General features: G+C 44.9%; 2 protein-coding genes across 2 annotated transcripts; one reads left to right on the forward strand and one right to left on the reverse strand.

Moving 5' to 3' along the window:
- The first annotated feature begins 8,703 nt into the window (after positions 1-8,703).
- TLL2 (tolloid like 2) lies at positions 8,704-94,025 on the forward strand. The gene is made up of 21 exons (XM_066191340.1): positions 8,704-8,854; positions 40,713-40,823; positions 56,584-56,658; positions 59,156-59,326; positions 60,143-60,260; positions 60,671-60,849; positions 61,144-61,249; positions 66,192-66,316; positions 70,115-70,230; positions 72,161-72,263; positions 75,075-75,191; positions 78,565-78,710; positions 79,653-79,848; positions 81,940-82,065; positions 83,695-83,855; positions 85,208-85,388; positions 86,682-86,807; positions 87,620-87,747; positions 88,550-88,763; positions 89,773-90,023; positions 91,193-94,025. Exons 1-21 carry the CDS (start codon positions 8,704-8,706, stop codon positions 91,325-91,327), a joined length of 3,036 nt encoding a protein of 1,011 aa, XP_066047437.1. The 3' UTR covers positions 91,328-94,025.
- Positions 94,026-96,122: 2,097 nt separating this feature from the next.
- Positions 96,123-102,127, reverse strand: LOC136294030 (cytochrome P450 2C19-like). Its single transcript, XM_066191341.1, has 9 exons — positions 101,920-102,127; positions 101,419-101,581; positions 100,785-100,934; positions 100,330-100,490; positions 99,753-99,929; positions 99,119-99,260; positions 98,627-98,814; positions 97,367-97,508; positions 96,123-96,670 (listed from the first exon to the last, which is right to left on the reverse strand). The coding sequence occupies exons 1-9, from the start codon at positions 102,097-102,099 to the stop codon at positions 96,489-96,491; spliced, it is 1,485 nt and encodes a 494-aa protein (XP_066047438.1). The 5' UTR covers positions 102,100-102,127; the 3' UTR covers positions 96,123-96,488.
- Between the last annotated feature and the right edge of the window lie 1,102 nt (positions 102,128-103,229).

Consider the following 103,229-nt stretch of genomic DNA (forward strand, 5'->3'; position numbering starts at 1 on the left):
TCATCAGTGTGGCTGTCTGAAATAGAGCACCTGCCATGGAGAAGGAAACTTCCTGAATTAAAAAAAACGAGCCAAATATTTGTATTGATTAGCACTGTGCTGTTTCTATATTAAAAGTACTGATAATGCACTAGCCGCAATGAGAAACATCCATGTTTAGCTTGGGTGAACTGTAAAGGTAGGTTAATAGTGGGAAGCAGTGCATCCTGCTGCATATGGCTTCTGAAAAGGATTAGAGCTTTCAGCTCTGGTTTCCCTGGCCAGTTTTAACCAGTCTGTCAGAAAATAATTAAGTTTTGCTTCAAGTGAATCATTGGTGTCTGTAGGTGAACATTCCACTGCTAAACAGAATTTTTTTTTTTAAGTTTGGAAGTACAGGCCAATTTTAAGATGAGCTTATAAAATGGGTCAACAGTTAGTTGGTCTTTGTTGCAAAACATGGAGACTTAAAGAATGGATTTTGTACTAGTACTTGCTAGTGCATACAGCTCTGGGAAGCCCTCTTTTCATCCATGTCCTTCTAAATCTGAAGTGAGAAGCCATTCTCTCCATACAATAAATACATTAAGTACTCTGCCAAGATAAAAGTTTTTTTAAAGGGAATGTTTTGATAATGGGTCTGCTTCTCTGTTTAGAGCACTGCTATGTGATTAGTCTATCAGAAACTTCACTAAACTGTTTGTGAATTTCATTTAATCACTTTTTAATGCCACAGGATGGTGGGCTGCCTACTTGCTTTTTCTGTCCTCTGGCATTACTGGCTTTTGCCTATCCAGACAGGATTGTGTATCTTCTAAAGTGACATTGGAAAGATACATACTACACAGGCATTACTTTTGTTTCTGCAAGCAAGTTCCTCCTGAGAAGTACTGTGTTTAAATAATTGACATTTTTATACAGCCACCCTAGCACATAAGTTGGGAGTTTGCTTTGTTTTCCCCCTTTTGGTTTCTGAAGGAGTGCAAAATGTAACCAGTTTTCAACAGCTTGTCTATGGTTGCTGTTTGGGGCAAGGCTGTTTGCTCCCCTTCCCCCACCTTGCCCTCCTCCCCAGAAATGTGGGTATAGCTTGAACCATCTTGCTTAATAGAAATTGGAAGCTCTCTGCTTAGATGATGTAGTCCTTCCTCTTTTATGGAAGAAATAAAGATCTTACAGACAATACTCCTCTTATCATGGTTGTTTCTTAAGAGTTTCTGGTTCTTGAATTCAGGCTTTTTGATAACTCTTCGGTTGGCTGCTCAGTGCTTTTCTTCCCACTTCTTGGTACAGGGGCCAGGGATTTGGGTAAACAGTTGCAGAAGCAATAGCCAGTCTTTGCTAAATGTTTTAGGTAAATAGAATTGTAAATATTTTCAGTTGAGGCAGTGTGCAACATAGAAAGTGCCTCTTGTAATTAATATATGAAAATAGATGGTGAACGCTGGATTGGAGGGAATGGAGACTGCAAATAATCATTACGTTATGCTCTTTTTGATGTCTGAATGTTTTGAAGCCACAGTGTCTATTAATTCCTCTCCAGAATTACTCTCTAAAGTGTATAAACGGCACACAATTTTTTTTTTTTTTTGGATAGTCCTATAGGTATATTTCTTTAACAAGTTTCAGTTTAAAAAATAAAGCCAAAACACACTTTTTACACTTCTGGTAGTAAAGCAGTAAAAATATAGCACGTTCTTATCACTATTATCTCAGCAGAGCTAACACAAATGAAAAAGTTACGTTTTGCTCTAGCTTCAACATCACCAGCATCTAGGCAAATATGCCCAATGAAGGATATATACACAGCTTCACTGAAGACAGCAAAATTCTGTTGTTGTGAGTGCTTCTCAGAATTTCTCCACTGGAATGCGTCCAGAAAGCATCAGCTCAGGAAAAGACAAGTCTGTCTGTGGACAAGTAAACTGAGTAGTTGGAGCTGGAGTTTAGGGCTCCTGTTATCTTGAATGAATTCTTGACTCTGCAGCTTATGGTTAATTTCAAGTCTGTTGGAACTGTAGATTGATGAAGAATTCCAGTTTTTGGATCCCTTGGATCTTTTTCTGGTTAATGCACTATGGCAGGGCAGCCCTGCAATAGCTGTTAGCCCTGCTGCCATCTGAAATCAGTGTCTCATACCAGGGTTAGCCCTGAAGTCATGAAAGCCCCTGCTGTTGTTGGATTTCTGTTGGAATAAAGCCACACTTGAAAGTGTGGGAGCAGCGTGTTTATGGCTTGCATTCTTCAGGGGCATCATATCTCATTTAAAAAAAAAAAAAAAAAAAAAAAAAAAAAAAAAAAAAAAGAGTTTTGGTGCCATTTGTTTTCCAAAGCCTTTCAAGGGAACATTTTCATTCTGCTAAATGGCTTCAGTGAGAAAATTCTCAAAACTTGCAAAGGAGGCATCTGCATGTGCGTTCTGCAAGTAGTATGCTTTTATCCAGGAGGGTGTATTCAGTTCAGGAAAGGGGTTCTTCCTTACTTTCAGTATTTACTTTCTCAGTGGTTCTGAAATTTTTCTTACAATTTTGGGGGTTTGGCTTGTGCGGGGAAACTCTTGAGATGATGGGAGGACCCAGGAATCTGGAAGACTTTTTGTAGTTCTTGAAGAAAATCACTTCAAAGGGTAGAAATCCATTTGGGAAAAAGATAAGGAAATGGCTTTTTATCTGGTGGATTAACCTATTTGAAAGGCAGACCTTGAAACAGATCTGCTGTTAACAATGTCATTGCCCCCAGCCCTGTACCAGTTACAGTGTTTTTATTTTCATCAGTGTATTTGCTGCAGTGCAAGGCTTTTGCAAAAAAACAGGTGTTCATCTGCCATGAGCAAGGGGATTATATTCCCTGATACTAGCATTTTTGGCTTATCAATGTATGGATTTTCTCACCAGCTCTTAATAATACAATACAGAACAATTTGTCAAGTGTCTCTGCAGGTTCTACCATGCTGAGGCTTGTCTTGTTATGAAAACCAAACCCATTTGAACTTCCCTTACGTTCTAGATACATCTCCTTCAGGACCACGGGCTTGGAGCATTCCAAAACACCTTCACAAGCTTGTGCTTATCCTTCACCTGGCATTGGGTGACTACAGCATTCCAGAAAACACATGCATTTGTAGAATTGGGAGTTTATGTACAATTAACAAAATACTTAATTTTACAGAACTGCTATTTTCAGGTTCTCCTAATACTGTGAGATGTGCTTACGCATATGATGCAGTGGTTACGTAGATAGATTCCAGTTCACCAAAGCCTAGACCTAAACCCTATAAACTGGAAATGCTGGATCTGTCTCCAGCAGTTCTGTGTAACAAGATGCCCCACCTAGAAAAACATGCTACAGTTAGACGCCACACAGTGAATATTTTTTTTCTGAACCCCGTGTGTCACAAGCTTTTATTTGGTTTCTGAAATGTTTTGAGAGCTATAGTAACTTTTTCTGAGAAGCTTCCAAACAGGGCTGAGAACATCCTGTGAAACTGAATTCAAGGAACCTTTGTGGCTGCTCGTTCTCATTTTCCAAAGGTTTCTGTCAGGAATTTCAGACTTAAAGCACTAAGCAAGGCACAGTGGTTTTCTGTCTACTAGGCATGTAAATTCCCCTTTAGATTTCATTTTATGCTGTTTTTTTCATTCCGAATCACTTGTCTTATCACTTCATTGGCCTGAGAAAAGTGCCTTATGTAATTAACTTAGTGTGAGGCTTCTCTTGCTCTGCTACACAGGAGTAAGTACAAGAATGGGATGGAAATACTCTCCTTATTTTCCTAATGTCTGACCAGACAGCAGGTGAATAGTGAACATCACCTACTGTTTGCTTTAAAAAGATGTGACAGTTTTACAGAGTCAGACACCCATTTACCTGCAAGAATTGGAGACCTGTATAATAAAATGTTGAAGAGATACCGTTAGATTACCTAAGTTCTGTATTTGGATTCTGCAGAATGATTTTTAGTAATTTTAATTGGCAAGATAAAAGGTGATTTTTGTTGAGAATTTTTTTCTGTTTATCTCACTACCAGAAAGTTATCAAACACCTACCTTTGTCTGAAGCTGAAATTAACATAATTTTTAATTAGGTGTATAGCAAAATAAATAACGAAAAGGGAAATCACTGTTCCTGGTTTTAGTGATGGAAGGAGTGACTTGTAAGATTAACCTATTTTAAGGTGTTGCTTACCTAAGAAGAGGAAATACCTGCATGTTCTCTGTCTGTGGTTTGAATGAAGATGTTACTATAGTTAAATCTCTGTACAGAAATCCTGTGCAGAAGCTGTAACTGGGAAAATCCTCTAAGGCAATTTTTGATGGAACAACATCTTTTCTGAGGGATTCATTAAATTCTACCCACTTGTCAAACAGCCTTAACTCAGGTAGCATATGTTCCAGGCTGTGTAAAGGATGCCTGCCTGTGAACAGGGAATGCAACCATCTCATCTTCATCTCATAACAGAGGATTGGAGATTTGTTTATACTTTCCCAGATTTACTCCTCTGGATAAAGAGAAGGGGGAAAAAAATAAGACAAAACTTTTCCTATGGCAAAAAGTACTTTGGAAAAACCAACGGATTCAGCTCTTCAAATTTTGAACAGCAGATGCTTTTCCAAAGATGTTCCCATGCCCTTCTTCTTAACCTTGCAGCAGAGATCACCAAAACCACCAGCTTTGCTCAGTGCTTTCCAAGCATAACTGACTCCTGTGTGAACCCTGAAAATGGAATTTAAGTGAAGTAATGAAACATCAGTTTGACATGCCTCAGTTTGGGAAACAGTGGTCAAGCCAGAATTCATGCTTCCAGTTAAGACAGATTTCTCTCCCTGCCTCCCACAGCTTGTCCCTATACAACTCAAAATTACCCTAGAAGTATCTTGGTTTTTCTCACATAGTTCAAGGGTTGTATTAATGATAGGGAAAATGGTGCTTTTTTTATGTGGGGTGACTTCAAATCCTTCCTGCTGCTACTTTGGTGAACAAAAAGGAATTTTCCAACCATGGCTTACTTCTAGTTTCTCTTAAGTGTCACTGCCTATTATGACAAGGCTGTTGTTAATTATACATTGAGTTGTTAATGCACAGGTGAATGTGCCTGTGACTGCAGTGACCTCCCTGCAGTGGATTTCAGAACCCGTGGAACACATTTAAGCACATATGTGTCAGCACCTTAGAAGATTCCTTTTAGGTAGCAAATCATTTCACCTTATGGGAGGTACTTCTTGGGTGGTAATGCAATAAACTTGATAAAAAAATACCCACTCTCAGTTTACTGCCCAAGAAACTAAAGTGGGTGATGAAAGGAAGAGAGAGCAGGGGTTGATACTTAATTTTTCACCTGGGTTTGTCTGACTGCTCAGGGAAGAAGGGACATCCCAAGAGTGGTCAACTCTATGAGTGATATGGGAGTTGAGAGCAATAGATTGCTAGATATAAACCTGTCAGAGAAAAAAGAGATGGAGAAGTGAAGAGCTTTTGTCAGGGTAGGAAGCCTGTAATAGTAGTAAGAGTAAATGGGCCTCTGCTAGAGGGGGGTGAAGCAAAGGGAGGGTGATGGTTCTGCAGAAGGCCTCATGGTGCCTGTAGGCAGGGATGCAGCTCATTGGGCTACACCTAAAACAGGAGCCCTTTCCTACCATAAAAAGAAGCAATGAAAGAAGTTTAAGGGGAAGTGAAGGGCACTAGAAATGCAGAGGGAAGAAGAAAGAGAACGCTCTGGGTTCAGAGGGTTATGCTCCATCTCTCCAGGACTCTACCTGCCCTAGGTGATGCAAATACCTTGGTGTGTTTGGTTTCTTGTGAACTTGGCGGCAGCTGTGGAATCAGCAGTGGGACAGGCTCCAAGGGAGTGGTGCCTCATTCACTTTGTTAGAAGAACTGGTGGACCTCAAGTGCTGGCAAGAGGGAAGAGAAGCAGGTCTTGTGGAAGACCTAACAAACTTTGTGTGTGTTTTGGCCTCAGGACATATTGTGTGCAGGGATATTCCATTAGCACTGAGTAGCTCACACATAGCTCAGCCCATGGATGCTATTCAGAAAGGGCTATGTGCATTCTTGCTCAGCGAGACTTGACAGTGGATTTTGTCTGTGTGTGTTGGGCAGGAGAGGGCTCTGCAAAGGAAAAGACTGCCTTTGACAGCAATGGATATGGATTGTTTTCTTTCCAGATAATTAACTGTTGGTGTCACGAGTTGCTCTGCTAATGTGAGACTTCACTGACTTTTTAACAGCTCAGATGAAAAAGATTCTTTCATGGGGCTCTGTGTGTTCCCGAGTTGCACTGATGTGGCCCTGCCAATCATGATGACATGTGCTTATCTCCTAAACATCAGGTAGCAGTCATTGTTCTGGGTACACTGCTTTGGCTGCCACTTGTAAAGTGCCATGATTGTTACAGAGAACTATTTCTGGAAGGTTTGAGCAGTTCTCATGTTAGAGACTTCCAGAGTTCCCTGTAGTAGGGCAACATTATTTTTTCGTGTGTGGATAATAGTGATAGAATCCTCTGAACTGCCTCACAGACTCTATAATTGCACAGTTAAGGATCCGTACTTTAATTTGCTCTCTTCCTCCTTCAGAGCTGTAGGATGTCCCCTTCTACATCCATCCATGTCTGTAATAGAGGTTCTCTGAGCAGAAGAGGCTGGGCTCCCCAGTGAAAACTGTCACGCTGGAAGAGGTTAACAAGCAGTTTCTGTGGGGTCAAAAGACTGTTCTTAGTGGGTGACAGCCCAGATTTCCACAGGGATGACAAGGATTCATGACGCTGATCAAGGAAGCTGTTGACCACTCTTACAAAGGTTCAAGATCTTGTTTTCCAGCTTCCCATACCCTCAGAAAGTTATATTGCCAGGACCTTTTAGAGGAGAGAAAAGAGCAGCTAGTGCTGATCCCATAAAAGCTGGGAGTTATGAAACACAGAGAGGCGATCATCTTTTCATTTTAAAATAACCATTAGACTGTTCTTCCATCTGACAAAATCAAAGGAAGTAGCAACCTAATACAGAAAAAGTAAAAGTAGTTAGTGTGTAAATGGGCAGTATAAAACTCAGGAAATGGATAAAGTGACCTTACTAAGTTTAGTCTTGATGGCTGTTTGTCTACACTCTCCTTCAAAAACCTACAATGATAGAAACTCCCTGGCTCTTCATGGCAGCCTGCTCTAGGACTTCCCTGTTTTACTGCTAGAAACCTTGCCTGAAACCTAGGTCTTCCTTGGTTCATTGAACACCAGCTGTAAGAAACTCCAGTGTGTTTAATTAACAGAGCTGTTCACTGTCGCTTTCATGTCAGAGTTTGATGCAGTCTTTTTGGCTTCTGTGAAGGTTTGAAGACAATTCTAAATATTAAATGAGAGGCAGGGGCAACAGTCAGGAACAGTTTGCAATAGGCTGAGTTGCTGAGGAGGTGCCTGAATCACATTGTGCCCTTTTGTGCTGAGTTATTCATGGCTGGAGGCTGCAAGAGAAGGGACAAATTTATGGATGGCAAATGATTATCTGTCTGAGTGAAGGGAGGGCTTGGAGCCCATGCTGTATTGGGAAATGCTGCTTGATGATCCTGCTATGGGAAGTTGGTAATAAACAGCTGAAGGAGCAGTTTTGGCACAGGGAAATGGTGTTCACCCCAGGAACACCCCACTGAGCTTATACCTTTGTCAGCTCTCTGCTCACCAGGATGGCAGCTGTACCCTCCCTGCCTAATGCTGCGTCTGCTGAGCAATGTGAGCACACATGACCAACCTGGAAATATTGCTCCAGGATCAGCCTAGCATCTTCTCAGACCAGAGGCTGTGCTAGGCAGTGTTGAATTCATATGGAAACACCTGTCTGGCCCTCGTGAGATTATTTGTCAAGACGATTCAGCACCCAGTGAGATGTCTGGGCTTTGGGCATTTGTCCTGTCCCTGTCACTATGCAAACAGCAGAATCATTGTGCCTGTGTGATCTACCTCCATCACAAGCCAGCAGCCCTAAAAGTATGATTTCCAGTGTGTTACCCCATGCTCTGCTGTTAGAGATGTCCATGGTATCGTACGGGCTCAGACAGCCACTAGATCAGATATCAAGGTGTAGACTTGGATGCAATCGAGCATCTTGCATGTGATCCATCTTCCTGATTTCCCAGGCTTTGCTGTATAAGGATCATCCTAAAGCCCAAATTTCCAGTAAAACAGCCTAGCTGCCCCTGAAAACTACTGTGAGAGGTTTAAGGCACATTTAATACAGGTGAGAGGGATAAATGCACATATTGATGTTTAGTCCCATCTTTCTTAATTTCTCCCGTTCTTTAGTTCGGAGTGATTTTTCCTCCCATCCTTCTCCATCCACAGTCTAACAACTCCACTTACCCACAGGTTTTAAGGCTGCGCTGTGAAACGTTGATTCTCTCGGCGGCGGATCGGCTAATTCTCTTTGGCTGCCCCTGAAGTACCGACTGACGGAAAATAATACTAAATAGCAGTCGTAGTAACTAACCGTAATATCCATAATTTCCACTGTTTTACGTATTTATAAAATAATATACCGTTGTTGGGGCTCCAGCTCCCAAGCGCGGCGGGGGGCGGCGGCCGCGGGCGGGGCGGGGCCGAGGCGCGGGCGCGGCCGTGATTGGCTGGCGGCGCCGTGAGTGGCAGCGGCGGCGCCCCCCGCGGCCCCGGGGCCGCCGGCGCCGCGCAGTGCCCGCACCCCGGGCAGCCGCGCCGCCCGCTCCGCCCGCGCCGCCGCCATGGGCCGCGGGGCCGCCCCGCTCCGCCGCCTGCTGCTCTCCCTGCTCCTGCTGCCTGCCGCGGGGACGGGCGCGCCCGGAGCCTCCTTAACGCTGGGGGAACCGGAGACGGCGGAGGAGCCGATGGAGTACCGCGACCCTTGCAAAGCCGGTAGGGAAGCGGGCTGGCTGCAACTCTGGGAGAAGTTTGGAAGCGCGGCGGCGGCGGCGGACAGGTGTCCCTGCGAGGCGCTCCTCCTCGGTACCCCGGGTCCGCCCGGCCGAACCGTGCCCAGGCTCACCTGGCGGCGGCGGCGGGAGCCCCCCCCCGGGCCGGCCGGGAACGTCCCCGGCATCCCGCTGCCTTCCCGAACACGGCGGGCACCGAGCGAGCTGCCCCCGGCCCGCCGGTGCGGGCGGGCTCTGCGTGCCCCCCGCCCGCGCCCCGCTGCCCGCGTTGCCTGGGGGCTGTAGCCCCGGGTGGGAGGCTGTGCCTGGCTTTTTTTGGTAAATCGCCCCACACTCCCGCACCACTCCCCTCCCACCTGTGCCGCTCCCTCCCGCGCGAGATTCCCCCTCTACAAAGCCAGGGAAATGCCCGGCCGTGCTTTGCGTGTTGGGGTTGGGGGTTCTCCCCCCCCGGCCCCGGGCGTTTTCTGTGCGTTTTCGTTGCCTTTTGGCAGCTGTTCGAACTTGCCCCGAGCTCTGTCCGGCCCGAAGTTGCGGTGCGTGTCCCGGAGCGGCGGCGCTTGGCGGGGCTCCCCGGGCGCCCCGGCGGGAGGGGAGCGGCGCGACCCGCCTCGCACACAGCCCGGCCTCCCGGGGCACCCAGGTACCCCACTGCTGCCTGTGGGCCACTTACCACAGCCTCTCCAGGAAGCCTCCATCCCTCTCCCCGAGTTTTTCGTTCCCTTATCAGACTGCACTCTGCTGGTTCTGAGCTCGTTGCTTTTTATCTATTTGAGTTCGAAAAGAGCTGCTGTCATCCCTAATGTTGCATTCCCTTAATTTAAAGAGAATATGGACCCAGATTTTCTCTTTGGAAAACTAGGAGGTACTCTTGATGTGAGTGTGACTCGTTTCGGTTCCAGCTATTAGAGAATGTTGTAGTCTTGTGGATTGCTTCTCTGCTGAGAAATTGGCAACTGATACCTTGTTAGTTGTGTTACATTTACAGATAATTTTGTGTGAACTCTCGTTTTCTTAATACTGTAGGAGTTGAAAAAAGAAAGGTGTTTCTTTGCGTGTGGTGTTCTTGGTCTCTTGAGTTGGGGCTTTGCCCCCTGAATGTGCTCCTCGCTGTTACTCAGTGTCCCTTGGCGATAGCTTCTCTTGTTATCTGCTCTCTCCTGTCTGCTTTTTCGGTACTTGCAGCCGTATCTGCTCACAGAGACGAGCTCTATCAATGTAATGTCTTTCAGAGCTTCTCTGCCTGGTACAGCAAGTTTAGCTGGCTTTGTATGTAGGCTGAGTGTGGTGGGTTTCCTTCCAAAATTCAGCTCAGTCCTCTCCAGAGAGTATTTTTTGCACAAAACATTCCCTTGATCAGCAAATCATCTGTCATTTGATATATAGTTTGGTGTGTGTGGAGGTTAATTCTTTGTAATGAATATGGAATCCAGCCCAAACATGCTTTAAGGTACTTGTGTCTGCTTCTAAATGGTAATGAATTGATCTCTCTTTCTAGTGAAACTAGTTGTTAGTGGCACAGACATGGTTTGGACTTGGAGAGCTAGAGGTACAGTGCTTCAGCCTTCCCATATGAAAGTGTATCATCCTTGCTTTCTCCTCAAAATTATACCATCATCTCTGTTCCCTGACTTGTCCTTGTGACTGCTGGGTGCTGCTGTCAGATCAAGTACATGGAGGATGAGGAATTCTCTTTTAAGGACCACGCAGAGAACACTGACTTTATTTGACTTCTCTACATCTAACAGGGAACCTGTGGCAGAAAAGGAGAAAAAACCCAAACATTTTCCCAGCCTTCCTTTTGCCTGCCTTCATTGCAGGACCTTCTATTTTTTTCTCCTGTAGTCTCCTCATTTCCCAAGTTTTCTCCCTCTCACTTCTGCATGCACACAGAAAAGACCCTGGACTGCCAAGGACAGCCTCCCTTCGTTTACATCAGCACCTCTTCTTGTGGTGGACAGAAAACCTTTGTGTGTTTTATTCCTGCTAATTCAATTCAGGCAGGATCAATCACAGAAGTTATCTTTATTTTCTGACTTCTCAGTGTTTGCCTTTTATGCTTTTCCAATGTCTTTCCAATAGAAAGGGAGGAGTGAACAAGACCTGTGGAGGTCACACAGGTGATTTCTGTTCCTCCCAGGAGCAGGCTGGTGTTTCTGGCAGTGCTGGCACACAGCTGTCTGTGGTGGGGGCTGCCAGGCAGCCTAGGCCGGCACGGCTCTGGTTCCTGACCTGAGGCTCCAGTACTGCAATTGGAGTTTGCCTTTCTCACTGGTCTGTGCACGTGTGGAGGACAGTACAGTGCCTTCTGCTTTGCTGCAGCCTTCTGCGCTGGTGAGCACCATTACCAGCTTTCTCAAGTTTCAGTCTTGTTTTCTGTAGAAGGAAGGGACTCTGGTCCTTTCAGTGGGTCCTAACTGGCTGTATTTCCAGGCTCTCTGATCCAGTTTCTCTTCATATGGCTGTGTCTCCCCAAGGTGCAGAGTACTTAGAGAACAAGACACTCCTTACATGCTGCGTACCTCTCTCAGTGTACTGAATAGTTCCAATTTTTAAAGTTAGCTCCAAGACAAACCAAACAAGGCTTGAACCACAAGAACCTGTGTTAGACCCTGCCGCGCATTCAAGCTTTCTTCCTGTCCTAGACCACCAGCACCTAGTGGAGCTAGGCAGGTGATTTCTGCTGCAAACACCATCTCAAAGGGTTAGCTGAGCTGAGATTAAGAAGTGATCCATTTCTATTGGTGAAACAAGGTGAAGACGCCATTAACAGAGTTGCCTTTCCAAGAGGGCCTGTCTGGGCTGTGGTCTAATGCCTGTAAGGAAAGTCTATCACACTCTGTTCCTGATGAACTATAGCAGTGACAAGTCTTCTTAACTTCCTTAGGCCCAAGTTCCTCCACTCGTGGGACAGTGTCGGGATCTGTCAAGAAGCGTGACTGGAGAGGGCAGTGGCTGCAGACCTGCTGTGAAATGCTCAGGTGTCTGGTATGTTTTGCAGGGGGAAACAGGTGGTCTGTGGAAACAGAAATGGCACTATGAAACTTGCGCTGATGCTTCCATTGCTGCCATAGGCACAGGCTCCTGTGCACGGTCCTGTGGCTGCACACTGTGTGCAGGCTCTTAGCCCGTTGTGAAGACAAGCTGCTGCTGCTCCTCTTACATGATTTCCAAAGCTGTTAAAACTATGGTGGTGCTTTACTTATTTCTTTTTATTATCTTCTTTTATTTTTTTCTTCTTTCCTGTGGGCCAATAGCCGTGGCCCAGAAGCTGTGATGGATTTAAATCTGGCCTGTTACAACATGAAAGCTTGGCAGTTCCTCACCCCTGCAGCTCATGCCCTGAGGTTGACTGCAGGCTGTTGGTGGTTGTTCTGCTAGACTGGGAATGGAAAGCCTGGCACGTGCTCCTCTCTGTTGCATTAGTGGAGGATGTAATAATCTCTTGCAGCAAGGCAGGAGGGACAGCACAGGGCAGTAACCTCCTAAAGCACTGCAACCACTGAGCTACTGGTATCAACACATGCCCAGTTACCAGGGCACAGATGATGGGCCATAACTCCACTGCTGCTCAGGCTCTTAACTCCACACATCCAGGATTTTCTTTTCCTAATGTGGCTGCTTTCCTGCCTTTTTGTAAGGCAGAAAGAAACAAGGAGCTTCCTGAATGGCTGATCAAGGGGCAGCTGAGGCAGCAGTGCACTGTCAGCTTGAGTTGCCAGGGGAGGTGGCAGTGCTGGCTGGCTCTGTGGGGTGGATTTTGCTGAGTGTTGTAGCAGGTCACTGGAGCTTTTCAAAGGGAATAGTACAAAGGTTCCTGCCCAGAACTGCTCTGTAATAGATGGGAAAATGTTATGAGCCTCACATGTGCTTTGGATGGATCTGCTGCTCTGAGGATCCAGTTAAGGACACCCGGGCCAGTGTACAGGTCTGAGTGAGGCTGTATGACAGGCAGCAGGAGGAACCATGGATGCCTTCTAAACAAAACAAGCATGTCCTTCTGAGGCTCCTCAGACAAACTGGAACCAAAGGAATTAAATAGGCTGTAATTTGTTCTGGTAGTTATTTGGATGCAAGCTTGTACAAACTTTAATTTGAGGTGAAGAGCAGAATCCCTAAGGTTCAAAGTGACCTCTGGGAATAATATCATCCAACTTATGTCAACAAGGGGAGGTGAGAGGCATAAATAGGAGGGAAAGCTGGGGACTGAATAACTTATCCTCTGGATGTGTACAGGCTTGATGATCCTTTGCTTCCAGCTCAAAACTGCCATGAGGCTGTTTTTCACTTGCCAGGTGGGGAGAAAAAGCTGCAGTTTGGTTTCAGCATCTTGACTCCTGGGTACTTTGGCTCCTAACGTGGCACTTCCTGCCTTTTGTGAGCCGGAGGTGCAGTGCAATAGCTCATCTTCCAGGGAGGGGTCCACCGAGGGTGTTCTGTGTTGGAGTCCTGTTTCTCTCTGCTCTGGGCAGTTCATTCTGGTGTGACATGTCCTGACTACAGGCTGACCAAGTCCAGACACGGGCCAACCCACATGTCTGGACTCCCAGGCCAAATGCAGTGTTTCTCTCTGCAGGTGTTTGCATTAGGAGATGGGCAGAGCTGCCCACCAGCCATGTGCTCCTGAGGCACAGCCAAAGGGGACTTGGGCTCCTGCTGCCTCTGTGTGTCTCGAGTGTCTTTCAGGAGGGTTTGTGTTGCTGAGGAGAGCTGGAGCAAGGAGGAGTTGCCAATAGGTACAAGTGAGCCTTGCAGTCAAGCTCAGCTTCTTTCTGTGAGACTTTGATCTCCCCGTGGCTTTTGCTCTGGGCCGATGCTTGCAGTGCTCTGAGCGGGCAGAGGCTGGCCTGGGGAGGCTGCAAAACAGAGCAGGGCTCTGGCAGGGAGATAGCACCTAGAAAGTGAATTAGTCCCCATGGATTTTGTGGAGTTCTCAGGATATGAGCTCAAAAGGGGAAGAACCTGAGGCAAGAGGTGTGAAGGGGCATCAACTGACTAGCAATTCCATATCTCCTGTTTCTTTATCACTAGAAAAGTTATTAGAGAAGCAGTTTGGCAATGATAGATCACATTTTTCCTGCAAGCCAAGGCTCCTTCAAGTGTGGATGCTGCTTGTGCATCACAGGATACTGCTGTGCATCCTTGTTCCTGCTTCATCTGCTGATTTGATCCACTAACTTCCTAATGTCCCGTGTATTTAGAGTTCTCACACGCAGTGCTGTCCTGAGAGCTGTAAATTGTGCTTCATTGTTCTGTTCCTCACAGCTCTTCCTCTGTAAAGGCGCAGTGCCTTTTGTTCTAGAGATCGCACATTTCGTTTGGGCTGTGGTGCAAACATCTGAACTCAGGTGCAGACATTTCTGTGGGCAGCTGAGGAATTTGCTCTTAGGAACTGAAAGCCTCGAGGGGGTAATCAAATGAGAAAGGGGAGACAGCATCTATAAAGTCTGGGTCATTTGAGTGTTGTTTGGGTTTTGAGTGGGATGCAGATGCTGTTTTCCCAGTTGGAAGCATGGATCCATCATGTTAGCAGTGCAACCAGAAAGCTCTTCGCAGGCTGTGCTATAGATCCAGCCTGCTCACTTCTTGACAAGAGCTTTCCTGCAATTATGCAAGTAGTCCTATTTAGTTTGGCAATGCAGGGAGCACTGGCAGAGTGTGTGCCAAAGTGCCCTTTGCTTGGGAATCAGAGAACCCTGTGAAAAAAATCTCATTTCCACCTCACAGATTTTCTTTGCAGCTTTAAAGTCTCTGGGCTTGTATGCAGCTGAGGAGAAGGTACCAGTCCTGTGGTGTGGGGTCTGAGTTGTAGAAGAGAGTGGGAGCCATGGCTTACCCAGGACTGGTGTGGTCACGCTGGTGGTGGCGGTGCTGGCAGCTGAGTCCCGGTCTCCTGACTTTAGAAGGTATATGGCCTTCCAGAAAAGGAAGCTTCCTTCCTTTGCCACCAATGCTAATAGGAGTGCTTTGAGAGAAGAGTCTGGGACGTGACCCAGTCTGTGGAATCTTCAGTGCTGAGCTGATGGAAACTTTTATAGGGGAAGAAGACAGCTCTCACTGGCAATCATTCCCTTTGCATTTTTTCCCTGGTACATTGCAGGAAGGGTTAAATACTCAAGGAGGAAATTGACTCTTTTTGGGTGGTCTGGGAAAGAATGAGAGACCAGACTGTTCAGTCTTTAATTTACCTGCTTTGGGGAGATGACAGCAGTTACAGAACGGAAAACAGGTGGGTGAAATCTACTAGAGTCACTCTTCAGTGATGCAGCTGTTTGCCATTGGGGAGGTGCTTTGCAGCAAGGTAGAGCTGCAGCAGAAGTTTCCTCCTCAAAGGGAAGGTTTAAGGTGACTTTAAATATAATCCTAGCTGAGCACAAGCTAATGGCTCTAGCTTAAAGAAATAATAACCACCAACCCTTTTATTGCACCTGAGATTCCTCAGCAGGAAAGTCAATGGCCTGGGGAATTGGAGAGCAAAACCTTATGATCACTGCCACTTGAGATCTGGGTCTGAAGTCCTTCCAGTGTTTATCTGTTTTCTTGGGATCTGGCTAAATCATGCCTGATCTTTGACACCTCTTGGGGTGTGTTGGATCTGCTCGGCCTGTAGGAAATGTAACGCTCTGTGCTATACCCACACCTTGAGATTTAGCAATGGGCAGGACAGAAGATGGGCAAATTTAGGGCAGAGGCCTTTTTTTTTTTCTCCCCTTAAAAAAGCCTGGTAGGGTGGGGAAGAGGTGCTTGCAGTTGTCATGGACACTTCTCCAGAGCTTCTATTGAACTTCCTATTCTCGGTGCAGTTCACAGGGGTCTGCCCTCGACCATAGCCTACACAGGTGGGATCAAGCTGCTTGTTTTTCAGCTGTTTTGTAGCATAAGATTAGTAGGTCACAGAGTCCTAGAAAAAGGCATTTAGAAATTGTGCTTTAACTCTTCCAGGATTTAAAAGTCCACAAAGCTGAGGATTTTGGTTGGAGGCCCTTTGCATTTGTGTAATTACATTATACCTTTGCAGTTTTGCTTGGAGATTTTAATCTCTTCCTGCTCTAACGTGGAGTGCGCCTTGCTAATGTTAACAAAAGAAGTTGCTGCATTTTCTGGTAACCCACCTCTTTCTTGCTTCTAAAACTGTGCCTGTGGGTGTCTCCCAGGTGAGCTGCCTCTGGCCCAGTCTGGGGAAGAGCCGTGTGGCTGTAGATTCCCACTGCAACCTGCTTAGGCTCATTAGCACACATGAGTCCTGGGGAAACTGACAGCGCCATGTGCCTGATACGCCGATACATTCTAACCTGTTTTCCCTGGTTCTTTAATTTCCTTTTTCCCCCTTGGCCTTTGCTGCAGGGACCTTTGTGCTCTCTGCCTGCTTCCCTCTCTGCTTCGTACAGATTTATTTCAGATGTTCCCCTGTCTCCCTTTTACTGAAGCACTCTCCAAAACCTGCCTGGAGAATTCAGAAGCAGATCCTTCTCTGCTTCCTGCCTCAGGTGTTCTGTGATGCCTTCTCCCTCAGGCTTCTCCTGACATCTCCTCTCCCGTCCTGGCAGGAACTCCCAGAGGTCAGTAGGTTCTCTCCTTGCTCGCCCAAGAGCAGCCCTGTTGTGAACCCACCTGCTGTGCTGCACTTGCTCAGCCAGCTCTGGCAACAGGCTGCTTGCTGTTTGCTGTAATAAATGGGCTGCTCCGCCCAGCTCCCCTTCCCTTTGGGAAACAGCCGGGGAATGTAGGGCTGGCTTCTGTGGCTCACAGTGCAGAGCTGTCTGTGCTGAGGAGGTGACCATGGGACTGGGGGGACACTGACCTGACAGGGCAGTCTCTGTGCTGGTTTGGAGATGGGCAGGCTTGGCAGAAAGGAGGGACCTCTGTCACTGAATGACTCTGTTGTCCTGGATCACAAGTACTGCAGGTATTAAGCTGCAACAAAACCACTTTCAGCTAGTGCTGAAATGTGATTTCAGTACTTAGAAGAGATAGATGACGAAGCAGAAACTGGCTGTTGTTTTGATTCAGCAACTAGGACTTCTGGGTTTGTTTGGTTTTTGTATTTTTTTTCTCCTTTGTTGCAGCTGAGCTTCAAGAAATGCTGATCTCCAGGCGTACTTTGATGTTCCCATTCTAGCACTTCCTGAACAGGAAGGCTCCCTGTCAATAGAAACTGCTTAAATGTGCAGGGAAGCCTTTTATTAAAGAACTCACAATGACTGATTGCCCCTTCTTGGCCAGTTTGTGTCAGCCTAGCTTGCAATGGAGAGAAATCTCCAACTGCATGTTGAGAAGGAAGCCCCCAGGAAATCCCAGCAACTGGTAAATCCTGATTTCTCAAGCCTCTGGTTTGAGGGTAGAAATAGTCAGAGACCCACTGCTGCTACTGGCCCATGAATCAGCTCAGCTTTAGATCTGAATGGAAATTCATGTCCTCTCAAGTAATTTTGTGTTCGTGTAAATGTCAGCACTCAAGTAAAAAACATCTGTTTAATTTTTCTATCCACAAAGCCCAATGCTGTTCACAGAGCAAACAATACCACAATATTATGAGACAGAAATCTAAGTCTGCTGAGTGCTTTATCTCTTCCTGAGAGTTGCTGGTTTTGGGTCCCTCTGCCTCTTTATTGGAAGAGACTGATTGATACAGTACTGGGTGCTGAGAATTGCCTTCCTCCACTTTTCGTGTCCTCGTGAGTGTAGCCAGTCTCACTCTCTCCTCCATCAGTGTGACTCTGAACTCAGCATTGTCTGCAAACAGCATTGCCTAATCAGCAGCGCTTTCATTTGCTCAGAACTTTGGCAAAATTGGCTGGTTTGTTTGGCATTTTGCATGCTGAGTTTCAGGTGGGACCTGCTGGGGGTTGTTCATTTCAAAGAGCAGACTTCGAAAGAGACAGATATAATTACGAACTGTGCCCCTCCTGCCACTCACAGTGGCTGGACCTGGCAGAAGGGCTTGTCCCAGCTCCCGGGACAGACATCTGTGTGAAGGACTGTCCACACTACTGTGTGTGTTGGCAGGATGTGTGTGATGAAGGTATTGGTTCAGTAAGGCATTGGTTTTGCTTTGAAATTCCTCAGATGTAAAAATCCTTAAACTCACTAGACTTGCAAAATCAAAACTCACAGAAATGCCAGTGTTAGGTCTGCTTTGAAGCTTGTGGTATAGTTCCTTGGGCATGAGGGCAGATAATGTGACATGGATTAGGTTTTTACTGATTTGAACAGCTATCCTGTAAAACAAATCTAACCTAAGATTGCATTAAATACGAGTAACAAAGGGGATTTCTGGCTGCGTTATCCCTATCTCTGTTGCAGAAATTGGGTAGTGGGTAGTAAACAAGGCAGCTGCTGCAGGAGAAGCTTGTACAGCTGCATGGCAGAGGTGTTTGAGCTGTATTGGAGTCAAGATGACCCAGACTGAGAAACATCCATTGGTAAATAATTCTTGCAGGCAGACGGGGAACCCAATATAGTGACCTACAAGTTCAGTGGCCTTGAAAAAAGATGGAACTCTTGAATCCCTCACTGAGTACCTTGGACCTAAGTAGATCTATTCCTTGGGTCACTTGTTGTCAGTAGGTCAAACTAGATGTGGGCTAGGGAGTGATAAAGCAGCAAGGGTCTGTGCTTTATTTGTGGGGCCTGCCAGTAGGGCTCCAGAATGCATCTGGCTTCAGTTGTGTTTGATATTCCAGAGGTCTAATTCAGCCTTCTGTTCTCACCAGATCTTGTACCCTGCCATTGCCCAGATGCTTCTTTGTTGTTGGTGGGTTTTTTCTTTGTTTTTATTTTTTCCTGTTCATTTCCAACAAAGGTAAGGAGCAGTACTTTATGTTAAGTGAGTTCTGAGAGGTTTTGGCCATGGGGCCAAGAGCTGTCTACGTGATTTACACGGTGTGATTTCTGGTGCAGTCTGTTTTTCGTGGTTCTATTGCAGTTACATCAGGGACCCACAGACCATTTCGTTTTGACTGTGCTGGTACTGCTCACCCAAGCAGGCAGAGATGCTCTGGCTCTTGGGGCTGACCCTTTGAAGGGGTAGGAGTGGCCTGTCAGGCTGGTTTTGCCCTGGAAGAGGAGTCTGTTTTGTGCTGTGCTGCTGATGGTGGAAGAGTGTTTTGCTTGACACTGGTTTTTGCTTGGTGACACTGAGCTGCAGCTGGTGCCTGTACCAAGCTGCTGATGTGCTGTGCAGTTGGCTGCTGTCTGGATTTAATCTCTAACCTTTGATTGTTCTTGAAAGCATGTTCTAGGGATTTCATTCCCACCCACACTGCTCCTGTGACCCCTTCCATTTCCTGGGTGTCTAAGTACAGAACAGAAAAGATTCATTAACCTGGTAAGTAACCTCTTTTTATGAGGGAAGTGATTTTCCGTCACGCTCTGTTAGATCCTATTGATTTCTGTTTTTCCCCTCGTTGGCCTCTTTTGCCATATATTCTCCTCTTTGTCATGCTTCAGTAGGAAGGTGATACGTGATATGCTGTTTTGGGGGGTGTTTTTTTTGCTGTTTCCTGGGCAAAGGGCTGGGATCTCCTAAGGCCATCACTCAAGTGCCCATGTCTCTGCCTTTTCTTGGAAAGCTTTGTTGTCAAGGCAAACTGCTGGTTGGTAATAGGATGTTGACATGAGGAGTAAAACCTTCTGGCTGCTCTCTTTTGTTTTGATGTTGAAAAGAGCATCTTTTTTTCTCTTTGCCCGTTGTACAGTCCCTCATCTCTTGGCAGAGGTGTGACGCATTTGCCATGGGGTTTGCAAGCATGCATGAAATGGAGACTTCAAACCATCACGTGTGCCTGCATTTTCTGTCCTCCTGGGTCGTGGCAGTGGCTGTATCCCAGCGCTTTTGTGGTGAAATGGAAGGAGCTGCCAGGTTTGGGCTTGTCCTAGAGGCTTGTTGTTTCAGAGACTGGTTGTGGCAAGTGTGCGAGGAAGAGGCACCTCCTTGGATCTGAGTGGGAGGGCTTGGGGGTGTCCCCTGTTTCAGAAGGGTGTCATTCAGCTCAAAATTCCACACTGGAAATGGGGAAAGCATTTGCTTCCCAGCCAGTTCCCTTCCTACTCTGCCCATTAGTGTATTTCTCCCTCTGGACAGCCATCTCTGTGCTATTGCAGGTATTGCGAATATAAAATATCACAAATATTACAATGCTAAATACATGCAGTCTCAGCAAGACACCTTGGTTTTGAGAAGGCTGTTGTTATTTTCTGATGTACTTGATTTTTAGACAGAGCCTTTCTATGATTCAAGGCAGATAGTTCAGTAGCTGGAGAAATAGTTTTCTTTTCAAAAGTACAGTTTCATCTTTTGTGTTAATTCCTCAACTTCTGTGGTTCTTGCTAAATTCCTCTTCTTTATTTATAAGCGTTCTATGCTGGTCCTTTGTGAACTATTGCAATTGAAGCATCAAAGGCTTCAAATCTAAGGGAGTATTGTTGTTTTGTCTTAGAGTTTTGCATTATTACAGGAAAGTGCATTCTGCAGCCATGGTTGGTCTTTGCGCTGCCGAGTTGGTCCTAGTGCTGCTCACGTTCAGCTGATCAGCTTTGCCCAAACAGAGGAACAGAGCTCTGTGTGGCAAGGATTGCCATCTAGATTGTCCTAAAGAAAGGTGCATGAAGAATAGATCCTATTTATTTATGAATCTTGGGCTGCGCTTTCCCTAAAACGGGCAATTAAACCCGAGGGGTCAGTGAAGGGGTGTGAATTCTTGTTTGCAGACCGAGCAGGCTGATCCATAGTGGTGCAGAGTGGAGAGCCGTGCTCCCAGCTCTCAGCAAAACAGGGCCTGACTCTAGTGCCAGGCTCTTGGAAGCCTTGCTTTCATGGTTCACTACATTATGTAGGGAAAGAGGAAGAAGGTAATTGGGAGTTTTTATTGGGAAAGGGCTCTATAATTTGCTGAGTTGAATACACTAGAAATCTGCTGAAGACCTTACTGGATCATAGTCTTTGCTGTTAGTTGTAAGCAGTTGTGAGGGAAAAAACCCAACAAACTAAAATGTATTAAAATGCCTGTGATCAAACATTTAACGTTGTTTTCCTCTTATTGCTTTCAAGACTTTGACCTTTGAGTTTGTGGTGGTTGGTTTGGGGGGTTTTTTTTTGGGGGGGGTGTTGTTTTTTTGGAGTTTTGGGGGGATTTTTTTAGTTTTTTCTTTTTTAGGTTTCCACGTGTCTTTCATTAACCCCAAAGGCTCCTAGCATGCCTTGAAAGCGGCGCTGTAATCTGTACATGTTAATGCAAGTTGGAGTGGAGAGGTTGGAAGGTCTCATGGCAAAACAGGGAAGGCTGGTAATGTTGCTGTCAGCAGAGGGTGGCACCATCAAAGGAACAACTGGATGTGGGCCTGGCTAGGGAGGCTTGGGACTTTTGTGTTCTATCTGGTGAATGCAGGACTGGAGCTGGGTGACCTCTGTCTTCAGGACTGTTTTCAGAATGTGAAAGTGTCCTTTCAGTTGATGTGAAGGCTCAAAGGATTGTGTTCAGGGGCATGCAGGTCTTCCTCCCTGTGTGAGGAAGGGACCTCTGCTCTGCTCTGTGGTGCTGGTGTGTGATGCCAGCAGCTTCTGCTTCCTCAAGGGCTGGTCTGGGGATGCCATTGCCTTCCGAAGAGGGAGGCTCTGGAATGAGCCATGTCCTGAATGGACTGGAAGTGTGGGACAGGGTGGTGCCTCTTTTCTCCTCCCCTTGCTGGCATGGAGGCAGAAAAGGTGACAGATACACCAGAAGTTCTGTGCATCCTGGGGCTCTTGTTACTCATTGTCAAAAACTGCAGCCAACTCTGTAATGTTGTCACAAGCCAAGGTCCTGGCCTTGTCTCCATCCCCCTGCCTTGCCCTGAATTTTGCTAACATGCATGAATACAGAGTCCTGAAATTCAGGTTCATGGTTCCAAAGTTCATGGTCTTGAGAATAAACAAAAAACTATTGTGGTGGCTGAGAGCTGCATACCCCATTAACCCAGAATCATGAATATTTATCGTGATGGATTACAAAAGAACATAGAGACTATATTGTATTTCGTATAACTTTATTTCCATGGCATCTTTTCTTGGTGGGTCACTTTAATGTAAGCTTTGCTTATTTAGTTGCACACTTTAAGCTGATTAACTTTTTACTAATAAAATGTGTGTTGCCTCCCTTTGTCCCAGCTACCATTTGTTTGTACCTACACTCTTGTGACAAAGAGTCCCAGAGAAACGCTTTAAGCTCTGGATAAATCCCACTGCTGGAGGCTTTGGCCCAGCTGAATGTGTCTGAGCTGATTTCAGCCTTGCATTTTCCCTTTCCCTCTCTTGCTGCCTGAAAGTTGCACCCTCAAAGCAAGGTCTTTGCCTCGAACACCTTTCCACTCTTGAAACCATTTGTGGTGCTCTGGGGCTAGCAGAAATTATTCAGCCTGTAAATGTTCCCTGAGCTGGGCTAGAATAAAACTGTAAGTGGTAGGAATTGGGAATTTCCAACCACGAAGACTAGTGTGTGGCTCTGCATCTTCAGTAGTTTCCCAGCTGCTAACCACTGTACTCTTTCCTGCTTACAAAATTTGCCCTGGCATTCAGTGTCCAACACACTGCATGTTTTTCTGTGACTTCTCTCTACGAGAAGTATCATCCCAGAGAGATGATTGCATCCTACTATTTTGTAAAAGACCCTCTATAAAAATTATCCTTTTTCACCAAGACAATTCAGACCAGAATTTTAAAGTTAGTTGGAAGCCAAAAAGGCATGGATAAGCACTTGGAAAATACTTTCTAAAGGCCTTTTATTAATCTGTTCTTTTATATTTGGAGCTTTGCTAAAGCTAAAATGATCCCTTAGAAATGTACTGTTAATACTTAAGAATGACTGATCTGCCTCGAAACAAACTCTGTAACCCGTTTTTATTGGGGCAGCAGTAAACAGCAAAGGAGGTGTAGAAAAGCAGGGTAAGACAGAGTGGAACATTCAGGAAGTGTCCCTTACTGCTGTAGACTCCTCAATCCCCCATCCAGAGGTGGCTCATTGTCTTTAATGGTATTGGATACCTTTGTCTTCCATCTGCTTTCCTTTTGACCCTGTGTAAACTTTTAGCACCCACAGCCCGCTGGAATAAGTGCCAGAGCTTAACTGCAGCACCCCTGTGCTCTTTTCTTACCCGTAAAGGAGTCAGAGCATCTGGTGTCTCAGAGGTTTACTTAGTGTTGCCTACCTGTTTCCATTTCTGTTTCCTTTTACACCAGAGCTTCCTACGTGTTGGCTCTTGTCTTGGGGAGATTCACAGGAACTCAGCCGTTTATAATAGCAGAAAATGCTCATCCTTTGCTCTTGAAGGAAAATTCTTTTCTTTAAGAAGTCTGAGATCGCAGCGGCTGTCTAAAAGGAGGGGAAACATTGAGCCACGCTCCACACCTTGTGGGAGTTACTTATTGCTTCTCTGCAGCACACTGCAGCAGATCATATGAGCTTTTAACTGGCTTTCAGCTGGTTTGGGATTCTACTTAGGAGCTAGGGGTGACCCAGGAAGAGCAGGTTTAAAGAGCAGTGGATAGGGGCACTTCTTAGCTTGTCCTCATTCTGTTGGCACCTGGAAAACATAAAGTGGCAACGCAAGTCCTTTGGGTAGCTCATATTCAGTATTCCCTGCTGATGGCAGAAGCATGTGTATTTAGTGTAGTGCATTGGTTTCCCGCTTCAGGGGAATATTTTGGGGTTTATTTATTGTTTCAAATCTGTGAAGTTCCTTGGGTTTTCTTTCCCAAACTTTCCCAATGGCTGCTTGTCCTCTGTGTAGGACTAGTGGAGCAGATGAGGTTTCACATGAGTCACAGTACATCTTCAACATCAGGTGTGTGGGTGTAAAAGGGTATATTAGCAACAAGCCCAGAGAAATACACTGGTATGTTCCCCCTTTCCCTTGCTTGAGTAAAGGTCTGCTCCCCTCATATTACAGGTCTGTGCAAAATCTGGAAGGGAATAAGAAGAGCACAGCTTGAAAACCTCCATGTTAGGCCATGCTGCTTCATGGTGGTTTTTAATCTTGTGCAAACTGTGTACCATGCAGGGGAGCACTGGCATTTGATGGGTGTTGATGTGGCTGCAGAGGGGTGACTGACAAGGGGGGGCAGATCTGCTGCTGCTAGGTTGTTACAATAGCTGAATAGGTGGGAATGTTTCTTGATGGGGGCAGCCCTTCTGGAAAGTGCCTGCGTTTTGCTTTTCCCTGATCCAGAGCTGGCCCTGAGAGGGTAAGCCAGAGGCAAATCTCCCTCCTCACCCTTTGTGCTAATGGTGGGAGAGGAAGGGATTTGCTACTGCTTCCTCAGGCTCTCCTGCTGAGCTGATTCCCTGTCCATGGCATCTTCTGGAGAAGCAGGAGGGGTTGAAAACCATCGGCCACTGGAGCAAACACCTGAGCACCACCTCTTCTTTCTAACACAGGACAAGTGTCCTGCAGTAAAAAAAACCAAACACCTTCTGTTTCGGTGCCTCCCTTTTTTTTTCCAGCGGGGCTGCTGACACTGCCTGCTGCTAATGCTCAGAGTTGCTCATGATAAGGCCTGGCTTAAAACTGTGGGACGGGAATTAGATTCTGTTTTGCAGTTTTTTGGGTTGGAATTTTCCCTGACTAGTCTGCCTGTGGCTGGGAAGTGTTTTTAGAGCCTAAGCCAAAAAAGGCCTCGTTGTCTCAGACCAAGGCTAGCACAGAGACCATACTGGCACTGCTAAATCCTGGCAGCTGCCTCACAGCAGCTCTGGTCCCTCTCACCTTTGCTCCCTGCTTTTCTCAAACTGCAATCTCCCACTTCAAAGACAGACACGCTCCTGACACAAGACTTTGCTATCCAGAGGGCACAAACAGCTTGTCAGGGGAAGAACTTGTCTGTGTAATGATATTTTATTGAAGCTGAGATATGTAAAAATTGAAGCTTGCTTTTATACCTCCAACCCTACCCTGCTTACATGTTGTGATAGCTGCTAATCATGTGATTGCATGACACTGCTTCAGGAATAGATCCAGCGGTGTGGTGGAGGGCACTGATTTGGACAGAGATCCTTTCTCTTCCCTTGCAGAGCCAGGGAGGTAAGCACCGAGCAAGGATGAAAAAAAGATCCTTGCTAGTCTTGTGCTTTACTGGGTGCTTGGCATAGGAGCATATGGACCACTTGCAAAAGTGCCAAGTACTTGCTGTCACAAAATGAGGAGCAGAACTTTGACAAAGACTAGGCTGATGCACAGGGTGCAGCTGAGGTGTTCCAGAGGGGGATGGCCAGCAGAAACGCTTATGATTTATATGTTTATATACTTGAATATTTACAATGTAAGCTTATGAATGTTTGTAAAGGCCTGGGATGAGTATCTCTGACTGATGCTTTGTATTCAGGACAAAGCTGGAAAGCGAAGGCTGGGCATACTGGGGCAGAAGTCCAGCCACTGCCTAAAGGTCAAACAACTTCTCTCTGACCCAGCCATGTCCACTGATTCTACAGTCGTGGCCACTTTATTCCAATTTAAAGCTGGGCTGCTGTTGAGGACGATGGTCTTCCCTCTCATCCTCCTTCTCCCAGTACCAGTGAGCTGGAGGAACTGAGCACAAAGAGGGACTGATCTGGTTTTTACTCAGAACCAAAAGGTTTTTTACTTTCCAGTCCTCTGAATGCTTGTGATAGCACAGGCAAGCCCACAGGAACAAGTGACTGGAAAGGAAGATGGGACGTAAAGAGATAAACCCAGCTGCCTCTGGGAGTGTAAATGAACAGTTCTGCAAGCTGCATACCATCTACAATTGATGGTATTTCTGTTGTGCATGTGCTTATCTCATCCTGCTTGCTTGTCTGGAGAGTCATGGCTGTAGTTAACCTTCCCTGAGAGACCCTACCGTTTCCATGAAGTCATAGGAGACTTCATGTATTGACAATAACATATGACTGGAAAGCATTGTTTCCAGTGTGTTAGCGGCTGATGAGTTAGCAGTGTGAAAGGTAGGTGATATTTGTATATGCATGAAGCATAAGCCTTGTTGAATATCATCTTCTGCTGGATGCCTGAGGGAGCAGAGGCATCTCTGGGATGTGAAGGGTTAATGATGCCTCCTTCAAATTGCTGAACGCTATATTTCTGTGCTGGCTCTCCACATCTGCTGTAGTGTGATACAGTGCTAAATGCCTTGAAAGGCCTTTAAATGGCAAACAGCTTTCACCTGAGATCCTCCTGATTCCAGAGCCTTTGATTCCTGTGATCTACAAGCAATTATATTTTGTATGAGTTCCACCATTTTGCCTTTGGAGATGGTGGTGTGTTGATTTTAATTCTATTCCCAACCTCCAGTGTGCTGATTTCTATTAATGAGAAGACTTGTATGTTCTGCAGTGATATCCCCAAAAGCAAAGGAGGCTGATGGAGAGCGTGGATATGTTCTGAGTGCTTTCTGACAGCAGTCTTCCATTACTGTAGGCTCACATGTGCTCCAGGCTTCCTGCAAAGTTTAGGACATGAAATAACTCCTGTAATTTGGACCCATGGGAAGAGGCTGAACTGGAGAGGACCCTGCACTAATGGTGGAGGAAGCAGGGGTGGCTGCTGTTAGTATGCTGAATTGCACAGCATTTTCATTCATTCCAGCTGTTTAATGGGATTACATGAGGAGTGGCTTCTGCTTGCAGACATTTAGTGCCTATGGAAATCTGCAGCTGTCTGAGTCGGTTATGTGCAAATCCCATGTCTCCCCTTTATGCATAGGAATTTCTGAATGACAGAAACCATGTGAATCAGTTGTGTGAGTAATTTTTCATGTGCTTCACCCAATATGAGATTTGAGGGGTATTTTCTGTTAACTGTGTCTGTGGTCCCCAACAACTTTCCCAAAGAGGGAGGAGATGCTGCAAAGTGGCCACTAGACGTAGGAGTAGGATAGCTTTGGTGAGCATGGATTCCCTTACCTTGAGCAGTGGGAGACACCCCCCTGTGCAAGGCAGTGTGGAGCTGGATGTTCTCATATTCCACTTGGTCCGACTGCCCTTTCTGCCTGGTGAAGTGGCAAGGAGTAGACACCCTCCATCCTCAAGAAAGGAAGGGGAGCTCCTGCACCTTGGTGCTGGTCAGCAGTGGATGGTCTGTCTAATAGTGGAACACTGAGGTGGGGATCTGGGACATTCAGCTCTATCCTGGATTCTGTAACCGTAAAATAATCACTTCCTCAGGACAGGCTGAGAAACATATCTTTGGATGGCTCTTTGAGGCACCTGTTTGGTGCCTGCTCCAGCAAGCTGTGTCTGAAGAGACAATGTGGATTTTACTGTGCAAGGTCAGTTCCAGTAGGCACGGGCACCTGCACTGCACCTCGCTGGGGTGCAGGTACAACGTGCCGTTGTTGACAAGGAAAATAGTGGCATCTGTTTATTTTCCCCTTTGAATTTTAAATCCTTCTAATAGCTTCCTGTCCATTTCCAAATAGAGATGCTTATTGTATGCTTCCCTGACTGGACCTACCGCTTGGAGAGTAGTAACTCTGGGTGAAGGCCTTACTGACAGTCCTCCCATCTACACATCTACAGACCATTAGTTTGGATGTGGTCTAACTGTAATATGGCAACTGGCCTCTTGGCAGGCTGGGATAGAGAAGAAAGCCACTGTGTGTACTTCAGAAGTGAAATGGTAGCTTCTGGTGTCACAGCAACATGTGGAAACATGAAGTTATAGCTTATATGGAGCCACAGAGCTTAATTTATGCTTTTCCAGGCATATATTTCCAAGCAATTCCAAGTTATAGCCTGGTGCCCAATGGAAATGTCTGGGCAAGGACCGAGCAAAAACCATGACTGTTCTGTAAGTAACTTTTTCTGGAAGAAGGAGCAGGAAGTGGTTACCTTGATAGAGGTTAATGAAACACTGGAACAGATTACCCAGAGAGGTGGCAGCTGCCCCATCCCTGAAAGCACTCAAGGTCAGGTTGGATAGGGCTCTGAGCAACCAGATCTAATTGAAAGTGTCCCTCTGTTCATTGCAAGTGGTTAGAACTAGACCTTTAAAGGTTCTTTCCACCCCAAACCCTGCTATGATTCTATGATTTGCTCATGTTGAGGTGTTCATCACAGGTCTTTTCCAAAGCCTAGCTGCCCTGATCTGTAAAGTGTGTTGCTGTAGTGGCATGGTCCCAGGAGGAGGCGGTGTTTGGACTGGTCAGCAACATCTGACTGTGAAAGGGGCTGGGGAAGCCCAGGCAGACCTGGGAACAAAGGAGCTGTTGCTCCAAGATGAAACTTTTCTCTGTGGAAGCCAGACAATCTTCCCATTTATTTGCAAGTGGCATTTGGTCACAGCTCTTTGGCAACATATGGAAACTGTTTAAATTAGCCGTATGAGCCATGCGTGAAACAGATGCATGTTCTTGAGCAGGCTTTTATCATTGATGTTTGAGCGAGTGAAGGGTGCAGCTGGCTTGCTTGGGAAGTGAGAACATGTCCTCACCCAGATGCAGTTAAGTGCTTGAAGTGAAACAGAACTAGCATGTTAAAGAATGTATCAATAAAGACCAACTTCTCATGGGTACCTACTGCATAAATAATAGGAATTAACGTAATGACGTTTAACCTTTCACTGCTTTTGTGGCTGCTCACAGCTGGTGCAGGATCAGTTGTGTCTAAAGAAGATGAGATGCATGACTTCCTTGCTACCATCTTTCACTTGTGTGCTGGTCTATCAACAACCTAGTTTAAAACTCCGAGGTCTGATCAGGGTACAATTCTAAATCTTTCTGAGCAGTCTTAATAAATAGAGTGTAATGAGATCTTGTTGAAGAAAACAGAAAACTGTGGCTGGTCTGACTTTTGGGTGTGAATCTTGAGAGCAATTTTGTACTATGAGAAATTGCACCCAAAACTGATGCTTCTGTAACTGGAGCTACAACAGCCTCTGAAGCCTTGTGGAGCTCTGTACAGTGGGAGATGCTCATTGTGATGTGTATGGCTGTGACAATTAAAATGCCCTTGGCTATTGAGAGCTTTGACTTCATGCATGCCAACTGTGATGGGATGGACCAAGGTGGGAGTCACTGAGAAATTGGTGATTGTTGCTGTAGCTGTGTTTGGGTGACTGATGAGTTTAGCTGATGTGGAACAGTAACACCAAAACACAAGAACAAAGCATTTATGGCAGTGACACTCGGAAAAGAGGGAGGAAGCAATGAACATTTTGGGACATCAGAAAGAACCATCTGAAGGAAATCCACAGTAGGATGCAGACCTCTCCTGTGAGGGCAGCACTGTGATTCTTTGTGCTGCACAGGGATGTCTGCACAGTGCAGTATTTATAGAGAGGTGTCTGCCAGATTTGTAGTGCTCGCCATTGCAAAGCAGACTGGAAGAGTGCCTGCCAGAGCAGGCTGGCTCCATCCTCTGCTCTGTGTCTACAGGTGCAATTCCAAAGAGGCATTTGAACAGGCTGCTGGTGAGCCTTATGAGCCACAGACCGGGATGCAAGAGATCCTGTTTACACTGTATAAATGAAGAGGCAATCACCTTTTTTTTTTTTTTTTTTTTAGGTTTCTTGTAGGAGTTTAAAACAAACAGGGAATGACCAGAGGGGCATGTGGTATTTTAGGGGTTCTAGAACCAAGTGTGCCTCTGAACCAAGAGTCTTTTCAGCAAGCCGTGCTCTGGGCTGTGTTATGCTACCAGCACAGTACCCATCTGGGGCACCACTGTCTCCTTCCTGCAGGATTGTCCCCTTCTGGGGAAGCCACCTCTTTGAATCACATGATGCCTAGAGGGCAGGTTTCAGTGACCAATTACTTGGTAAACACTTGTTTCTGGGCAAGTTGGTGGTACAGGGAGTTTCCCTGAGGTGCACAGTGCGGTGTGAGTGCCCCTTCTCAGACACTGGTGGGCTGAGCCCTTCCCCAGGCTTGTGGACACCAGCAGCCACCTGATGAGCATGAACAGCCCTTGTGTGGAGGGAATTCCCATGGCTGTAGCATCAAAGGCTTCAAACGTAAACCCTATGCATTTTCAAAATGAGCAGGTGAACCAAGCAGCTGTCTGTGATGACAAATACTGATACTTTGACTGACAGATGAACCTGTGTAAGGAACAAACCCAACCCCCAACAACCTGGCTGGAACATCTCTTGTGATGTGACCTCTCATTTGTTTTTATTCACATGCTTCTTTGGATTGTTTTTGCTGGTGCTGAGACTCTCTGGGAAGCATCCTTGTCCCAGGTGTTACTCTAGCAATATTTTGTGTATTACAGGGGGTGGAACACTTCATTTTGCAAAGTTATTTTTAACCTCTAAGTATTTGTGGTGAGGCCAGACCAGGATGGTGACTGGACAACAAGGCTGTGTTCCCTGCCAGGGTGAGTGATTTCCACTCCTCCTGCTGAGAGTGCCACTGTAATTTTTCTTGTGTAGTATTTCCTTCCACGGAGTGTTTGTAAAGTTTGATTTTTATAGAGGGGAGTGAAGAAAGGAGTTAAAGTCTGCTGGTCTCTTTTTGTTTTGTCTTTGGCAGTTCATTTAGAGAGTTTTTTATTTGTTTGTTTTATTGGAGGGGATATAAACTTTTTAAAAATATTTTGCCCCTTATTAACACAACATAAATGCTATGTTTAAGACTTCATCTCAGCTCAGCATGTGCCTGAGACAGTGCTGATGCCATCTTGGGACAGTTGTCTCCAAAACTAGAATTGCCTAGTGCTTTGCTGTGTTGTGCTCACCCATTTCCTCTGCTATCACCTCTTGCTTTTTGTTGGTGCTATGACTTTGCAACTTGTGAGGGCCCCTGTCCTATGGGTTGCTGAGACCTTCATTCCCTGGAGGGAGCTGTGGTCCTTTCTGGTTTGCAGAGCAGGAATGTGGCATTTGCCTAGTTGCTGAGATCTCATGCAAGAATGACTTTTTCTTGTCTTTTTTGCTGGGACACCTGTGCCTGTCTTAAGGCACAAACTCCGCTATAATCTGGGGTGCCTTTGGTTACATCCCATGCCCCCACCCTGCTGTCAGTGCTGCAGTCACTCTGGCCTCTAATCTCATTCTGATCTCTTCATTGTGGTGTTTTTGGCAACCCAAATTCCCCAACCAGGCCTGAGAATTTAACATCAGCACATTTGCATGACTGATCGGATTTGTCTCGCTTCTGTGACGACATTGTTTCTATGGAAAATTAATGGATTCTCACGTTGTATTTTTAATGGCTGAAACCACCTCCCTGCCCACCCTCCCATCCCCGAGCTTTCAGAGGGAAAGTCTGTAAACAGCTCAAATTAGCTATCCTCCATAAATAGCTCCCATTTCTTTCCTGCCTGCTGTCCGTTTCTTTTTTCTCTTCCAATGGTGCTGCAACACTCCTCTCCTGGTGTTGGTGGATAAAGAACAATGAGTAAAATGAGCCTATGTTTGCTTTCCTTGTCTGGCCCTTGAATAGATGTGATCTATCATGAACTGCCTCCTTTCATCCAGGACCATGTGGTTTTAAACTGTCAGCCTGCCTTAAAGTTTGCTCTAATCAGGCCTGCTTTGCCACCTTCCTTTTTTGAGGATGCAGCTCAGTTCATGACTCTGCTTCTGTTCATTTTTGCCATGAGCCAATTTCTTCCATGAATGGGCAGGTGGCAGGGAGTTTTCTGCCTATTTGGGGTCACCCATTCCCCTGTTGCAGTGCTTGGGGTGAGAACAGTGAGGTTTTGACACCTGTGTGTGTCTGGCCACCTGAAGAAAAAACATCCCTCCCCAAATGATGCAATTTGAAATTAAACGTGCTCAGTGAGGGGACAGTACTTAGCCACTGAACCATTCCAAATGAAATTAGAAGAGTTTTAGGCCTCACATTTTCTTCTGTCATGTCTTAGGTTATGTTTCTCATCTTCATTTTGAAGAATAAATCCAGGGCAAGTCCCTTGGTATGGGAATTATCTAAGGAAAAGGTCTGACCTGGATGTCTCCTCCCAGAAGACTGGAAGTGGTAGCCATAAGGTTCAGAAAGTCTTGTGGGACAGCTGCTAAGGGACATGCATAATTTTAGGTCAAGGTCTCCTTACTCATGGTACCAAAACCAATAGTGAGGAACAAGAGCCTGAATTCCTGAGACAGAAACTGCTGGCAGCCAGTCTCCCATGCTGCGGTAAGAAGGTGATCCCTAACTACTCTCATCCTTAAATGGTTGACTGGAGACAGTCAGGGCCTGGGATCCCTACAAGGCAAAGGAGAAGGTCCCATGAAAAGGGTTTCTTCCATTGCTGCACGGCTGGGCTGCACTTGATTTTCCTTGTACTGGGGTGTGCTTGCTGCTAAAGGTGCTGCTTTCAATTCCACGAGCCCAAGGTGGGCCTGCTGAGGGTAGGTCAAGTTATTAGGGACCTCAGCTGAGCTTTTTTTCCTACCTTCTGGTTTTAGGTGCAGATACCTGCAGTACCAAGCCAGCCTGGTACCTCAGCTAGGAGGTTGTGTTTACCAGCAGAATAGGGTTTCTGTTCGTGCTTTGGTAATTGAGATGCACTGCTACAAATGGCAGGCAGGAAATTACAGGGACCTGATGTATTAGTTACTCAGCACAAAAACATTGTCATTTTTGAGGCAAAAATGATGAAGATATGAAAATGAGGTGTTTGCTTTGAATTTTTGTGGTGTGGGGGAAAAGGGGGCAGAGAGAATCTTCTCTGTACTGGCGGAGGCTGCGCTGAAGCAATGGACTGTGCAAAGTCCTACTTTTCTGGATGCTATTGTTGCTTGGGGCTTTGGATTATATTAGCATGGAAAAAATGCCTCCAAGGGAAGGGGCACAAATCACAGCTTGGCCAATAGGGAGGGAAAGAGGACTATAAAACAGAAAATCAATTTAATACTCAGTGGGTGTTTGCAGTGTGCTCACCCTTCCTTCAAATTGCCAAAGGAAAGATTAATTAAAGTTATATTGAGCAGCAAAAATGATGAAGGGGGTGAGATGGGGCTTGTGTAGTTCAGCTTTCTCCATAATTAATTGACAAAAGCATTCTTGGATTTCATTACCCAGAACCTTGCCATCTCCAGCTCTTAAAGGGCAGCTGAAGCAACACTGGATTTCCAAGACAGCAAAGCTGCCTTGCAGGTTGAGCTAACAAAGGTCACTTCATAGGCACTTGGAGAAAGGGCTTCCTCTGTCAAATAGTGCCACTGTGCTATTTATGGGTCTTATAATTTAGGATCAGACCACAAAATCCTTTTATCTGGACATGGTTTTCTTTCCTGGTTCCACTTCTAGTAAGGTTGAGAGCTGTATGCACTGTGGGGTGCCGGCATTGGCAGGGGATGGAGACAACTGGTTCTTGGGTCTCTTGTCTCTGCTGCCTTCATTTCACCAAAATAACTTTGAGCAGGGTGTGACAAGAGCTTTTGGAGAATCATGGCCACGGTGGAATGGACAGAATCCAGGAAGAAAACCTGGTGGCAGGAGGAGTCCAGAGTTGCCTGGTCAAGAAGGCCAAGTGAATTGCTGAGCTTGGTTTCACTTGAAAATGGAGTGAGGTCTCCAAGTGATTTTTACCTTCTTTTGGGATGGCTTTGAGGATGTTTGTCTGTCTGTGTTGGGGGCCAGAGCTCAAAGTGCACGTGCTTGTGAGTCTGTGATAGCTTCTCCCTGAAGTGTTTCCTGTCTACACAAAAAATGTGGCCAAGAGGCACTCTGCAGTTGTACACTCTGTGTACACTCTGTGTACAACTTTCAGGGAGAGAAATTCAGAGATGCACAGATCCCACAGAAATAGCCAGATCCCTGTCTCACGTCAGCATTGCCATGGAACTTGCATCATCACCTCGAGCAGAAAACAAGGCGTTGTGAAGCTCCCACAGCTTACTTTACTTCCTATGGAAACATGAAGGATTGAGCCAGTTGCTTGGGGTTTGCCCCCCACATTACAGGGGAGCAGCTTCCCTAAACCTGTGAGGTGCTCTGAAGTGCTGGGCAGCAGACACCCTTCGCTCTTATGAAGGTGCAGGTGTTTAACCATTTCAGGGCCCATAGAGGGAGCTGCTTTGCTGCCTGTGGCATGGATTTCCAGCTGGCTGGCATGGCTTTCCAGCTCTGTGTGTTCACGTATGCTCTCCTGAACCGCTCATTTTACTGGGAATGGGTTCACAGATTATTAGGTTGGTGTGACCACCATGTTGAAGTGGAAAAGATGAAGAGAGGAAGTAACCAGCAGCAGGAGATCTGTGTATTTAAAAATGAAAACACCTTTCTCCTAACCTGATTCTGGCAAGCTCTGTTGTTCAGTTTGTGGTTAAAATAACATGGTATTCAGTCCAGGGACAGCAAAGCTGGGCATAGTGTAGGCTCACATGTATGTTTGCAGTTTTGAACAAACTCAAACTCAAAGTATTTCTTTGTTCCTGCATTGTCACCTTCCAGGATAGGAAATCCATTGAATATGAATCAGGATTTCTGGCCTAATTGGGTCTCCTGCCGATCACTTCCCAAGAGAGACTGCTTTGCGAGCACTACACATGATAATTTAGGCAGTTCAGGTTTCTGCAGAAATCTGAATAGGGATTTGGACTCTGATTCCTAGGAAATTTTGATGTTTTTGAAGTATTTGTTGCTGTTTAGAAGCAGACCGTGTTCATAGACTTCCCACACAAACTGAGAGCAATTTCTGAAACAAAATGTGCTCCCTGGACAGGAGAACTTCCCACTGAAGATAGCCACCTGAGTCCCTATTGCCAGGAAACGCCACTGATGCCAGACACCAGCTCTGACTCTGAACACCCTTGTTGAGTGGAGCCAGTTCCCACCAGAGCCTCCACGGCAGCTTATCCCCAAAGCTGGCCAGTGGGAAACTTCTGATCACTCCTACTGAGGAGAAACAAACTGGTCTGGATGAAAACACAATGGCTGAATGTGGCAGTTTTGATGCTTTTTGTTTGCTAATTGCTTGTTTCCCATCTTCCTTTGTCTTGAGTGTTTGATGCTTGTGATCTGGCCCTATTTCCAAGTTGCTGGTCTGGGATTTTTTTCTCTCTCTTCTTCCACTGGTTTCTACCGTATTTTGAGGCTTTGCTTTTCCCTCTGACACAGCTGTTACTTTGCCCTGAGGAATGTATTGAGTTTTTTCTCTAAGGTATAAATCTCAGCCTGCTTCAGAACATTGTACTGCTGGTTCCTGTGCCAGCAGGAGGTTCAGCAACAGACCTGTCTTCCTGCGAGGAAAGAAATATGGAGGTGCCTGGACCATGCTTTGATCTGTTGATTTATTTTCTTATTGTTAAGACTGCAAAGTGTTAGCGCTAACAAGAGTGTGGCCAGCCCTGAAAATTAAATCTCCCGCCACTCAGACCTGTCAGATTGGGAAGCATTCTGCAAATGCTCAAAAATAGCTTGGCATGTTTTTGCCAGTGCATGAGGAGTCGTGTTGCTGTCTGCCAGGAGGTGGGATGTGTTACAGTGTCCGCATATGCCCAGCACCCCTTGCCAGGTGCTCCTGTTGCTCAGGTGGGAGGGACGTTGTTTTTCCCTTGTGCTATTTGGATGTGGTACAGTCAGCTCTAGAAGAAAAGGAACTCATTGGTGCCCTAGGACCTTGCCATAATGTGCATGATGGACAGCAGCACGTGGGTGGGGATAGCGATTGTGCCTTAGAAGCGCAAGTGTGATTGATCTCATGGGTGGGTTCAGAGCACATCCTCCATTTGCCCTGTGAGGCATGGAGGGTGTGGCTCATCATTTGGGTGACACAGCTTAGTCTCTGTCAGGCAGGCTCTATCAGTTGCCTGCCTGTGGTGCCCACAGAATTGGAGATGTCAAGGTTAATTGTGCAAGCATTTTTCCTTGTATATTATGTACTGGCACAAGGCATGAGGTACCTCTGCTTTGCAACCCAGCTATTATCTACACACAGGGGCTGGGAATGCTAGTGAAAACTGAGTTAGAGTTGGGAGTATTGATGAAACAAATCCAAGGCACCTACTTGGGTTCACATTGCCCTTTGTTTAACCTGCCCATTCCTGTATCGCCCTGTGGGACACCTGCCCAAAAAGAGCAGCAAAACTGTGTTAGAACTCTGCTAGAAAGACAGAAAGGAAATCTGTCGGTGTGAGCTGTGCCAGCTAGCTGCAAATGCAGAGAAGATCCTTGAGCTGGTGATACAGCTTAGTGTGACCCATAGAAAGAGGGCCCCTTTGACTCAAATTGGAAGACGTAGTCTTCAGTCTACGTTCAGATCCTATTCAGCACTTAAAACCTGACATTTTTAAATGAAAACTTCAGATGGTGAGTCTATGTTTGAGGTGGAGTGGGATGGAGGGTTTCCTGGCAGGCAGGGTATACATGTTTCCTCAGTCTCTCTTTCTGTCAATCTCTGTCACAGCTGGTTCTGATAAGTGGTCTTCCACAGCATGCAGAGGGTGACTGCTTTGCTTATCCCTGTCATCAGGGTAAACCTATGGCCTGTACTGATGCTGGAATAGGGGCTTCCTGGCAAGAGTTTGTGGCAGGCAAATGGATGAAAGGTTTGCTCCCGCTTGGTGGCTGAAGATCAGTTCAAGCACAGACAGTGGGTGATGTTTTTCAAGTATGGAGTTATATTTTTCTTCTGGCAGCTCAAGTGGCTCATGTTCTTACAGAAGCTTGTAGCTGACTGTGGTGAGAGTGAAGGATACCCATCCCCAGGAATTTGTCATGAAGTGTTACAGATAAGTCTGGTTTTTACAAATTGCAACTGTACATTTTGGATTGGGATGTATTTTTAGGAACAATATTATTTAGTTTTCTGTCTGAACGCCATAAGCTTCTTTTGGTGATTTATTCTTTTCCTTACGTGTCTTTGAAGGAGAGAAAAAAACCCAGAAAGTACAAGATTCTTTTAAAAAAACCTGGAGGAAACACACTTTTCATGGAAAATGAAGGTTTTAAACAGTTGTGAACACTTCTGAATTGAATTCTCATGAGAGACAGCAAAATTATTTTCCTCCCTTGAGATAAGATTGTGCTACTCAGAACCAGGGAAAGGAGAAAATGCAAGTGGGGAATAGGAGAAGGATGGCATTAGGGAGGAAAAGGCAAGTTGGAGGTGATTCACAGGGAAGAGTGGTAAAGTTTTTAGAAAGAGGACACTTTGTGCTGTCACATTGCTGGGTACTCTCTAAAATGTTGCTGTGGAAAATGAGGACCGTGAGGACATTGATGGTTTTGGGCTCTGGTTGTGGAGAAAGCACCTGGAAAAACTGTTGAGCCTGTCCTCTGCCCAGAAGGAAATGTTCTCCTTCCGAGTGCCACCTGCCATACTTTCCTGGTGTCATGGCACCTCTGTGCTCAGCACACTATTCAGATGTCAGCATGCGGACTGTTTTCCTGTGGGAGAAATGCGCTGAGAATGCAGACGGCTCGCCAGGCTGCTTTTTCCATTTTGGTTCTGAATTTGTTTGTTAAACACAGTCATCCTTCCCCTTTGCCCAGCAGACAAATGCTGTCTGGTTGCATATGCTGGGGGTGGTGAGGTTCGGCATTCAGGTGGTTGGTGCAGGTTACCAGTCCAGCAGAGAGGCAAAGCCTCTCGTATTGGCTCCATCAAGCTCAATAAGAGCTGCTCTGTTCTTACTATCCAGAGTGATTAATGCATTTTCTCAAAGAAAAGCTGGCACGCTGTTGCACTGTGTGTTAAGAGTTTGCACCTGGGTGTACACTACGGAGCTCTGCCAAGAGAAACTCTGGTTTCCAAGCTTGTTAGCCTGCTGTTTGGAGATTTACAATTTTTGTTTGTTTCCTTTTTTTTTTTTTTTTTTTTTTTTTTTTTTTTTTTTTTTTTGTTTGGAAATCCTCCCACATTAAATTAAAAAGGAGAACTTAGTAAAAGAAGCCAGAAGGGATGGTTTGAGATGCTTCATTTGCCAGCAGTCTCTGAACTTGTGACCCTTTAAAATAAACTACTTGGGCTTTCCTGTGGGACAGCTCCCTCTGGGTGGAGGCAGGCTTTCAGGCTTGCAAGTCTTTAGGAAGGGGCCTTTGACAGCGCAGGAGAAGTTGCAGTGTAGCATTCTCAGCCGGGACTTCCAGCAAGGAAAATTGTTCAGCTGGTTGGGGACTGTGATAAATCATGATTCCCCTGGAGCACGCTGGGACTGCAGAGAGCTGGAAATAAATGCTAGGGAAATTCTGCTTTTGTAGTGGGCTATCTTTCAGGATGATGTATGGCTTTGTAACAGAAAGAGATCCCTTTGCTAGAACTGGGAGAAAACTGCTGCCTTCCATTGGGAAAGAAAATGTAACAATTCTGTTGGTGTAAATCCACGCTGCAGGCTTGCCCTGAAAGCTGTGTTTTGGCATGGGCTACCTTAGTCTGAGAAACAGACTGTGCGGAGGAAAAGAGCCACGGAGAGCCCAGGGTGGTAGCAATTAGCTGGGACGGTAGGTTTGACGAGAGGGTAGGGAATGCTGGTGGCCTGTGCAGTAATGACTTACCGAAGGTGGCTGGGGAGGTAATTGGATGGCACGGGATGCCATTTGCACACATTGTTCTGGGCACGTAATTTCTGTGGATGGATAACATGTCTTCTCCTCAAACTGTAGTCATGGGAACCTATGTCACTGCTTTCCTCCACTTCCACTTTCAGCCTAATCAGCTTGGGGTGTTTGGCTGCACTGGTAGCCTTGTTACCTGGTGGGGATCTGCCAGTGTTTGGTGTTCTTCTCTGTTCTGAGTGATGGCTTGGATTGCACAGAAGTTGGGGAGAGCCTGAGTTCTGTGTTTGTGTGGCAAATGGAGGGTCTGCCCTAGTTATTAATGATGTTCATCTGTGGGCAGATGTGTCTGCATTATCTATGTCCTCTTCTGGAACTGGATTTTGGTAGCAATTTTAAGGAGACCCAGTCAAAAAGCTGGAGCCAGCCTCTCTTGAGGCTGCCATGGTCAGGTAAACAGGGGAGACAGCTTTGTCCCAGGGAAAGGAAGAAGCAGTAGAGCCGCCCTCTGCACACGCCAGGGCTCTGCTGCTTGTAGCAAGCAAAGATTTCTTGCCGTGCCCACATCCCAGACTGTAAGAGAGGGGGAATACAGGTGTGACCTCCCCCCTGATAAGGAACAGCTGTGTTAGTTCCCCAATATAGCTTCATCTCTGACGAGTCACAGCTATATCCAGTAAAGATAAGTGTGATAAAAGGGAGTGTATTAGCTGCTGAGGGGAATCATGAAGGAGGAGGAGCTTTGAGGAAGAGGGAATGAGACACTCATGAAGAAAGATCCTGAGGGAGACAGAATCACTGCTGTGGGGTCAGTCTGGGTCTGCAGTTAGAGCCTGTTGTTGGAACCTCCAGTCACAGTCTAGCCAGGTAAAAGCCTGCAGTTAGAGTCTGCAAACTAACACACGCCGTCATAGTTTAGCAGGAAATAACCGGCAGTCAGAGGCTGCAAGGGAAACCTACAGTAGGAGCTTGTTGTAGCCAGAGTCAGTGAATAGTTGGAGTCAGGATGGCTAAGTTATAAAGAGGAATAAACCAGGAGCCTTTTCATACTGTGATAAATGAGAAGTCTGTGTCTCGGCTCATTTCCACCCTCTAACGAGAGGGCTGCTGCAACACCAGACCAGTGACATTGGCAAATGCTATTGTACTGACTGAGGTGCTGAGATGCAGAACAGAGGAATCAAGAGCTGCATCAGAACCAGTACAATGTTGTACCAGAGAAAACTCTGAGTTAGCCTTTCTTAATTCAATTGCCACAGATCTGTTTGCAAGTTTCTGATATTCAGGCAGAGGTCCATATTCCATTTGGTCTTGGCAGTGAAAGTTAGATGATTGGTAAAGCACATTGGTTTCTCAGGCCTAACATGCTTTGATCAACTGTGTTCCTAGCATAGCAATGGGATGCTTTTTCCCCTCAAGTAATGTGAATGTTGACTTAACAAGACAAGTAAAAAGAAATTCAATCAAATCTGGTCATTGTTGCAGACAGTGCCTTACCATTGTTCCTTGTCTGTTCTCTTCAACTCTATTATTAATTAATTTGCTGTTTTTTCTTATTTTTCATCAGCTTATACAGGCTTCTTGTATGAGTTTTAAGAGCTCTGTTTGTAATCTGTTTATCTCTGAAAGATCTGCTAGGCTTGGTCAACTGCCTCATTGCCTATGTTTATTTTGTTCAAATTCTCAAAATGGTACCTATACACTGTGCAGCATCAACTCAGCCAGAATACTCCAGGGGTATAATTTTTTCCACTCAAATGATTTCTAGTCTGTTTCTCTGAGCTGTGAATGTCAAGTGATCCATTTGTTATTTTGCGGACTTCTGAGTGAAATATGAAGATTTTTACAAAATTAAAACTCTGCAAACTTAAATTGAGGGAACTCATCCACAAGGGGACAAATAACTGGTGTTTCTGTAGCAAAGCGGAAATGATAGGCTGGCTCTCAGGTTGGACTGGGACCAATGCAGTGTGTCTGGGTGTGTGAGGTCCTGAAGCCTGTCGCCTGCCGAGCTTGAGTGTATCACTGCTGTCTTCCAGTCTTTGCACATTGTTCACTTGGAGATGGTGCAGTGCAACATCTCAGTGAGGATCTGAGCTGTGAGTTACCTAGTTCCTTCACAGGAAACAGGACAATACTAGTGGTTGCCTCATGCAGGCTTTAATGAGGAGTGAACACCACCTCGTTGAGAGTCACACCTATCTGAATGAATAGCACAAGGAATCCCAGCTAATCATCTCATTTTGGTGGATCCGTGCTGTGACTTAATGCAAGTGCTGTCACTTGGCCTCCATTGATGTCCATTCCTTGTACTTTTAGAACTGTAGCAGCCTTTTACCTTTTTCTGGTCCATGAAGTCATTGCCTCTTAGGTGTGATACAAGCCAGATGGGAACTGTACCTTCCTTCTAAAATAAAAACTAAACTAACTGCACTTTGTTTCTCTCCAGCTGCCTTTTGGGGAGATATCGCTTTAGATGAAGATGATCTGAAGTTGTTTCAAATAGACAGAACTGTTGACTTAACAAAGCACTCAGATGGCAACGCAAGACACACTTCAGGTAAGGGCAGCCCTGCAGTGGCTATGCCTTCTTTCACCTGGTTTTATCCTTAGGGAAGGGGGACTTCCATTTCACTCGTGATATTGTTCCCACAGCCAGGGCAGTGCATGCTGAGCTTAGGTATGGCACCAAGGGTGGGATCCAACTTTGAACTTTGTTAAATAATAAACAAGTCGCAATTTTGATGTAGTCAAATCCTATCTTGTCTAGGGGAGATTTTCAGATTTATAGCACTGGTCTCTTTCTTTGAGGAAATACCTTTTTGCTAGTTTGGAAGGAAATGTGTTTGAAGTTGGTACTGAGTAGCACTCAGTTTGTCAGGAGTTCTGACTCTTACTGTGCTCCTTTTTCTTTCGCTGTATGAACTAATGGAATAACAGATTTTTTTTCCAGCTGTCTACCTAGTAAAATCCACTGCAGTCGCGCATACAGACTGCCCTAGAAGTGATAGTCTAATCAAAATAGGTTAGCAATTGTGTGGATTTTCTGTAAAACTTGTGCTCTTTTTGTTCCCCTGTGCAACTCTAATGTATGCTTGGTCTCATGCCAGACCAAAGGTGTTTCTTGACTCAGGAGCTCTGACTGGACTCCAGCTCTAACAGTCTCTGAAACACTCTGCAGCTGGTTCAGAGGGCTCCCCACAGTGTTCTTCCCTCTAGTTCACTTGATGCTGCAAGAGAGAAATTCCTGGAAGTCTGAGCTCTGAGAGGTACCTGAGGGACAGAACAAACTACTTGTGTTTTTCTTAGCTGTTCTTCCTCTAGGTTAGCAAGTATGGTGAAAGGGTGGGTAGAGGCAAAAATCACTGAAATTGTATATTCACCTGACCCCTGTGCCACTCAGCTCATATATCATTTGAAAGCACTGGTGGCTGGTTCTTTTTCCTTATAACTTCCTAGTTTTGGCTTCAGAGCATCTAAGTACCAGGTAGGTCTGGTTCTGGGGATGAGCGGTCCAGCTTCCTATTGGGATGAGTGTGAAAGATGATGCATCCAACAGAGGCATACTGAATTGTCCATGTAACTGAAATTCTGGATAGAGAAGGGCTGTCCCGTTCTGTAGCTTATGGGTAGCTCCCTGGGAATGCCATTGTCCCGCACTGCCATGTCATTTAGCCCATTCATATCGTGCTTTTGGCTGTCACACATTCTTTAGGTGGTAGGTTATTAGGAGGAGAAGATAGATCAGAAAATGAGGACTAAGTGGGACAGGCAGCATTAATCTCTTTCACATCCCTTTGTTGACTCCTGAAGTTAGATGAAGACACTACTGGGAAAGCAAAGTCAGATGATGTTTGAATGTATCAGTTTTCTCTGGTAACTTTTTTAGTTGTCATGTCTAGCACATTCCTTTCACTTGGCACTGGTGCCAGACCCATGCCATCTGGAAAATGAACTGGATTTTATAACTCATATCTGTATCATTTATTGCTGGCCCTGGTCTCTTACAGACATGGCTCGTGTGGTGTGGTTGGCCCAGTCTCTTCCTTGCACTTTTTACTGGTGCATCACATGGTGCTTTGCCTTGGGTGAACAGAGATGTCACCTCACTCACTTTCCCTTGTCCTTATCTCTAGCAGGTTTCATTTGTACCCCTGGGAGTGCAGCTGACAAATGGGCAGCCCCCGTGACTGTTACGCTTTCTGCAGAGCACACATAGAGGGACCTCTGTGGTCACCTGCCCTGTGAGGGGCTCTCTGCAGGGGCAGGAAGGGTTGATTTTTCTCTTGTGAGGCTTGTTTGACACTCATGTGAATTGTAAGAGGGTGGCCTACTTCAGCATGGTGGGGATTGGGCTCCATTCTTCCCTGGGAGAAAATCCTGCTCCCTGCTTTATTTCCAGTGGGAAGAATGCAACCTCTGTACAGAAACAGCCTAAGACCCTTTATGAATGGAACCCCTTGAATTATAACATTTCAGAGTTTCCTAAAGCTGTTAATCGGATTAGTTGTATAGTGGAGGAAGTACTTAATACATATATACAGACACACAGGCTCTTCGTATCTGGGAGCTGCAGTTCTGAGCATGTTACTAGGCCAGGCATTCTTTTTGCCTGGTGTTGTTCCCTTGTTCCCAGAAACTGCTGTTCAGCTGGGTGGAGAAGGGAAAATTGTGCCATTTGGCACTGCTGGGCTGTTTTTAGGTGTGCACCCTAATAGCTTGTGTGGAGCATCTGCAGCTGTCAGGCTCTGCAGGGAGATTGAGTTTCCCATGTACTTAGGAGTCATGGAACACAAGGTCCTCCAGATCCAACGACATTGTATTGCTTGAGGGAAAGCTTTGCCTTGGCTGGTAAAGACAGAGCCTGTCACATGTTTCAAGTTTTCCCCTTCTTCACCCTCTCCCAGTCATTGTCTAGAAAATAGCTAGGTACTTCTCTGCGTCCTTGAGAGAGAGGGGCAGGGAATCAGAGAACTGTTTGGATTCTGCCACGGATCTCTGTCCTGAGCCTAATTTCACAGCTTGTTTTCTCCATTAATTTCCTTCTTGCAGAAATGCCATGGTCATTTTTCAAAAACTAAAAATTTGTGATCCTGCTTGAGAGTGAAATGCCTTGAAGTTCAGTGTTTCCAAGCATTTTCTCAGCAAATATTGGAGTTAGTGTTTTATTCCTAAAATCAGAAAGCAATGGACCAAATAGCATTGTCTCCTTGGTGAAGTAACAGAGCAGGATAATGGTTCCTTCCCTCTGAGGAATGCTGCCTCAGAGCTCTCTGGCAGTCCCCTCAAATACTACTCATGTGGATTTTAGGGGTGGCTGTCTCCTTGGTACCTTACTTCAGTGCTCCAGCAATGATGTTACTCTTTGGCTTTGTCTGGATTTCTCTGTCCAGTATACCCAAATTGTTTTGTGTGAGTGGTCACATTGGGAATTGACATTACACAGGGAATTGCATCACTTGTGTTATGTACTTAAAACCTTCAGGAGTGCAGCGTATGACCTGATAATCCTTATTCATGTGAGCAGATTCATCTGCTCCAAAGGAGCTTCCTTCCTAAAAATTTATCAGGAAGAGTACAGGTCAAGCATCTGAAAACTGCAGTAGGTTTTCAATAGCATCTTGTGTGCAAACATTCTTCTCTGGTGCATTTATACAAGTGGAGTTTTCTTCAGGCCCTGTTGAGGGAAAGGCGGGTGTGATGGTGGTCTCTGGCTGAGTGGAGCCCTTTTAATCAAAGTGTTGTTAGATGTCTGCATGTTGATCTCTATTGACTTGGTTAAAGCTCTGAGCTGTGTGAGTTGGTAGAGGGTATTTGCATGCAGTGCAGATTAACTGTGAGTCAATGCCAGGAGGTGTGCTCTTCCAAGAGGGCTCAGAGCTACCAACTAGTTAATTTCTTGTCAAGACCCTTTCATGATTTCCCTAAAGGTTTTTTCCAAAGTGCTGTCCTTCAACCCAATTTTAGATTGTGATTGTTACATGACTTCTGGGCTTGTTTCCACAGGTGTCTCAACCTCAGCTGTGTTTTAGCTGAAACCTAGTTTTATTCTAATCAGCAGTCTGGCAAAAGAGCTGTTTAAAGTTGAACATTTGACCTTTCTTTGAGTTAAGATTTTTCTAATTTTCTAAACCAGGATTTTTATTTTCCATTGTTGGCTGTTCTCCTTTCAACCTGAGTCCTAAACTCAGAGACTTGCTTGTGATCTTTATGTTTATTGCTGTATATTACAAGAGATTTTGCAGACCAAACTATGTTCTCTGCATCATCTGCTCATCCTGCCATCATCTTCTGTAATAACATATAAAATCTGCCAAACAAGGAATTTTTCCTCCCCCTTAAAAATGTTTTGCAACTAGAAGAAGGGACAAACAATGAGGCATATTGTTAAAATGCACGTCTTAGCTGCCTCCCTATCTCTGTTTCTGTGGCATCAAATTTAGATGTTATGTATACTATGAAAATCAGGTGTTCTCATGCAGTGGTGTTCGAATGAATACCCTTAGGATTTGGACCTGTAGAGAGACAGTAATGGTTCAGAACATAATGAAATAAATTTGTTACCTGGAGGTCTGCCAGTGAGTGCTATCTCAGCAAGCCCATGCATCACCAATTCCTAATCACTTTGATGAAAGATTTTTCTAAAAGCTTGCAGTTTTGAAAAGTTTCTCTCTTTTTTTTTTTTTTTATACCTCTGGTGAAAATATTTGCTTTTACAATATAATTTAGTTTAGAAGAAATTTGACTGAAAGCTTTGAGGGTTCATCTGCTGCAATGGGAAAAAACAGAATCCGGAGGCAGGCTGGGAAATTGCAGTGTCACCTCTCTTTTGGACCCAAAGGAGTCCATTGGTGCAAGATGATTTTCTGCTGAAGCATTAGCCACAGAAGAAGACGACCTTATTTCTTGCCATGCCTCTTAGAGGTATATACCTGTTTGATGCTAACTGGCTAGATTTAAGTTTTTATGGGCATTTTAGGGATTATGAGGACTTTTCTGATACATTACCCCTTTACCTGATTTTTGTATCATAGAGACAGTTTCTAGTCGTGAAAGGTACCTCTGTGAGTAAGAAGGGCAGGTTTGTCTCTTCAGGGTTTGGCAGCAGCAGACCAGAAGCCAAGGGAGTCTGGCTGCCCTCGATGATGCCATGCTGTGCTGTTCTTGCTGCTAAGAAGCTGACTCCATATCCCACTGTCGCCAAGAATGCTTTTCAAGAACAGTCAAAACAAGTTTTCTTTACCTCTCACCCTGAGAGGTTTTTAGGCTCATGGCTTAAAGGCCTTGATGAACCTTTCACACTGCCACAAATGACTGGGAGAAGAAATTCAAAGAGCACCTTTTCTAGCTAGGGTAATGCTTCAGATAACAGTGCAGCTGGGAGAGAGATATATTTGAACCCAGACTCTCTACTGACATCAGGGGAGACAGAGGCTACTGTCAGTGACTGGAGGCTCTGACAGCAAATTCATGCAACTAATTCTCCAACAAATGAGGCAGCCAGGAATTCTGCATTAAACCTTGTCTTAAGAGCAGGGACCTGGTTCATTGGCAGCCGCTCTGCTGTTCTTGAGTGTGCCATGAAAATACATCTGCACATCACCACATCTGCGCAAGGATCTATCTGCAACAGGATGCTTTGCTTTTTCTTGTTTCAAGATGCTCATGGTCACTGTCTCTGGTTGTATTCTTGAGAAAAGGCATTGATTCCCATGTAAGCTGGGTTTACTTGCTGGACAGGTTGCTGGAGTGCAGCTGTCCTGCTAAGAGTTGTGCTGCTTAACTTCAGGGTGGAGAGCAAGACTTCTCCAGCAGAATACTTAAGGTACTGGTGGCAGTCCCAAGCAGGGTTTCTGCTGTTTAACTTTGTGAGAGCTTCCTCAGTGTAAGGGCTGTGGCCAATAGGAGTGCTGCACGTTACATCAGAGTCTTGAATGCTACTCATGTGTTTCTACTGAAATGCAACTTAGTGCAAAATGTACTTCTAGAGCGCTGCAAAATCCAGGGATTTAGACCATGACTAACTGAGATTCCAGGGAAGATCTGATTTGTGGATTTGAAAGCAAGACTGTTAAGTTCAACTGACTTGACATATGCTGGCCAAACTCAGCTGGTTTTCCCCTTGTAACTCATATATGGTGCTCTACTGTAATGTTACTTGGTTCAGGGTGAAAGGAATGGACTTCAGCATTGCTGGATTTCACAGAACCAGAGTCATAGCATTTAGGGCTGCTTGGAGCCCAACCTTTAATTCGTTTAGGCTTAGAGCAAGTCTGTGGGTTGTGCTATCTTAACTTGAGCTGTATTGGTCATAATTGTCCAGGAGCAATGCAAGTAACTATGTACGTGCTGTAACATAACCCACATCTGTGAACTCTCTGCAGGGGTCTGCTCTTTCCCTGGGAAATCTTTAGTGAAGGTTGTTTCCTCCTGTGTGAGTAGAGGAGCATCTTTGTTCCAACAGACCTGTCTGAGGGCTCTGTCCAGCTGTCTGCATACCTCCTTTCAGTTTTCCACAACACATGACATGCACTCTGGGGATGTCTCTTTGCAATCCAGACACATTCTTAACAGGAAGAGGAGCCTCAAGAGTGGAAAGGTAGGTGCCTAGAGCCTGGCCTGATGCTGAAGTTTAGTTGGTTGTGCCAAATGATCTTCCTATGACTAGCCCAAATGTTTACCTCTGTGAGTCAATTCAATCAAGGGTTTCACCAGAGCAGACAACCATGAAATGAATTTCCCACAGTTCCGTAGTTTGCTAAAGCAAAGCAGGAGCTCCTCTTTGGAAGAACTGAGTAAGTTCTCTAGGGCTGGGAGTGTTCTTGTCAGCACTGCTTTTCTGAGCTATCCCCTGTCCCAAATCTACAATTCCATGCAATAAGCCAGTGATCTTCTCTTTGCAGAAAAGCCGATACTCTGCAGTTGTTCTCCGAGCCCACAGTCTTACATTCCTATTGCAGCCTTCTCAGACTCGCCTGATTTTCTCCAGCATAAAGATAACTGTCTAGAGATCCCATACCCTTAGCTGATGAACCTTCTAATTCTCTCCATAGTTAAGACTCTTCCACTAGAAAATACCTATCTTTAGGTTTGATATTTTCATACCAGATGCTTTTCTTTATGGGTTTCTAAGTGCCAGCTTGAAGTCTTTTCTAGAAATTATTGAGAGGGATTTTTCTCTTCTTAGGGATGCACTTTTTCTAGTCTCGGGACTAGAATCAGCCAGTCTGGTGGTTGATGGTAGGAGAGAAGCGATCAAGTCCAGATGCCAAAGCACGGAGCATGTATCTGTGCAAAGAGGACAGATCTCCTTTGTCAGGTTGGACAAGAAACCCTGAGTCAGGACAGCACAGCTGTCAGGAGTAGTGAAGTTGGATTGTTGGCCACATCTCCCTGTTCTCAAGGGCTGTCCAGTGCCTTCCTGTGCAGTGAGTGATGCTTGTGATCTGCCTGAGTAGCAACAAGAGGTGCTAGGGTCTTTATTCCACCCGTCCCACCAACAGATACGCAGGCTCTGATTTTCTTTCTAGGGTGTTTTCAGTATGACATGTTGCTTTGAAACCAGGTGGGACTAGTGGGCTTGCAGTATTCCTTTCCACACTTGGCTGTGGTGTTCCAGACCTTTGACAAACAGAGAAATGAAACCTATCTCCTTTTTCTCCTTTGCTTGTTCTGCAGGGCAGGGTAAAGACAGTCCCAAGCAATAGGTGCTGAGTACACCTGGATGGGCAGAGCACAACCTAAATGACACAGCCCTGTTACTTGCTCCACATTTCCTGTGGACTAAGATATTCTTTTTCCTCTTGTCTTAGTTCCCAGTGGCAGCTGGTCACATGTGCCACAAAGTTTGTTTTGTAAATGCACTGTTCCCTGAAATCAGGTTTTCTGGACAGTGGCCTTCCACCTGTCAAAATAAGTGGTTTGATTTCTGCTGTGCAATGTTCAGCCTTACACAGTTTTTTGGGGTTTTTTAGTCGTTTTATGAGCTCTGCAATATTGCTCAAATGAATCCACTGAAGCAATAAAGCTTTCTCCATTGTAACAAAAATCCCCAGCTATTTCAAACTCTGCCACTTACTTATTCTTAGTGGAAACTTCAGTTGTGCTTATCTTGTGAGTCACAATTCATATGTTTCTTTCAGAAATCATCCAGGAAGGCAAGTAACTCAGTATCACTCTTGTCAAATGCTGCACTTCAGAAATTAAATAGCATGGATTTTGTTAATGAGCAATTAACATTATTTAAGCGCCCGAAAACATCTGCAGAAACTATCTGTTGATGCCATGGTTGAAGCTGCTTCCGAACAGCTTGTTTTCTGTATTTCTTCCTTTCAGCTTGGTGCCACCATAAGCTTTGAGCGTAGCTGCAGCTTTGGGCATAGCTGCTGAAGCGCTCCTGCACAGATGATGCTGAATCTCTGCTGCTCCCCACTTAACTTCGCCAGGTTTTGGCTCCCACCCCCTCTGCTTTCCCCGTCCCCAAAGGTCTCTTGGGCACATCTAAAGCACCTGGAAGCTGGTACTGGTTGGCACTATTAACCCTTTCAGGAGCTGGGGTAATCACCATGTAGGAGCATTTATAACATCTGATTTCTGTTTGCAACTGTCGTGCTCTTGATCGCTCTTAATTAAATTTTCTTTTGCTCTCGTCTACAGCTGGTGTATCACATTTGGAGGCTGTTCCTTTTACTGATGCCAGAAGAGTCTGAATGGTCTTTTGTGTTTAAGTGGAGATTATTAAATAGCTTTATATTAATTAACTGTGATGAAGGGAACACATGGGCAAATGTGCTTGAGGAGATCAGTTTATCCATATGGAAATTACATTGAAAGTTAAATCCATTACCCTAATTGTAAAATTCGACAGTACTTAGCCAATAACTGTGGAATTGGCTAAATCATGCATTTGTGCTTCAGAGCTGGGGAAATGCCTAGTTTCCTTGCATATTTGCTCAAATGAAAAATTGTATTTGCCTCAATTGCATAAACTGCCTCGTCATTTCTGAGAGCGTTTTAGGCAAATGAGTTTGAAGGCAGAAACAGCCCACGAAAGAGTAGGGTCTCTGAGAGCAGTCATTGCAGGATGGTCATTCTGAAAGACTGGCTGGGTTGTCTTGACCCTCAGGCTTTCAACTTTCAAGCAGGAGTGTTGCTGTGTCTACAAAATAAAAGTGGCTTACACTGGTCAGAAAAATGTCTGGAAGGTCCAAGGAACAATCAGTTGCCAAAATGGCTTGTTGACAATAGCAAACAACAAATAAAGTAGAAGTTGTAAACTGCTCGTGGTTGATTCTGAACAGAAAGGGGTTACATTTGTGGAATAAATGTGTTCACTTTGAGCCACTTGTTCAGGCTTAATTTGGAGACAAGGCTGATGCTTGTAGCTGCAGTGGATAAAACCCCTTTGCTGTGGCTCCCCTTTTCAAATGGTGAGGACAAAGTATTTATTCAGCTGTCAAGTGGGAAAAGAAAGCAAATTAGTTTTAGGCTGGAACACTGGACTGTGTTTGCTGCTGTAGTTCTGAGGCCAGATGGTGACTTGGACAGCCCCGGGGAATGGGTAACAAGTTTCTCCAGGGCAAAGATCAAAAGCAAAAGGAAATATTCAGATTATCTTGCAGTTCCACTTCCTAGAGAGGAAAAGGGAGTGTGAGATGCATCAGGCTGTGTTAGGGAGGGGATTAGCCACTCCTCTTCTTCAGTTGTTGCTGAATCCTGGATCTGTTTGTGCTAGAGTGGGTTTGTGACCTGACTACCCCTGCAAACTGCAGCTGTCCCTGGGGAGAACAGGGCAGCTCCAGCAGCACCTATTGGGGCAGCTTGCTCTGGGAGGAAAGTGCCTCTGCCCTTAGTCCTCAGCTCCCCTGTGGCTCTTCCAATAACAGCAAATGATTTGGCACCTGTTTCACCAAGGAGTCAGGGAAGACCTTGAGGAAGGAGATGGTCTAATGTTACCTAACAGTGGCTACATTTGGCTTGTGCTCCCAAAGTGTTTTAAGTCCTACTTGTCTGGCCTCAGTGCTGGCTCCTGGCTGAATTTCCATGGTTTGGCAGTTGGTTTCAGGTGCTCTTTAAATGAGCTGTGGTGGAGTTGGTCAGTAACCAAGCAGATGAAGTGTCTCAGCTATATCTACTTAGGCTGCTCAACTGCCTGTTAAACATGATTCGGGCTCCCAGGGCATAAGAAGGTATCAAAAATTCTCCAAGAAGCTCCAGAACTGTGAGTGTCTGAATGTCTGGGTAGAAAGTGAAGCAGAAGAAAGGTCTCTAGTGGCACAAAACAGTCTCCATGGAAGGAGTTTTAATTCCATTCAAACATAACTTAGCTTCCCGTGTAAGTGATTTCATTTTGAGTTAATTTTTATCCAGTATGAACAAGGTAGGGGGAAAACAGGAGGATTAGGAAGGCTGAAGGGGAGGAGGGGCCTGGCTGGTTGGTGGAGAGCCCCAGGCTCTCCCTGGAAGCCACCGCTGGAGCAGGGCAGGGAGCTGCTGCAGGGCAGCACAGGCAATAGTGCCTGGCCCCGTCCAGAGCGGCCTGGAGTGCACTGAGGCTGAAGAAATTAGACTCTGCAGGTCAGAAGGAAAGGAATGTCAGCCAAGGGGGCTGTGAGGTTGGTACTGTCGGCTAAGACAGCAATGGGTGAACCCAAGCCAGCTCTTACCGTTTCCTTATAGCCTGCAAGTTCATTTGTTTTTCTTTCCTTCCAAAAGAGAGACAGGGAGGGAAGGTGATTTTTGTGAATTGAGAGGAATGTAATAGTGAGGCAGACGTGTTAGGAATGGATCCTGATCCATCAGATTGACAAGAAATCCAAGTGCAAGGGGGTGGGGATAGTTGGTACTATGCATTACTCAATTTATATTATGGGAGGGGAGAAGTCTTACACCACGTGTGGGGACCTGGCTAAACAGCAGAATACTCGTGGACCCACTTTAGCTTTTCATTTTCACTTGGCTCAGCAAAAGCACTGTACTTACAGGGCTCTTTCTTACTGGAAGAAACCAGTGAGATGACACAGGTTGTAGGTAACTTTTTTCTTTCTTTTATGTCTCATTTATCATTTTTTTTACCCTAGGGAACAGAAGTGATTGTTACAGCCCACAAGAAAAGACCCCTGTCAGTCTTCTCAGTCCTTCTTTTTATCCAGGGAATGTTGATCCCCTTAAGCATTAACTCTCAGTTGGAGAGTTGGTGGAGAGGTTGCGTCAGATTGTCCTCTTTCTTGCGATGCCTTCTTTAAAAACAAGATGCATTACAGTATAAAAAGTGATGTTGCCACTTCCAGAAGAGCAGGGAGTATCCAGGGAAAATACAGGGTGTTTGGGAATGATGCTGCCTGCACTTCTGCTCTGCTTGCCTTCCATTCCAAATACAGCTGGCCGGCAGAAGGCCTTGGTCCATTGAGTGCTTTGTAGCTCATGTCTGTGGCAGCCCTGGGTTTGCTCAGCTGTGCTCACCTTCCTCCTCTCATGAACTTCCCTGTGAGGCCATGTCCTCCTTCCCTGCACAAGTATTCACAGCTGATGTGGAGATGACACATCTGCCTGTCAAGCCTCTGGACCTTGGGACTCTCTTGAGTTATTGCAGCTAGTCAGCTTACTCTGAATATGAAAAACAGATTCCTGCAGGGAATTTGGGGTTCAGAATTCTTCCTTTCTTTAATTTATTTTTCTTTAAGTAAATTGAGGGAACTTCAGCTATTCCACTGACAGGAAATGCTGAAGGATATATCTCAAATCATTTGCTCAGATCTCCAGGGTACGGGGGTTTATGAAAGGTTTTTGCTATAGAGTCTCCACCAGCTCTGGGAAACATCTGTTCTGCATTCTAAATGCATTTTCCCAGCAGAAATTGTTTTAATAAAATCATCACTTTTTCTGTGCTTAGAAAACCTAGTGAAATAAAGTTTTTTCCTGTCCTAAACAGTTATTGACCACTGGTTAATGAAGTTTAAAACTGCATCTAACATTGTTTGATTTATCCTGTTTTTCTAAGAGCTTCTCTGATGGTCATAATATGATAGAACTCACCAGAACTGAAACTCTGAAGAATGACTTGTGTTTAGTGTTAACTGCACTATTGGTTTTGTTGGTGCTTCATTGCAGTCTCTGTTTGAAATCCAGTCTCTAAGCTGTGGCATATGTATAGCCCTATATATTGAGTGAGACTATGAAAGCAGGGTGTTCTAAGGCACAGGTAGGGGAGGGGAAATTGTTAATAATTTTTCAAAAGGTTTTTTTTTTATCGTTGTGTTGTGGCCCAGCTCTGAAATGGTCTTTTCTCTGCAGTAAGATGTCTTAGAAAAAGTCTTGCTGCAGTTTGATTCATCTGAGAGCAAATAATTATGTGCACAGCCAAGTTACTCTCTGCTAAATCAGAAAAATTGGAAAATCTGTGGAAGTCTTCAGTGCTCACTGTGGACTCCTTTGTCCTCGGCAGAGGTGGTGAGCATATGGGTGGTAGCTACCTTCAAAGTTCAGCTATGGAACCCTTTCCCTGTGTGGACAGCAACCAGGAAGGGGAAAGGAAAACTCTATGAGCATGAAGAGATTCTTCATTGGTCTGGAGAGGGAAAATTATCCTGGTTTGGGCCTGTTCTGAAAATGGTTTGGATTTTAATGGAAACTTTTCCAGTTTGGAAAAAGAGAGGTGTTGCAAGCTTCATACCATCCAATTTCCCATGTAAGAATATTCTGTGTTCTCAGACTGCAATTTTTCAGACAGCTGCAATTCCTATTGTCACTAGTTGGGTTTTAGACTAACATTATATATGGAAAGGCATCATTTGGAAATGAAGCTTGGCTTGGGATAGACTGATGTTTCTCCTTTGCTTTTAGTTGGGTAACTCGTCTTGCCTCAGAGTAGAGTTTTCAGATGAAAGCTCAAAGACGGATGCTGCTAAAATGTTTTGGAAGCCAGCTGCCCCTCAAGAAGCTTTGAGGTCTTAAATGGACCCAGTAGGAGGGTGGTAGGTGTTTCTGGGCCAACTATGTGAATTCTGATTCGTTAGCAAGCTGCTTCACTGCTGTGCCTGGCTTTCCTCTTCTTTTTTCAGACAATAACACCTTCATGATCTGTAAACAAGTGGAAGAAGCACAGAGGCTTTAGCTAGCAAGAGTTCTGATTGTCCCCTCTTTGGTGTTTCAGACTATCTGGGCTTAAGGAAAAAAACTTTACCAGACCATGCACAACCATACCTTCAATCCTAAATTGCATCTTGTAGAAGACATGTTTTCAGGTCTAATATATTACTACTTCTTCAAGTCCCATCCTCTCTTATTTGAATTAAGGGTAGTAAATAGAGTCTGCTTCCTGCTCTTCCTTCAGGTTGCACATCTTTTGCCTGTGCTTAGTGGTGCAAGGGAATTGCAAACGGAATAGTTTTGGTGGTATGCTTTGTGCACTCTCTCTCTCTTAATATCTTATTCTTTATTTTGGTTTCAGCTGAACAATTTGGACTTCATTTAACAAAATTGGATTTTCATTTTCCTCTCCTGGGAGTGTGAGAGAAACTGCTTTCTTCCCAACAATGCCCCAGCCTGCTGCTTTCTGCTTCACTGGACCCTTACTTACCACCTCAGACTGCTTCTAGCTCTCGAAAACAATTTGTACACCTGTTCCTCAGCCATGCTTGCAGACATGGTGGATTTATCTCAGATTTGTGGTGCTTTCAAGCTACTGGATGTTTCCTTCAGTTAGCCAAGGTCCCTTGGCAGTGCTGCTCTGTGAGAAACAGAAAAACAAGTTGTTGTACAGTGCACTATAGGTAGAAGAACTATTCCCCAGCCTGGGTAGAGAATCTCTTTTGTGTCTCTGCCAGGTACTAAGAAACTAAGTTACCTAGTTAGGGAGTCCAGCAGTGTTCTGCTGGAGTTGCAGCTGTTAAGTAGGACAAGTTATTAGGAAGAATTGAATTACACAAATGTGGAGGTTAAGAGGGTTTAGGAGATCTAGTACAGCTCTCTGCATGGAGTCATGACCTAACAAATTCTGTATCTTCAGCTGGTTGTGGGAGAAGTGGACAAAACTCAGTTGGGCTGAAGTCTAGTCTAGTACAGCAGTGAGTGGAAAGTACTGAGGATGAAAGTGATCTTGAGGGGCTTGTTAACTGCTGGATATCCTTTAAAGTAAATGTCATGTCTTCGTGGGATGCCAAGCCTACTTTTATTGGCTTTCCCCAGAGCACGATGTCAAACTGAAAGTCTCCCTTCTCTTCAGTGTTTCCAGTAATAATGGGCTTCAGTACATACATGGGCATTTCATGCTCTGGAGCAGTGGAATATGTTCTGCTTTTGGATGTGACAGAGTAGTCTGACAGAGAGGTACAACTCAAGGAATGTGTTGAGGGGATAACAGGACCTACACATTACCTGCAACCTATGTGCAGCCGCTTCCAGATACAATGTGCATTTCTTGCCTTCCTTATTTATTGTTAATGGCATATCAGTTCTTCTGGAATCCTATGTTAGCCCTCTCTCGGAAAGAATTGGAAGAGGACTAAATGTCTGTCAAGTCACTTTAATTTTTGGGCTATCTTTAGGCATCATGATGATAGGACATGTCTAAAATCTCAAGTGAATCAGAAAAGGATCTTCTAAAATTGTCATGTTTGATTCCAAACACCCCTGTTGGACACAAGCCTGTGGGTGCTCCCTGTGTGTATGAGTGAGATTAGAGTTTGAAAATATCTGTTACATGTGCATCCCCATATCTGGCCTTTGTGTAACGCTCTCCCTTTTCATGGGCTACAATAAGACAAAATATGCAAAGATGTTGTAGATTTCATTAGTCACACTAGTTTATTCAAACCTCTTTGCATAAGAAACCAAGGCCTGCAGTGATCTCTGGGAAAGAATGTGCTCAGAGCTTGGAAAAGCCGTGTGCACGAATGACACCGTGGCACAGCAGAGGTCAGCAGCCCGGGCACAGGAGAGGGGCCGGCTCTAGGGTTTGGTGCCATCATTTGCAATTCAATCCCATGCAGCTCCCTCTTAGGAGAACAATTCGCTAAATACAGAGTTGTTCTTTTTCCCTAATTCACCATATAATTCACCTCCTAAGCTCAATTAAGAAGCAATCTGTTTGTGACTGGAAGCAAGCTGCATTTATTTAGAAATACAAAATTATCCTTTGCCTCAGCAAAGATTGCGTGCCTTAATAATTCTGGTGATGAATGGCCAGTTGTGGTTTCCTTTAAAGGGAATGAGATATTGTGTGAAGAATAGCATACTTTGCAGGGGTGGGGGTGGGAGAAGTCCTGGGGATGTAAAACTGAGAAGAGGAACTTTTGTTGAGCTTGGGCTTAAGGAAGTGACGAGGACTGGGCATGAAAGAAAACAAAGGGAAATCTTAGGATGGGACATTGAAGCTGGAAAAGAGTGATAGAGTTCAGAGCAATCCGTCTTGTTGAATCAGGCTTGTTCCTGTTCACACATCTAGTGGCTTTTGTCCAGCCAAGCTCTGTTAAACTATGGTACTTCCTCTGGGAGACAAACCCCTGATTTACTGTGTCTCTTGGACCAGGATGCTCTAACCTATAGCCAGCTAAGAATCTGGGTATTTTATTTTCTTCTGAATTGTTTTGTAACTATCTTTCATCATAATTTTGCTGAGACTCCTGTCAGTTATAGTAGGATAATGTTGGAGATTTGTTGCCATCCTCTCAGTCCTTCCCCAGGGTGTCAGAGATACACCTTTTCCCCTGTCCTTGCCTCATTGGATGGGCTGGAGAAAGATTTGCTAGAAGCCAGCTCCAGAGCAAAGGAGAGTTTTCCAGCTGGCAAAGCAAGGCTCCTGCAGTGACTGGAAGATGTCCAGCTGTCTTGAAAGTGAGACATCCCTCTTGGAAGTGTCCGTACTGCATCCAGCAGTGCTGTATGACCAGCAGTGTATTCTTTTCTGAATGTGGTGGTTTGCCATGCTCGCCATGCTTTTCTTTATCTTGCCACCAAGACTCCAGAAACTTGCTCTTGCAATACCTCTACAGAGATCAGCTCATTCAGTTCCTGCTCTCATTAAATCTCCATGAAATTAATCTTCCCTAGAAGAGACTTTCTGCCTATTCAGCATATGGAGAAACTTAGGCATGGCGGTATGGTAATGAGTTGCAAGGTGTCACTGTAGGCTAGGAACAAATCCAGGAAAAGTGCCTAGCTTTGCAAAGGGTTTAGTCCCTGCTTCCTGAACAGGGAAAGCAGACAGTTTCTGTGCCCAGCAGACCCCCATCTGGCATCACTGATAGCTGCTGTCTTTTCCACATCAGAGCTCTGCCAGCCAGCTCACCGGAGATGTGTCTCTGCTCTTTTTTCCTTTGCAGGAGGCCTGGGAGAAGAGGTCGAGTCGAGTGAAAATGCCACTTCAACTGAGCGTAGTGACAAAGCAGTTAAAAAGGGTAATGTGGTACCCCACCCAGACCTTTGGGTATCTTTTTTTTTACTTTGTTTACCCCCTGTAAAAACATATTTTTGTACTGTTTTCTACATGTGTGTGCCTCTGTGCCTGGGAGATCAGGCCTGCCCAGGCATTTTTTGCTGTTGGTGAGCTCTCTGAAAGGGTGGGTTTGCCTTGTATGATGTGTTGGGTTGATCCCAGCCAGAAGCCAAGCACCCAGTCGCTATTCCCATCCTCCAACATGAGGGATGAGAAAACAGGAAAAGCAAGACTGAGAAACCCCATTGGTTGACATAATGACAGTTTAATAAGTGAATGAAAGGGGAAAGAATAACCAAAGTGATATAGCGGCAACTGTTCACCCCCACCCACAGGCAGCCCCTGCTAGAAGAATGTGTCAGCCCTCTCTCGGGATGAGAATTTAACAAATTTCAGTTGTTAAAGGCAGAAAACTATAGCAGCAGTTAGGACCAGTCAAGAGGTGTTGGATTGGTGAGGAGAATTTGCCCAAGAGTGTGTGTTGCTGGCAAGGAATGGAAGTGTTGGTGGCACAGAAGTGTGGACCCAGAGTCCCCTGTGCAGAGCGGCTGCTGCACCAGACACAGGAGAGCGCAGGACAGACATCTCCTCACTTGGGTTTGCCATCAGGAGCTGTCCATGTGGAGATCCACAGAGATTTTGGGCAGGCCCAGGAGCAGTTTGTGACTACTGTCTTGAGACCCTGTCTCTTCTGCTAGCTGTGGCCCTTTTAATGCCCATGCCGATGCTGGTGCCAGCAGTACCAGGTGTATACAGAAAAGTTCTTTCTTTCCTGGGAGAAGCCCCAAGCTCAGAGCATCTGCCTTCCAGGATCCAGCAGCTGGGGATGGGGCAGCTTCTGAAATGCCAGAAAGGTGCTTAGGAGTAAGAGGAACAAAAGGCAAATTCCCATTTTTGTCCTGCAGCTCAGAGCAAGGTCTTCAGCAGGCAGGGCTTGACCTGGTGAAGCAGGAGGGAGGGTTTAAAGTTCATTCTTTTCATTCCCCTACAGTGCCTGAATTTCCTTCCTATTGTATTGATCCCCTCAGCCTTGACAGTAGTGGTTTGCTTACTGGTGCTTCAGCTGGAGGGATGAATAGGGGAAGAGGGTCTCAGCAGCCCCCCTGGTTACTAGAGGAAGGTCTTAGCAGGACCTGTGCTTTTTAATAACCCAGCAGCCCATGTCCCTGACTTGGAAAGCAAAGCTGTGGCTGGTCTTGCTGATTTACATACAAATTGCCATCCTCTAGGGCTTTACAGTGGTCCTCTGGTGAGCCACCGTCAGCCGTGCTGCTCCTCAAGGCGACAAGGATGTTCACCTTGCTGTGACCCTTTAGGCCAGCATTCTTTGAAGGCATAGCAACCCCTGTACTCTGTTATCCCTTTGCCCTAGTCCAGCTGATGAGCTGGCTGTGCAACACAGGGAGCTTATCTAACAAGTGGTGTCTGCACAAAGAGGTTTGTACAGCCCAGCTGGACTGTGGCTGCTTTGAGGGTTTGAGTTGCCCATGGCACCTCAATTAGGGGATGAACAACCAGGAAGCTTTGAGTAAAGGATATTTTGAGTAAAGGTGTCAGACTCACACCACAGTAAAAATACAACTCATGTAGGCATAACCAGTTATCTGTGCATAACCAGTGCTGCAGCAGCACAGATGCAGGGCAAGGTACAGGGTCTGCCTAGAAGCCTGTATGAATCCTCTTGCAGATTTTAGCACCAGCACTGAACACCACACAGCCAGGGCTCCTCTACCCTTTGTAACAAGAAATGAGATGTGTTCTGCTTTCCTTTTTGTATTTTTGCTCCTTTTCATTAAAATGAAGAGATTCGGCATGGATGGAGATTTGTGCTTCTGTTTTCCATCCTGAGCATCCCTCCTCTAACAGAGACTGTCTGATCTTTATACATTTCCAAACCACCCAAGACCTGGTATGTGAAACCAAAGTAATACTTCTCATCCTTGAGTACAGATTTCAGAGCCAGGAGTCTGTCACCTTCTTCCAAGGCTGACTCAAATGAGTAGTTGTTACTGTGAAGCTATTCCTAATAGAACAAACCATTCTCTGCAGATGAGTGGATAGGAAAGGCAAATTGAGAATATATAATGGCATCTAGGCTTGTTTGATTCCTACCTCCTGCTCCCCTTATTTAAGTACTCTGTCCCTATCTGTAAAGTTGCTGTTGCAGAGAGTGAGTGGCTAGAGACAGGGAAGGATGTGCTTTTACATCCTAATGGGAGAACAGCTTTGGCACAGCACATATGGAGGCTCCAAAACAAGAAGGATCAGTTTTCTATAGATTAGCAGTCTCAAAGTACCCAAAAAAAAAAAAAAATCACTGGCAGATCTGGGTATGACTTCTAGTTTGGTTTAACACCTTGCTTTTTCTTTTTATCTTTTTCTGAAGCTCCAGGCTATTACCTGAGGGCTGCACGTGGAACTAAAGAGGATTTAAACAGTGTTGCCACTCTGTCTTGCAGACGGCAGGCAGAACACAACGCTTGCAAGGAGCCCAAAGAGGAAGGAAAATAAAGATGAGTCTGGGATGGATGCACACTCCTCTCCCAGAGTGCGCAGGGCAACCACATCCAGGGCTGAGAGGATCTGGCCAGGGGGGGTCATCCCCTATGTGATCGGAGGAAATTTCACTGGTCAGTAGTGACAACGCTGCTTTCTGTTTGCCGTGGGGTTTGTGTCTCAAACTGTGCGGGAAACCTCTGGAGCAGAGCTCTCCCACAAATGACTCACGTCCTTGGCAATCTGTCTCATGAGGTAGGGTGGGCATGTCATTGCACAAGGAATTGTGTGCTGTAGAAGCCTGAAAGTGAGGTGTGCAGTGAGATGGTTCTTCTCTTGGAGTCCAAGAAATATTTGAGTGACTGAGTCACTTTTCTTTAGGGGCCAGCACCTTTGAGCTTTGCTTACCCCCTGTTTTTCCAGAAGAGAATTTTCTCTGCTGTTGGAAGAGCAAGAGCAGAATTTCTCTGGGTTCCTCACAATAGCTCTGCCTTAATTTTGAGGAGCATCTGTAGCACTCATGAGATTCCTGGGTCTTGAAAGAAGTGCATGGTCGTTACTTCACGTCATGAGAGCGAATTTGGCACATCACTTAGTAGCTGGTGTTCAGATCAGAGCACCTGCAGTTCTGCCAGAATGGCCTGTACCTAGAGAGGAGACATGTTTTATATTCACAAATATTGATGTACTTAATCTGTAAAGTTTAATCTGCTACCTGTTTAATTAGAGCAATAAATTCATCAGGCACAAGGAGAGAGAAGATGACACAGGAAGGTAATGCTATAGCTGGAAGTGAGCCCCAGAGTCCAAGAGGTGTCTACAGACATGAGATTGGCTATTTGAAAGGTTGATTGTTGCCATATCCAGATGAAGTCCATTAGAGATTTTCCTGAATGTCAGGCCTTCACTGTTTACTCCTCTTGATTCCTCTCTCCTCTTGGTTCTTCCAGGAACCCAAAGAGCTATCTTTAAGCAAGCAATGAGGCACTGGGAGAAGCACACTTGTGTGACCTTTGTGGAGAGAACTGATGAAGAGAGCTTCATTGTGTTCACCTACAGAACATGTGGGTAAGTGATGCACACATTCCCTGCAGCTCTGCATTTCAAACAGCACTTTCAGTTACACATGGTTTTGTAAGTCTAGCCCAGAATAGACCAACGGCTACACTGGAGAATCTGTCACAGAGATGCAGCTGGTCACTTTCAGTGAGGATTGCTAGGATAGTTTAGTATTTGCTCGGAAGGTGCTAAGCCTTTCTGGATTCCCTTTTCCTGGAATAATGCTTAAGTGTGCATGTGCGTGTTTATAGATATGCACTTTTTTCTTTTTGTTTTCTTTGTATTTACATGTAAGTATATACAGTGTATGCAACTGCTGGCCTGTCCTGAGCCCTGTCAGATGTTGTCCTCTGTTCCTATGTTTTAGAGTTCCTCAAGTAACTGATGTGCTGCATGGGTTTGTGGGTTTTCTTTTCCAGGTGCTGCTCCTACGTGGGTCGCCGAGGAGGGGGCCCTCAGGCCATATCCATTGGAAAGAACTGTGACAAGTTTGGTATTGTGGCTCATGAGCTGGGTCATGTGGTGGGTTTCTGGCATGAGCACACACGGCCTGACAGGGACCAGCATGTCACTATCATCAGAGAGAACATACAGCAAGGTAAAGTCACACTTCAGGTTATTCCACCTGGCTTTTGGCTGGCTAGAAACCTTTCTTGCTACACTTTTGGAAAATGGTGGTGGTCTCAGGGGTTGGATGGAAAAGAAGAAATATTGCTGAGCTTGTCTAGAAGAAGGCTCTGAATAGCTTTATGAATAGACATTTTGGATGTCCAGCTGGAATTGTTGAACCATAAGAGCACATCCATTTCATTCTAGGCTCCCACAGGTAGAAGTTGTCTTTTTTTCTCTCTAAGAGTGGTTTGTTTCTTTTCCTTTTTGTTTGTCATCACAGGTCAGGAGTACAACTTTTTAAAGATGGAAGCTGGGGAAGTGAACTCACTTGGAGAGACCTATGACTTTGACAGCATCATGCACTATGCTAGGAACACCTTCTCCAGGTGGTAATTCAAGGTTACATGTCTTAGGACTATTTTTGGTAGTTGCAGATGACTCTGTGGGATATATAGAGCCTGGAAGGAGACCTCTGATCTATTGCTGCATTGTAAGGCTTGAAAAATATTTGAAAAAGCAAGGTGGGTGTAGTATGGTGGACTCCTGTTTTCCCCTTTCCAGAATATTTACTTAGTAGTAATACTGGTAATCTCAGAGAGTTTCCAAAGCCTTGCTAACATTCTTTGCAGCCTTCCCAGGCAGATGCATGTGTATCTGTGTGCATATCTGCCCATGTGCAGATTGGCTAATACTAAAACAAGCTTTGAATGTCTTGATTGTCCAGCTTATGCTTTGGTGTCACAATACAGCCGTCAGAGTCTCTAGTGGATGTGGCAAGGGAGAGTTTAACTCTAGATCATGATCTTTAATTATTTGGGTGAGTTTTTTAACCATTTATGTATGAGCTTTCAATCCTGGCCTCTGCAGCTACGTGGTTCTGTGTGACTGGGTTTTTTCATGGAGGAGTTATCAATCCTGCCCCAACTAAGTGCCAGTTTCTGCGTAGGCTGTTTGTCCTTGACTCCCATCTCATACCTCCAGATGGAGTCCATTCTCTGATTAAACTCCTCTACTGGATAGAGAGGTGATATAAACATAGTTATGTCCTGCATTTGGAAGGAGAGTTACTGGATGACCAGATTCATTTTGCTGCATTATTAGTTTTCTTCCATAAATCCTATTATTGCTCTTTCCCAAGTGCTTTCTGTCACTATGTACTGCAAGTAAAGGGGTTGGAAGGTATAGTGGAAGTATTCACACTCTTGGAAAATTTTTGTTGCAAAAATTAAAGATGCCTTTGGGACTTTTTAAATTTTCTTACTCCCCAGTTGTATTGAAGGGTCAAGCCTGTTGTTCTGTGCATTTGTTTTGACAGCTTCACACCAACCAGTGGAAAATTGTCAAACATGCTGAAATGCTGCTTGTTGTGGCTGGAGGAGATGGTGTCTGGGCAAGGGTATTTTGTAGACTTTGGTAATTTCTTTGCCTCAGATATCCAAAGCAAACAATTTTTCTTCCCTTGAGGCATCTGCTGGACCCTTCCAGCATTTGCTAAACTCTAAATGATTAGAATTGTTTTGCACAAAAGCAGGATTAAGTTATTACCACCATTTATATTGTGGATGCCTTTGAGTCTGTGTCTCTTGAAAACTAGGGTCCTTCAGAGTACTGCTGGGCCAAAATGGGATAAAAATGACAAGAGTCCCGTTGGATTTAAATTGGTGCTCGATAAGATTTTTAAGTCTGTTTTCTTTAAGCCCTTTGTCTCTGTGACCCACCCTTACCCCAACTGCAGTCTTTGTGCAGTAATTGAACAGAGCACTAAGTGCCTCTGTAGGGTGATTGTGCTTTCACCACAAGTAAGCAGTGCTGGGAATAGACTTTTAGTTTGCCAAGACCTGTCTTGACATCTGCTCCCCTAAGGGAGCAATGCATTGACCAGCCAGAGAGACTGGTGGGTGTATGCACCTATCCTTCCCACCTCACTGGGGTTTGTGAGTGCTGTCCAATTGCAACCCAAACTGACAAAAGCACAGGGTCCACAAAGATATTAAGCTCCAGCAAGTTTCATTAAAATCAGTGGCTAGGAAAGGGAGAGAATTCCTGCTTGGCTCTACAAGGGTAGGGCTGCACTGGGTGTGTTGATACATGAGCGACACCAGAAAGCTGACATAAGATGCTGTGAGCACCTGGCTAGTGGAGATGGGATATGAGTGAGCAGGGGAAGGACACAGAGTCATCTGTGACTTACTCTCCTGTAGCAATTCTTACCTGGCACTTAGTACAACCTTGTTTTTAACTTCAGTCAATATTGATGATAGTAAATCATATGGTGTTTGCCATGGTCAAATGCTGCTGTAAGTCCTGGGCCCTTTTTATTCTAAACTTTTTACCTAGGACAGAAAGGTACAGCTTTTCTGAGATTTGATGAGTCCTAGCGGTGGAAATTATTTCCATTGATACTTTTGAGGATTGATGTAGAGTCCTTTCCATTTCATAGCAAAATATGGCTCTCATTTTGTCTGTGGCTAATAGAAATAGGAGTATGGCACAAGAGACTGTAATGACAGCAGGGACAAGTTTTTACTGTTAGAATTTCTGTTCTCATCTACGTCAGAAATTCTAACGTGTTTTGCAGAGTGTGGCTGCAGGCTTTTGTTTCCTGGTGCATTCCTTGCAGACATGGCAGCAATCTAAACTGAATGTTGCTGTATGTCAAGACCCATAAATGGCAACTTAGCAAGAAGAAAGTTTAAACCTCCACAAAGCCCTAAGCAAGTAGCTGGTTACCTTAATTCAGTAAGTGGCTTGCTAGTATTCATGACAGCACAGTCTGAAGTTACAAAATATGACCTCTGCAAAGCTCGTCTTCAAATTAGGGTGTAGGTAGCACTGCCTCCATGTCCAGGGACGACATCTTGTATCTGCAACGCATTGTCCTAATCCTGCACAAGACATGCACAGATTCTCCACAGGTTTTTCTGCATGAAGAGTCACGTTGTCTTTCTTCTGCACATGGAGAGATAAATACAGAATTGGGACAAAAGGTAGCTGCCTATGGCTGGGTCCTTACCCTGCCTCGAATGTCTGCTTCCTTGAGTGTTGTCTAGCCAGCTGTATCTGTTACTCAGTCTACTGGGATATGAATGTTTAGCATTTGTTGAGATCAGTTGATAAATTCATAGCATTGGCCTGGCACTTTGCATGTTCAGCGTGCTGTGCAGATGCTAATGCCTTGTGTGAGTCTCTTCTCAAACTCTGTTGTTCTTAGCTGGTAGGAATGGTGGGGTGTTGTTCTTGGCTTACACCTGCATTGGGCAGCTAATATACGTTCTGCCTGTGCTTAGACAGCAAGAAAATGGGGCATCCAGGATTCATGGGTTCTTCTCCTACCTCTGGAAGAGAGTTTAGATATTTTACTCAAGAATGGTTCCGGTGTTAGACTTCCTGAGCTGCTCTCTTCAGTGATATCTGTTTGTTGTTTATTAACTTTTGAGTCAAAGTATTTGCACTTTTAGAGACACTCACCAAATGTGCAACTTTACACTCCAAGTGTTTTTAAGCAAACGAGGTTTGGGTGGACAGCATGGGACTTCTGGGGCTTGTGTGGTTTGGGCCAGTCAGACTCTCCTGTTCTTGGCTCCTTTGATGGCAAAATGAGAGAAACTGTACTTGCTGATCTCTTGTTGGGAGTCTTGCTCAGCAATGCATGTGAAAGGAGAAAAAAATCAATTGGAGGAAAAAGCAAAACCAAAAATCTTACTGCCTCAACATAGAGTACAGCCTTCTGGACGAAAATGTGTTTGGCAGGTAACAAGGGTAATTTGCAGTTACAGGTTGTTTGCTTTGTGTGAACAGGGACCCAGGTATACACTATGTGCAGAAAGCTGAGTGAATGCCCACTTGTGAGGGCTGGAATGGGAAAAAAGAATTAAAGGTTTGCATGTGCAAGTGGTGGTTTTTCTATTAAACTCTGTCATTTTTCCCTGGTTGAGCCTGAAGATCCGCAGTAAGCATTTCAGAGGCCACGGAAGTATGTCCCTGCCAAACACTGAGTTCTTCTATGAACTCCTGAGGAGGCTTGAAAATTTACTTTGAGCAAACTGACCTGTTTCTATGCTTGTGGTGTTTCTGGAATTGGAGGATTTATTTTCAATACATAAAATTAAATGAATTCAGCCCAAGGCATGCAGCTGGCATATAGAAAAACAAACTGAATTTATAAATCGAAATTTGAGGGACTCACCTCAGATCTTATAAGTATTGGTTTTGATGCTGATCAGGAGTTTTTCTGCTGCTGAAAAAATGCCAACGTCTCCCATGCAACAGCTGATTGCAGTTTTCAAAACAGATTAAATTCCTTTCCCTCTATTTCTTTCTTCAGTTTGAATATTTACAAAACAATATCCCCCCTTCCCTCCCCACCTCTGGACTAGGCAGCACTAAAATTATTGCTTCTGCCCTCATTTCCCATTGGACTCTCTGGACAGTTATATCCTGTCCTTCAGAAAGAGCAGTCTGCCTCACTGAGCTGATGCTGGAGGTTGAGCTTTGTGTTAGCCTTGGCATACCCAAGCCTGTTTGGCATTCAGGGGTGCAGTGAAAGGTTCCCGTGGACTGGACAGCCTGGCTGCAAGAGCTTGGATTTTGCCAACCTGGAGTTCAGGTTTCTGATTCCCTCCGTCCTTCCTTACAATCCTAGTGCTCCCTTGGGGTCTCTTTTTGCTTGCAAGCTCTTGCTTGGCTGCATGGACTGCATTTCGATAGAAGTGAGGCCTGAGCTTAAATCCTTCACTGGACTGAGATCAGAAGTGCAGCAGAGAGCTCCTGAGTGTGAAGCACATGGAAGAAATAGTAGCAAGTAAAAAGAGGCAGAGGCAAGTGGAGTTACTAGCTTGGAAATTCATACAGAACAAAGGTAGAGCACATGATCTTCTCCTCTTGTCTGTGGCAGCCCCAGTCACTGCCAGCTCAGCCCCATCTGCTACTGGGAAAAATCCCCTTCCCTCTGCTTCTTTGGTTTAAATGCCAAATCTGTGCTCCTGCTGGGCCAGATGTGCCATGAGCCGTCTGCAGGGATATTTCATTGCTTTTTCTGATTTATGGCAAGGAACGTGCTACCTCAAACAGAGGCAGCAGCTATTTTGAGGTCTCCAAGAGGAATTTTCTGGCTTGGCAGACTTGCTTGTACATTTGGAAGCTGTCTGCTATAGTGGGAAGGCTGTCTTGAGATAGTTAGCAGTTATTAGAAGCCGAACCACTGTTGCTTGTTAGCATGGGATATATGGTCAGGGGGATGGGGTATGGGAGGCCTGCCGGCTCTGCTCTCTGTTCATTGTGTCACTTGCCCTGCTTCACTGCTCTGTGTCTCTCTGCTCTTCCCTTTAGAGGAGTTTTCCTTGACACCATCCTTCCCCGTCGTGATGATAACGGGGTCCGGCCAACTATTGGTCAGCGTGTCCGCCTGAGCCAGGGAGACATCGCTCAGGCAAGGAAGTTGTACAAATGCCCAGGTAAATATGGCCTGGGGAGATGAATCCTGCTTTATCATGGACACATGGTTTATGTGGAGGGCATTGGAGTTCAAGAGCACCTTAACGATCCCTTTGAGGAAAGAGATTTGGGAAATCCAGACTATCAAATGCTTTAGGCTGGAGCCATGGGGGAGAAGTGAACTTTCCTAAAATGTCTCCTGTTAGTACTTTTCCAGTATTCTTGTCAGGTTTAGGGCTTCAGATTGGTCCAGTGTAGGCTCCATTTGTAGAAAATTAAACCATTGTACAAGACTACGGGCGCAGAGTGGGGACTAGGAGTTAGCAAAATGGTTGAAAGATGTTTGGTTGACTGAGGCCCTGGAAAGTGTGGTTAGCTGGTGTGCAAAGCCACTGTTTTTCTGTATCAAATTACGGGTCAGGAAGTAGGAGTCCATAAGGGTCTAGAATGAATTCTGAGGGCTTCAGGGTCTATATGTTTGAAGACTATTGCTTTTAGCTTATAATGGGTGGTATAACTTTTAGGTTTCTTAGTTCTAACTAACCTTTTTTTTTTTTTTTTTTTTTTACCTCATCATTACATCATTACATTTTTCTTTTTATACTCATCATTATCGCTAAATTGATTTTGGTTGAATAAAATGTTGTTCTTGCAAAATTATCTCATGGATAAGTTTAGGGGTTAATTTGTTTTGCACTGTGTTTTTTGATTGAGTCAGACTTAATCCAACCAGGCTTTTCATTCCCATAGCTGGAAGAATCAATCACAGATTTAGATTTCTCAAGGCAAGCTGAAAAGCCACTTTGGCCTGAGGTACTGACTAAAAGCTACAAAGCAACTTTCTTTAAAATGAGAACTCTTCTGTGAGTCTCAAGTTTTCCCTTTGCGAAGCAGAACTTTTCCTGCTTTTTTTTTTCCCCAATAAGCTTTAGCAGGGGTTATTGCAGTTCAGAACATATTAGGCAGCAAAATAACTAGAGATTTAAGCCTACTAAACCTTTTTTCAAATATCAGGTTTTCTGCTTTGGTTTTTTTTTTCTTTGCATCAAAATTTATACAGAGGCTGCATCTTAGGAGAGGATGTGCAATATATTTAATGACATGAACGCCTTTATCTGCCATTTGAATCTGTAGCTTGAAAGTTTTCTTTCTCTGCAAAATACGAAGCAAAGGAGTTCAAAACCAAAGGACTTCATCTGCGTGTTCAAGCAGGGTTTGAATGAGACTTTAGGATGAAGACACTTTGTTTGGCTAGCAAGCTGAGGATTTTAGGGTAAAGTGCAGCAACATAATTCAGAAGTTGAGTGGCAGATGGCTTCCCTTGTAGCAAGAGAGTCTTCACCTGAGAATACCTAAAAATATCTCCCAAAAAAGAGATAGTATGGTGGAGGATGAGTTACAGACGTGCGCTGAAATCAGGCAGAACAACTGCTGTGCCTGTTGTAAGGAACAGGGCTCTCCAGCTTGTTAGACTGGAGCTCATGTGCCTGCTGCAGTTAGGGCTTGCTTAGCTTGTCCATTCTAAAACCCTGCTGTTTAAAATTGCTCTTAATTCCTCAGAGCTTATACCTGCTGGGTTAAAGTTAGTGCCAAGCCAGGTGAAATCAAATGAAATTTGCTGAAGGAATTTCTGGAAGATGCAGTCTGCTACATAGTAGTTAATGCTAGATTTGCTATGGCTGCACAGTTGAGGATTTGATGACTACAGTCACTACAAACACTTTAAAACAGCTCATCCTACTGTCTTGTGCTGTGCTAAAGGAAAAAGACTTGTGTGGCTGTGCTAATTTTGCAGGAATGGTTAAGCTTAAATTGAGAATGGTTCTGCGTTATATAATTTCCTCCAGTTCTCTGGGTATTTTTAAAAAGATACAGTGTACCAGTAACCAGCTGAGCTGGAAGTGCCTGTCACTCAACTGCTTCATCTACAAATGAGTTCTGAAGGATTCACCTTACTACCTTGCTTTCACCTCTGTTCCTTTCTTGGATACCAGAAGTACTGAACAGTTGCTTTATTGGACCTCTTGTTTTCTTTGCAACTAAGTGGAGTACAGTCGTATTGCTTTTTAGGGTGCTCAGCGAGAGGCTGTGCTCTCCCCACCAAGATGCATTGCTCCGTGTTGTGCTTCCCTCCATGCTGGAAGGCCAGCCTGTCACAGTGTCTGGGGAGTTTCCTCTGCAAGGGTCGGGGTGTCAGATAGGTCTCCTTTCGTATTTCTGCAAAGGAGTCCTTGCAAATAGACACAATAGTACCTGTTCCATGATTACAGAGTCTTGCCAGCAGCTGTGTAAATTGCAGTCTGGGAGAATTAAGTCTGGGCTGTTGGAAACGTTTACTGTGGTTCAGACCAGGTTCTCATGTCACTATGGTCATGTTGTGCATGTTTCCCATGATTTAGAGCTCCCTTTATCATTTCATGTTTGTTTAAATAGATTTTTGAGCAGAGAAAGAACATTTATTTATCCTGATAAATTATGGATTGGAATTACTGCTTTATTAAAAAAAAAGAAAAAATTAAAACCTCCTTTCTGTGTCCCCACATTTGTTCATCTAGTCTGATCAGTCAAGCTATGGATCAAACTTCCTTAGGGAAATTAAGAAATTCCAGCCTAGGTGACTCCTTCTCCCCTGCTTGAACATATGAAACTTTTTCAATGGAACCAGTCTCTTTTCGCCTCCAACTACCAACCTGCCCATCTAAACATAATCATGGCTGCAAAATTACCGTGTGATACGATCGAGCAGAGGAACAGCCCCTGGCATTTCCATGAGAAAGGGAAGGCCTTGTCAGATCTTTCAAAGCACTGCTGCTCAATCAGGGATTTTTGGGGGCTGCCTTGCCGTCTCTGAGGAAACAGAGTTGCAGGTCTGGGGAGCTTTAGTTGGTTTAATCAGTTGGTTATGAAATTGGAAAAACAACTGGGAAGCATGTAAGCCAAGGTCCCTGCTCGTTGCAATTGGCACTTGGATGTGTCTAGTGGGCACTGTCAAAAACATGGGAGGTTTGATATTTGTGGTCCTCCCACCCAGCCAGTCAGCTGCTCTGCAGATGTGGATGGCCACTCCTTGTTCCAGCTCAGTCATCCTGGCTCAGAGAGCAGAACTACAGTAGTCACAGCTTTTCCAGATGTTGGGAGCTGCAGTTCCCTAAAGGATCATATGCATGTGCATATTCTTTGCTTCCCAAAAGTCGCTCTGGGGTCTACATTTCATCAACTGCAGCAGGCCACAAAACAGGAAGTTTAAAGCAATGGGCTGCTGTGCTCATATTTTGTCCTGTGTGGTGTAGTGGCCGCAAAGGTGCTGGGCAGCTGAAGCATGAGTGTGATGGCACTTGCCCTGCTTTTGTTAGGATGTTTTAAGCCCAAAAAAGACAATTTACAATGGTAACTAAGGAGAACTCCATTGAGCAGCTTGTAATGAAGGGAAAACAGATTTTCTGGCAGCCATGTGGGGTTGTGAGGTGGGATAGAGTTAATACTTTGCATTTGATTAGTGAATGAGATATTCCTCAACTGAGACATGAAAGTGCTGGCATATGGAAGGAAGATGAAGGAAGAAGGGTGCTTCTTTAGTAGCTGTTTTATCTGCGTCCTTGCACTGATCATCTTCTATCCCAGAAATTCTGACAAATTTCGCATCACCCCTTTGGCAAGGCCTCAGGTGGTCCATGACCTTTGGCCAGTAGCATGAATGAGCACTGTTTGAGTACCAGCCACCACCCTGCACACAGCAGCCATAAGCAGACAGTTTGGTAGACCCTGATGTCTTTCAGAGTCACTCCTTTTTGATAGATTTTTTCCCCCCTCTCCTGCAGCTTGTGGAGAGACCTTGCAAGACTCAACAGGTAATTTCTCAGCCCCTGGCTTTCCAAATGGCTACCCCTCCTATTCCCACTGTGTCTGGAGGATCTCGGTGACCCCAGGGGAGAAGGTAGGTGCCACAGCAGCACAAGGTGTACTCTGCGCTTCCCTCATGTGGGGTTTTGCCTCACTGTGATGACAGTGTTAGAATCTGCCAGAAGATCTCTGCATGCCTGGTGTGCAGGAATGGAGCCTGGAAAGGCTCCTGAGCACCACTCAGGAGAGAGTTGAAGTCAGAAATACATGATTTTTGGGGAGAGAAGTGGTGATGCTGGAGCAGAGCCCCTCACATATCTGGGCTGCGTGTTGATCCCTGATCCTCCCTCTCATTTTGAGACTGAACCCTACATGGACATTTCCTGACACCTGTTAGCTTTGGCAAGGGCACATCCCAAATCCAGGCAGATGAGTTAGATAAAATGTGCTGCAGTCTGGGGTCCTGAAGGGAGCTGAGGAGCTGTGAGTGACATCTGTGGCCTGCCCCTGTCATGCAGGCATAATGTCCATGTCAGGGAACTCCCACTTCCCGCCTTGAAATGCCAAGCCCCACTGCACATCAATCACCCACTCTGTCCACTTTCCTCCCAGCTCCTTTTGTTTTATTGATCTTCCTGTAGAAATGAAATCTTTCCTTAATCCAGCAACACCAGCCCTTCAGGCCTGTCACGCCATTCCAGGCTGCACGAATGAGCAGCCCAGCTTGGGAGCTCCTTGGCAGAGTGGCTTTGCTGAGGATCACCCTCAAGACATGCTTAAGACTCAGACTCGGACAAAGAAGCGCAGAGCTCGTTTGTTTTGCAACAGCTGCCTGGCTCCAGGACCTGTTTCTGTCACCTGCAAGCCCAGTCCCATGCCATGCTGAGCTCCTGCCATCAGCTGCAGGGAGAGCATCGCTGGGGCAAGAGGGCCAAGAGCCATCCAGGTTTGACAACTGTGGCACTGAGAGTTTCATGGTGTCGATCTTACTATAAACTCTTCCTTTGCTTCTCAGCCTCTTCAGACCTGTGTCAGGAAGGACCCAGCATCTAAATGCTGAACCACTAATGTTGAAAGAGGAAATAAAGAATTGATTTCAGATTAAATGCTTCAATCTACCTGTCTAATCCAGTGCAGTGATTGGTGCAAATTGTTGCACTGAGGTGTTGGTTGAGAGCAGATATTGGGCTTATAGCATTCATCTGCATAGAAATAGATGAATCTCCTTTTGCTGTCCAGAATCAGAATACTGCAAAAATATGAAAAAAGTGAGTGACATCATTACAGACTGCACTCTGTGCACCCAACCAGGACTTTGGGGGAGAACATCCATTTTCATATAAAGACATTTCTGTGACTATGTTCAGACTGTGGATGTAAATTAATAATACGGGTCAAATCTTGCCAGAAAAAAAATACAGGTGCACACCAATGGTGACCTCCACAGGTGACTTCCCAGACCAAGGCCGGTGATCTATCTTAGAGAGGAAGGAGATCAACATAATAACATTTTAATACCAAGGCCTGTTTGGTAAGGCCACTGAATGCAATTGCGTCACAGTGATGGTGTGAGTCTGATGGTCAGAGTGTGGAACCTAATTAGCAAAATTAGATATTTCTTACAAGTATCATTTATATGCAGGTATAGACCCCAAAAATGTGTGGTTTTTGACAATGTCTTTCTCTCTGATTTTCACATTACTCAAAACCAAAGGGTTTAATTTTAAAAATCCAAACTGGGCTCTTTTTTAAGTAAAATTTTAGTAACTAAGAAGTATTGAGTTTGAATTACAGAGTTAATAGTAAAGGGCTCTCTGCTGTCATACACTGTCATGGTTCCATTAAAACACCTTGAGAAGCCTTTGTTTTTTGAGAAAGGTGGTGTACAAATCCCACAAATGGCCCAACTGTCTTTGCCTGCATACTCCCTTAGGCAGCACTGTAGCAAAAATGAAAAAATCTATAGGGTCTTCTCTTTAAAGTAACTCCCTCCCCAAAGAGAATTGTGCATTCTCTCCTTTCAGATTATGTTAAATTTCACATCAATGGACTTATTTAAAAGTCGCCTTTGCTGGTATGATTATGTGGAGGTGCGTGATGGCTACTGGAGGAAGGCTCCATTACTGGGTGAGTAGCTATTTAATTTTAATTGCATTCTGTGTATTCTTCTTGATGCTTTGGAGAGCGGGTGGGGAAAACAAACAGAAACAAACTTTTCGTTACTTGGAAGGATCCTAGGTCTAGTGCTGGCCATTCCTTAGTGTCTCCATCCAGAGATGTCAGTGTGCTGTATTCACTCCCAATGATCCATGCTCCAAGCCCTGTGGTCACAAAGGCTTTATTCCTTCCTTTTCCAGCTTGAGAAATGAGGCAGGGAGGGAAGTTAGCCAGGGCCCTGGCTGGGACTAAAAATGCGGTCTCTGGAGTTTTGTCATTGCTCTTTCCCAAGTCCAGGGAAGAACTGTCAGGCAGTCAGAATGAAGCAGAGGCACAGCTCCTGACCCAAGGTCCTGCCATTATTTCTCATGAATTTGTGTTTACAAATACACAGTACTCTGTACTTCGAGCTTCTGTGGTCCTAGCAGGGAACTTGCTAGACCATGCCATGTCAAATTGTGCAAGGACTCCACTCTGCTCCTGCTCCCAGAGATCTCTAGGAAGTGCAGCTCCTGTCCATCCTTCCTGGTTTTCTGCCTCCTGCTATCATAACTGCAAGTCTTCTGTCACCTTGAGTAGTTCAAGAGTCCCGCCTACTTTGCCACTGCCTCTGATCCTGACCTCACCCCCTGAGCTTGGTGTCCTAAATGTGTAAAATGCGGCACTGCAAACAGCCCCTTCTGCCTAAAAGGAAAGGAACGGTCAGGTTGGGCATCATTCCCTAAGCTGTGTTAGAGGGACTTCGCCCCATGCTGCAGCACAGAACTGGGCTAGTCAGCATTGGGTCAGAGGGTTTAGGGAGCTTTGAGTGCTCTCCCTGGCCCCAGTAGACACCCTAGCCCTGGTACCAGGTGAGGTGCTGAGGCTGAAGCCATGCTGCTTCCCAGATTTCAGGAGGCCTACCTTTCAGGGCAGTTGGCAGCTGGTTTTGCCATTTACTGCCTGTTTTGGGCTTGGCAGCATATACTGCTGTTCTCTGCTGCATATGCGTCAGGTAACATTGCTCCAGCAGCTGCAACTTAGCTCCTCGTAATATTTTTTTTTTTTTCTGCTGAGTAATTTAAAGGTACTTCAGAAGCCAAGCACCTCCCTGTCCCCATAGTGCAGGTGGACTTGGGAGTGTTTCCATCTGGAAGCAGACACTGCATGAGTGGCCATGGTTCCCGCATGGGGCTGAGCCCATGAAATTAGGTCAGAAGAGGCAGACAGAAGGCAATTCAGCAGGGGGCGAGGAGGGGGATTAGTGTGAATTGTGAAAGCATGGGCTTCTTGTGGAGAGAAAAAATACATGTGTGCTGCATATTTTCCCAGGGAAGTGTGTGAAAACCCAGCCTTTAAATGGTGTATAACTTTTTATGAATGGGCCCTTTATCACACTCTGAGGAGCTTGCTCATTCTTGTTCCTCATCTGTGTTTCCTCTTCTTGACACCCTTGTTAAACTCCAACTCTAAATCCAGGAGGAAGTTGCTGAGTGACCCTAGAGGAAGAAGCTTTGCAGTGCTGATGCTGTTTTTAGCATCCCCTTTGAGAGTGGAGATATGGGGGATGCTATTGTTATGCTGCAGGGCTGTCACACTGCCCTAACAGCCCTGGGCAGGTTGGGGGCACAACAGCAGCTGAGTAAAGCTGGGTCCAAGATAATATTTGGGTGGGTGACTCTGCAAGAAAAAAAAAGCTGGTATTGAAACTGCCATTCCCAGCCAGTCAATGGGAAATATGATGCTCGTTTGAAGGTAAGGCATTAAGCAGGTTTTTACCCAGTGGAAGTTGTTCAGAGATGTCTTTGCCTGGTGTTGGCAGGCCAGGATCCCTATCACCACTGTCCTGACTGAATTCAACCTGGAGAACTGCTCTCTGCCTCCGTCAGATTCTGAGTGGGATTCAGCTGGACAGGGTGCCAAGACCATGTTGAATTCAGTGTGTAGCCCTGGTGGTGTCAGCTGAAGTGAAAAACCATGTTTTCTCTGTCCAAGCTCCTGACTCAAGTGCAGGTCCCTGCCTATCAGTGCTTGCTTGGTGCTTGCACTGTTCCTGTGAGGAGCTTCTGGCTTCAATAGAGAAGCACCAAATTGTGGTTGTTGAGGTTGTCTGGGCTGCAGATGCCATCTGCAACTGTTCTGTTTCAGGATTCATTCCTACTGGCAAAATTTGGGAGTTTATCAGTGCTGGTACATGCCAGAGAGCTCAAAACTGGGGAGATCATGGAGCAAAATGGCTCCTGGTCTCTTTCTTTTGAAAGAAACTAAATGACTGCTGAAGCTTAACTGGGCTTTGTTGAACAGAGAATGAGATAAATGGTTTTCTCTCATCAGTATGGCCATGTCCTGCCCTTGGTTTGACTTTGAGTATTTGCTCTTGAGGGCAAAGTGCTGAAGGAGTTTTCAAGGCTTAGCAGGTAGAAAGGACATTCCCTAATTCCACATCTCTAGAAGGACAGGGGGATACTTCCCTACCACGGTAGCCCATTTGCTTAATTATGTGTTCAAAACAAGAGCCCTTTTGAATTTACCAGGGCAAGAGGCTTCATCCATAATTACTGGATTCTGCTCCCAGCTGAAGAGAACTTTTATTCATGTAATAATGAAAAAGAATACGAATTAATGAAGGGGGAGCACAGAAACTTATTAAAAAGCACAGTTGATGGGAGTGAAAGGGTGTTCTACACAAGCGCACTCCTTTAACTAAAGACTCCTTGCTTCCCAGAGTCACAGGTGCCCGTTATGCTTTGCTGTCCCTCAGGAGATTATAGAGATCTTTATTGTCTCTTTCCTGCCTTCTAGGTAGATTTTGTGGTGACAAGATTCCTGAACCAGTAATCTCCACGGACAGCAGGCTGTGGATTGAGTTCCGGAGCAGCAGTAACATCCTGGGCAAAGGTTTCTTTGTGGTCTATGAAGGTACAGCCTTAGCTAGAAGTCTGCATCCTATGGAGCAGATGAAACAGGATGCAGGGGTTTTATGGGATCAGCAGGAGTTCTGTTGCACTGTGTGGCTAGATGTAGCCATGCTTTGGTTTTTATGGGAATTGGCAGATTTTGTGGCTTGTTTCAGTAGACAAGGCATGGATTTTCCAACTAGGTTATCACATTTTGGGGGGCACAACAAGATGGGAACACAAAGCAATAACTTCCATGCTTAGGCCAGGTTCTGTTTGCTCTAACCAGCCCCTCCAAGCAGCAGTGTGTGGAGCAAGAGTTTCTTTCAGTATTTTAACAGGCAAAGTTCTGTTTGGGATCATACATTTTATATTGCTTGCTACAGATTGTCTTGGGGTGGTTTTGTTTGGTTGGTTAGGGTTTTTTTTTCCTCAAATGCAAAGATTGTTCTTTTGTTTCTCCTTTGTATGTTTTACTTGCAGAAAATTGGAAATTAGCATGTCAGATCTTCTACAGGTCAGTTATTTTAGAAACTTGCATGGCACTGAGGTGATGAAACCACTTCTGAGGAGGAGCAATACTACCACAGTCATTAAAAATCAGTAACTTCCCTTTTCCGTATATACTTGGTTTTTTTGCAGTAATGATTCTAAAATGTGCTAAAAGCCCTCATTGTTTTCTGGGCAGCAGGCATTTCTCTTAGAAATACCAGTGTTGTCGACAGTATTGAGGTTGACTGTATTGATACCGGCATTGCATCATCATCTTTCTTTAGCCACAGGAACAAGCACAATGCTGGAAGCCCAGTGCCCAAGTGTCCCATAAACTCATGAATAATGATACTAACAGAGAGAAGTGAAGCAAACATGGGACTGTTGGGGAAGTGCAAATAAAGCATATGAGGATTTCACAGCAGTTTGGGGCTTACAAATCTGTTTCACAGGAGAAATATCTGGTTTCTGCAGGAATTGCTGCCCCAGAGACAGAGGTAGCTTGCCTGATGTTGGATTTTTTTAAACATCTCTCTCCTGAAAAACAGCTGTTGCCTGGACCATGTGGTTTGTAACACTCCCTCTATGGTAGTTTGTTGGAATTAGAAGTCATCAAATTAGTGTGTATCGCATCATCCTACATATTGCTAAATGGTATTGGAAGAAAAAAGATTTTACACTGGCTGCATTCCAAAGTCACTTTGCAAAGTGACTTTTCTTTTTCCCTTGACAATTCCCCATATTTCCTGTTAATTAATAAATGATCCCTAAAGGTTCCGTAAATATGAGTTTGCTTCACTTGACTTTTGAATAGAGCAACTGAAGGTAGAATGTGCATCTAGTGGTCAAACAAACTCCAACTTCATATTTTCCTGCCTCTTCAAGACTGGCTTTTTATATAACCCTCACCTGCAAGAAGTTTCCCATTGTAAGATTGTGAAATCCATGGCTATGCCTGAGAGCGAGCACTAAGTATGACTGGTGTGAGCCAGCTTGCACTGCAGACACAGTGATGGCCCAGTGCACAGCTCCATTCTTATCTCTGGATGATGAAGGGAATGCTTAAGCATTGGATATCTCAGCTGCCTCTTGTCAGAACACCAGGCGGAGAGATTATCTACAGGTCTCTCCATAATTTATTTGCTGAAATAGGATGTTTTCCAAAAATCTTCTTTCATCCGTATTTCCCTCTTAAGCAAGTTCTGATATTATCTGGTTTCTTTTGCTCTTTGCAAAGTGGCTTCCTCAGCTGTTTTGTGACTTCTTTGCTTAGGCAATAAAGGTAGCCTTTATTTCCAGGAGGGATTGCATATAAGTGTTTAATTTTCTATCAATTTTTGTCCAAAATCTTTCTCTGTTGCCATTAGTTCCTCTTTTTCTTTTGAACTCCTCCCTCACATTTAGCACTGCTTCTCTGTCTTCTGCTTTAGTGACAGTGCGTATGAATGCTCACGCATCTAAACTTTTCTGCAAACTGTGAGTGAGGACTGATTTTTGGATTTGGATTCCTCCAAGTCTTGGCCCTAAAGTTTTCAGAAGATGGGAGGAAAGAGGCAGAAGCATGCAGTCACATGACAGTAGAATTACTTGATAATATATGACAGTTTATGTAGTGAAAGTGTCCTCCTTAGTTCAATCACTCTGTTCCCTTTCTTTCATGAGATTTAAGATGGGAAGATGGTGGTTTTGCCCTACAGCACTGCTGACAGCCCTAAATTTGCTGTCCTTATCATCTTCTCAGGTTCTACCAGCAGTTCCTCTATTCCAAGTATAGCTGATGCTCAGCTGTATGTCAGTGTGAACTTCTGCAGTGGATAGAGAAAATATTATTTGTTGGCTGTCAGTTTCATGGCTCTTAAGAAAAAAAGTCCTCTGCTCTTGTAGTCCTCTTTCTGTTAGGTGGGTGAGACAGTTCTTTAAAGGGTCTGTCAGAGGTTTTCTCAAGCACCACTTGTAGCTCTGAATGTATGAACATTGCTCTGTAGGAAAGAGGTTAGCTGCACTAATGAAGCAGGGCTTTTAACTCTGTTACAGTAGCAGCTTACAATGCAAGACCAAGACAGCTTTACCCAATGCCAGCAATTTTTAGGACGCTACATGGAGACCCATATCTGAATTGCTAATGCAGTGCCTTGTGGGGAGAAGCCAAGGGTGAGAATGGTTGATATCTGGCAGGTGTCACTGCAGTACCATCTCTCTTGTACTTTCAGCTGGTGCTTTTTGTTTCTTTGACTTTAGACACAGCCAGAACATTGATGTGTTTTGTAGATGTGTGCTGTGTATCATGGATAACATAGGTTTTAGCCTGTGATCTTACTTCTATTTCTTACATAGTCTTGCAGACTGTTTTGCTGAACTGCTGTTGTCTTCAAGATCTTTATTAGTTTTGTATTAAACTAGATTTCTATTAAATTTTCTATTTTAGTATTTAAACTTACTCTTATATTTGGCACTAAAACTGAATTTTTCATGCACAGCAGCCAGCCTGATGGTCTGGTGGTGAACAGCTCAAGTTGTGCTTGTTAATATTGCCATCGTGTGGCTGGATTAGATTTGCAACTTCTCCCTCCCTCCCACAACCTCCCCCCCAGCTTTTCTTGGTTTTTAGTGCTGGTAGCAGGTTTCAAGCAGATATGAAGGTTCGCAGGAGTATGAATAACACAAATTTATAAAAATTCTCTGTTCCAGTGAGCTCACCTTCTGAGGACCTTAGCACAGCAAGATAGGAGACACTGTCATATGACAAAATATTAGATTTGAAAAAAAAAATCTGTGACTTGTGTGTTGCCTTTGTTATAGCAAGCACTGCTGAAACAGATTTGATGAGGAAGGTGCATATGGAGCGGGCTTTACCTACAGAGAAACTTGCAATCTAGTGGGTTTGCTGTTTCTTTTTTATGAAGCTATTTGCGGTGGAGAAATACACAAAGATGCTGGCCAGATCCAATCTCCCAATTACCCAGATGACTACAGACCTTCCAAAGAGTGTATCTGGAAGATCACAGTTTCTGAGGGTTTTCACATAGGAATCACATTCCAAGCCTTTGAGGTGAGAAATGTCATTGCATATTCTATTACAGATATTATTTTGTCTCTACAAACCCTTTAAAATGAAGAAGAAAGTGGTGGTGGTGGTGATGATGAGATAATAATAATAGTAATAATATCTTTTGACTACTTCAGAGTATCATTTAACTTACCAGACATTTGCTCAGGGATTTTGATTTTTGAAGTTTAAAATACACTGAGTTTTCAATAACTGTTACTCTAGACAGAAGGAATTACAAGGGACTGCAAAGTGATGATGATGTTAGATCATGGGTCCTTAAATTTTCACTCTGGTCAAGTGGAAATAAATGGTCACAATCCAGGCAAAACCTCTTGTTGCTGTCACTGGGACTTGTCAGATTGCAGGATGTGACTTCTCAAAGAGACATCATGTTCCCAGATGGCAGACAGACTCTGAAGAGCTCACAAAAATAGAGCTTCTTCTACTGGATATAGGATGTCTTACACTCTTAGCTATATGCCAGTGATCAGTCTCTGATTACTGATGTTAAGTCACAGAGAGGAGTGGACAGGACCTTGGCTGGTGCATAAATCTTGTCTATCCCACAGGCTCCTGTGGCTTGTGTACAATCACATGCTTGTCCTGTGAAGGGCTGACACCACTACCTCCCCGCAGCTATTCCTTGAACCTTTTTGTTTCTTACCTGCTCTGTTTCTTACAGCTTCTCTTGCAAAAGCAGTTTGTAGATAGCCAGGGGCTGGGTTTCACCTCAGGATAGCCATCAAGTAGTGGCAGAACAGAGATGTGCCTAGGCTTGAATGCAATTTTAACAGCAGAAGAGCTCATTGGCAGCCACAGCAAGTATTTAGATGTAGCCAGTTGTTTGGGGAGCTGGTCTGTGGCCAAAGACCAACTGTGTCACTGGCCTGGCTGGAAGAACTCTTACTAGTGAGATCCTGGCACACACCTTTCATATTGCAGATAGAATGGCACGATGCGTGCTCTTACGACTACCTGGAGATCCGAGATGGCCTCACTGAACAGAGCCCACTCATCGGCCACTTCTGTGGCTATGAGAAGCCAGAAGACATCAAATCCAGTTCAAACAAAGTATGGATGAAGTTTGCATCTGATGCAACCATCAATAAAGCAGGCTTTGCAGCAAATTTCTTTAAAGGTATGTGATCTAATACCTCTCACAGTCAAAGCTGGGGACAATTCATCCCTTAAAAAGCTGCCATCCACCAATCAATTAATTCTGTCTATCGATTCACACATTATCATTCTATCTACTTGTACTTTGGATTTGTTTGTACAATTTCTCTGTAAATATTGAATTTATGTACAAATTGCTTTGGGAGTGTAGGGGGGGTTGATGGTGAGGCAGGAACGCCTCCTCCCTGATAAGAACAAAAATCAACTCTGCTGGGCTGGTGTCAGCCTAAGTGTTGCACAGCTGGATCTGATGTCACCTCCATTTAGCCATGCTAGAGGACACTGACATTTTCAAAGAAGTACTAATACTGCACAAGGAGTGTTAAAAACAGCTCTCTGCATAAGTTCTATTCAGAAAGCAACCTCTGGAGAGAAGGTAAATCTACATGCAGGTAGAGTCCCAGTAAAAGAATACTGAGACCTTTAGGAGACAAATGTGTTCCTAAACTGAGATTCTCTTCAGGAAGATATAAGACTAAGATTTTAATTTTTTTTTTCTTTTTTAAAGAGCTGAACCCTAGAGATGGTCCTTTACAGGAATCCTGGTCACTTGATAGAGGCAAGAACCAAATATTTAACTGCTTGGAAAAATACCTGTGGAGCTGCTAGGGGGCAAAAAGTCATGTATGCTTTAGGTTCAGTGGCCCTTGTACAGAAATAATAGTTGCAATGCCAATATTTGGATTGCATAAGTCCTGTATTTATTTCTACCTTAATTTTTGTCATGGTCCGTTTAGGTTTCTCAAATTTTCAGGAGAATGTACTCTGTGAATTAAACTTTATTTCACAAACTTAAGATTTACGACAAACAGACTTGTCAGGGCTCAATCTCCCTGGCTCAGACTAGTCTATCCTATGAATTCACTTATTCACCATTCAAGGCATAAAATGTCATCATTTATAATCCATAATTCTTAAACTATGCACTTAAGTGCAAAAGAAAAGAAAAGGTAAATAAAGTTTAATTCACAGATTATATTGACCAGTAAATTTGAGATCACTGGAAAAGATCGCTGGCAAATACTGTGACATTTGATCCCTGGACAACTCTCACAGTACCTAGACTTCCTTGTTTAAATTTCTCAGGTTCCATAAAGGCACAAAGAATACTTCTTCCTAAAGATATTTTGGCTCCTTTCAGGAGTGAACAGTGCAGTCTGATGGTGGCAGAGATGTCTTTCAGGGATTAGCACTACATGGAGACACAGCAAGGCATTCTCTGAAATCTGAGTTTCACCTACAAGTTTGTAGGGGGAGAAAGTTATACACCTGAACCTGAAGTGCTTTCTCTGTCATACACAGTCAGAAAAAATATGTTAAATATGTTTCTTTTTTTTTTTTTTTAATGTATAAGTGTGTAAACGTGTACACTGGTACAGTTGGAGACACAGGTATTTTCTGTGGAGTTCTTGCTGGCAGTCTAGATCTTTCAGTGTCTGCTCAGATTTCTTGTGTTTGAACCAGAAACCATGTAGCTTTGTGGCTGGTTAGAGCGTTTTTAAGTTCATGTCAGTAAATTCAGCTGAGGAGTGAAGTGTTTTTGCTTGAACCAAGCATCACAGTAGTCATAGCTGCAGTTTCTAGCCGGCTTGCACTGCGGGCAGAGCTGGTGTCTGTGTGCAAAAGCTGTGTAGATACAGCGACACCCTGTTCCATGGGGTATAACCTCCCTCAGCTCTATTACTGTGTGTGCCACAATGGGTTGGTTCCTGGTAGCTCAAGTTACTCAAGAGTGTGAGGAATTTAAAACAAACTAAACAAAGCAAAAAAAAACGGCATATGAGAACAAAAGGCAGTGAAGTCTTTACAGGAGACAGTGTTTTCCTGCTCGTGTCTAGAAAAAGCACTGTTGGCTAGTAGCAGTAATGGTAGTCCTTTATGGTTCTGGTGTTAGCAGTGTTTCAGCACTTGTGAACTTTGCTGCTGTGCTTGCTCCACAGTCTTGGCTCAACAGTCAGTGCTCTCTTCCTTCTGTCCAGAAGGGTTGCATGAGAAATATCAGGTTGTTTAGGTGGTCAGGAAAGTGTGACTTGCTCTGGTTTTCTCCTGACAGAGATGGATGAATGTTCCCTGCCGGACAATGGAGGGTGTGAGCAGCACTGTGAGAACACACTGGGCAGTTACAAATGCACCTGTGAGCCTGGCTATGAGTTGACAGCTGATAAAAAGAGCTGTGAAGGTAAGTAACCTACAGATCGAGCCATCTGACTGTAGGATAGGTACTACAGCTAAAAATGGAATTCAACAGTCTTGGAAGTGATTTTCCTTGCCCCTGCATCTTCTTTATTTCACTCTATTTTCCCCCAGCTGAATTTTTTTTTTTTTGTTAACATCTTCTATTGAAAAACAAGTTTTGGTTAAAAAAACCCCTGAAAATACTCTGATTTATACTGCTAAACATCTCTAAAACCAGTTGTTCTTCATGGCCAGAGATGGCTGTTCAGACCAGATCTCCCATAGTGCAACGTAAGGGAAGTAGGCATTACAGCTTACCCATTGAGTGGCCCAAAAGTATTTAAATTTTACTCTGAATTTATTTGTTTTTCAAAAGGGAGTTTACTTCACATAATAAAATATCGGTGTTTTGTCTGCGTGCAAAACAGGCTTCTCCATACTGATGAGAATTTTCCTCCCTTTCTCTTTTATGGAGGAAAAAACACCCATGTCTGTAATGGAAGCTGTTTGTATCAGCTTTCTAGAGAGTTATCTCATGCAACAAGTGTTGCTTCTGCCAACCATACAGCTGTTGGTGTGCTGAGAATCCATCCATTGTTCTTGTCTCAAAGTTCTGTCTGTAGGGACATTTAGGGAGCTCCACATACTATCAATGGTGCTCTCAACATCACCCAGTTTGCCCTGACTTCCACTTTTGTTAAACTGTTTGGGTAAGAGTGCTGTCGACTTGGTGAGGGCAGTCAGGTCTGTGCAAAAGGCTTGTGAAAGCTTTTTTTTTTTTTTTTTTTTTAAGTAATTTCTTGCCGTTTTAGCAAGCCAGTTGCTATGCTTTTTTCCTCTAAAACCAATTGCTTGCCTCTCTATTTATATTGCAGCTGCTTCCTTGGGTTAGCCCTCTTAATGCAAAATGATGCTGGGAACATAACACTGAAAGCTTTTATCCCAGTGGATTTTGAAGATGTGGCTGTATCTCATTATTCTCAAGAAACAGCAAGAAAAAAATAGAAAAAATTTGCTTTATTACAAATAGAATTTTGCAGCAAATTGAGGTTTACTCCTTTGAGGTAACAGCCCTGTCCTCCCACAGGAGGATGAAGCTGAGATGTCTTAAATTTTTAAAGGAAATGGGATAATAAAGATAAGTCTTGACTTTGCCTTCAACTTTCCCTAGGGAGGATGCAGTCCAAATATAATAAACCACTGAAGAGTTGACAGGAATGTCTTCCCTAGGATTCCATTATCTTGTAATTATTCCATTACTGATAAACTTGCAATAGTAAGTTTTGTAGCACTGAGTGTAGGTCAATTTACCAAGCTGGCCTTTACAGTTGTGTTGTGCATGTCAAGTCAACTGAGCCACAGTAAAGCCCAAGGATAGAGATTAAAAAGGAAATTTGTCTTACATGGTGGCTTTCAGGGCCATAGCCTCACTGGGTGTATTTTTCTGGTGATTTACAGCAGGTAAAGTTTCTGTTGTCTTCCCACCTCCCAGCATTTTAAGCCTGTTCTGGAGGCTGGGATTTGAAATGTGCCACAAACCAGGATCTGGTTCATTTGCTAGTTAACGCTGTGGCCCAATCTGTGTGTCTGAACAGAACCAAGTAAAACTTGTGTTCATTTATTGCCTCTCCAGCTGCCTGTGGGGGCTTCATCACCAAGCTCAATGGGACTATTACTAGCCCTGGATGGCCCAAGGAATATCCTACTAACAAAAACTGCGTCTGGCAGGTGGTAGCTCCAGCCCAGTACCGGATCTCCCTGCAGTTTGAAGTATTTGAGCTGGAAGGCAATGATGTACGTAACCAGTCCTTGCATCTCAGAGGTGGGACTACTGGCTAAATCACTACTGGATAAATCCTTGGGGTACAAGGAAGAGGAGGCTGTGTCTTACTGGTGGAGCTTGTGGTTGTTTTCCCACCCTCGATGTAATTACACCAATAACAGTGACTGTTCTCCTTGAGGTCTGGATTTGCTTTCTCTATAGAGTGGAAGGATTCAAGCTGTTCTGTTATAAGTGGGTACAGTGGTTTAACCCAATCTGGCAACTAAGCACCACATAATTGCTCACTCATTTTCCCCCCGTGGAATGAGAGAGAGAATCAGAAAGGTGAAAGTGAGAGAAACTCATGGGTTGAGATAGAGACAGTTTAATAGATAAAGCAAAAGCCACGCATGCAAGCAAAGAAAAATGAGGGATTAGTTCACTACTTCCCATGGGCAGGCAGGTGTTCAGCCATCCCCAGGAGAGCAGGGCTCCATCACACTAATAGTTACTTGGGAAGACAAACAATGTCACTCCAAATTTCTCCCCTTTCTCCTCCTTCCCTCTATTCACCCCCACTTTATATACTGGGTGTGATGTCCTGTGGTGTGGAATATCCATTTGGTCAGTGAGGATCATCTGTCCTGGCCATGTCCCTTCCCAGCTCCCTGAGCACTCCCAGTCTCCTCACTGGTACAAGAAGCAAAAAAAGGTCTTGACTCTGTGCAACTCCTGCTCAGCAAAATGTCTTGATATTATCAACCCTTTTCTCAGCACAAATCTAAAACACAGCTGAGTTCCAGTCACCGTGAAGAAAATTAAATCTACCCCAGCCAAAACCAGCACAATGGGCTTCTTTTCTTTACTAGTTTAGCATAATTGTAGGTATTTGCCATCCCAATAGGTGTCCCGCCTCCCACCTCCCCGGTGCTGCTTTTGCAGGAAAATAGTTGGAAATTAACAATGAAGTAGAGTTCTTCAAGAATAAAGGAAAAACAGTAAAAGAGTCTGTTCTCTGCCATGCACGATGGAGTTTGAACAAAGCATTCAGGTCTGAATTTCCCTACTGTAAATTGGAGCAGTGGCATAATTCAAGAGGCTGCTAAAGTTCATTCAGCACTGCCAGGTTCTTGGATAAGGTGGAAATAATTACTTTTGCTAAATGGAATGAAACCTTTGGAATTCTGAAAAACACACCCATGCTTTAAGATCAGGGCAACAAGCGAAGGGGTGAGAAAACTGACAGAGCAGATTTTGGGCAAGTTAGGAGTGCATTTGAGTACAAGGCTGTTTCTGTTCCTTCTCAGTGAAGCCTCTGTCTCCTTCCTCTTAAATGCTCTGTTCCAAGGCCACAGAGCTGAGAAATCTCTTCCTCTCTTGGCAGGTCTGTAAATATGACTATGTTGAGGTTCGTAGTGAGCTGGCTTCTGATTCCAAGCTACATGGCAAATTCTGTGGCTCAGAGAAGCCCGAAGTAATCACATCATATGGCAACAACTTGAGACTGGAGTTCAAATCAGACAACACGGTCTCCAAGAAAGGCTTTAAAGTTCACTACTTCTCTGGTATGTGACTGTATTCTTTCACTTGCTTAGCTGTCTCCTTTGTCTGAACCTCTTGATTTTGGTGAACTTTCTTCAACGTGCTGTCAGAGCCTGACATGGTTCATTAAATATAAAAGCATGGTTGCTCTGTTCTGTGTCACCTTCATCTTGGGTTCTCAGTGCAGTGTGTGGTCCAGTTTCATAGTGTGGTGTCAGCAAGATGCAGGAGGTCCATCAGTGCCTCCAGTCCTTCTACAGCAGGAGGCAACGTGGAACCTAAACCTAGAAGTTATTTCTGTCCTTAGAGTATTAAAGGAAAGCTTTTTCCTCTGAAGCTAGAAGATTTAGAAAATTTCCAGTTGTGTTCTATATAGCAATCATTCCCATCAAAGCGGCATGTACTAGTGGAAATTTTTTCATCCTCTGTTCTCAGTTCTTTGTCAGTGATATACCTTGTTGGCAGGCAGTTCTGGAGGTTAACTGTATGTCATTTGGAAGTAGAAATTCAATTTTGTTCTGTCTTTTCAGCAGAGTCCTTGGAGTATTAATGCTTTTGAGGAGAATGATCAGACTAAACAGCCTTGAATTAGAACAGGTGCAGAGTAGAATCAGGGTTAAGGATTTGACTTATTACATCTAACAGGAGGAAGGATGAGGTGGGTATGATTCATCTAGAAATACATTTGGGAGTGAGGAGACAGATGAAGTTAATGAGATCTAGGGAGGGCATTATCCCAAGAAAAATTGGAGACAAACTTCTCATAACTTAGATTGGACTAGAAACCATGAGCAGATCCTGTGCTCAGAAAGTGAGATTGAGGAATGCATAGTCCTGAACACACAGGAGTCAAGATCCACTGGGGCATATTTCAGTTTCAGAGAGCAGCTCATCCCTTAGATCTTCTTTATCACCCGGCAGTTTGTGCTCAGGCAGAGCTGTTTAGAAATGGAGGCTCAGTAGAGCACATAAGAACTTGAAAATATAAAGTAGATTTTAACCTTCACTAGTGAATTTGTGTGATGCTTTTCCTGGACTCAATTCTTAAAAAATGAGATGCTGCTCATTTCTTTTAGACAGGAGTCTTTAACCAATAAACTTACGTTACAAAATAGAACACATTTGTGATACATTTTATGGGATGTGAGGCAGTTGAAGAAAATAGGACCTGGGCTAAAAAGCTGACTGGACTAATCCAGCAGTAGAGTTGGAGGTTTGCATTGCTATCTGCCAGCCTGGGTATGGGACTCTCAGCTGGTGACTGTGGTAGCCTGTGCCACTGTCAACTCAGTGTTTGTTGGTTTGATCCTGCCCAGACAAGGACGAATGCTCCAAAGACAATGGTGGCTGCCAGCACGAATGTATCAACACCTTTGGGAGCTATATGTGCCAGTGCAGAAATGGCTTCATGCTGCATGAAAATGGCCATGACTGTAAAGAAGGTAAAGTCCTCACCCCTGCCCTCGGAAAGGCCAAGGTACTTCAAACACAGCTTGGTTCAGGGCACGTCCTGCCCTGTGCTTAAAGGAAGTTTGTGCAGCATACAGGCAAGGGCACTGAAAAAGCCCCAGCTAGCTGAAAAACTGGCTAGAAATACGGCCATTCCCCAGTCTTGCTCTCTGTATGCCCACAGGGGATGGGCAGGATGGGGATGAGAAATTGGACTTGCAAAAGGAGCAGCTGTGGGACATCATCATTAGACTGGTCACTGCTGCTTCATTTAATTATTGTGTTTGAGTCAGAAGAGAAAGGGTGGGACGCTCTAATGACTTGCTGGTGCCAAAACTACCTTTCTTCCTGCACCCCTGTCTCTGCTATGTGCTCCCATGGCTTTCCTGCGTATGGTCTCTGGTCCTTGTCTGACCTCTCCATGAGCTGATACAGCTCTCCAAATTGGCAAGACAATGTAAGGCTGAGATAGCACCAGAGTCAACACTGTGGAGGGATTGACATGACCCTAGGAACAGGGCAGAGGAGGTGAAGGAGCAGGAGAACAGATTAGAGTATGAGGTTATAGGTTAGGTTTATGAAGCCCAGGGAAATGAGATGGTCCATTTCACCATCTGCCATGTTAGCTCAAAAAAAGTATAGGATAAACCCACCAGCACTATGGAGTAATATTAAAAGGACTTGTTTGGAGACTAAAACCTTCTATGTCTGCCCTGTAGAGGGTCTCAGTGGGCAGAGAGGACCGTGTGGGACACCACAGGGTTGCCATGTGAGACTTGCTCCAATGCAATTTCTCTCTTCCAAGCTGGTTGTGAGCACAAGCTGAGTGGTGCAGAGGGAATGATGAGCAGTCCTAACTGGCCTGACAAGTATCCCAGCCGGAAAGAGTGCACCTGGGACATCTCTGCAACACCTGGCCACCGAGTGAAAGTAGTGAGTAACCAGAGAGCGGGGGTGTGAGGCAAGAAGCAGGCTGGATTGTGAGGAGCTGAAATGACTTCCCACCACCACTGTGTGAGGCTTATGCCCTCAGGTCCTGTTTGGGGCTCTTGGAGGAGAGTTTCCTAGGAGGTTGCCCTGGCTTTTCCTGCCCTGGCTGCCCTCTGAGAAGGTCTCAGAGGGACACAAGGCAGAGGAGAGACAGCTTGGAGAGGACTCCAGCAGATGACAGCTGTCGAGTATTGCCCTCCATAAACAGATGGCATAAATGCCCTCCCATCCCCACCCCTCCTTGTAGGCCACCCTGTTGGGGCCATATCTACATAAGGTGGTGGCTGAGCCAGCCCCCAGCCCCTCTGAGGGGGACACATCAGGCCCATTTTACAACATGGCCTGATGTAAATGGCAGGACATGCCCAAAGCTGTGCAGACAGCCCATGTATTGGGGGAAATAATCACTGTGCTCAGTGGAAGTAATATTGCAGAACAGCCCATCTGGTGTGCTGTGCAGAATTTTCAGCCAGAAAACTAAGTGTTATAAGGCTTGCAATTGATAACTGTTGTCATACAGCCATGTGAGACAGCAAGGCTGAGGCAACACAGCACACTGATATGGAATTCTGATCTTTGTCACCCTGAGATCACTCTTGTCTAAAAGAACAATGTTGTGGTTTAGTTTGTGGGGAGAGTGGGACAGATGTACCATTTGATCTGTTTCTCACTTGGCCAATTCACCCTATGCTAAATCACATACTCAGATTTACAGCTGTCGTAATTCTCCCTATTCTTGCTCTAGACCTTCAATGAGTTTGAGATTGAGCAGCACCAAGAATGTGCCTATGACCACTTAGAAATGTACGATGGACCCAACAGCAAGTCACCTGTCCTTGGCCGCTTCTGTGGCAGCAAGAAACCAGACCCTGTAGTGGCTTCTACCAACAAGATGTTCCTCAGGTTTTACTCTGATGCTTCTGTGCAAAGGAGAGGTTTCCAGGCAAAGCACAGCACAGGTAAGCTGGTTGCCTGCCAATACCTCAGTGCCAAAAGATGTCACTAGGTCTCACTACATTTTTTACTAGGTAAAAACAGATACACATTTCTCCTAAATAAGCTTAGCCTATAGTTAAAGTGGTATTCATTCAGCTCCCAGACCACTGCCAGTGCCATACCATAAATACCAGCTCCCATAACAGCTCAGAATTCTCTTGGTATTGGACACTCCTGTTCAGGCTCTTTTGTTTAAATTGGAGGTATTTGGTTGAGCAATAATCCGTTTTGTTCCACATCAACCATTGGAAAAGGAGGTGGTGCAATTTAGCCCATGCATTGGCCCACCCTCAGAACGGGCCCATGTTAGATTGATTATGGTGGAAGCAGAGCTGTGCTGTGGACAGACACAGCTTTTTATCCTATCTGTGGCAGCACAGAGAGGGGCGTGTTGTGCCAACATTTATTCTTTGAAATCCCTGCTACTGTAAATAGATGAAACATGCTCCCAGTGGCCGTGCACATTACACTTCCTCATTGGCTGTGGGAAAACTGCTAAAATGCACACGTTCTGCACAAACACAGGGCTACTTTTGTGCATTGTGTGGGCAGAAAAGGATTGTTTTGGTCCCCAGTTTTCTGATGTGCTTCTACTTCCTGCTGACAAAATACTTGGGGTCAGAATTTCATCTGCAGGACAAGTGCAAAGAACAAAACAATTGCTTTCTAATACAGTACAATATACCAGAGTATGTGTCAAGAACCCTATCCTGCCAATTTAAACTGATCACGTCTTTCCACGTGTGTTCTGTACCAAAAAAACCAAATTACTCTAAGCTCTGTGGGTCTTTGGATTCATGGATGATTGTAGGCTTTACTGGTTTATTGTAGTTTGGTGCAGTGTTTAATTACCTTCCCTTTTGCACTTCAAGCTGGAGGTCTTCTCTGCTCATGACTGACCCAAAAGTGGGATGAGTCTTTGTTTTGAGTAAGGACTTTGAGAGACTGTTTTGTGTCCTTTTCTCCCTTCAGAGTGTGGTGGGCTCTTAAAGGCTGAAGTGCAAGCCAAGGATCTGTATTCCCATGCTCAGTTTGGGGACAACAACTACCCAGGTCAAGCCAACTGTGAATGGGTGATTGTAGCTGAAGATGGTTATGGGGTGGAGCTAATATTCCAGATGTTTGAGATAGAGGAGGAGGCTGACTGTGGGTACGACTACATGGAGATTTACGATGGTTACGACAGCACTGCACCCCGTCTGGGACGTTTCTGTGGCTCAGGGGTAAGCCATGAGAGTGGTGATTTCAGAGGCGTCACTGCGGGTTGGCAAGGAAGTATCCTCGTATGGTTTTTGGGGAGGGGCAGCTGTCACACACTGGTACTGAGAATACTTTGTGGCTGAGTTCTTCTTCTTTCCCTTCCACAGGAAGGTCACAGCCATTTTATCTGATGCACAGTGTTGGCTGGAAAATTCTTTCAGACTGACTGTCCTTTTTAGCCCAGAGACTGCCATGCTGCTGTGCCCTAGCCCTGCCATGAAAGTGTTGTGTAAATGTGGGAAATGGCTTCCAAAGGCCAGTTTCATCCTCTGTTGCTTCCTGGCTCAAGCCAAGTTATGTTGTGGCCATGCTATTGCAAGGGTGAATGCTAGAGGCACTTAGAGCTGTCTGATGCTTGCTGCCTTTAGGATGGCATGCTGTCTCCTAAACTGTCACCTGCATCCCTGTTACCAGGACTGATTCTAGCATGAGTAGTAATGGTGTGTGATTTTTGAAATCAGAGGGTCTGTGTTTGATTTCTCTAAGCCTTCAGCAGTGAACTGGAGACGTTTCTTATTGAATTTAAAGAGAGACAGTCAGGGAGCAGGTCTGTGGAAGAAGTTCTCACAAATTGGGGAAATGGTCTGGAAAATAAACAAAGGCATAGCAGCTTGGTGTGAAGAAACTCAGGGCAGCTGGGTAGTAATCTACATACCTGCACACCGACAAATGAAGGATGGGTGGGAAAGGGAAGGACAAGGAGATCGCAGCAGGTCACAACAGTGTGGGACATAATCAGAATTGTTGTGTAAGATAAGTACCTAAGTTATATTTGAACCCTGGGAGAGCCTTAGCTGCCTAACAGGTTCCAGATTGTATTGTCTCATCCCCTGAAAACACAGTGACAAATTAGAGTAAACCTGAGGACTGTGACAAGAATATTCAGGGAGGCCTGTGAAAAAAGTAACTGGAAGAACTGGGATTGGAGAGTGGCCTGACATCAGTCTTCAAATACGAAGAGCAAAGGAAGCTTAGAAAGGCAGATCAGGGCAGGAGGTACTGAGAATTCAAGTCTTCATGTTTACTGGCCAATCTATCTGCAGTGTGGATTTAAACTGTAGTATCATGGTGCAGACAGTTATTTAGTCTGCATACTTGACCACTGTGTACTGTCTTCTTTCCTTTTCTGCAGCCTCTGGAAGAAATCTACTCTGCAGGGGATTCCATTATGATTCGGTTCCATACAGATGACACCATCAACAAGAAAGGATTTCATGCTCGATACATAAGTACCAAATTTCAGGATGCACTGCACATGAGAAAATAGTTTGACTGCTCCTCGCAGATATTCCCCATCTGAAGATTGAGACATTTAACTGTGATTTTGTCTTTTTTAAAAAGCTTCTGTGCACTTGGCCAAAAGCAGTGTACAGTATTTTCTGTAACTAAAACTAAATCCAGTCTCAAAGGTTTGCCTCTGCAATTATTAGCATGACCCTTTCTTGTTAACCTACCCAGCACCAAAAAATTGTCTTTTAATCATACCTGCCAGGGCACAAACATTGTATTTTGCACAACTTGCCATGGGGCTGAATGAAGACTGAACTTGAATTGAGAATAGCCTTCGTCTCTTGCATATCTTGTTTCTAGGTGACATTTCCCAAGGATGCACGTGAGCTGTCTGAAAATATTTTCTGGAGCAGGTGTTTTGGACAGACAACCAGTAGGATTTTTTTCAAAGGACTTTGTGAGCCACCTGCTCTCCCTACCTGCCCCAACTACTGTGTGCAATAAGAGAACAACCAGATGGCTGTGCCTGCATCACTCTTTCTGTCCTCTCTGTTATTGTCTTGCTTATTGTTGAGTGGAGAGCAAGGCAGAGGACAGGGACAGTCTCTTTAGGGCTTCTAGCCACTTGGATTCCAGGGAATGAGAAGAACGCAGTGGTTTTTTTGTAGTAATTGTCATGGTATATGTTGAATGGAAGTATTTCAATGCAGTGCTCAAGGGAAGGGTGGTGGCTGACATCAAAATGCCGTGTTGGGATGTAAAGCTTTACTGTGTGATGGTGGCAAAGCTTAGTAACAGGAGTGCTGACAGCATGCTTCAGTTACACCACTGTGCAAGGCAGCTCAGAGGGCTGTGGCAGCAGTCTTAAATAGGCCCTGTCTTAAATAAGGAATCTCTCCTTCTTGCTCCACCCGTGCCTCCTTCCTCAGCCTTCTTTACGCTGCTTCCTTTCCTTACTACCACTTCCCTGTGAGCCCTTAGCTGAGTTGTTCTCCCCAGGGCTCCCCACCACAACCTAGGAGTGCTCTGTAACTTCAGAACATGTCACTGAAGGAACTGCTGGGGCAGGGGAAGTCAGGGTGTCCCTGAGGCAGAGGGACACAGGCCATGCTACAGGTCAGCTTTGGTGATCTCTGGGAACCTGTCAAACGTGTGCAAGCTGCAGGCATGGGGCTAGGAAGGGAAGAGTTCTGGTTTCTGCTTCCTCCCCGTTTGTCACTGGTGCATGGCCCAGTCTCTTATCTTCATGGCAAGGGTGCAAGTGAGATGGTGACTGACTTAGAGCACTTGGAGCTATAAGGCTCAGACATGTCATTGTTTGCTTGTGAAAGCTACCCAGCCACAGGCTTGAAGAATTAACAGGTAGCTAGTGCTTCTTTGAGAAAAAAATAAGGAAAAGTGTGTTTTGGGGGAACCACTGTAACTGAGGTAGTTGACGTGGGAGGGAAAAAAAATACTTTATTCTGAATGTTTCATTAGGGCACTCATGGGCAATTATGAGCTAAAAGCTGAGGTATGTTAGCTTTAATAAAGTATTTATAATCCAAGGATTACTATGTTTACATAACCATTGTGCTGTCAGGCTTTGGAGTGGCACCTTCTCTCTTATGTATGACTGTGGAGAAATGTGGGGCCAGTTGCCACTGTCCGGCACAAACAACATTCCTGGAGATAAGGGCATTTTCAGATGGATAATAAACAGACCCAGCCCTCTCCAGAAATCCTTGAACAGAATATGGTCCAAGTATTGTGAATACTAGGAGAAGCAAATGCATGAAAATATTTTCTTGCTTAGAACAAGAAAAGTAAAGTAATTTATACACACACACAGAGGATTATATGTATATAAAATGTGCATGTAGGAAACCAGTAGTCAAAGCCTTAATAAGTGTAATGTGAACAATACTGTACCATTGACTATAGCTTTATTGCAGGCTGTATAAAATCATGTTATCTCTGTTTTGGTTTTTTGGTTGGTTTTATTTTAGCTCTGCTTTGATGTTTTTTTGATGTTGGTTTTTTTTTTTTTTTTTTCAAATTTTGTGGCCTTTTTACAGGCAAGACCTCTGATCTCAAGTTGTTTGACCATGCAAGTCTGGGGAAGTGAGCTCGGCTAGATGGGGTGTGTATTTGTCCTCTTCCTTGCTCCAGTTCAAGCAAAATTACAGTGACTCGGGTCTGGAAATAAAAATGTGACATCAATCCATGTGAAACAGAAGCGAAGTTTCTGCTGACAGGCATCAGTTCAAGATTCAGGCCTTTTAGTGGCAGCGATGGCTCTAGAGAAAAGTTACTGTAACAGGTTCCCATGTACTTTAGCATCTTTGTTCCACGTTCTAGTAATTTTCCATCCACCCCAGACTGGTTTGATGCAGATGCTTACAATGTGGTTTGACAGATATACTACACTTGTTAGTGTTCATCCAGGTGTCTTTTGTGACAGTGTGTTCACAAATGTTGTACCGTGCATTCCAACCAATGATCTATGTAGAATATTTCTGCTGTACTGACTGGACTTAACAGTCAATAATTCTAAATGAGTGAAATTTTCTTAAGGAAAAAAATGTCAAACCCTCTGATGTGTGAATATGTATTCTGATCTTTGTGTGGTTTTACATTTCACTAACTAAAATAATTTTTAGAGGGGGAGAAGAAGAGGGTGTGGGGACAATCACAAATGTACCTGTGCCCAGAACAAATCTCTGCGTTCATTAAAGACTGTGAATTCAGTTGCACATTCTGTTGTATGCATGCATTTTCAACTTCCTCTAGGGGAGGAAATTTCTTATTACATTCCTTGTTCTGCCAACTGTTGTTTGTGTCTACTGCTAATGCTAGGAAGGAACTTTCCTGGGGGCCTTTAGGTTTGCATTGGCTATTGCAATCAAGGGAGCATTTAGAAAGTGGGGCCGAGAAACAAGTTGCCCAGCCAAAGGGCTACACTCTTCTATGTGTGGCTCACACTTCAGCGGGCTGAGATGCAGGTCTGCAGTGACAAGTATCAGGAATGTGGGAATTAGTCCTTAACTATTTTTCAAAGGACTAGCTCATTTGCTACACTACAGACTATGGCCTTCCCCACCAGGTCCCAAAGACCCAGAGACATGAAACTCCTGTAAAAAGGACAGCAGGATGTGGCAGATATTCTTTACTGCAAAGTTTTAGTCCACATTCTGTGTCAGCAAAATGCTGCAAAGGCAGCACCTAAAATGCTTTTCTTCCTTTTTCTGTCCTTTCTTTAGACTGTTTGATGTCTACCCTGCTTGCTAAGGACCACATCTGTGTTCTTTCCCCAACACACACCTAATTCAGTTACGTCCCACCACCCAGAACAGCTCCTGTGGTGTGTGTCACAGCTCCCCGGACCTTCATGACATCTGAATTTCCTTCCAGCTGTTCCCAAAGGCAAAGCAGCAATGGAGATGAATTAAGGAATAAGCATCCCCATGTAGCCTCCTGCACCAAAGTACCATGGCACAGTATGACCCAGTGGCATAATTACTTTAGACAAAGAATGATGCCTCAGGCCAGACAGGTTCATTGGTCTCAGCATCAAGCCAGTAGAAATCTTCCACTTTGTCCTGGCATTTCCAGCAAATGCTCTGGCAGATGAGGTGGTAGCCTTAGAAAGCAAATGCAGGATTCCCCTCTGTGTCTCATTTTAAGTGCACTCTTAGAGCCAAAAGCTGCCTTATTTGCCATGCAGCTGGCAGAGAAGTGATGGAGGATCTGAATCATCCCCTCCAAGACCTCCAGATGTAAGCTGTTTTTTAACTTGTACTCAACAAAGCATACATGCTGCTTGAGTTGCAGGACTGGCTTTAAGGGTAGCCTTAGACTAATGGAAACCTCAAGGTAATCTCCTCCCCATTGTGCCTGGGTCTCATACATGATTACTGTTTCTGCTTGCATGTCTGTCCATTTGATGGGCAGGTGAGCAGTCAGCAATGGTTTGCTGTTGTCTTAGTGTCCACAAGCATTAGAGCTGCAGCCTTTATGGAAAAAAATGGAGGGACAAGGAAGGATGGACCTGACATGTGGGCAAATAGGGTATTTCCATCAAAATAATGCCAAGCATTTCCAAAGGGAGGTGGGAATTCTTGCACACAGTTTTCTCTGCAGTACTCACATGGTCTCTGAGTGCCTTGTGGCAACCAATCACAGAAATTATATTTTGCCACTAGGAATTTTCTATGACCATGATGCAGGAAACAACTATATATGTAAAAGAAGATCAAGACAGACACAACAAACGGAACATGCAAGCACAACCAAAGGCCACAGGAACTAAGAAGCCCAGAAGAAAATTATCTGTGGTGGAATACTTTTATGAAAACCATCTGGCCTCTTACTCAGAGAAGGGCACCAAATTGTAGCTGGGGCAGAAATAAGAGACACTACCCTTTTTCTATATTACCCTTTTTCTATATTAGTTATATTAGTTTAATAAAGAGCATCTAAATCCCTGCAGTGATACTGATGGTAGAAAAGAGCTGCCAGAGGGTTAGTGGCAGTCTCCAATGCTCAGGTAAGTGATCTCCTTGCAACAGCCTGCAAAAAGCATGAATGCATTCTTTTCATTTGGCGGACAGGCTGCAGAGCACCCTTCCCCTCCAACACCATGAGTCTCCCCAACTGGTTGTGTACTGTAACTGCTCTGGACCTCCTTGTGGGCAGCAGCAATGAGCACAGTGGATGCCAAATGCAGGATTCTTGCCCAGGAGGGACAGCCCTTCCCGCAGGGTGCTGGCCACAGGCTCTGCAGACCTACTCTACAGTGCAGCAGCAGATGTGGGCACTGCCCCAACCCAAATGAAATAACAGATCAAATCTTCATAAATAGATTTTTGTTTATTGGATCATGAATGTACACACATGCAGCACTATCCAGCTGTAAAGCATGGTCTTGGGGGGACATGTGCTGCGGCAGCAGCCACCAGCTGTTTGATGCAGCCACTGTGCTCAATGATCTGTGACAGAGCATCAGTGCAAGGGGCTGCAGTTATCACCCAGGGCCTCCTGTGGTGTGGTGGAGTTCTGGGGGGCTTCAGAGGTCTCTCCTTTGTGCATGTACTTGTGTTTGGAATGCAGTCCTGAAGGCCTATGATAGGTGGGCCAATGCTCCTGCTGTTGATTTTAGGAAATTAGATGCAAAGGAATAGCCAGTTTCGGGACATTGGAGAGTGCTTCAGTGCCTTTCAGCGGGGAACGGCACAGAGCTGGAAGGGAGGAGGTACATTGCCTGTCCCACTCAGAGTCGGGGTTATGTTGAGCTCCTGAGGGTCAACAACAGACTTCAAAGTAAAGTTCTGCAAGATGGTGGCTATGAGTAAGAATATCTCCATTCGTGCCAGGCCCTCTCCAGGGCATATTCGTTTTCCTGAAAGTGAAAACAGTAAATAGAACTCAATGGCTGTTTCTCAGTAGACCAGAGTTTGTACTAAGCAACTATGTTTCACGGCTTTGTTTGCTACACACAGCCATAGCTGGGAGATAACTGTTAGGGTTACCAAAGGACATTTTCAAGAGAAGAATTTGTTGGCAAAAGACCCTTGACAGTTTGAATGGGTGTGTGAAAGAAGAATAGGAGCAGGAGAAGACTTAACCATGGAGGGAACATCACAGGAGTCAAGATGAAAGAGAGCAGGGCGACACAAAGCACAGTTAAGAAAATGGAAGGTTGGACCTATTGATAGGTGAATGCTGGCATGTAGCCTAAGAAGTACTTAGAAGGTGCTGGGGAAAAGTGGAGCTACCCCAAAAAGATTAATTCAGGACAATTTGGGTGTTTGTGTAGGAAGGTGATAGGTATTTTAGACAGTTCCAGTGGATCCCATTCACATCATTACACTGACAACTCCTAGAAGGGTATTTGAGAAGCCATCAGGCCTGAAGAAGATGGAAGATGCCACTGGAGATGGGAGCAGAAGGGAGGAGTTAACCAGGGAGCAGTGAGCCCCAGGGAAGCACCACTGGGACTGTGCTGGGAAGAGGCACTTGTGTGTTGCAGGAAAAGTCAGGGTGGTCACCAGAGGAGGAGGCTGACAGAGAGGAAAAGAGTAAACCTGTGCTTTACCTGCTGAGAAGGGGACGAAGAAGTCACTCTTCCTAAAGGTGCCATTCTTGTTCAAGAAATGTTCAGGATTGAACTCATGTGGGTTTGTAAATTCTTTACTGTCATGGAGGACAGAACTGAGGACAGGATAAATCGTGGTGCCCTGAAGTAACACAAGAAGAGTAGAATATGAAAGGCAGGCAAATCAGATCACTCAATCTGACTGCCTGCCAAGTTGAGATTGTGCTTCCCTGTATAACCCTACCAGTGCCTTTGGTTTCCCTTTGGGGACCCTTCTTTAGAGAAGGCAGCTATAGAGAGACCCTACTGAATGTCACAGCTGTTGTTGGCTGCTCTTCCTGAATTCTCCCTTATCTCCAGAACATTCATTCTTATCTTGCTCTGGTCATTAAGGGACATGCCACCTAATATTTCTCTTCCTTGGTTTTTCACAATAATGACCTTGTAGATGCACCATATCCCTTCTTTTCTGTGAGTCTGAAATATCAAAAGCACACAAAGTTGTGGAAAAGAAGCCGCTATAGATTACACCTCTCCTCACAAATTTCTCCTGCCACAATCCTCTACCATCCCACTTCCTGGCCAGCCATTAACAGGGGCTGGAGTATGCAGCAGCGATGACACAAGAGTTCTCTGCTGGTAGCTGAGCAGTTCTCTGGATCCTGCCTTATGATTCTACAGACAGCTGAAAATCACACCAGCCCATGTACTGCTGTTTCCCAGCTGCCGACAGTCACCCAGAAGAGCAATGAGCACTGCTGCAGTGGGGCAGGCCAAGCCATGGGCTACTCTAGCCCACCAGCCCACCTCTGACAGTGACGAGCAGAGATTGCGTCAGGAAGCGTGCTAGAACAGAGCAAACAGGTTTGGCTTGCTCCATTCAGTGGAAATGTCCCCTACAGCATTTTGTGGCTCAGAGTCTTTCTGTGCTCAATAACCACCAACTGACTTTGCTGCCTTTTGTGTGAAGAATCACTGCTGTGGGTGTTGGTGAACCAACAATTGGTGCTTCTGCAAATGGGTAAAGCTGCAGAGCAAGAGAACGAAAGTGTTGGTCAGAGCTACTGTTCTAGTCTTGGCCCATGGAGCATCTACGAGGGAGTGGAAGTGAGCTACAGCTGAGGATAAAAAGAGCTACAGCTACTGCCTGAGGATAAAATCCTCACAAAGGTCTGGGTGAAAACAAGGTCAGACCACAGCACTTCTAACCTGTGGCTTGTAACTGGCAGCCTAAGAACTGCTGAACTTGAGGGAGCTAACCTTAGGAATGACATAGTCTCTGAAGCTTGTGTCTTTGGTCACAGTGTGAGGGAGAGCCAGGGGGATGAGAGAGATGAAGCGCTGGATTTCATGGACCACGGCATCTGTGTAGGGCAGCTGGGTCCGGTCAGCCACACAAGGTTTTCTTGATCGTCCTACTACCTGGTCAATCTCTTCTTGGATTTTCTCTGTCATGAGAGGCACAAACCATCAAATGGGTAAATAAAACCGAACCTATCTAAATAGGTTGCCCTAAGCTGTTTACAAATCACAGATGGCAGGAGCATTAAGTTGGTTTTGATGTTGACTGGAACACAACTCCACTGCTGCCCATGCAAAGAAATTTCTCCTATTGATTTGGCTAAATAAAGATGTGGACACAGTCAGGTCCCAGAGAGAGAGATGAGGGGAAAATCTGAGAGAAGGATGTGGTATTAGTCATGTGCCCGGCCCAGGGAAATAGCTAGAGAGGAAGAGGTCACAAACTGGTACCTTGGATCTTTGGATATTTGAGAAGAAGCAGAAGCCCATATCGTACAGTGGTGCTTGTTGTCTCAGTTCCAGCAATGAACAAGTCAAAGGTACTTGTTATCAGGTTCTTCATGTAGAAACTGGAATTGGGACGATCTTTCTCCTAAGGAAAAGGCTTTGTTATTTCTCTGGCTTAGAGAAGTGGCCCTTTCTCACGTCACCCAAGACATTCCTTTTCTCCTAGAGCTGTTGCATTTCTCTGCTAAGGGGCAGCAGCCATCTGAGACATTGCAATGCTACCTTGAGCAGTAAACTCAATATCAACCTTCTTATAATCTGCACTGAAGGGCATTCCACTTGCTGTGCCAACTGCTTTCCAGTGAAAGAACTGCAAGACCAGACTGAAAAAGTCCATGTCTTTCGGTGAAAGCAGAGGAAGCTCTCCCTCTCCAAACAGCTGCAGGTAGTGGCAGCTGGTGAGCACACAGACCCAGAGCTATAAGCTCTAATACAGGCAATATCTGGGGTATTGTTGCTGTTTTCCCATTGCACAGCTGACTGGAAAGGGGTCGTCCCAATGTCTGTGTTGTTTATGAGAGGGAAGGACTCAGCATAAGTGTGTTTGGGGACAAGCTGAGGCCATCTGTGTCCTTACCTCCTGCATTTTGTTGAGGAAACAGTCGATGAAATCCTGAGGGGAGTTGGGATCTAGGGAGGCTTGGTGCAACTTCACCTCCTCTGCTACAAAGGCTTTTAGAGCATCAATTTCTGCAAATATATTGTTGTGTGGGCCAGGCAGGTAATACAGGATATTTGAGAACATCTGGTAGAGCTGGAAGGAAAGAAACAGGAGGGTCCATAGTATGACATTTGCCCCAGCCTTTGATATTAGGCAGAAGCCTAAGAAAGTCACAGCCCTGTCAACTGAGCAGAAGGACCATGAAGCTGCTCAGTCTGGCAGGGCTTGCTTAGTAGTAATAGTAGTAGTAGTAGTAATAGGAACCTTAGAGGTGGAGAAGAAGGGTGTCCAGGACTATTGGGAAGCTGCACTTAGCTGGTAAAGCCAATTCCAGCTTTGGTAAGGGAGTTTCTTGATCTTGAATGAAATGCCTTCAGTGCAGCAGAGCACTGATGGAGTCCTAACTAGAAGACTGAAATGGAACTTCATTGGAAGGGAGGCCTCCTGCTCCCCTGGGAGAATGTTGCCACTGTGAAATGCCTGCTGAAAGTACCTGTCCCCAGTGGGAGTTCATCATCTCAAAGATGTTGTTCATGTTGTTCATCAGAGTCAGGAACTTCTTGTCTTTATAATCATATCTTTTCCCAAAGACAATGGAGCAAATGACATTGGAGACAGCACAGCTGAGCATGAAGGTTGGGTCAAAAGATGCTCCTGTGATTTCAGAAAAGTTACAGACTATTAAAAAAACCCCATGAATTGTTGTATGGCTACTACAGGTTATCTGAACTCTCGTTGTTAGTGGAAATATCAGATCAGTCTCTGAGTTACACAGAAAGGTCCTCCAAACAGAACAGAACATGATCACAAAATTATTACAGCTTTGTAAGGAGGGGTAGCTGGTGCATGGACCAAATCCATTGCAACTTCATTCCTTACTAAAGATGTGAGCTCCCTTAATAAAGCCTATTCTTTTCAAACATAAAATAAATTAAAAATTGAGTGTACCCTTTGTTTTGTTGATCTCTTCCAGCAAGTAGTCAGATTCCTCCTGTATCCTCTCTTCAATGCTCCTCTTCCCCATTCCAAAGTTCCGCAGAGTGGTGAGAGAAAACCGCCGGACTTCTAACCATGGCTCATAGTTGCTAAAAATAATCCCTGCAGAGGAAGAAGGAAGAGAGAATACCTGTCTTGGGCATGCTGGGTGTGAGATGAACAGTGGCTCATTGGTGACAATGGATCCTGTCCCTGGAGAGCACTGATATGGTAGCATCACAGCACAGTTTGGGGGTTCTGTAGTCCAACTGCCAGCTTTTGGCCTTCTCCACTACATCCCCAACATCCTTGTGAATAATTCATCACTCACCCATACACAATTTCCCTTGCTGCAGCTGGTGGCTGCTGCTCCTTGCCATTTCCTTGCTCATCTTTGAGAACAATCTGGCTCCCCTTCTCTGCTGCCTCACACCCTTTGAGTGTTGGAAGTCAGCTGTTACAGCCCTCTCTGGCTTCCCCTCTCCAGGGGGGGTGCTCCCACCCCTTGCAGTTTTCCCCCATGCAAGGTACTCTCCAGCTCTGATCTGCTGAACACACCCTCAGCCCTTTCCTTCTCTTTCAGAAGGAGGTCAGTCAGCAAACGTACCTAATCCATTGTTAGCCCTGTCGCCAATTGGCATGTGTCCTCTGGCAGCAAACTCATCTGCGCGATCAACCAAGGCTTCTTTCACCACATCCTGTCCATACAGCACCACCACTGGGTCAGAGCCCAGGTGCACTGTGAACACTGGTCCATACACTTCACTGAGCTGTAAAAATGCAAGAGAGAACACAGCCATGGAGCAAATAGTGAGGAAGAGTGGGAAAGTCTCCTTGCTGCTGCCTCCCACAGCATGCAGTTGGCCTCACACATTGGTAATATCAAGATTTGATTCTCTCATGATAAATGTGGCTGGGGAGATGGGTCCCACTTATGAGGCCCTGAACAACATGGCAAGAGCAATGAGGGCAAGCATCTGCAATCCCCATGACTTTTCTATTCCTCTGGAATTGCTAGTCATCAAGCCATAGCCATAGGTTGACCCCATGCACAGGTCCCACACATTTCACACCCACAGCAGAAGGAGAGAAGAAGAAATGGCCTTACCTTCTGGAGGGTTTTGGCCAAGTTATTCGGTTTCACCTGCAGCAGGTTACCTAGAATGGGAAGGGGAGCTGGTCCTGGAGGCATCTTCCCCTTTCCAGACCTTCCTTTCCATGCTGCAAAGAAGAACAGGCAAGCAATGCAAACCAGGAGGACAACAGTGACTCCTCCCAGGAGCATCATTTTCTTCTGTGGCTCAGGCGGGAGTGACTCTGGCTGTCAGAATCTGAGTTTATATATCGAAGGACTGTGTTAGCACAAGAGCAGGTTTGGGGTCACATGGCTGGGTCAGTCAGTGTTACTAGTCAATCATTTGTTAGATTGCCCTGTGTTATGAAACGAAGACTTTTATTGGTATTAATTATTCATTGAGGACACACCTTATCTCAAACAACTGCATATGCCAACAGAGATTAGGAAATCCGTAATGTGCTCATGAAACTTGTTTTGTTTCACCTAGAGTTAATAGTTAAATAGTTCATGCTAGGGGCACACTTTCCTACTGAGGCACTCACAGAGATTCACTGTCACAAGAGCATCTTCCAAGTACTTCAGTGACATTTGGGTTTTCTGTTCTTCAGTACTGATTGTGGAAGCCCTCAGTGGTGTGAACCATTCTTCATTGTTCCTGAAACCTTCCTGACATTAGTAGTACAGTTCGCACTGCATGTGATTTGCCAAATATGCAACTGTGGATTCCTCAGTGCACAGCAATAGCCTCAGTCTCTCCCTAGGGGTATCTGGCCTCACAAGAGAGGAAAGTATAAATATCTATCTAGCAAGGCCAGAAAGGTCTCCAGACATGACAATAGACAAGAAAGGACTTGCTGGGTGAGACAAAATGAAGATGTAATGAAAGGGGATGAGGCCTTGAGACTCTGACCTCTTCAAGGTTTCCTAGAGGAGAAAAAGAGAAAAACAGACAGAGAAAAGAGAAATTCAGAACTTGAGAGTGTCTCTGGGAAATGGCTTCCCAAGCTGGGACAGAGGTGCACTTGTCTGAGGCCAAGTATAGGCTATTGCAACGTGGCAACTAGTCCTTGCACTTACCAAAAAAGCTCATCCAACCTACTGCTGGAAGCTGGTGTACTCAGGTTCTTGTTTTATTGATGTCTGACTACACTATGAGGAACAGGTGCCCTGAAAGTTCCCGAGGTGCTCTGGGAGACAGCAGAGCGTGTCTGGTGCATTGCAAGGGCTTAAAAAAGAGCTGGAGGCTTCTTGCCCAAGATTATTCAGTGCCTGTGTACCGGCAGGGTCCCAAGAGCAGTGGCAATGGCTGGTAGAAACAACCCTCAGCACTGTGCTCAGCT

The sequence above is a fragment of the Chamaea fasciata genome, unplaced genomic scaffold (genome assembly GCF_029207755.1).
Source record: "Chamaea fasciata isolate MVZ Bird 193981 ecotype frontalis unplaced genomic scaffold, bChaFas1.0.hap1 SCAF_9, whole genome shotgun sequence".
Classification (NCBI taxonomy): domain Eukaryota; kingdom Metazoa; phylum Chordata; class Aves; order Passeriformes; family Sylviidae; genus Chamaea; species Chamaea fasciata.

Bases quoted from the DNA above. Each gene is read 5' to 3' on its own strand.
- TLL2 (XM_066191340.1), top strand. From the start codon at position 8,704: ATGGGCCGCGGGGCCGCCCCGCTCCGCCGCCTGCTGCTCTCCCTGCTC. The intron at 8,855-40,712 runs GTAGGGAAGCGG...GTTTCTCTCCAG, and splicing joins CCGCGACCCTTGCAAAGCCG to CTGCCTTTTGGGGAGATATC. The intron at 72,264-75,074 runs GTGAGTAGCTAT...CCTGCCTTCTAG, and splicing joins GAGGAAGGCTCCATTACTGG to GTAGATTTTGTGGTGACAAG.
- LOC136294030 (XM_066191341.1), bottom strand. From the start codon at position 102,099: ATGATGCTCCTGGGAGGAGTCACTGTTGTCCTCCTGGTTTGCATTGCT. The intron at 98,815-99,118 runs GTACCAGTTTGT...CTCTCATGACAG, and splicing joins CAAATATCCAAAGATCCAAG to AGAAAATCCAAGAAGAGATT. The intron at 96,671-97,366 runs GTAAAGCACAGG...TTTCACTTTCAG, and splicing joins CTTCGTCCCCTTCTCAGCAG to GAAAACGAATATGCCCTGGA.